Source organism: Myxine glutinosa, chromosome 1 (genome assembly GCF_964187855.1).
Source record: "Myxine glutinosa chromosome 1, kmMyxGlut1.1, whole genome shotgun sequence".
NCBI lineage: Eukaryota > Metazoa > Chordata > Myxini > Myxiniformes > Myxinidae > Myxine > Myxine glutinosa.
This window is the reverse complement of record NC_136261.1, coordinates 413,770,513-413,904,904: the sequence shown is the minus strand read 5'-3', so window position 1 is coordinate 413,904,904 and position 134,392 is coordinate 413,770,513. Positions and strand designations below refer to the sequence as shown.

Genomic DNA, 134,392 nt, shown 5'->3' with positions numbered 1-134,392 from the left:
CATAGGGTAGAATGATCGAATGATCATAGGGTTAATGATAGACTGGGTAGATTGATGATCATAGGGAGAAAAGAGGGCATTAGAAAAAAGGGTAAGATTTTGGGGTGGGAGAGCGGGTAGATTGGAAAACCCCATGTAAATAGATGGGATGGTCTAGTGGTTCAGGATCACCATTATTGATCTACTCCCTTGATTACAGTGTGTTGGAACAAATTGATAAATCATAGGATGTTGATGAGAATAGGAACAAATGTGGAATCACGATAGAAAGACTTTTATGATGACATGAATACCGAGATTAAAAGATTGAATCAAGTAATGTTGTAAATGAGTACAGTAGAGTTAAGATAATGGCATAACGAAAATGTTATGAATTGTGTCAGTTTTACAAGATCAGGGAACTCATATCACCACAAGCTACACACCATGAAAATTAAAGTGATGAAGGTACATACTAGTAGATACCACTAAACCATTAATTACTCTTTTTTTGTTTTTTTTAAGGGGGGAGGAACTATGATAATGGATGCATTATGCATAGTTTGTTTGTTTGCAAAATTTGTTGGGAATTAGATATTCCTGTTTGTGATTTTAATCATATATACTCATTATTAATGCATTTATTTTCTTTGAGTAGTATTAAAATAACTGCTTGAGTTTAATTTTTCAAATTATATTAACCTGAAAGCAACTTTAAATGCTATTCTTAGTTTAGTAGTGAAAATACATACCTGATTTGGTTATTATTCGTGTGAAGTATATAAATGAATATAACTTTTTGAATGTTTTGAGGAAAACAATAAATTGTCAAATGTGAAGCTGTAATAAGATATACATGATTAGTTAATACATGGTAATTTCATGCCAAGATGTACCCTATCTGATTCAGTGTGTGTGGAAAGCAGATAAAGATGTACACTGTAATCACATCATCTCAAATGATGTGATAACGGCAATTGGGAAGAAGTTCGAGAAAGAAAATTTGTGGCTAAAAATGAAGTTAATCTTGGCATACACCCTCCTTCTCAAAGAATGATGAAGACATTCTCCTTTGCAAGATTGGAGATGGATGTTTACCTTCACCAAGGAAAATTTATGTGACCATTTGCCTGGATCACATTGCAACGTATGGAAGAAAGGCAATCACTTACTTTTGTTCGAATGCCTCGAGCATTCATCACGTCAGTAATTGCGGGACAACATTTTACCTGCAACTTCTACTGGATGCGGTGACGTGTGTCATTGCTCTACCAACTTCAGGGGAACCAGCGTGAAGCCGTAAGCGAACGGCTGTGCTTCTTCCTCTACAACGGCTGTGCACAATTCTGCTGGTTGCTCCTGGTATGGACCATGAACAACTTGAACACCATGGTCCTAAAATCGTTGTGGATGCATCTGGCATCTCTGTTCCACATCTTGCTGGTCAACCAACATCACATCAATACTTGCTTCCCACTCATGATGAGTGAGGAGGCAAGTCGACCACAACTGGACGAAGGCCTTGTTCAAGAACTACTATGGCTCACAGCAAGAGTGGCAAGGGTGCTACATGCAGAGCAGGGTCAGTTTATGACTCCGCTCAGCTATTACAACAGCGGAACCCTACACGAAATAGTGGAGGTGCTATGAAGACATCAGAAGAAAATGTTTCATACTTGAATTTCAAACACAAGTGATCAGCCTCTTCTTTTCAAACAAAAGTCAACATTTCTTTTGCAGCAAAACGTATTGCCAAATGTTGCAGATGCTTTATTATTTTAAAATGGTAAATTAAAATTGTTGTGTCTTGGTGAAGGTGAAGTGTTGTTTGCAGAGATATTTGTGATGCAAATGAAATGAACTGAATTATCAATATGGAAAGAGTCAACGAACAAAGAAATGTTTTGTGATCAGATTCTTCCAGGATGACGGTGTATGCCTTACGGATTGAAAATTGGATTACCAAATTTGTGGCTTGAATATTTAGTAGGTAGTTGTTTAAATTAATTGTTTTAATTTAACAAAAGCGAAAAAAAAAAAATTCTTTTTTTTTGTATACTGAATCGAGGCTCGTGAAAGAGCTAACATTTATTTCACAAACAAATCAACAAGACAAACAGAACAAAAAAGAGGGAGCGGAAGACAAGATGGGGAGAGAAGGGGAGGCACACAAACACAACATTTGAGAGCAGGGACAAGTGTGGGAGGGAGAAGGCTTGGGGGGAGGAGGCGTGGGAAGGGGGGGGGGGGGTGGAGAGGTATAAAACACAAGGAGACCAAGGAATTCCAGGACAGAAGTTGGTATTTCAAAAAAAAAAGTGTAGGATTTTGGGTGAAATTAGCGGGGGCAGAAAAGATCAAGGTTTTGGATGGGGGAAGATAAGAGATGGTGGTGAACAGCTGTTTTAAAGACCTGGAGGGTGGAGTGGGATTGAAGAGAGTGAGGGAGTTTGTTCCAGAGGTGGGAGAAAAGAGGAATGAAGGAGTGAAGGTGAGCAGAAAGTCTTGATTTTGGCAGTTTAACCATAAGAGGGTTGCAGGCAGATCTTGTGCGACCTGTAGGAATATTTAGGGGACAGAGCCCAGAGAGAGCTGGGGGGGGGGCAGGCCAGAGAGGAGTCGGTAGAAGACAGAAAGACCACCAACCTGCCTGCGGTGAGTGAGTGAAAGGCCCTTGGAGTTAGCTTCATCGCGGGAGATTCCAATGATTCTGAACGCTTTGGTTTCAACAGCGTGAAGACGAGCTAGGTGTGAGGCAGGAGCACCAGACCATAGAGCTGCGGGGAGAGCAGTATTCCATAGAGCTGCGGATGAAAGCCTTGTAAGTGGTGAGGAGCTCAGATGTACCAAGGAAGGACTTCGCATGATGGAGGATGCCCAGACGGCGCCTGGCTTTGGAGGCCAGATTTGAAATGTGGTTTTCCCAGGAAAGATCATGGCAGATAGTGAGACCCAAAAGCTTGAGTGACAGAACTTCTTGGAGAGGATTATTCAGAAAGTGGATGGGAGGGTTGTCCAGTCGGTATTTTCGGAGAGACATCGTAAGAGTGTGAGATTTGACAGGATTGAAAGACATGTTCCACTTGTTTGCCCAGTCTGTGATTTTGTCCAGGTCTGCAGAGAGTGAGGAGGCTGCAGACTGCCGATCTGAGGGATGAGGAATGGAGCGACAGAGAGTAGAGTCGTCAGCAAAGAGATCGAGAGGATTTTCAAGAGAGTCAGAGAGATCATTGATGAAGACCAGAAAAAGCACAGGGCCCAGAACACTGCCTTGGGGATCTTCAGACTGAACAGGAAGAGGAGATGAGAGAAACCCATTCAGGGCCACACATTGACTACGACTAGAGTGGAAGTCCGCCAGCCATGCATTTGGTGAGCAGAGCGGGGTGCCAGACCATATCGAAGGCACGTGAAATGTCAAGGGAGACAGCTCTAATTTCCTGTTTGGCGTTGAGGACCTCCATCCATTGTTGAGAAAGCAGAGGCAGCATGTCCAGAGTAGAGTGACCAGGTCTGAAACCAAATTGATGGTCAGAGATCAAGCCATTGGAGAAGAGGAATGATTTCATATCTGAAGCAATGATGGATTCCATGACTTTGCTGGTAATTTTGAGAAGGCTGATTGGTCTGTAGTTGCTAGGATCTGTTTTTGCACCTTTTGTGCAAAGTGGTGATGTTGGCTGATTTCCAAGCAGATGGCGGATGACCTTGAGCAAAAGAGAGGGTGAAGAGAACAGAGAGAGTGAGTGAAAGAGTGGAAGAACATGATTTTAGGACCCGTGGGCTGATGCCGTCAGGACCAGTTGCAGAATCAGAGTCGAGGGTTTACAGACACTTTTCCACCTTGTCAGGAGGAAAGGACATAGAGTCCAAGAGCAGTTGGGTACGACTGGGTACGGTGGGTACAGAGAGGGATGGGTTTGGGACACAAGATTTAGAGGCAAACACAGAGTTGAGGCATTCAGCTTTTTCATGTGCGGAGTCAGCCGTGTAGCCGTTTGAGGTGAGGGAGGGGATGGAGCGGGAACAAACACCAGAAACAGATTTGACCAGACGCCACCAGGATTTGGAAGAGGGAGACAGATAAGAGAGTTCGGTCTTAAGAACGGAGAGATATTGTTTCCTGGCTCTCCTGAGGGTGGACGCACACTTGTTTCGGGCTTTGTGAAAGGAAATGAGATTTCCTTCCGCTGGATTTGCTTTACAGGAGACGAAAGCAAGTTGTTTCTGGGCAACAGCCTCACCACAAGATTCCGTGTACCATGGACGGGAGGAAGGGTATGACAACTGAAGACGAGATGGGATAAATCTGTGCATGAGAGAGAGCAAATTACTTTGGAAGAATTCCCAGGATGAGTTGATGTCAGAGGTGGTAGAGATGGGACACCAGTCCAGATGATTGATGGCTGCTTGAAGACTGTGCCAGTTGGCCTGAGTGAAATGCCAGACTCGTCGACGCTGAGGAGGCTCTCAGAAAATGGTCAGAGAGATGTCCACTTTAACAGGCACATGATCAGATGAGCCGATTGGAGGAGAAGAAGAGCAGCAGACATATTCAGGGAAGTTAGTCATAACCAAGTCCAGAAGAGAAGATGCTCCGTTGACTGAGATCCGGGTTGGGAAATTGACAGATTGTGTCAGTCCCAGTGAGTCGCAGAAGTCCTTTGCTGAAGAGCCATGGCTGGTGAGAGAGGTACCCACACCCAGCCAACTGGCATGGTGACAATTGAAATCACCACATATGAGGAAGAGAGAGTTGGGATGGGTAGATAGAAGTTGGTCCATATTATCAGACAGCGAGATGTAGATGGAGTCATCACTGTTTGATGGACGGTACAACACACATATGAACAAAAGGTGGGAGCGAAGGGGAAGTCGTAGCCAAAGGTATTCCTGGGGGTGAGGTGGAGAGAGGGCAGTGGAGGGCGAGTGAGGAAGAAAGTTTTTTTAAATAAAGATATCAACCCCACCTCCAGGACGAAGCTCAGGTCTATCATACTGGAGGAGGGAGTAACCTGGGAGAGATACCAAGGAATCAGAGACATCATGAAGGAGGAAAGTTTCTGTTAAGTAGATCACATCTGGTTTGTCAGAAGCAACCTGTATGGAGAGATCAGTCAAGTTTGAGCGAAGGCCCCGGATGTTTGAGGTCCATGCCGTTACTGAAGAGGAAGGGGGAGCATCGGATACAGAACAGGGGGGGGGGGGAGGGGTAGGGTAAGATGCCGAAGAGGAGGAAGAGGTAGGGAGAGCTGTTGAAGGTGTGTCAGAGATTTCAGAGATTTCAGAATAGCTTGGAGAAAGGGAAGAATGGGGCAGACAAAAGGTTTGATGGAGATTGGGTGAGGCACAGTGAGGTGTTTTTTGAGGAGGGGGAAGAGCGGGGCAGAAGGTTGGGGGAGATGAAGGTGAAAGTTGGAAGGGGGAAGAAGCAGGGAGGACGCTTTGAGGAGGAGGGGTGAGAGGGGAGTCTAGGAGGGGAGGAACGAGGGAGAGTCTCGGAGGGGAGGGGTGTGGGGGGAGTTTAGGAGGGAGGGGATGGAAGGGGCAAGGGGGGAGATTTGAAAGGGATGAGTGATGGGGAAGATTTGGAGGGGAGGGGCAAGGGGGTAGATTTGGAGGGGAGGGGTGATGGGGACGTTTTGGAGGGGAGGGGTGATGGGGAAGTTTTGGAGGGAAGGGGTGATGGGGAAGATTTGGAGGAGAGGGGCAAGGGGGAAGATTTGAAAGGGATGGGTGATGGGGAAGATTTGGAGGGGAGGGGCAAGGGGAAATATTTGAAAGAGATGGGTGATGGGGAAGATTTGGAGGGGCGGGGTAAGGGGGTAGATTTGGAGGGGAGTTGTGATGGGGAAGTTTTGGAGGCGAGGGGGGATGGGGAAGTTTTGGAGGGAAGGGGGGACGGGGAAGATTTGGAGGGGAGGGGTGAGATTGGATTTTGAAAAGTGTACGGTTCATGGGAAACGAACTTTTTTTGCAAAATGAGTTCGAGACCTTCGAGTCAAAAATATGTTTGAGGACGCTGAAGGAGGGGTGGAGGGCTGGAGAGTTTTGGGAATGTAGAAAAGAGGAACTGTAAGAGATGGTATTTTTTTTTGGAATGAATAGATTTGGTGAGCAAGACGAAAGCATCCTTTTATAGGAGAAGAAGAAAAAGGTGTTATAATATATGACAGAATACAGTTCTTCAGGGGAGAGATTAAACATTTCTAACCACGTGATCGCGTGATCACGAACAACGTGAACGAAGCACGAACGAACAAAAAAGAACAACAAATAAACGAATAAGAACTGAGAAGGAAATGTTTTTTTTGGGGGGGGGGGGGGGGGTTTGAGTAGAGATATTAAACAAGGAAGTATGGGGTGAAGGACTGGGACGAAACAGAGAACGAAAGTAATTGCAGTGCATTTGACGAACCGCTGAGAGAAAACAAAACCACAATGTCAGAGACGGTAGCCTAAGCCTACTCGTACGAGTACTAGGCCTCAGAATACGCGACACGAATTAACCGACGATTGTGTATACATGTACGAAAAATTAACACCGAAAATTTTCCTAAAGACACGCTATAGGTACACACACCGAAAGATAGATACAGTTTCGACAAAAACACAATTGTGAAAAAATTACTTAGCCTCGAAAGCGTGAGCGCATGGAACAGCTTCTAAAAACGTGACCTCCAATCTAGCGCATGCGCATGTCCAAATTGAGGAACGATAGAAGATTTCTATATTCGTTAGGGTTGGCGAGTTATGCAAGTAGTTAAATTGTACTTCAATGTGAACTTTGTTCTTAAAGCATGCAAGGAAATGTGCAAAGAACTTCGACCAAGCAGTCAACCATCTGTGAGATGACCCAGTAACTTCAAAGGATGTGAACGTGGAGTTGGAATGTATCCCACCATTATTGGGACGTGGGGAGGGATTTTATCAGTTATTTGTGTCCTTCGTAATGATAAACATATGGAGTTTGGTGCCCGAAAGGCTGGCGTTAAGTGACTTCGGAATTCCAATGGAGCGAGATCAAAGCAGCTAAGATCTATTTAATGGAACACTCCGAGTCTTCGAGAGAGAATTCTCCCATGAAACGATGCGTCGTGTTTTTTGTTTGCAAAATATAACTGTATTTTCGTGTAACTACTCTCTGCAAGATTAGTAATAAATCTCGATTTGAACTGAGTGAGTCTCGTGCAGTCTGCTTGAGTTTTGGCTGAGAGAGGTGTCCAAAAGATGCCACAACAGTTTTATATTCATTATATAATATTCAATTATTTTCTTCATTTGGCATAGTCTAATTCTTATGGATATAATTTCATCATTGAAAGAAACCATACGATGATCCTGATCGGGTATCTTAAAATTTACTTTAGAAATGTTTTTTTCTGAGACGGGTAAATAGGAGAGATTCTTTGGTTCCGTATTGAATTTATAACCTGTTGGGGTTGAGTAAGCGCTGAATGAAAATATTATTTGTTTTTACTCCATCATCATAAGCACCATCAACTAAATCACAGTTAATCAACACCGAATTTATACCTGAGGATATGTCAACGGCGTTGTCACTGTAAAACGTATTATATTATCTTCAAGCTTTTTTGCGGAGAAACCTAACATCTCTCGGAATGAATTATTAATCGTGAAATCTATTTTATAATTATTTTTAAGTCTAATAGTTGATTTTGATGTGTTTTTGAGTACCTATTTCAATATTTTTAGGTTCATCACGTTTTTCTTTCATAGTGCGTGAAATTTCGAAACATAGTACAGGAATCTCATCAGCTCTGGAGTGTACTTAGTTTTATATCCACTTCCCGGATTATAACTAAACTTGTTATTTTTTTCTGTGATATTAAACAGGGTATTATAGGTTTCCATAGACAATAACGCCGCTTCATATTCTTTTGCGGGATCAAGTTGCATCGGGTATGGTAATGAAGCCGTGTGATCACTCGCTGTAAAATCAAATCTAAGAGTTGTGCTTCTCATTTTATTATATGTGAGATAAAAGGTCTTTGTATTGCCATTTATTAATTATTTTTCTGTTCATCAACTGATCTAGAATGGCTGATGTTTCATTAAAACAATTGTTGTTTCCCGCCTCCTTACTGCCTAACAAAAGCAATAGTCTATTAACCAATTGTGGCAAGTCGCGTGGAATAAAACTAACACCCGAACCAAGCTTACTTAAAGCAGTAAGAATATCTTTTTCCTTCTTATTCTTACTAACTGTACTAACAACAGAACCCCCATAATCAAGCGCGTTTAGTAACAATATATACACCATCTTCCACATTTTCCATGTCAAGTGGTTCCTCAAAATATTCTGAATTAGCATACCCTGCTTTTGTGAGAAGAAACATTAATCTGGGAGTTAATCTAATAGGATGTCTGTCAGAACTTAAGAATGTCAAGTTATCATTAACTATCCGTACCATTTTGCTAACAAGGAAAAACTGATATCCTTGTCCTTTATAAATGAGACCCGTTTTGGTTTTTGAACCTGGCAAATATTCACTGTTTAGAATAGCGTTCACAACATATTTAGGAGGTTGATTTATCTTCTCAAGTTGTTGGCGTGCTTCTTGTGCTTCTATAACTCCGAGCTCTTGCTCTGCCTCTTGTCTCAAATTTGCTAACTCTTGATGTTGTTTGGGAGTATATGTTATCGCGGGAACTTGAAACATAACCGCCTTTTGTTCGGAAGATTTTAAAATAGGTTTAAAAAACTTCTCTTGTTTTCTTTCAAATACGTCTTCACCTAATAGTTTTTGTTTCCGTTTATTCTTTTCCCCCTCATGTTGTTTAACAACTTTTGAAAGTAATTGGTTATATTCCTTAAATTTTATTGCTCGTTCTTTGGCGTTCATTTTATTGATGCAGAGATATTATTAGTTATTATATCATCTTCTTTAACAACAATATATTTATATTTTTCCCCCGTATGTTTCATATGTCCCTCAAATTCCTTTTTGGTACATAATGTAGAACAATTATCTCTCCAAAAATTATTTATATCGATTGAATTTAGTTTGAATAAAATAAAAGTATTAGCATTGTTTCTAATTGAGCGATGAGGGAGTTGAAAGTATGATTGACTGAGATAAATACAATTACAAGAAGAATGCCGCCCCATTGTATAGAAGCTATCCATAACCGTTTGATTTCTCTCATTAACACAATCATCAAAGATAACGAGGTTCTTTTTTGTTTCATTTAAATCTTGGGGTAAAGGTATATCATCCGTATTATCAGTGAGAATACAAGTTATGGGCGCAGACGATGTGGGTTTTGATTTCTCCTTACCTTTTGGAGGAATGTCACAAAACAGTTGTATTACATCTTCAATGTTGAACTTATTTAGTTTGTGTTGAAGCCTATATAACCTGATTATATCTTCTTTTTTAAGTCCCGCATTAAAACCTTGTGATAGTAGTTGATACTCTGGTTGAAAACTAGACTTTGTGAAAATTATTACATTTTCATAATCTAAAAAATCTGAAGTAAGGAGCATCTTTAAAAGTAAACAGGTTTTCCCACATCCGCTTGAACCAACTATTAGACACCGTAATTAATTTGGGAGGTTCTTATGATTATAAAATTTTATCTTGCTTTCCCACATGGGTAAAAAAATCATCTATTTTAAATGGGGCTGAAAATATATAGCGGTTAATCATTCATCCTGTGTGTTGTTATCCCTATTATAATTGTGTATACATATTAGAAGTGACTCAACCAACCGTCTCATTGAGTTGAATATATCTTGAAATATTTTTAAAATGGTTTCGTCCATTTTATATACCCAAATAAAAAAATTCAATTTTTTATTTTTATAATTATTTTAGTGAAAATCAAGATAATCGAGGAAATCAGAAATTTTACACATTTTGGAAATTTTGGGAAATTTCGGAAAAATCGTGACAATCGAGAAATTCGAGAAAATGTGAAAATTGAGAAATAAATAAATAAATAATTCGACCACTTCTGGTTTGTAATCCACAACTTCATGTTTTTGGGGCAAGGGGGATATGGGCATTCTGCTCCTGGCCTGGTCTGGTCTGGATCTCTCCTTTTCTATGTACTTATGTGCTTTGGTAATCTTTGAGTATTTTACATCATCTTCTTTATCATGTATCAAAAGTTGATATGCGTTAAATTTCTCATATTTTTAATAGTTTTTAATTTAGTATTGAACGTCTCATATTCCGTTTTAAAGTTTTTAATAATATTATTATTGATGCTAATAATATCAATGCACATTTTATTAGTCCCCTACCGGTGTTCACCGGAGGGGACTATAGGTTTGCACGCCGTTCCTCCGTCTGTCCATCTGTCAGTCCGTCAGTCCGTCAGTCCGTCAGTCTGTCAGTCTGTCAGTCTGTCAGTCTGTCAGTCAGTCTGTCAGTCCATCACACAAAGAACAGTTTTCCGGACTTTTTTTTCTAAACTCTTAATGCTAATGATTTCAAACTTGGTACATGGTTTCCTCATGATAAGTTACAGATCAAGTTCAAACTTCACGAGATATCGATCATTTTTGACAAAGTTATGGCACCTTGGTTATTCTAGAGTTCTCCTCAAGCCGCACCACGTGCCCTCAGCCTCGTCTCGTGAACGTCAAAAGCACGACACAGCGCACGCTTTTTGGAGGGGCGGAGCCAAGCCAAGCAACATATATATACACATCGATCATTGATTGTGTAGCGGAAAATATAATAAATTACTGATATTTAGCGACTCGAAAGGTTTTTTTTGTTGTTTTGTTTTTGTTTTTGTATACAAGATCGAGGCTCGTTGTGTTGATGTTGCTCAACTCGTTAGGGTGGCATAGTTCCGAACCCGAAGGATCGGTAACCGACACAATTTCAGTCTTCGAGGCCGGCCGATAGGCAAAGTGTGACCAGAAGGGACGAGGTTCTCCTGACCACGTGGCCCTCGACTTGGTGGGGTTTGTCCGCACAATGTGGGCGCTTTCAGGATGAACTTTAGCCGGGGAGCATTTGGGCGCCCCGGTCTGATACTGCCGCCCACGCGCAGAACAACTTGTGAGTGCACGTGGGTCCCGGCGGTCCCACTGGCCTAGCGCTACCATGTTTAGACAGCGGAATCCGTCCCCGGGCACCGGCACCTACTCCCGGAAGTTTGAGAGAATAGCGGCGCCAGGCACGGTAGGACACCCGCGGAGCCCCGGCGGACCAGGGACGTGCGAGCCTACGCGTTAGCGTGCTACGGCGGAATCAACGGCTTCGGCCACGGTCGGGCCGATACTCGGCCCGGTCGCACCGGGAATGAACTGGTTCGATGCCCGCGCTGGAGAGGTCGCGGGCGACTGAGATGTATTAACAAATTAATTAAATAATTTGAGACGTCCGATTTCTAGTGTTTGGAAATTTGGAAGAGTTTGACCCTAGCCTTTCCCTTGCGAGGGCAAGGAGGAACTTAACGCTTGACACTTAAGCTTAGTTTGAAGTACACCCTGACCAGCGCTCACGGTGGGATGGCAAGGCAACCAGAAGGGACGAGGTTCTCCTGACCACGTGGCCCTCGATCTGGGAAGCGAGAGGCATTCCATTAGTGGACGCGCCCCTCACACCCGACTTTTGGGCGGCCCCGGCAGGCCGTTTGTTTTGACGTTCCGTGACAGGTCCCGCACCCCCACCTCCGGGCCGACCGGGCGACCGGAATGAATCCCGGTGTCCCGATCCGAACCTTCAGAGCGGGCCGGCTGGGGAGTGCCTGGCACCCCGTACCTGCACTTTCCGTCCCTGCGGTCCCAAATACCGGAACCACCCGAATACCACTTTATTCGACAAAATGAGGTGCGGCCTACATCTAGGCAAGGCCACGTGACGTCATCGCGCTTTCACCTTAAAAGACTTATTTGATATAAGTTAATATTTTGATATAAGCCTTAGAAAACCAACCCTATAGAAGTCAATACCTCCAACGACACAGGCGCGCATTCGTGCCGCGTGACGTGGTGACGTCATCGCGCTTTCACCTTAAAAGACTTATTTGATATAAGTTAATATTTTGATATAAGCCTTAGAAAACCAACCCTATATAAGTCAATACCTCCAACGACACAGGTGCGCATTCGTGCCGCGTGACATGGTGACGTCATCGCGTTTTCACCTTAAAAGACCTATTTGATATAAGTTAATATTTTAAATTAGTCGGTCAATTTTTGCCCAATCTTTGCTAAATAAAAGTTGTCTTTACTTACCTGGTGGTGTTCCTAACCACCACAAGTAACCCGGTGCAATAATCGAAAACCGATTCAAAATGGCCCCTCGCTACGATTTTCCACGATCACATTTTATTTTCACGCACTTCAAATCGACGGATTTTTACCAAATAAAATACCTCACTCAATGCACTGATGTCGTTTTTGCGGCAGAAGTGAAAACAGATTCTAATTTGGAAATAAAACGAAGGCGTGCACAATGTAACAAAATCTCCTCAGAATCCAAAGTCGTGCCGCAGAACGTGGTGACGTCACGTTGACGTGACGTGCTCGTTGTGTTGAAAGAGCGAACATTAATCACACAGAAGGACAAACAGACACATAAAACAAATAACATCGGGAGCGGTAGACAAGATGGGGAGAGAGGGGGAAGGACACAAACACAACATTTGATCAACGATCAACGACCAACGATCAAACACAACAAACAAACACAACAACACAACACAAACACAACACAACACAACACAACACACAACAAACACAACACAACAACAACACAACAAACACAAACACAACACAACATCAAACACAACAACAAACACAACACAAACACAACACAACACAACACAACACAACAAACACAACATTTGAGAGCAGGGACCGAGAGACATGGAGACATGGAGACATCGAGACATGGAGACATCGAGAGATCTGTGGGAGGGAGAGGGCTTTGGGGGGGAGGCATGTGAAGGGGGGGGGGGGTGGGAGAGGTATAAACATATGGACACTGCCAGGACTTCCAGGAAAGAAGTTGGAATTTCAAACAAGGTGGATCTGGGGTGAATTAGTGCGGGTAGAAAAGATCAAGGTTTTGGATGGGGGAAGATAAGAGATGGTGGTGAACAGCTGTTTTAAAGACCTGGAGGGAGGAGAGGAGAGAGAGGTTTTAAAGACCTGGAGGGATTGAAGGGAGTGTGGGAGTTTGTTCCAGAGGCGGGAGAAAAGAGGAATGAAAGAGTGAAGGTGAGCAGAGAGCCGAGATTTCGGCAGTTTAACCATCAGAGGGTTGCTGGCAGATATTGTGCGACCTGTAGGAATATTTGGGGGACAGAGCACAGAGAGAGCTGGGGGAGCAAGGCCGGAGAGGAGTCGGTAGAAGACAGAAAGACCACCTACCTGCCTGCGGTGAGTGAGTGAAAGGCCCTCAGAGATAGCTTCATCGCGGGAGACTCCAATGATTTTGAAAGCTTTGGATTCAACAGCGTGAAGCCGAGCCAGGTGTGAGGCAGGAGCACCAGCCCATAGGGGAGAACAGAATTCCATTGAGCTGCGGATGAAAGCCTTGTATGTGGTGAGGAGCTCAGGTGTGCCGAGGAAGGACATTGCACGACGGAGGATGCCCAGTCGGCGACTGGCTTTGGAGGCCAGCTTGGAAATGTGGTTTTCCCAAGAAAGATCATCAGATCAGAAAGATCAGAAAGATCATTCCTTTCATCCCGCGGTTCTTTATGAACAACTTATTTTCTCGTGCTTCTGCTGACCTGTCTGCAAGGTGTATAAATCGAAGTCCCGAGTGCGAATCACAGCTGAGCCCGTCCTGAGGTAATTAGCGATTGGGGACGATTCAGAACCTGTGGATAAATAACCCTTGGTAATTTCCCCAACAGTTTTCCGGACGACAGACTGCCGGTAGGGGACATGGATTGCAGCGCAATACTCAGAATGCTTGTTTGTTTTTGTTTGTATTTAAATAATATATATATATATTTAATTTTCCAAAACATTCTTATTCCATTTTCAATTTTCAATTATTTTGAGAAATATATAATTTGTGAATTATACATTTTATTTAATTTCCAAAAAATGTAATTCATTTTCAATTTTTTCAATTATTTATTTTTTCTCAATTTCAATTTTAATAATTGCAATGAAAAGTCTGGTAAAATTATTTTCGTTATTACTTACAATGTTTCCACATTGCTTGTTTGTGGTGAGTTATTGCTTTAATACTCTGAGCCGTTTGCATTATACATCCCAATTTAATAATACTAGGGCATGCCCGTACTATATATATATGCCCGTACTTCTATATATATATGCCCGTACATGCCCGTACTTCCTAGGGCATGCCCGTACTATATATATATCTAAAATTATATCCCCCCCCTCTATTTACATGAAATGGTTTGGTCCATTCGCAAAGCCAGTAACGACCACAGAACCCCCCCCTCTATTTACATGAGATGGTTTGGTCCATTCGTAAAGCCAAAGCGAACGGCGAACGGCTAAATCGCCATAACTCGGTAACTACTTGTCCGATTAATATGAAACCTTGAAAAGGCACATCCTCGGGTCCCCAGCAATATACGTGGCAAGTTTCAAGTATATCGGACCGGTAGTTGTCGAGAAACAGCGGTCACAGACAAACAAACATACAAACACACACACAGAGATTACTGGAATTATAGATAGATTAAGAGATCCTTTCAATGATGTTTTATCTATCGTCTGATTGTTCTTGATTAATTTGGATTTCATCATTCTCATGCAAGAAAATATATTTTAAAAAAAATGCAGTTTATATTTCAGATATTTTACCACTTTTAAGCATTATCTTATTTCTGTTGGTAGATTTTATTGTATATCCTCAGCTTTCTCATTACGACCAATAACAATCGATGACTGTATTAGATACACACCTTTTGTTTTAGTAATAATTTTTTTTATCTTGGATATTAATATGCTCTCCTATATTAATCATTATAACGGGTATTATCTCGCTGTCAGTTTTGGTTATGTCAATCAAACATAAACCTTGATAAATATCTCCTTTTACTCCCTGTTCATCTTTAGGTCGTTGATCACCTTTTTCTCCCTGTTCACCTTTTTCTCCCACAATTCCTTGGGTACCTCTCGGTCCAGTAGCTCCTCGTCTACCAATAAATCCTGGCCTACCCTGGGCACCTTTATCACCTCTTACACACAAAACCTTTTGAATTATTGCTCCCTTTTCACCTTTAACTCCCAGTACTCCTTGGTCACCTATAACTCCCAGTACTCCTTGGTCGCCTTTAACTCCCGGTACCACAAGTCTTTTATTAATTTCACCGGTTTCCATATTTTTCTCCCTTTCCTCCCTCTCCTTTTTCTCCCTTTACTCCCTTTCCTCCCTCTCCTCCCTCTCTTCCCTCCCACTCTCTTCTTCAACTCCATCCTCATCCCTTGCTACCCTAAAAGCATCTCCCCAAAGAATATTGTCGCGCAACCGCCGAAATTAATATCAGGCGGTCACGGATGCCGATCGCGAAGGCCTTAGCCCCCGTTGTGAAAACTCAATGGCAGATTCCAAAACCAAAAGCTACCCCAAGTGCGCGGGATGGAGGGAAGCGGCGAGACCTCCCAGCCTTATCTGTTAAATCAATCGCCCGGAAAACTGCGTTCAAGTATGTACAGCAAATAATATAAGGGTTTATTAAATGAAAACAGGGACTGGAAAAGCACGTGCCAGTAATGAAATATCCTAAATCGGGATCCCGCACACCAGTAATCAAATACAAACGAGGGAATCTGAATTAATGGAAAAGAACACGTCATGTACTGGTGAACGCGCAACTCGGTCTTATCTGGTCTTTGTCGTTGGCATTGGCCGCCGTCCAACACGCGGCTCCTTTCATCCCGCGGCACGCCTCACTCCAATTTCCAAAGCACCGAGCACCACGCACCAAGCCCCGATCACCACGACGTCGACCCTCATACACGGTCAACAAGCCAACTCGGATCTCACCGGGACAGCCAGCTCAGGCCGCGAATCTTCCAGGAATCTGCTAGGAATCTTACTGGAATCTGCGAGCCAATGCAACCAGGGATCTCACGAAACTGTCAGGGCCAGGAATCTCACAAGTGCGCAACTGCTCAAGTCGTCCGTAACTCACTCGGGATCCAACTCACAACTCAACTCGACTCAACTCTGCGCACTCAACTCCAACTCGAATGACTAAATGGCGTTCGGCGCGCGTTCATCAATTGCCTGAAAAATGGCGTTCGGCCTCGATAGTAGATGCTGACCCGTGACGTCAGCATTGGCGCACTGCCAACCAATCAGTCTCCTCCACCGACTCGCCAGCTCACCCAGGTGCATGCCCACTGCTCCACTCACACTCGCGCTCCCTGCTCCTTATGTCATAGCACGTGCTATTCGAGGTGGATAGGCCTCTGAGGTGTAAATGGCGGCGGCCATTCGGTGGTGTCCTGGCCTGATTTCTTCCTAAGTCATGTCAGGGGGGAGGGGATTATTTAGTGTTGCACTGAGGATCCGTCGGAATGTCTATGTGGTGTGCGGTGCCAAAAGGGACAAAGGTTTGGCTAACCAGGGGAGGACACACAGGGGTGCTACTCCTTAATCCCTACACTACTTATCACTCGAACCTCCTGGTAGATTCACAATTATACATCTTAACTGACAAAACACCGATACAGGAACTTATTACAAGGTAGTTTTCCTTACCGCCACCTCGAAGCATGTTACCTACTCAGATCTAACTGCTCTACATATTGCTCTACCATATCGACATAACAATATTATACATATATTCATCTGGATTTTGAGATATTCTTATATGTATAATTATTTTTCTCATAATCGGATACCAATAGGATTTGTTGACAATTTCTAAAAGAGTTTTATATTTCATAACTTTGAGAAGTTGATTTTTATTTCATATTTTCATCAGGTCTCTATTTGTGTGTAATAGTCTTCTTTACGAGACCAATTAAAATCATCTATGTCTTCCAAGTTCATTGAAAAGAACCAATTATACCCTAAATCAAACATATCATACGTTTATTTTTCATATATCCTCCCCAACTACAGACTTGGCATTTAATATGGAATTTTTTTCTTTTTCTTGACTTGGGTTTACTTTCTGAACTCGGTATATCAATCTGGGGAGTTTCTTTTACGCTTCGGTGATTTCTTTGTTGAAAGAACCATGTCACTGATTGTCTTTCGCAGCAAGAAGTCAATAACAGGATTATATCACAGGTGGCGTGACAAAATGTAAGAACAGGTACATTTGACGATTGGCTTCACAATCGGGTATATAAGGGTTGTTGGTTCTGTATTAGTGGAAAACAACTGCTGCACGTCTACAAAAGTTATTGCCGCTTCCTCTGGAGATGGTCCATCAACTTGACAATGCTGTTTGTCATGGAGTGGTGGCTTTACGAAATTCTGCCATGAAACAGCATGCTATTGCTCGGCAGTATGGCATCACTCAAGGTCAGGTGTCAAAGATCCTGAAACGAAATGCTCAGAGGGGTGTCCCTACTCCAATACCGAGGCCAGGACGTCCACGCAGAACCACAAGGAGAGATGATCGCCAGCTGCATCGGTTAGTCTGCAATGGCCGTACCAAGTCAGCTAATCGGCTTCGGGCTGAGTGGCAGCAACTGACAAATGTGCCTGTATCCAGAAGGCTAGTTAACCAACGACTGGTTCAAGCAGGCTATCGTGCCAGGCGTCCCCTGAGAAAGCCACGCCTGACCAGACAACACAGCCAGCGCCGATTGCAGTGGGCCAGAGAGCACCTTCAATGGCAGCCAGGACACTGGAATCACGTGACCTTCAGTGACGAGTCTAGATTTCTGGTCTATCGTCAAGATGGCCGCGTCCAAGTGCGCAGACAAGTGCATGAAGCCCACAACGAAGATTGTATAGTGCCAAGATTACAAGCTGGAGGTGGTGGGGTGACCGTTTGGGCTGCTTTTCATGCAGGGGGCAAAACTGACCTGGTTGTTCTGAATGCAAACCTGAACCAGTTCAAGTACAGGGTCATTCTGGAAGAAACATTGCTTCCATTTGCTCGTGCAGCCTTTCGAGGAAACTTTGTCTTCCAAGATGACAATGCACGGCCTCATCGTGCTCGCATGATCCAACACTTTCTTGTTGACCGTGGTGTAGAGCATATGGAGTGGCCTGCCATGTCCCCGGATATGAATCCGATAGAGAACTTGTGGGCAGAATTAACGCGTCAAATCGACAACTTGGTCCAGCAGCCGACCTCTGTGCGTGAATTGCAGCAGACTATTGTCACTGCATGGCAAGCGATTCCTGTCCAAACTTTGGCAAATCTCGTGAACAGCATGCCTCGACGTGTACGTGCTCTCCTGAATGCTCGTGGGGGTTACACGAAGTACTGAACTGTAATTTTACTGTCCGTAATCCCAGTCATCATTTAGCTTTTGTTTTTGTTGAAATTTTTTTTGGCTAATGTGCAAAATAAAGAGATACTTCTGGAAAACGTACAGAAGTTTAACACAGTACTGTCCGTGAATTGAGTTCGATATCAGTTTACATCACTTTCAAGGATCAATTTATTTGCTTCGAAATGTCAAATGTGGTTTTTGTTTCTTTTAAAGGTCACATTAACAAAATCTAGAATAATTTCAACATAATTCCAATGAACTTTTGGTTCTAAGTCATCTTGAAAAGTAAGTTCACTCCCACAAAAAAAATATTCCATATTAAATGCCAAGTCTGTATATGTCCTTCTTTATGAAGTTTAATTGTAAGCAGATGGTTAATAAGAAATAAGAAATAATAAGGTTAATAAGAAAAGGTGTATGGTCTGGAGAACCAGGTGTTGTGGCTGTAAATTCTACTTGTTTGTTAAAGAGTGCTGTGGAATATTTTGTTAAATCACTGAATCTAACTAAGTCATTGTCATATGTGGGGCTTGGATAATTAATTGATTAATTTATAATTATTCTTCATATTAATATGTTTTGTTATATTATATTTTTTGTCGTTTAGCCTGTGCCTTTTATAATAATTTGATAAATCAATATCCAACTCTCAGGATAATCCAATGATAGAACCATCTTTTCCAATAATTACATGATCAATAAGTCATTTTTTAAATGAGATTTATAATAATATCATAAAAATTTACATTGTTGTTGAGTTGAAATAATATGTATAAACATAATTGACCACAACATTTGGAATTAATGTCTTGGACTTGAAATGTTTGATAAACACCATTCTGTAAGAAGTTAATTACTTCAAGAGGGGGTGGAAGGCCATAACTACCGAAATAAAAAAAATTCCGACTATTAAGAATACAAACCCAATGAGACCCATTCCCATCTTCTAAATTCATAATACTATTCTTTGTATTTTAAGACAGCTTTGTTAATTCATCTCTCATACAAATAATTACATGATCAATTTTTAGTTTTTTGCAATATTTTGCAAATTCTATATTTGATGTTGTATTCTTTCCAAATTGTTTAAACCATTTATCCATTTATTTAGAAGAAAGATGTAATCCATTACCCCTTTTAGTTAGTTTTACACCTGCCTGTGAGATAGAAGAAAGCATATCTCCAACTAACTATCTCGCTTCATCAGGTAGGCTTTAAAGCTTTTCAGCAAAATCTACAATAACACCACTTCCACTAATTTGTTTCTCCAAATCCTTATTATGTCTTTCCAATTCTTTTTGAGCTTTTAGTTGTGCCTTCCTATCGTTAGCAGTTTTTACCACTGCTGAAATACCACCGGTCAAAGCCCCCGCCACGCTTAAACCAGAAAATAAAGGAATTAGAAATGGAAGAAATCCTCCTCTGAAATTTTAAATGTCAGTGAACCCGCATCATTCAAGGTTTTCACCTGCTCACTTGTGAGAAAAACATCAAGTCTTATATCTCCTTTTCTCTGAATCGTTTTAACGTTAATTATACAAGGCTTTTGATTTTGAATACAAGATGTTCATTTATCATGATTGATTTGACTAACATAAACATCAGTTGATACTTTACTCATTTATTTATTATGAGAAAAAAATCAATGTGATATTAGTCATAACACCATTATCTGTATTAATCTGCAATTCACTTTCTTCCAAAAGCAAACAATATGTATCAACCTCTTCACTCTCCCCTCTTTCAATGTAGAAAGATGTTTCCACTCTATTAGACTTTATAGTTTCCTTTTGAGAACTCAGGTCAATTGCGTAGAGTGTATAAAGTTTTTGAAACGCAACCATATCCAAAATGGGCTCTTGATTACCGTTGCTTTCACACACCTTTTGGTAAGACTTTGTAGGCTTCCGCATAATCATTTTTTTCCCAATCAATTTCCAATCTATCTTGCAGGTAAAATGGGCCATCAAGAGAAACCCGAAGTTGTTTCACCTTGGCATTATCACTCAGCGCATTATTCTTATCAGTACCTTCATCTCCATCTGGTTTCTTTAAAATGAGCAGTAGGTATCGTGGCTTTCCTTCCAGAACACCTAAATTCCAAGTGGAGGTCATGTGTTCCAGTTTAACATGTTGACATCTTCTTTTAAGGTATGATACATTCAGCGGTTTCTTTGAGTTAAGTCTTCTATCTTTCTTTCTCTCTCTCTCATCTCTTTCGTTTTAAGATTCGGAGTATATTCACTAATATACCAACCCATTTCATTCATAAAAAAATTATCACCAAAAGCATTAGCATCCCCAAATAGCAATCTATTTACATTATCATTCCTTTGTAGTTGAAATCGAATTTTAAGTCCATACACAAAACTTTATCATAATCTCAAAATCCAAATATACCCTTCAGGGGAACTGCTACGGTAAAACTATTCTCTGCTTTTGTATCATCGTTATACATTGTCTTTCTTTGATTATAACCAGGGTCTGCATTTGTTCCCATTGACATATCAGATATAAAACCTTCAACAGCCCAGTAGTAGGAGAATGGGGGTTCTGGCTCACATAAAATTTGACATTGAAGTCAATGGGAAAAATTCAGGAAACGAATTGACTCCTACCCCCTCTTGAAAAATTACACCCATTTCTACCTCTTTTTAACTTATTAACTCCCCCATTTTTTATTATACTCATACAGAGACCCAACGAATATCTGATCATGTTTTATCTCCCTGATAAGATCCGTCCTTTTATCAGAGAAATTACCATCTAAAATATTGATAAATATTACATTAGAATTTAGCTCTCGGTTTAGGTATCGCTGTTGAGCCAATATGAAATGATAAACTTATCATAATGACCTAATCTGACCCCCTCCCGAACCACATATCATTTTGAGATTATAGAAAATTATTTTCCCATGAAGGACTCCAGTCCACATACCTTCAGTCTTTATTTCTTGACAACCGTCAAAGTTCTCAGTCCATTCAAGGATATTGCCTCCTCGAGCCTCCAACTTACCCGTATTTAAATTTATTCGCTTATTTGTTTTATCGACTCTTACCCCTCTTATTTTTTTCAATGAGACTTATTTGATATTTATCACATTCATGATGTTTTCTATTTAAATGCCAAGGTTGTTGATTTCTCCAATCTTTGGTTTGGTTATTGCTTGTTTCTATCATTTATATATTAGTAAAAAAGGCGGCGGCAACCCGTTAAAATTCCTTACCCACTCCCTCACCCCCCTTTTTATCTTATCACTTGTACTTATCACTTATGTTTATCTTAATATAGCTTAACACTTATATTTATCACTTATATTTATCTTAACACTTATAACCATGAGGGAGACTATCAATTCCATTTTCTGAAATAAACCTCTTATCATCAAAAGCTCCAAGAGCGTTCTTATTTACCTCTTCTGAATATTATTGTTTATAACTTTTTATCGCATTCATTTTATTGAACTCTTCACCAAACTTTGCCAAACTACATCAAATTCATACAAGGGATCTGATCATCACTCTGTTGCTGACAGGCACACATTGATGTGCACCTCAACTCTGAATAGCGACATTTGCAGTGTCGAGTCTTGCATTGCTTCTGGCATGCACAACGAATCATCTCGAGGCAACTTTATGGGATTGGACTCGGTGACATCAGAATCGGCCCTCATCCTGAATCACCACGTTTCCATCCCATTTCCACAGGTGCAGGAAGGTCAGGTTTTTTGTTTTTGTTTTTGTTTTTGTATACAAGATCGAGGCTCGTGAAAGAGCGAACATTAATCACACAAAAAGACAAACCGACACACAAAACACAAAATAATGGGAGCGGTAAACAATATGGGGAGAGAGGGGGAAGGACACAAACACAACATTTGAGAGCAAGGAGATCGAGAGAACTGTGGGAGGGAGAGGGCTTGGGGTGGCGGTGGGAGAGGTATAAAATATATCGACAAGTTGGAATTTCAAAAAAGTGTATCTGGGGTGAAAATTAGCGGGCGTAGAAAAGATCAAGGTTTTGGATGGAGGAAGATAAGAGATTGTGGTGAACAGCTGTTTTAAAGACCTGGAGGGAGGAGTGGGATTGAAGGGAGTGGGGGAGTTTGTTCCAGAGTTGGGAGAAATGGGGAATGAAAGAGTGAAGGCGAGCAGAGAGCCTAGGTTTTGGCAGTTTAACTATAAGAAGGTTGCTGGCAGATCTTGTGTGACCTGTAGGAATATTTGGGGGACAGAGCACAGAGAGAGCTGGGGGACCAAGGCCGGAGAGGAGTCGGTAGAAGACAGAAGGCCGACCAACCTGCCTGTGGTGAGTGAGTGAAAGGCCCTCGGAGTTAGCTTCATCGCAGGAGATTCCAATGATTCTGAAAGCTTTGGTTTCAACAGCGTGAAGCCGAATGGCAAAATGAGCATTTCTCCATACCATGGCTTGATAGTATACTCACATCAAATGGAAATTAAGAGCATCACTTGTCGGTGACATTGCTTCTGGTTTACCTGTCTTGGAGAACAACATATGTCTTGCTGAATCAACAGAGGTTGTTCTGTGCACATTATATATTCTGCAGACGAACGTTTCTGCAGATTTGATTGTCTCCTCTGTGAGTTCACCAATGCCCAAATTATTCAGCAGTTTATGGTGCACTTTGAAGACTTTCCATGATGTTTGCTTGGTGTGATTTGCAAAATAGGAGGTGGTGTGACACCCAGTTAATGCGTGAAATGGTAGCAGTGCTGTGGACAAACTTCTCGGTAGATTGTTTAGATTAGATTACCACATAGAGCTGCATGTATATACATGATATATGAATGCTTTACCCAAGAATGTGTCCAAAAATGGCAATTTGGCGGCTATTTTGTTTATGCTAATTAGAAGGTCAAAAACTCTAAATTCGGCTTGGGAAGCGCGTTAGTCGAATGCAACAAACCCTTATTATGTTAAGAAGTGAGGTTTCCAACCTTTACCCAAAAGTGCACCCAACATTCACATTTCTCAGAAATCCGTCTTGTCTGTTAGTAGCTAGACCGTCACTCAGTAGAGCGCATACTCGTGCCGTGGGTGGCCGCTGCTGAGCCCTATCTTCCAATAGTAACAAATCCTTCAAAAAATTCCTGGATCCGGAATAATATCCTGAGCTTCACCAAAAACTAATCAATTATTCCTTATCCAAGGAATAATAGTCGCCGACTGGACATCCTCCGTCGTGCGAAGTCCTTCCTCGGCACACCTGAGCTCCTCACCACATACAAGGCTTTCATCCGCAGCTCAATGGAATACTGTTCTCCCCTATGGGCCGGTGCTCCTGCCTCACACCTAGCTCGGCTTCACGCTGTTGAAACCAAAGCTTTCAGAATTATTGGAATCTCCCGCGATGAAGCTATCTCTGAGGGCCTTTCACTCACTCACCGCAGGCAGGTAGGTGGTCTTTCTGTCTTCTACCGACTCCTCTCCGGCCTTGCACCCCCAGCTCTCTCTGTGCTCTGTCCCCCAAATATTCCTACAGGTCGCACAAGATCTGCCAGCAACCCTCTGATGGTTAAACTGCCGAAATCTCGGCTCTCTGCTCACCTTCACTCTTTCATTCCTCTTTTCTCCCGCCTCTGGAACAAACTCCCTCACTCCCTTCAATCCCACTCCTCCCTCCAGGTCTTTAAAACAGCTGTTCACCACAATCTCTTATCTTCCCCCATCCAAAACCTCGATCTTTTCTACCCCCGCTAATTCACCCCAGATCCACCTTGTTTGAAATTCCAACTTCTTTCCTGGAAGTCCTGGCAGTGTCCATATGTTTTATACCTTTCCCACCGCCCCCTTCCCATGCCCCCCCCCAAAGCCCTCACCCTCTCTCAGATCTCTCCATGTCTCCATGTCTCTCGGTCCCTGCTCTGAAATGTTGTGTTTGTGTCCTTCCCCCTCTCTCCCCATCTTGTCTACCGCTCCCGATGTTATATGTTTTATGTGTCGGTTTGTCTTTCTGTGTGATTAATGTTCGCTCTTTCACGAGCCTCGATATTGTATACAAAAAAAACAAAAAAAAAAAAAAAAAAATCATCCCACCAATTTTCATCCAAATCTGTCCAGAAATTTTCCAGATATCTTGTTCAGAAACACACACGGATGGACACGATCGAATGCATTACTCCCTAGCGGGAGTAATTATCGAGCTGCCTGCTGCGTAGGTCTCTTATCTTGTAAAATGAGGTTTAATAATCAAGCACTTAGTAACATGGAGATCGCCCATTGGCCCAAGGGATGGAGGGGTGCAACTGTTCGACGTTTGTTATGTAATTACGTCGATCAAATATAGATATCTCACGGTGTACAATGAACAATGTTCAATGAATGAACAATGAACGGAGCAAAGTACAGAGATATCCTGAATGAAAACCTGAAACAGAGCACCCAGGACCTCAGACTATGTTATGTCAAAGGAGACGAGATCAAGGAAGACTTTCTGTTCTGCAAGCCTCTCACACCAACGATGAAAGCAGCTGACATGAAGAAGCTCGTGGACAACTTCTTCAGAAGCAACGGCCTCTCGTGGGACATGGTGTCTGCAGTTTGCTCTGACGGAGCTGCAGCCATTCTGGGATGCAAATCCGGTTTTGGAGAACTGGTGAAGGCTGATGCACCACACATCATCGTCACACACTGCGTCCTGCACAGACACGCACTGGCATCAAAGACCCTGCCTCGAAAACTGGCCAATGTTCTGAAAATCGTCGTTGAAACTGTGAATTACGTGCGAAGCCATGCTCTGAATCATCGCATCTTCAAAGAGCTGTGCAATGAAATCGGCTCTGAATTCGAAGTCCTTCTCTACCACTCTGACGTTCGATGGTTATCACGAGGGAAGGTAGTGAGCCGTGTTTTTGCCTTGCGTGTAGAATTAGCCCTGTTTTTGCGAGAACACCAGCATTGCCATGCAACGCACTTCCAAGAGTCAGAGTTCATCCTCACCTTGGCGAACTTGGCTGACATCTTCAACACACTCAATCATCTCAATTGCCAGATGCAGGGCGGTGGAGTGAATGTCATCGAATCTGAAGAAAAGCTGAGCGCTTTCCGAAAGAAGTTACCATTGTGGAGGCGGCAAACAGAGAACGACAACTTCGCGAACTTTTCGGTACTGGACGAGTGCGTGAGCGGGATGGAAGATGAGTCTGAAGTTGGAGGCACTGCTGTACCGGGGGAGCTGAAGCAAGCGATTGCCATGCACTTGGATGAGCTGGGAAAGTCATTTGACGGTTACTTCCCCGACCAAGAGCAATACCCAGCATGGGTGTGGCAGCCGTTTATTTTGACGTGGCAATGGCAGTTGTCAATGACCAATACCTCGACGACCTCATCGAACTTCAGCAGAGCCAAACTGAACAACAACTCTTCGGCACAACAACGCTCACAATGTTTTGGTGCCGCCAAATGGAAGAGTATCCTCACATCGCTAAAATTGCCCTTGAGCTCCTCACGCCGTTCTTTACAACGTATCTCTGCGAGCATGCGTTTTCGAAACTGGTGGACATTAAAACAAAGATAAGGAGCAGGCTTGCATGCGAAAATGATTTGAGGGTGGCCCTTGCCAAAACAAAACCACGCATTTCCCAGATCGCCTCCTAAAAAGAGGAACAGAAAACGCATTAAGATGTAATTCTTCTTAATTTTTGGGTCATATTTTAGGGGTTCCGCGAGTGTTCGGTGGGTTTCTTTAGGGTTCGGCGCCTTTAGAAAGGTTAAGAACCACTGTCCTAGGACCTAACGGATGTCGTCACGAGGCGAGGAGAAACACGAACTACACGAACATCGCCATTGTCCAAACTGTTTATTCATGCATGCGCAGCTGCAACATAGCAATACATCACAAAGCTCGTTTTTCGCTCACCTAGACTTTAGTCCGGTCGGTAAATGTATCGATCGAGCAGTGTCCATAGGTAAGTGAGCGAGTGACAGAGAGTGTGTATGTATGTGTGTGTGTAAGACAGTCAGAGAGTTGTGTGAGTCAGTCGGTGAGTTGTGTGTGTCAGTCAGTGAGTTGTGTGTCAGTCAGTGAGTTGTGTGTGTGCCTGTCAGTGAGTTGTGTGTGTCAGTCAGTGAGTTGTGTGTGTCAGTCAATGAGTTGTGTGTGTCAGTCAGTGAGTTGTGTGAGTCAGTCTGAGTTGTGTGGGTCAGTCAGCGAGTCAGTCATTGAGTGAGTCATTGAGTGAGTCAGTGAGTGATTGAGTGATTGTGTCAGTCAGTGAATGTGTGTGTGTGTATGTGACTGAGTGAGACAGTCAGTCAGGGAGTGATGTGATGATGGATTCGATAACCTTGCTGATGATTGGGGTCAGTCAGGGAGTGATGTGATGATGGATTCCATGACCTTGCTGATTATTGGGGGAAGTCAGGGAGTGATGTGATGGATTCCATGACCTTGCTGATGATTGGGAGCAGTCTGATTGGTCTGTCGTTGCAGGGATCTGGTTTTTAATTTTGTTTTTTGTTTTTAAATAATTCTTACCTCTTGGTCTGGCCAGTGGCCACATCGACTTCGACTTGAATCTCAACTTTGGGGTTCGTTGGAGGGGGGGGGGGGGGGTGGTGGGGGAGAGGTTCGTTACCCTCTTCCTTTCTTTAGAAGTCTGTGTTCAAAGGTATTCCCTCCATTAACAATGCATTACCATTGATGTTGAGAAAAATGTGGTGGAAACAATCTGTGTGGCCTTTCTTCCACGTTAGGACCTGTATAACCGAGGTGCTTGGCAGCAATCAGTGATGGCATGAAGTGCAGTCTTGCCATGATGGTAAATGTTGTGCAAGGTTTTCAACTGGTCAGATCAGGATTACTTCGAGGGATATACGCACTCCAAACTCTTCTTTGACTGATAAATTGACCATAATGTGCCATTACATATTCACAATAACACAGACGGTGCATTTGTGCTTTGAGGACCTCTCTTTATTGTGAAACTCTTCACAAATTCAAGTTTCATGAAAAACATAGGCAGGAGTCTTCTTCTGATAAACGATTTTACAACAAGGGTGTTCTGGCTAATATCACACGTGGCAATGAAACATGTACTTCAGCTAAGATTGAGTAAAAATTGATGTTCAAACTGCCATGGCAAGATCCCATCTGAGCATAACCATAAAGGGACAAAAAAAAACAACTAAATCAATGAGAAAACAAAATTCCTAAACATTTGTCACAATCAAAAAAGAACCAAAAAGAAAAAAAAGGAAGTTCTCCCAGATCCTTTTTCAGTAAAGGATCATTATTCATGAACTGGTTTATGAAACTTCATTCTCATAGCTTTGTTCCAAGGGCTTGTTTTAGAATCCCCACTGAACCTCTGACAGCCTCCACTGAAGTTTATTTGTTGTCATATTCCCTGGAATACTTTATTAGTACTGTTCGGCTTTTCTTGATCATCCAGATTCTCTGTTGCTCCAACTATCACTGGTACATATTCAGGTTTCTTCAATTCCGAAATCCTATTCACCTAATTTTTAATATCCCGGTATTTCAGATTTCAGCTCTCCTGTATGGATCTTCATATGTGATTTCAAATTGCCTTTTTGAAAGAAACGTTTATCACATATCAAGCATTTGAGAGGATGCTCTCCTGTATGGATCGTCATATGCGATTTCAAGCTGACGTTATGAGAGAAACCTTTGTCGCATATCGAGCATTTATATGGACGTTCTCCTGTATGGATCCTCATATGTGATTTCAAATTGCCTTTTTGAAAGAAACCTTTATCACATATCAAGCATTTGAGAGGATGCTCTCCTGTATGGATCGCCATATGTGATTTCAAGCTGACGTTATGAGAGAAACCTTTGTCGCATATCGAGCATTTATATGGACGTTCTCCTGTATGGATCCTCATATGTGATTTCAATTCGCCACTTTGAGAGAAACCTTTATCACATATCGAGCATTTGTAAGGTCGCTCTCCTGTATGGATCCTCATATGTGCTTTCAAATTGCCTTTTTGAAAGAAATCTTTATCGCATATCGAGCATTTGAGAGGATTCTCTCCTGTATGGATCATCATATGTGATTTCAAACTGCCTTTTTGAGAGAATCCTTTATCACATATCGAGCATTTGTGAGGTTGATCTCCTGTGTGGATCCTCACATGTAATTTCAAATTGCCTTTGCGAGTGAAACCTTTGTCGCATATCGAGCATTTGTGGGGTCGCTCTCCTGTATGGATCCTCATATGTGATTTCAAACTGCCTTTTTGAGAGAAACCTTTATCACATATCGAGCATTTGTGAGGTTGATCTCCTGTGTGGTACCTCACATGTAATTTCAAATAGACCTTGTGAGAGAAACCTTCATCACATATCAGGCATTTGTGAGGTTGCTCTCCTGAATGGATCCTCATATGTAATTTTAAACTGCCTTTGTGAGAGAAACCTTTATCACATATCGGGCATTTGTGAGGTTGCTCTCCTGTATGGATCCTCATATGTAATTTAAAACTGCCTTTGTGAGAGAAACCTTTATCACATATTGAGCATTTGTGGGGTCGCTCTCCTGTATGGATCCTCACGTGTAATTTCAAACTGTTGCTATGAGAGAAACCTTTGTCACATATCGGGCATTTGTGAGGTCGCTCTCCTGTATGGATCCTCATATGTGATTTCAAATTGCCTTTCAGAGAGAAACCTTTATCACATATCGAGCATTTGTGAGGTCGCTCTCCTGTATGGATCCTCAAATGTGATCTCAAATTGCTGCTTTGAGAGAAACCTTTATCACATATTGAGCATTTGTGAGGACGCTCTCCTGTATGGATCTTCATATGTTTATTCAAATTGATTTTTGTTAAGAAACCTTTATCACAGACAGAGCAATTGTGAGGGTGTTTTCCAGTGTGGATCCTCATGTGTATTTTGATGTTACTCTTTGAAGCAAAATCCATTCTGCATACATTACACTTATAACGTATTCGCCTTTCTTGCACCTTTTTGTGTTTGTTTAATTTAATATAAATATTGGTGTTGCGAGGCCCAGACTTGTATTTTATAGGAAGTGGGTCTTGATTTCGTGATTGTTTCTTCAAAAAAGGCTTCTTCTTTACTGTCAAGCTGTGACTGGACCTCATTTGTCCCATTTTACTTCTGGATTGTTCTACAGAAACAAAGAACACATTTTATTTTTTGTCAAAATCAAAATGAAAATATTTAACACTTTTCAGAAAATTTTCGATTTTCTCAACACAAAGGATTTGTTAATTTTTGTGAAATTTTTACGTTTCCACTCACCAGTTGCAAAAGAGGAAGCACTTCCGTTTGTCATGTGAATATCATCTGAACCTTCCTTTGCTGAAGCACATTTTGAATCTTCTGTGACAGATGAATCGTTGTTGTGTTGTCTGCCTTCCATATTTACAGGATGGACATCACCTGTGTACAAATCAGCATCAGTCTTTTGCAGGTAAATGAGATTGAGAACTATCTTTAGAGTTCATCGATCATGTTACGCCATGGATTGTGCACTTCAATTTAAATATAATAATGAAGTTAAACATTGTTAAAAACAAAAATTCCGGATGTTAAACACTATTGAAACAGTCTTCTACATGACCCTGATACACCACCCTATTTAACATGTCGAAGTACTGCTAAACTGGAGGATCGTGGAAGTAAAAATAAGGCGATTAGTGTTCAACAGTGTTTGTGTTTAATTCAATTTAAATAAAATAAAGATTGTAAAATGAATCAAAATAAATTTCTGGAATTTACTGGTGGTAAAAATTTCTCAAAATATCCTTTCACACAGCTCGGAACAAGTGTGTATTGACCCTCAGCAGAGCCAGGAAATAATATCGCTCCACTCTCAAGACTGAACTCTCAAACTTGTCTCCCTCCTCCAAGTCCTGGTGGCATCTGGACAAATATGTTTATCGTGTAGTTCCCCTCCAATTCCCTCCATTTCCTGAAATTACTACACACATGACACTGCACATGAAAAAGCTGAATGTCTCAACTCTGTGTTTGCCTTAAAATCTTGTGTCATAAAACCATTTCTCTCTGTACCCACCTAAATCAGTCGTACCCAGCTGCTCCTGGACTCTGTGTCCTTCTTTACCGACAAGGTAGAGAAGTTTCTGTCAAACCTCGACTCTGATTCCGCAACTGGACCAGGCAGCATCACCCCACAGGTCCCAAAATACTGCTCTACCGTGCTGTCACACCCTCTCTCTGTACTCTTCACCCTCTCTTTTACTCAAGGTCATCTGCCATATACTGGGAAATCAGACAACATTACCGCTTTACACAAAAAATGTGCAAAACCAGATTCCTGCAACTACAGACCAATCAGCCTACTCCCAATCCATATTCGCTTCTGATATGAAATCCTTCCTCTTTTCCAATGGCTTGATCTCTGATCATCATTTTGGATTCAGACCAGACCACTCTACTATGGAGATGCTGCTTCTGCTGTCTCAACAATGGATGGAGGTCCTCAATGCTAAACAGGAATTAAGAGCCGTCTTCCCTTGACATATGTCGTGCCTTCGATACGGTCAGGCACGCCGCCCTTCTTACGAAACTCTCCTCTTATGGTATCTATGAAAATCTTCACACATGGCGTGGACTTCCTCTCCAGTCAAAGTCAACGTCTCGCTCTGAATGGAATTCTTTCATCTCCCCTTCCTGTCCAGGCTTGAATGCCTCGAGGCAGTGTTCTCGGCCCTGTGCATTTTCTTGTCTTCATTAATGATCTCTCCAACTCGCTGGAAAATCCTCTCTATCTTTTTGCTGATGACTCCACCCTCTGCCGCTCCATATTACAACCCTGAGATTGGCAAGCAGCAGCCTTTTCACTCTCTGCAGACTGGATAAAATCACAAACTGGTCAAACAAGTTGAACATGTCATTCTATCCTGACAAATCTCACACCCTCACTATTTCTCTTCGTAAAGACGGTTTGGAAAACCCGCTGTCACTCAAGCTTTTGGGTGTGACTGTCTGCCATGCTTTTTTTTTTTTGATTTGTTTTTTTTTTGTATACTGAATCGAGGCTCGTGAAAGAGCTAACATTTACTTCACAAACAAATCAACCAGACAAACAAAATATATAAAAAGAGGGAGTGGAAGACAAGATGGGGAGAGAAGGGGAAGCACACAAACACAACATTTGAGAGCAGGGAGATGTGTGGGAGGGAGAGGGCTTGGTGGGAGGGAGAGGGCTTGGGGGGAGGAGGCGTGGGAAGGGTGGGGGGGGGGGTGGGAGAAGTATAAAACACAAGGACCTTTATGGTATCTATGAGTTGGGACTTCCAGGACAGAAGTTGGTATTTCAAAAAAGTGGAATTGGGGTGAAATTAGCGGGGGTAGAAAAGATCAAGGTTTTGGATGGGGGAAGATAAGAGATGGTGGTGGACAGCTGTTTTAAAGACCTGGAGGGTGGAGTGGGATTGAAGAGAGTGAGGGAGTTTGTTCCAGAGGCGGGAGAAAAGAAGAATGAAGGAGTGAAGGTGAGCAGAGAGTCTTGATTTTGGCAGTTTAACCATTAGAGGGTTGCAGGCAGATCTTGTGCGACCTGCAGGAATATTTGTGGGACAGAGCCCAGAGAGAGCTGGGGGGCAAGGCCAGAGAGGAGTCGGTAGAAGACGGAAAGACCACCAACCTGCCTGCGGTGAGTGAGTGAGAGGCCCTTGGAGTGAGCTTCATCGCGGGAGATTCCAATGATTCTGAATGCTTTGGTTTCAACAGCATGAAGACGAGCTAGGTGTGAGGCAGGAGCACCAGCCCAGAGGGGAGAGCAGTATTCCATTGAGCTGCGGATGAAAGCCTTGTATGTGGTGAGGAGCTCAGGTGTGCCAAGGAAGGACTTCACACGACGGATGATGCCCAATCGGCGACTGGCTTTGGAGGCCAGATTTGAAATGTGGTTTTCCCAGGAAGGATCATGGCAGATAGTGAGACCCAAAAGCTTGAGTGACAGAACTTCTTGGAGAGGATTATTCAGAAAGTGGATGGGAGGGTTGTCCAGTCGTTCTTTTCGGAGAGACATCTTAAGAGTGTGAGATTTGTCAGGATTGAAAGACATGTTCCACTTGTTTGCCCAGTCTGTGATTTTGTCCAGGTATGCAGAGAGTGAGGAGGCTGCAGACTGCCAATCTGAGGGATGACGAATGGAGCGACAGAGAGTAGAGTCATCAGCAAAGAGATAGAGAGGATTTTCAAGAGAGTCAGAGAGATCATTGATGAAGACCAGAAAAAGCACAGGGCCCAGAACACTGCCTTGGGGAACTCCAGCCTGAACGGGAAGAGGAGATGAGAGAAACCCATTCAGGGCCACATGTTGACTATGACTAGAGAGGAAGTCTGCCAGGCATGCGTGGAGATTTCCATGTATACCAAAAGAGGAGAGTTTGGTGAGCAGAGCGGGGTGCCAGACCGTATCGAAGGCACGTGATATGTCGAGGGAGACAGCTCTAATTTCCTGTTTGGAATTGAGGACCTCCATCCATTGTTGAGAAAGCAGAAGCAGCATGTCCAGAGTAGAGTGACCAGGTCTGAAACCAAATTGATGATCAGAGATCAAGCCATTGGAGAAGAGGAAAGATTTCATATCTGAAGCAATGATGGATTCCATGACTTTGCTGATAATTGGGAGAAGGCTGATTGGTCTGTAGATGCTGAGATCTGTTTTTGCACCTTTTTTGTGCAAAGCGGTGATGTTGGCAGATTTCCAAGCAGATGGCAGATGACCTTGAGCAAAAGAGAGGGTGAAGAGTACAGAGAGAGGGAGTGAAAGAGCAGAAGAACCGGATTTTAGGACCCGTGGGCTGATGCCGTCTGGTCCAGTTGCAGAATCAGAGTCGAGGGTTGACAGAAACTTTTCCACCTTGTCAGGAGGAAAGGACACAGAGACCAGGAGCAGCTGGGTACGACTGGGTATGGTGGGTACAGAGAGGGATGGGTTTGGGACACAAGATTTCGAGGCAAACACAGAGTTGAAGCATTCAGCTTTTTCACGTGCGGAGTCAGCCGTGTGGCCGTTTGAATTGAGGGAGGGGTTGGAGGGGGAACAAACACCAGAAACAGATTTGACCAGACGCCACCAGGATTTGGAAGAGAGAGACAGATAAGAGAGTTCAGTGCTGAGAATGGAGAGATATTGTTTCCTGGCTCTCCTGAGGGTGGACACACACTTGCTTCGGGCTTTGTGAAAGGAAGTGAGATTTCCTTCCGTTGGATTTGCTTTCCAGGAGACGAAAGCAAGCTGTTTCTGGGCAATAGCATTATTACTCAGGAATAATAATGGGGCACAATCTTTACTGGGAAAACCACATTTCCAAGCTGGCCTCCAAAGGCAGCCGCCGACTGTGCATCTTCTGTCGTGCGATGCCCTTTCTTGGCACTATTGAGCTTCTCACCACATACAAGGCTTTCATCTACAGCTTAATGGAGTTCTGCTCTCTCTCTCTCTCCTCTGGGCTGATGCTCCTGCCTCATACTTCATGCTGTAGAAAACAAAGCTGTTAGTATCATTGGTATCTCCCACGATGAAGCCGATTCTGAGGGATTTTCACTTTCGCACTGCAGGCAGGTTGGTGGTCTTTCTGTCTTCCAATGGTTCCTCTCTGGCCTAGCGCCCCCTACCCTGTCTGTGCTCTGTCCCCCAAATATTCCTTGAGGAGGCACAAGATCTGCCAACAACCCTCTTCTGGTGAAACTTTCAAATGCAAGACTCTCTTGCTCACCATCACTCTTTAATTCCTCTTTTCTCACACCTTTGGAACAAACACCCACACTCTCTTCAATCCCACTCCTACCTCGAGGTCTTCAAAAGCAGCTGTTCACCACCATCCCTTGTTTTCCCCCATCCAAATCCTTGATCTTGTCTACCTCCGTCAATACACCCCAAATCCACCTTTTTCAAATTCTGACTTCTTTCCTGAAAGTCAAAGTCATGTCCATTTGTTTTATACCATTTTATCCCCACTCCCCAACCCCTCCACAAATCTACTAATGTCACTGTTCTCTACTATTGTTGTGCATATGTACTTTCCTCTCTCTCCCCCTCTCGTCTCCCGCTCCCTTTATTATATATTTTGTGTGTTAGCTATTACACGAGCCTCAACTTTGTATTAAAAAAAAAATGAAAAAAATAATATTGAATGGCACTCAGCAGCACATCCTTTTGACTTCAAAAGTAGTTGGTGGTTGAATTCAGTTCGCTGATAGGAAAATCTTCTTCAAATTTCAAGTGAATTGGATGACAATTGAGGATTTTAGAAATTCGAATAAGTCGTGGACCTTATCGCCGATGCTGATCTGAAAAATAGTTGGCGGTTGAATTCAGTTCGCCGATATGAAAATCCTATTCAAATTTCAAGTCAATCATATGAAAATTGAGGATTTTAGAAATTTGAAGAATATGGTTGACCTTTGGCATTTGTTGATCTTACGACCTATGTTGACATAAAAATAGGTGGAGGTTGAATTCATTCAGCAAATATGAAAATCCTCTTCAAATTTCAAGTCAATCATATGAAAATTGAGGATTTTAGAAATTTGAATTGTTGACCTTTTGGCCGATGTTGATGTCAAACATTGTTGATGGTTGAATTCAGTTAGCTGATATGTGAATCCTATTCAAGTTTCAAGTCAATCGGATGAAAACTGAGGATTCTAGGAAAAAAAAGTGGTTGACCTTTGGCCTATTTTGACCTTTTAACATCAAAAATAAAGACGATTCTTTCAGATCACCAACTCTACCGTTTGGTGGTTTCATGAAGATCGGTTGAAAACTGTGACCTGTAGACGAGTATAAGTGAGCAGACAGACAAACACACAAACCGGAGTGATCAATATACTTGTCAAAAAAGGATTTTTTGCCAAGTAACAAATAGACAGACAGACAAGGGTGAAAACAAAACCTCCACCAACCTTCGGTGGAGGAAGTAAGGATACCTGTTTTCAGTAACTCGTTCAGGAACTCAAGTCAAAGCTGAGATGAACCGAGTCAGGTCATGTGACATGGCAAAGTTAAATGCACTGACACCATGAGGATCTGTGCTGTGAGAGAATCCATTTATCTATTTATTATACCATTGAGCGGAACCATGAGTGCACGATGGCTAGTGGCATGAGCGATCGGTGAGGCAAAACATCCTGTCTATCTGTTAGCGCACACTAAATCAAGCCATTGAAGGAAATTAAACAAAAACAGACAGGATGGAAAACCACATACCAAAGAACAGGTACGTATTTAGAAGCACACAAGATTCAATAATAATGGGGCACAAATTTACAAGCACATCAAACAATAACCAAACATCAAGAAAGGCACAAAAGAGCAGATCTTATCTTACCCGTAGCACTTATTTCCCACTGAGGTATTCTTACTTATTTATTTGTACAAAAGACATGGCTCCAACAGAACAATTAAGGAAAAAATATAGAGAGGAAGTAAAGCGCATAAAGAGGTTGGGCAAAGTATATGGTAGACCTCTGACTCATCCTCGGCACGCGTCGATGTTCATGTGCCAATCCCGCAATGGGAAGAGAAACAAGGAAAAAGGGAGGGGTAATGAGAGCAGAATGTGGTGAGTTTTAATGAGAACAGTGTGTGCAAAGTAGCTTTAGTCTTTAGAGGAAGATAGGGAAGAGCGAATGAATAGTTAATGGGACGTTGTTGTTATTGTTGTATCAAGGGTTTTATGGCCGGCCTCGTCAAAAAAAAAAACATCGGTAAAAGCCACAGGAGGCAATCACAAACTGGGGGGAAACTAACTTTAATCCCTACCGAGTTCACATAGCTTCACCCCCCATGTGAAGACGCAAAAACAATCTTAAGCTCCAGTTTCCTTACTTAATACATCGGGGTGCCTCCGACGCATCCACGGTCCATGCTACACCTATACAATTCTGCCTCGACGATGGTATTTCATCCCATACCCCCACAAACGTAACACTATCAACTCACTCTTCTCTGTGCATGTGCGGTCGTTAAAAATTCACAGCCAAAGAACTGTTTATTTACGGATTCATGTTCCGATTCGGGTTCAAAATATAATATTAAATTTAAATAAGTTGTCCACATTTGTAGACAGACAGACAGACAGACGTGAACCAATTGCTTAACCCCACTTGTCACTTTTAGTTTGCGAGGTAATTAAACAGCTACCTGCAAGCACAACATAGGAATCCAAAAAGCCTTTTGTGTCGAAGACACAAGAAATGCCAATATTATGGACTGTGTGTTCCAATTTACAGCAACCCTGGCTGACATCACTGTTAAACTGAGATTTTTGCCCATAACTTTCATCCCATCTGAAGGTACCACAAACACTTGAGGATTCCAGAAGAAAAAAAAAGTGGTTGACCTTTGGCCAATTTTGACCTTCTAAAATAAAAAATAAAGAGGATTCTGTCAGAACCAGTCAGAGCCAGGTTAGATCAGGTAGGGCAGCCCATCGCCACGCCCACTTTCTGCCGGTACTCCACAGACCTCCAAGCCACCATCCCCCAAACAGCACGTTGCCCAGCCCATTCCCATCTCCTTGAGATACTGATCAACCGACTGCAATCACAAGGCATGTGGTCAGCCCTCGGGCTCGCACATCTCAGTGACAACATGTGGAACCATTAATATCACTGCCAAGGTAAGTGAATCTCGATGTGATCTCAATATCCTCACCACAGACAGGTACAGACCGGATAGTCGTATCCAAGATGTCATTGAAAGCCTGGATCATATATACACAAAGAATTAAGTTAAGCACCCCCCCCGTTTTTTTACAACCTCGCACATTACAAGTTTGGTGTCGTCAAAACAGTGTAATATACCCATGATATTGCTATATTTTCTGGAGAAGTGATATTATGGTCACATAAAAACATAACAATCATGCCGTTTTCAATATTTTATTCTGAATAATTTAAGGTGAAATTTTATGGGAATTTTAGGCATATTTTCACCTCAATTTAAGTATGGAGCTATAGGTCCATCACGGACAGTGTGGATGACGTTTATGTTTTCTAACGTACAGTCATTGTTCTGAGAAGACCTCTAGCGATCTTTGCGTCAATAACGTGTGTAGGACCCACGTGATCGGATCACTGACTCAACCCTACGTCTCATAGACCCTGTAAGCCGTCGTATGCGTTGCTGTGGCAGGTTGTTCCATTCCCGATGTAATGCACGTTCCAATTCATCCAGATTGGCTATTGGAGGGACCATCTTCGCAATTTGTCGTCCCAACATGTCCCAAACGTGCTCGAGGGGGTTCAGGTCAGGACTGTACGCAGGCCAGGGGATGGTTGTCACAGCACCTTGCTCCAGCAAGGCTCGGACGCGTCTCGCACGGTGAGGCCTGGCGTTGTCATCCATGAAGATGGGTCTGCTGGCGAGGGTGTGGTCATCGAAGTGCGGGATTACGGTGGTATTCAGGATTTCCTCGGCATATCGCTCTCCGTTGAGGTTACCTCGCACAGTTATCAGGTCCAATTTACAGTCATGGGAGAAGCATCCCCAGACCATAATCGAGCCACCACCAAAGGGTACCGTTGGTTGAATGTTTTTAGGTGCTAGGGGGTGCTTAACTTAATTCTTTGTGTAGGGGTGCTTAACTTAATTCTTTGTGTAGGGGTGCTTAACTTAATTCTTTGTGTATATATAGTCCATGGGCCAGAGGGGCCTACCGTGCACCCCCTCCCCCCCCCCCCCCATGATCCTCCCCAATGTGCATAATTATGATGTGATGTCTCCTTAGATGGGGAAAAAATATTTTGGTCGATGTTTTCTTTTGGCATTTTGGGAGACATGTCAAAATGTCCCTTATTTAATATATCGACGATTTCTTGAAGTATGCTAATTACTTGCACCTTCGTTATGTTGTATCTCAATAATTATAAGCTCAAATATTACTGAATTTGGCATGTCATTGCTTTTGATTATGTTTAACAATCTGACAAAGTTTTACTTACGTCATGTTTTGATTTCATGTTTATTAAGTCATCTCAGCATACATTGAAATACATCATATCTGCCGTTTCTTTTTCTTTCTTTCTTCTCTTCTTCGTCTCCGTGTGTCTGTCTTTTTTTTTTTTTTTTTCTCTCTTTTTCTCTCTTTTTCTCTCTTTTTCTCTCTCTTTCTCTCTCTTTCTCTCTCTTTCTCTCTCTTTCTCTCTCTTCTCTCTCTCTCTCTCTCTCTCTCTCTCTCTCTCTCTCTCTCTCTCTCTCTCTCTCTCTCTCTCTCTCTCTCGTGAATGAACACAGATAATCAAATGAAGGAATGTGTTATATTTTGCTTTTATTAACATCCAGTCTTCAAATAACTGTTTGAAATATTAACATGATACACCAATATGCTAATTAACCCAGTTGCACATGTAAAAGTATCACAAACACATATTTCAGTTTATACAGATGTTGTTTGTGTAATCCTTGATGACATCACATGATGTCAGCATGCTGAAAAACATCATACATTCTGTAGTTAACCCACATAAAAGGGATTTATTTGTTTTTGTTCTGGTTAGAACAAGTATTGATGTTGCAGTCGGAAATAAATAGCATACAGTATCAACAACACACATATAACAATTAATTTATTCATAAGCAAACATGCAAATCAACTTGATAACTATTACTCCATGTATTCCAAAAATAATTAACAAGTTGGTCGTGACGTTACATTGGACTATTCACTTGTTTCAAAGAATTAAAGACAACCGTGATCATGCCTTCATAAAGAATACTGTCCTGTCCGTAGCCGATAAAGACCGGCCTCGGACGGATATCCGATCGAGCTTAACAGTCCGGTGCGTTCAGTAACAATATAGCGGAGAATACACGGGGAGGGCAAAGAGCTTACCTTCACGGGTCCCACAGGACTCTTTCGAACCGGCGATGATTAATTCAAGCTGACACATGATTTAAAATGTACAAAAATACCGAATTTAATGAAGAAATGCCGGTAACAGAATAATACACGGCAAAACTAAAATTCATAAATGGGATGTCCCCACACAGACTCGTATACCACACAAGGGGAAAAACAACTGGTGAAAATAAATGTGTGTGTGTGTGGGCACTTAGCTCTGAGCGTCTCCTGAACCCAGTCGGGAATCGTCCAGGCCCCAAGCACGGCACAGGCCCTGGCGGGAAGTAGGCCTCAGCGCGCTCTCGTTCACACACCGCCGCAGCACAGGGTGCCGAGTCCGCCGCTTCCCAAAGCACAAACGAGCCAATGGAAGGACAATGCGGCCACTCAGCCGATCGCCCGGACCAAGAAGAAAGAATGCACGAGCAGGGACCGTCTGCAGGAACTCAGTACACCCCTGGCGACAACCGTGACTGTTCACTATCAACGTCCAAACTCAAGACCTCGTCCCAATGCAAGAGGAGGGAAAATGTCGGAACACGACCATTCGACACCAAACTCACAGCCAAGAGCTCATAACTTCGACCGTTCGTTGAGACTGTCCCACCGCAAGAGAACAAATATCGACTGTTCACTTCCAGATCCAGAAACCGAGAGAGAAAATGAGCCACCGTTCTCTATGGAATCCAGAACGAGAAGAGAATAATAAGCGACCTTTTGCTATAAAAACCAGGACGAGAAGAGAAAATGTCTGTCCTCTCACTCCTTTGAACTCAAGGCTCTGACGTCATCTTGCGCCGCCCGTGCCTGCTCCACCAATCCAATAGTCCCATATTAGCAGTCCTTGCTCGAACCAATTCCGGACCAATCCCTGCTCTTTGGGGGCGTGGCCCCACAGACCTGCCTGCTTCATGTGGCGATGTCGCGGCTGGCAGCACCCGCGGTATTGTTCCATCTCTTGCCTCCAGTTACTTTTATTCAGTGTTATTAATGCGTGATTTCTTAGCTTTGTGTGTGTGTGTGTGTGTGCATTGTCATAAAGAACAGAGGAAAAATAACAGAGGCAATTACATATAGGGGATTAATCACCCATAATCCCTAACTAATTAGCACAACTGCACCCCTCATGATGGGAACAAAGATACACATACATGACATACGGTCTACCGGATCTATACTTGTGGTACATGGTGGATCTTCTTCTTTATCGTGACATTCGGAGCATGGTAATCTATACACTTCTACCTGGCTCTAAGGCCGTGAGTAGATAATAAATGTTGTTCCTGGGACACCCCCAAATCTCCATTCACTAACATGTAAATTTTCCTCTCACCCTCACTTTCCCTCATTTCCCCCTTAACACCTCTATTTCTGCCACCCTGATCTTTACAAACCTTTTGGCCTTTTGACATACCAGCTATAGCACCTATCCTTAATGTTGTTCATTAGACCACTCAAACAATGATCCTACGAATATTTGCTCCCTCTCACTCTCTTAATATCATTGATCTCTAGTGGACCACTCAAACATCGATCCTACAAATATTTGTTTATGTGTGGGAAATAATTTAATTCTCCTACAACTCTCCCCACCATCTAATAAATTAACAAAATATATGTTTGAGTTTGGTTCTTTATCAAGATATTTTAACTGAGCTAAGATAAAATGGTAAACCTCCCTCAATGTTCTTGTTTGAGTGCCTCGAGTGCCACACACTTTTTGGTAGGCTCTGCCCACTTTTTGTTAAGCTCCGCCCACTTTTGCCAAACCCCACCCACTTTGTTAAGTCACACCCACTTTATAAACTCTCAACATTGTATCATTTCCAGTTAAGACATTACATCATTTCCAGTTAAGACACGCCCAGGTTTGCCCAGGGAATTTCCACAGGAAATGACACACACCCAGCCCTTTTTATAAAAGGCACCGACCACACAGGCTTTTTCAAACACGCTTTCTGCTTCACTTGAGAATGGACTGCTGTGCTGAAATGGAATGGGATAACTTTGCCATTCCTTGGAGTCCTGCTACCTGTGTGGAGCTCAACCTTCAGATTGATGAACTGGACTCCAACCTCTTATCAATGGAGATGGAGTCTTATCAATGGAGTTTATTTATTACTTGCAAAATCGAAGATTTTCAAGTATATTGGTCGGTTGTGTTTGTGACTCTGTTTGTTACTTGCAAAATCGAAGATTTTTCAAGTATATTGGTCGGTTGTGTTTGTGACTCTGTCTGTCTGTTTGTTTGTTTGCTTGTAACTTGCAAAATCGAAGATTTTACAAGTATATTGGTCGGTTGTGTTTGTGACTCTGTCTGTCTGTTTGTTTGCTTGTTTGTTTGTTTGTCACCGGCCTACAGGTCACAATTTTCAACCGACCTTCACCAAACTTCAACAAGTGGTAGAGTTAGTCAAATGCCAGAAGCCTATTGTTTTTGGGGTCAATAGGTCAAAAGGTCAACATAGGCCAAAGGTCACCAACTTTGCTAAATTTCTAAAATCCTCCATTTTCATCCAATTGACTTGAAATTTGAAGACCTCTTGCATATCTGGTCATTGAATTCAACCACCAAGAATTTTTGAGGTCAACATAGGCCAAATGGTCAACATAGGCCAAATTTCTAAAATCCTCAATTTTCATCCAATTGACTTGAAATTTGGAGAGGACTTGCATATCTGGTCACTGAATTCAACCACTAAGTAATTTTGAGGTCAACATAGGCCAAATGGTCAACATAGGCCAAATTTCTAAAATTCTCAATTTTCATCCAATTGACTTGAAATTTGGAGAGGACTTGCATTGAATTCAACCACCAAGTATTCTTGAGGTCAACATAGGCCAAATGGTCAACATAGGCCAAATTTCTAAAATCCTCAATTTTCATCCAATTGACTTGAAATTTGAAAAGGACTTGCATATCTCGTCACTGAATTCAACCACAAATTATATTTTAGGTGAACATCGGTCAAAAGGTCAACATAGGCCAAATTTCTAAAATCCTCAATTTTCATCCAATTAACTTGAAATTTGAAGAGGACTTGCATATCTCGTCACTGAATTCAACCACCTAGTATATTTGAGGTCAACATCGGAAGGTCAACATAGGCCACATTTCTAAAATCCTAAATTTTCATCTAATTGATGTGAAATTTGAAGAGGACTTGCATATCTGGTTACTGAATTCAACCACCAAGTATTTTTGAGGTCACCATAGGCCAAAAGGTCAACATAGGCCATCATGTATCATTGGAAAACTTTTGGGGGAGGGTGGATTTTGCAAGTATCGTGCTACGCATGACGTTTTCTTGTTTGTTTGTTTGTCACCGGCCTACAGGTAAGAATTTTCAACCGATCTTCACCAAACTTCACCAAGTGGTAGAGTTAGTCAAATGCCAGAAGCCTCTTGTTTTTGGGGTCAATAGGTCAAAGGTCAACATAGGCCAAAGGTCACCAACTTTGCTAAATTTCTAAAATCCTCAATTTTCATCCGATTGACTTGAAATTTGAGGACCACCTGCATATCTGGTCACTGAATTCAACCACCAAGCATTTTTGAGGTCAACATAGGCCAAATGGTCAACATAGGCCAAATTTCTAAAATTCTCAATTTTCATCCAATTGACTTGAAATTTGGAGAGGACTTGCATTGATTTCAACCACCAAGTATTCTTGAGGTCAACATAGGCCAAATGGTCAACATAGGCCAAATTTCTAAAATCCTCAATTTTCATCCAATTGACTTGAAATTTGAAAAGGACTTGCATATCTCGTCACTGAATTCAACCACAAATTATATTTTAGGTGAACATAGGTCAAAAGGTCAACATAGGCCAAATTTCTAAAATCCTCAATTTTCATCCAATTGACTTGAAATTTGAAGAGGACTTGCATATCTGGTCAGTGAATTCAACCACCAAGTATCTTTGAGGTCAACATAGGCGAAAAGGTCAACATAGGCCAAATTTCTAAAATCCTCAATTTTCATCCAATTGACATGAAATTTGAAGAGGACTTGCATATCTGGTCACTGAATTCACCCACCAAGTATTTTTGAGGTCACCATAGGCCATCATGTCACATTTAAAACTTTTGGGGGAGGGCGTATTTTGCAAGTATCGTGCTACGCATGACGTTTTCTTGTTTGTTTGTTTGTCACCGGCCTACAGGTCACAATTTTCAACCGATCTTCACCAAACTTCACCAAGTGGTAGAGTTGGTCAAATGCCAGAAGCCTATTGTTTTTGGGGTCAAAAGGTCAAAAGGTCAACATAGGCCAAAGGTCACCAACTTTGCTAAATTTCTAAAATCCTCAATTTTCATCCGATTGACTTGAAATTTGAGGACCACCTGCATATCTGGTCACTGAATTCAACCACCAAGCATTTTTGAGGTCAACATAGGCCAAATGGTCAACATAGGCCAAATTTCTAAAATCCTAAATTTTCATGCAATTGACTTGAAATTTGGAGAGGACTTGCATTGAATTCAACCACCAAGTATTCTTGAGGTCAACATAGGCCAAATGGTCAACATAGGCCAAATTTCTAAAATCCTAAATTTTCATCCAATTGACTTGAAATTTGAAAAGGACTTGCATATCTCGTCACTGAATTCAACCACAAATTATATTTTAGGTGAACATAGGTCAAAAGGTCAACATAGGCCAAATTTCTAAAATCCTCAATTTTCATCCAATTGACATGAAATTTGAAGAGGACTTGCATATCTGGTCAGTGAATTCAACCACCAAGTATTTTTGAGGTCACCATAAGCCATCATGTCACATTGAAAACTTTTGGGGGAGGGCGTATTTTGCAAGTATCGTGCTACGCATGACGTTTTCTTGTTTGTTTGTTTGTCACCGGCCTACAGGTCACAATTTTCAACCGATCTTCACCAAACTTCACCAAGTGGTAGAGTTGGTCAAATGCCAGAAGCCTATTGTTTTGGGGTCAATAGGTCAAAAGGTCAACATAGGCCAAAGGTCACCAACTTTGCTACAATTTCTAAAATCCTCAATTTTCATCCGATTGACTTGAAATTTGAAGACCACTTGCATATCTGGTCATTGAATTCAACCACCAAGAATTTTTAGGTCAACATAGGCCAAATGGTCAACATAGGCCAAATTTCTAAAATCCTCAATTTTCATCCAATTGACTTGAAATTTGGAGAGGACTTGCACATCTGGTCACTGAATTCAACCACCAAGTATTCTTGAGGTCAACATAGGCCAAATGGTCAACATAGGCCAAATTTCTAAAATCCTCAAATTTCATCCAATTGACTTGAAATTTGAAAAGGACTTGCATATCTCATCACTGAATTCAACCACTAATTATATTTTAGGTGAACATAGGCCAAAAGGTCAACATAGGCCAAATTTCTAAAATCCTCAATTTTCATCCAATTGACTTGAAATTTGAAGACCACTTGCATATCTGGTCACTGAATTCAACCACCAAGTATTTTTGAGGTCAACATAGGCCAAAAGGTCAACATAGGCCAAATTTCTAAAATCCTCAATTTTCATCCAATTGACTTGAAATTTGAAGACCACTTGCATATCTGGTCACTGAATTCAACCACCAAGTATTTTTGAGGTCAACATAGGCCAAATGGTCAACATAGGCCAAATTTCTAAAATCCTCAATTTTCATCCTGTTGAACCGAGCTTTGATCAAGATTGTAAATTTAAATCTTCATGAAATGGACAATTTGCTGTATCAATGGTAAACTTTTGGGGGAGGGCGTATTTTGCAAGTATCGTGCTACGCATGACGTTTTCTTGTTTGTTTGTTTGTTTGTCACCGGCCTACAGGTCACAATTTTCAACCGATCTTCACCAAACTTCACCAAATGGTAGAGTTGGTCAAATGCCAGAAGCCTATTGTTTTTAGGGTCAATAGGTCAAAAGGTCAACATAGGCCAAAGGTCACCAAATTTGCTAAATTTCTAAAATCCCCAATTTTCATCCGATTGACTTGACATTTGAAGACCACTTGCATATCTGGTCACTGAATTCAACCACTAAGTAATTTTGAGGTCAACATAGGCCAAATGGTCAACATAGGCCAAATTTCTAAAATTCTCAATTTTCACCCAATTGACTTGAAATTTGGAGAGGACTTGCATTGAATTCAACCACCAAGTATTCTTGAGGTCAACATATGCCAAATGGTCAACATAGGCCAAATTTCTAAAATCCTCAATTTTCATCCAATTTACTTGAAATTTGAAAAGGACTTGCATATCTCGTCACTGAATTCAACCACAAATTATATTTTAGGTGAACATTGGTCAAAAGGTCAACATAGGCCAAATTTCTAAAATCCTCAATTTTCATCCAAATGACTTGAAATTTGAAGAGGACTTGCATATCTGGTCACTGAATTCAACCACCAAGTATCTTTGAGGTCAACATAGGCCAAAAGGTCAACATAGACCAAATTTCTAAAATCCTCAATTTTCATCCAATTGACATGAAATTTGAAGAGGACTTGCATATCTGGTCACTGAATTCAACCACCAAGTATTTTTGAGGTCACCATAGGCCATCATGTCGCATTGAAAACTTTTGGGGGAGGGCGTATTTTGCAAGTATCGTGCTACGCATGACGTTTTCTTGTTTGTTTGTTTGTCACCGGCCTACAGATCACAATTTTCAACCGATCTTCACCAAACTTCACCAAGTGGTAGAGTTGGTCAAATGCCAGAAGCCTATTGTTTTGGGGTCAATAGGTCAAAAGGTCAACATAGGCCAAAGGTCACCAACTTTGCTAAATTTCTAAAATCCTCAATTTTCATCCGATTGACTTGAAATTTGAGGACCACCTGCATATCTGGTCACTGAATTCAACCACCAAGCATCCTAAATTTTCATCCAATTGACTTGAAATTTGGAGAGGACTTGCATTGAATTCAACCACCAAGTATTCTTGAGGTCAACATAGGCCAAATGGTCAACATAGGCCAAATTTCTAAAATCCTCAATTTTCATCCAATTGACTTGAAATTTGAAAAGGACTTGCATATCTCGTCACTGAATTCAACCACAAATTATATTTTAGGTGAACATAGGTCAAAAGGTCAACATAGGCCAAATTTCTAAAATCCTCAATTTTCATCCAATTGACTTGAAATTTGAAGAGGACTTGCATATCTGGTCACTGAATTCAACCACCAAGTATCTTTGAGGTCAACATAGGCCAAAAGGTCAACATAGGCCAAATTTCTAAACTCCTCAATTTTCATCCAATTGACATGAAATTTGAAGAGGACTTGCATATCTGGTCACTGAATTCAACCACCAAGTATTTTTGAGGTCACCATAAGCCATCATGTCACATTGAAAACTTTTGGGGGAGGGCGTATTTTGCAAGTATGACGTGCTACGCATGACGTTTTCTTGTTTATTTATTTATTTAGTTATTTAATTTTTTTATTTATTTTTAAAATACGACTCGTGTAAGAGTTAGCAAAGTTTCTTTTAATATTCATAGAGCTTGATTTATACATGAAAAATATTGTATTAAATTAATACATTGTTATTTTCTCTCACAGGAAATTGTATCTGAGATACGAAATGAAAATACTGCTTTTAACACAACTTGGAATGAAGTTATTTTTTGTTTGAAGACATTTTGAACAGCCAAGACCCACAGAACGAGTTCTACCTTGATGACCCAGCCAAAGAGTTATACCTTGGAGATCCACAAAATCATGAAAAAGAGTTCTACCATGATGATACTTATTGTGAGTTATCAAAACAAAACCCACTGAACAAGTTCTACCTTGATGAGCCAGAATACAAGTTATACAATGGAGACCCACAAATTTATGAAAATTGGGAAAGGAGAGTTCTCCCTGATGGTCCACAGTTATACGATGTGAGACTCATCACAGAATCCCTAAAAAATTGGGAAAGGAGAGTTCTTCCTGATGGTCCGCAGTTATACTATGTGAGACTCATCACAGAAACCATAAAAAATTGGGAAAGGAGAGTTCTCCCTGATGGTCCACAGTTATACTATGTGAGACTCATCACAGAAACCCTAAAAAATTGGGAAATGGGAGTTCTCCATGATGGTCCGCAGTTATACTATGTGAGACTCATCACAGAAACCCTAAAAAATTGGAAAAGGGAAGTTTTTCCTGATGGTCCGCAGTTATACTATGTGAGACTTATCACGGAAACCCCCAATATTTCTGAAAATTGTGGTTCCACCTTGGAGACTTGGAAAGATGGTTATATTTTTGGAGACTCAGAATGGGGGTTTTGTTTTCATGACTCGGAATGTGATACCTATCCTGGAGGCTCAACAGGATTGTGGTTATGCAATCTCCCTTGCTGGATTTGCTGGAAAGCAAATCCAACGGAAGGAAATCTCATTTCCTTTCACAAAGCCCGAAACAAGTGTGTGTCCACCCTCAGGAGAGCCAGGAAACAATATCTCTCCGTCCTCAGGACTGAACTCTCTTATCTGTCTCCCTCTTCCAAATCCTGGTGGCGTCTGGTAAAATCTGTTTCTGGTGTTTGTTCCCCCTCCATCCCCTCCCTCACCTTAAATGGCCACACGGCTGACTCTGCACGTGAAAAAGCTGAATGCCTCAACTCTGTGTTTGCCTCTAAATCTTGTGTCCCAAACCCATCCCTCTCTGTACCCACCGTACCCAGTCGTACCCAGCTGCTCCTGGACTCTGTGTCCTTTCCTCCTGACAAGGTGGAAAAGTTTCTGTCAACCCTCGACTCTGATTCTGCAACTGGACCTGACGGCATCAGCCCACGGGTCCTAAAATCATGTTCTTCCGCTCTTTCACTCCCTCTCTCTGTTCTCTTCACCCTCTCTTTTGCTCAAGGTCATCTTCCATCTGCTTGGAAATCTGCCAACATCACCGCTTTGCACAAAAAAGGTGCAAAAACAGATCCCAGCAACTACAGACCAATCAGCCTTCTCCCAATTATCAGCAAAGTCATGGAATCCATCATTGCTTCAGATATGAAATCTTTCCTCTTCTCCAATGGCTTGATCTCTGATCATCAATTTGGTTTCAGACCTGGACACTCCACTCTGGACATGCTTCTTCTGCTTTCTCAACAACGGATGGAGGTCCTCAATGCCAAACAGGAAATTAGAGCAGTCTCCCTTGACATATCACGTGCCTTCGATACGGTCTGGCACCCCGCTCTGCTCACCAAACTCTCCTCTTTTGGTATCCATGGAAATCTCCATGCATGGCTGGCGGACTTCCTCTCTAGTCGTAGTCAACGTGTGGCCCTGAATGGGTTTCTCTCATCTCCTCTTCCTGTTCAGGCTGGAGTTCCCCAAGGCAGTGTTCTGGGCCCTGTGCTTTTTCTGGTCTTCATCAATGATCTCTCTGACTCTCTTGAAAATCCTCTCTATCTCTTTGCTGACGACTCTACTCTCTGTCGCTCCATTCTTCATCCCTCAGATCGGCAGTCTGCAGCCTCCTCACTCTCTGCAGACCTTGACAAAATCACAGACTGGGCAAACAAGTGGAACATGTCTTTCAATCCTGACAAATCTCACACTCTTACGATGTCTCTCCGAAAAGACCGACTGGACAACCCTCCCATCCACTTTCTGAATAATTCTCTCCAAGAAGTTCTGTCACTCAAGCTTTTGGGTCTCACTATCTGCCATGATCTTTCCTGGAAAAACCACATTTCAAATCTGGCCTCCAAAGCCAGTCGCCGACTGGGCATCCTCCGTGGTGCGAAGTCCTTCCTTGGCACACCTGAGCTCCTCACCACATACAAGGCTTTCATCCGCAGCTCAATGGAATACTGCTCTCCCCTCTGGGCTAGTGCTCCTGCCTCACACCTAGCTCGCCTTCACGCTGTTGAAACCAAAGCATTCAGAATCATTGGAATCTCCCGCGATGAAGCTAACTCCAAGGGCCTCTCACTCACTCACCGCAGGCAGGTTGGTCGTCTTTCCGTCTTCTACCGACTCCTCTCTGGCCTTGCCCCCCCCAGCTCTCTCTGGGCTCTGTCCCGCAAATATTCCTACAGGTCGCACAAGATCTGCCTGCAACCCTCTTTTGGTTAAACTGCCAAAATCAAGACTCTCTGCTCACCTTCACTCCTTCATTCCTCTTTTCTCCCACCTCTGGAACAAACTCCCTCACTCTCTTCAATCCCACTCCACCCTCCAAGTCTTTAAAACAGCTGTTCACCACCATCTCTTATCTTCCCCCATCCAAAACCTTGATCCTTTCTACCCCCGCTAATTTCACCCCAATTCCACTTTTTGAAATACCAACTTCTGTACTGGAAGTCCTTGGTGTCCTTGTGCTTTATACTTCTCCCTCCCCCCCCCCCCCTTCCCATGCCTCCTCCCCCGGGGCCCTCTCCCTTCCACACATCTCCCTGCTCTCGGATGTTGTGTTTGTGTGCTTCCCCTTTGCTCCCCATCTTGTCTTCCGCTCCCTCTTTTTGTGTATTTTGTTTGTCTGGTCGATTTGTTTGTGAAGTAAATGTTAGCTCTTTCACGGGCCTCGATTCAGTATACAAAAAAAAAGAAAAAGAAAAAAAGAAAAAAATACCTTGGGAACTTGGAAAGTTGGTTTTATTTTGGAGACTCTACCTGTGGCGTCCATCTTGGAGACTCTTTGGATTCTAAAGCAATGAACAATGTTCATTGTTTAATGACGTCTGATTTAAGGTAAGTTCAGTTCATTAAAAATCAATTAAATTATGTTATTTAATTCAATATTAGATAAGTAATATTATTTTTTTATTTTTTTACATATACAGTATTTCAGCAATATCAAGAAAATTCGGGGAAGAAAATGCTGGAAAATTCTTTCTTCCCATTTCTCCCTCTTCAAACTTGAAAACATTGCAAGACAGAATTGGGAGAAGAGGAAAAAAAAAAAGATTATGTTGGGGTTGGGATTTTGAATGTGAGGGTTAGGGATGGGTTAGGTTAGGGATGGGGTTGGGATAGGGATGGGGTTGGGTTAGGGTTAGGGTTAGGGTTGGGTTAGGGATGGGGTTGGGTTAGGGTTAGGGTTGGGTTAGGGATGGGGTTGGGTTAGGGTTGGGATTTTGAATGTGAGGGTTAGGGATGGGTTGGCTTAGGGATGGGGTTGGGTTAGGGATGGGGTTGGGTTAGGGATGGGGTTGGGTTAGGGTTAGGGTTGGGTTAGGGATGGGGTTGGGTTAGGGTTGGGATTTTGAATGTGAGGGTTAGGGATGGGTTGGGTTAGGGATGGGGTTGGGTTAGGGATGGGGTTGGGTTAGGGATGGGATTTTGAATGAGGGTTAGGGATGGGTTGGGTTAGGGATGGGGTTGGGTTTGGGTTCTGGATGTGAGGTGAATTTTTGAATGAATGTCATACCTCACAGACTCATTTATCTTATATTAATTATAATTGAATTGTTTCAAAAAAGTTGGAAAAAAATAAATATAATTGGAAGGTTAGACAAAGAGATGGAGATAAGAACTTTTTAAATGGTTGATGTAATGGATACAGTTGTTTAGACTTACAAATTTGGTGTTTTAATGTGGGGGTTAAGGGTTCAGTTGGGGTTAGGGTTGAGGTTGGGTTAGGATTCGTATATTATTATGACTCACTCACACACACACCAACAAACAAAATTGTGTGCAGAAGTTAAGCCCCAACTGAAAAGTTGAGGGATTCTGTGTTTGGGGTTCACAGATCTCAAGAAGGTATCCCCATTACACACACACACACAAAAGTTAAGCCCCAACTGAAAAGTTGAGGGATTCTGTGTTTGGGGTTCACAGATCTCAAGAACGTATCCCCATTGCACACACACCCAAAAGTTAAGCCCCAACTGAAAAGTTGAGGGATTCTGTGTTTGGGGTTCACAGATCTCAAGAACGTATCCCCATTACACACACACAAAAGTTAAGCCCCAACTGAAAAGTTGAGGGATTCTGTGTTTGGGGTTCACAGATGTGTAAAATGAACCCAAGATTTCTTCTCCATTTAAATCATATAATTTGTAGGTCCAAGGGACTGTATCCATTACATCAACGATTTCAAATAATTCATTCGTCCATTTTTTTGTATAACCTCTCAAAATGGCTTTTCCATCTGTATATTCTTGCAATATCACCAACTTTGAACTTGGGTTTTCTCAAATCAATCTCCTTTTCATATTCTAATTTTGTAAATGTTTCCGATGGTTTTGATTTTGTTGATGAATGAACTGTATTGTTGTAATTATTTGCAATATCCTGAATTAAATACACCCATTTTTGAGAACCGAGTTGTGTGAATTTTTTATATAGTCTCTCTTTCAAAGTACGATTAAAACACTCAATAACAACTGCTTTTCCTTCATTAAAGGTGCTGTATAATTTAATACCCTCCCCCTTAAGAAATTTCATAAATATTTTGTTATAGAACTCTGTTCCCTCATCAGTCCATAACTTCTTTGGTTTCCTTTTATCCCTATCAAATATTAGCTTAAAGGCTAACATTAAAGTATCACCCCTTTTATTTTTTAAAGGAACAACCCAGGCAAATCTACTCCTCAAATCAATAACAGTTAAAGCATACCTGTATCCCTTATCATTACTTAGTTCGATTAAATCAGCGGACCATATGTGGTCGGTGTATTCAGAATAAACTTTCCTTCTTTTAAACTGTGATTATAGGTTTATGTAATTCATTAGCCAAAAGCTCCTCAGTCTTGTTTACATCATTAGAGCCGAATAGTTTTTTGAGGGTGAATAACCAAGACCAAGTTTCAATTTAGCACTTATCATTTTTTTTCACAATAAACCTATCAACTTTCTCTCTCAATGTAGGATTTCGTATCAAAGACAAATTATACAACATTTCTCTGTCTGCTTCATGTTTTTCATCCAATGTAGTGGTATTCCCATAAGCAATATCACGCTTCATACACACTTCATCAACCCTATTTATAGGCTTAGACCAAGGTTTAGGAATCGTCAGCCTCATCTAATCTTTTATCCAGGTTTGTTCCAGGACCACATAAAGAATATCCAGGTAGATGTAGTTCCCCAGGAATTCCAGTTGTTGTAAATTTACTTCGTGACAGAAACTTTTGTATGTCTCCTCCACTTTTAGGAGAGATGATTTGGCACTTTTTAGAGCCACACACTTGACATATTCCTTTTTGATAAACTCTATTATTTTTAGCTTTAACATAAGAGATATTTTTAGATTTAGTTTTCTTTTTACATTTCAGACAATAACTCATATTTATTTATCAGAAAAATTCCGACAGAGTATCAAAACCTTTTTGGTTTTCAACACATACATTTCTATCTTAATTTTTAAAACATAAAGAATCCTTAGGAATGCCTTCACTCTCCCCTCAATTTATTTACAAATAAAAACTAACTAAAGGCAATAACACCAACATCATCAATCACAGAATCTTTTCCTTCTTCTTCTTTATCCCCACTTTCTCGTTTAAATCTCCTCCCTGAAAGTGAAGACATTGACGTCATTATTCTTGAAAACAATATCTTCCTAAGTCATTAATTCTTTATTTTCCTCTTCGGTGCGTTGAGATTGATTTATTTGCCCTAATACCTTCAATCTTTCATTAATCTCAGGAATGGTCATATTTTTATATTTTTCCTCCCTCTCTCTTTCCTCCCTTTCCTCCTTCTCCCTTTCCTCCCTCTCCTCCTTCTCCTTTTTCTCCCTCTCCTCCTTCTCCCTCTCCTCCATCTCCCTCTCCTCCTTCTCCCTCTCCTCCTTCTCCCTCTCCTCCTTCTCCCTCTCCTCCTTCTCCCTTTCCTTTTTCTCCCTCTCCTCCTTCTCCTTTTCTCCCTTTCCTCCTTCTCCTTTTTCTCTCTTTCCTCCTTCTCTTCTTCAACTCCTTCCTCATCCCTCGCTACCCTTGAGTTTGAGCCCCAAAGAATATTATACATATACTCATCTGGATTTTGAGATATTCTTGTATCTATTATTATTTTTCTCATAATAGGATACCAATAAGATTTGTTGATGATTTCTAAAATAGTTTTATATTTCATAACTTTGAGAAGTTCATTTTTATTTAATATTTTAAACAAGTCTCTCTTTGTGGGTTTAACAATATCAGTACAAGGCCAGTTTTTAATGACAAAATTTCCATGTATATGCTCCAAATCATAAGGTATGTAATACCGAGCACCCTTTTGTTGTAGGTATCCCCGAATACAAAAATTATAATTCTCTTGTAGTTCTTCCTGTTCCTGCCTGCCATTGTTCTTCTGCCTGCCATTGCCATGTTCTTCCTGCCATTTATGTATCAGAAATACATGTGAGATTAATATTATGACTGGTAATACCACCCCATCTTCCCACTACCAAATCGGTTTGTATTCCTCGGCTTTCTATCCTTATCTCATTACCTTCCTTCTTTGTCATGCTAACCATCGCTATACTATCATATATTTTTCTTTTCTTAAAATCATGTATTTGTTGTTTACTAATTGTACTTCCACATAAATCCTTATCCAAACCAAGCGGATAATATTCTTCTTTACGAGACTGATTAAAATCATGTAGGTCTTCTAGGTTTATTGAAAAAGACCAATTATACCCTAAATCAGGCATATCATACCCCCATTTATTAATTCGCATATTAACTATATGTCCTTCTTTATAAAAATTCAATTGTAAGCAGATAGTTAAATTGAATGAGGAAAGGTGTATGGTCAGTATAACCAGGTGTTGTGGTTGTAAATTTTACTTGTTTAACAAAACGTGCTGTTTTATTTAAAGATATATATTGTGATAAATCACTGAATCTAATTAAGTCATTCGCATCTGTAGGGTTTGGATAATTGGTTAATTTATAGGTATTCTTCATATTAATATTTTTACTTACACTATATTTTTGTCGTTCAGCCTGTGCCTTTGTATAATAATTTGATAAATCAATATCCTGAGAGGATTCTCCAAAGATAGAACCATCTTTTCCGACATGTCATTTATATTAGATTAAAAATGACATCATAAAAATTTTCATTATTGTTGAGTTGAAATAATACATATAAACATAATTGGCCACAACATTTAGAATTAATTTCTTGAACTTGAAATGTTTGATAAACACCATTCTGTAAGAATTGTATTACTTCAACAGGTGGTGGCATACCATAACTATCAAAATAATATTTATCCTGACTATTATGAATACAAACCCAATGAGAACCATTCTGTGTCTAAATTCATAATAATATTATTTGTATTATTGGACAACTTTGTTAATTCATCTCTCATACGGATTACCACATTATCAATTTTTAGTTTTTTACAATATTTAGCTAGTTCTATATTTGACGTTGTATTCTTTCCAAATTGTTTAAACTATTTATCCATTTATTTATGAGAAAGATACAATCCATTACCCCGTTTAGTTAGTTTAACACCCGCTTGAACGATAGAGGAAAGCATATCTCCAACTAACAATCGAGCTTTATCAGGTAGGCTTTCAAGCTTTTCAGCAAAATCTACAATTACACCACTTCCACTAATTTGTTTCTCCAACTCCTTGTTATGTCTTTCCAATTCTTTTTGAGCTTTTAGCTGTGCCTTCCTTTCGTTAGCAGTTTTTACCGCTGCTGAAATACCACCAGTCAATGCTCCCGCCGCACTTAAACCATAAAATAAAGGAATTAGAAACGGGAGAAATCCTCCACTCGTTTCCCTTGATGAATATTTCTTCAACATAGGTTTTGTCATTTTAATTTTAAGTGATCCAACATCATTTAGTGTTTTCACCTGCTCTCTTGTGAGTAAAACATCAATTCTTACTGCTCCTTTTCTTTGAATTGTATTAACATTAACAATACAAGGCTTTTGATTTTGAATACAAGATGTTAATTTATCAAGATTGATTTGATGAACATATACCGGTTCTTTCCTACTCATTTATTTATGAGAAAAAATCTATGTGATATTAATCATAACACCATTACCTGTATTAATCTGTAATTCTGTTTCTTCCAAAAGCAAACCATATGTATTAACCTCTTCACTCTCCCCTCTTTCAATGTATAGAGAAGTAACCACTCTATTAGACTTTAGTTTCTTTTTGAGAACTCAGGTCAATTGCGTAGATCATATAAAGTTTTTGAAACGCAACCATATCCAAAATAGGATCATTATTACCGTTGCTTTCACACACCTTTTGGTTAGACTTGAAGGCTTCCGCATAATCATTTTTTTCCCAATCAATTTCCAATCTATCTCGCGGACAAAATGTGCCATCAAGAGAAACCCGAAGTTGTTTCACATTAGCATTATCACTCAGCGCATTATTCTTATCAGTACCGTCCTCTCCATCTGGTTTAAAAAAAAAAATGAGCCATAGGTATCGTGGCTTTCCTTGAAGAACACCCAAATTCCAAGTGTAGGTAGTGTGTTCCAGTTTAACGTGTTGACATCTTCTTTTAAGGTATGATACATTTAGCGGGGTCTTTGAGTTAAGTCTTTTATTTAACATCTCTTCGTTTTAAGATGAGTATATTCACTGATATACCAACACAAATCATTAATAACAAATTTATTATTGTCGCCAAAAGCATTTTCAGCCCGAAAAAGCAATCTATTTACATTATCATTCCTTTGTAGTTGAAATCTAATTTTAAGACCATACAAAACTTTGTCATAATCACAAAATCCAAATATACCTTTAAGAGGTACTGCTACGGTAAAACTATTCTCTGCTTTTGCATCATCATTATACATTGCCTTCCTTTGACTATAACCAGGGCCAGCGTTTGTACACGTTGACATATCAGGAATAAAACCTTCAACAGCTCCCTTACCCATTCTATCACTAAACGAATATAGTGTAAATTTCATCATTTCAGATGTAGCAGAGACATAATCAACCGCTTCAACCTCTTGTGTTCCAATATACAGGCGGACACTATCAAACATTCTCCAGAAGAAATCATTTACGAGTGTGGCATTAGTATTATTCGCAGCCTTAGTGAATTTAAATTTACACAGCAAGAAACTATCAGCTAGATTCAAGTAAGTTTGTTGATTATTTATTTCAAAACTTTTTGTTCCGTTTGAATTCCAGTCTGTTCCTGTTATAGCATTTACCTTAAAATAGTCTTCCTTTTTAGTGGAGTTTGAAATGATAATCGTATCATCCAAATCATAGATACTATCAATCGCTTCCATACTTGTATTTGTATAGCATTAAAATCGTTGAAACCCTGACCCAAGTATTTGAATGATTTTTTGTCATTCTTGTGAAGATAGTTGAATTCTACCTTTTTTAATTTCTTTGATTGATTGTAATTTATGAGAGTCTTTTGAGCATCTTTTATACTCTTAATAGCACCCGCAACTGAGCCCACGGCACAAGCAGTTGAACCACTTAGGTCTTTATGTTTAAGGATGGTTGAACCAATACCCATTAGAGTATCAATTATCCCATCTCTTTTATTTCTAACTTGATGTCCCACACCCCGTTGTCTCTTTGGTTTATAGTATCCTCTACCAAGAAACATACCTTCACCCTTTTAGTATGGTGAAAGGAACATCCCACCCCCTGTAATTATTTATATTTTCCCAACTCGTGTTTTCTCACAATAACCATTATTTATTTATTGAAAAACTTCACGTCGATGACTTCTGATGGATATAATTTCTTAATTAAAGGAGATCATACGATTATCTTGATCGGTTATCCTAAAATTTACTCTGTATATGGTTTTTCCTGACACAGGTAAATAGACAAGATTTTTTGGTTCCATATTAAATTTATAACCAATCGGGGTTGAGTATGCGCTGAATGAAAATATTGTATTTGTTCTTATTCCATCGTTATAAGCACCATCAATCAAATCACAATGAATTAATACTGAATTTATACCGGAGGATATTTGAATGACATTATCACTGTAAAACGTCCCGTTAGTCTCAATCTTTTTTGAAGAGAAACCCAATAGCTCTCTAAACGATTTTTCAATCGTGAAATCAACTTTATAATTATTTTTAAGTTTAATAGTTGATTTTGAAGTGTGTTTTTGAATATCTATTACAATATTTTTTGGTTCATCACCTTGTTCTTTCATAAGGCGAGAGACTTCAGAAGATATTTGAGAAATCTCATAAGCTCCGGGTGAAACGGTTATAGTTTTATATCCACTTCCTGGATTATAACTAAACTTGTTGTTTTTCTCTGTGATATTAAACAAGGTATTATAAGTTTCCATCGACAATAAAGATGCCTCATATTCTTTTATGGGGTCAAGTTGTAGTGGGTAAGGGAATGATGCTGTGTAATCACTCGTTGTGAAATTAAAACTAAGAATTGTGCTTCTCATCTTATTTAATATCTAATAAAATATCTTTGTATTGACATTTATTAATTATTTTCATATTCATCAACTGGTCTAAAATGGCGGATGTTTCATTAAAACAATTGTTGTTTCCAGCCTTCTTACTACCTAACAACAATAATAGCCTATTAACTAATTGTGATGGGTCGTTTGGAAGAAAGTTAACACCCGAACCAAGCTTACTTAAAGCATCAATAATATGTTTCTCCTTCTCATTCTTCTTACTTTTACCAGCAACAGAAACTCCATAATCAAGTGCATTTAGCAACTCAATATACTCTCTATCTTCCTCTCTTTCCATATCAAGTGGTTCCTCAAAATATTTTGAACCGCTGAATCCGGAGATTGTTCGAAGAAACATTAATCTTGGAGTTAATTCAACATTTGGTTTAAATATCAATAACTTTTCTTTCACAAGATGGAACTGTGCTGGTTCTTCTGTTGGAATGAGACCTGCTCTGGTTTTTGAACCCGCCGAATATTCATTGTTTTGTAGAGCTTCCACAACATAATTAGGGGGTTGATTTACCTCCTCCAGTTTCCGAAATAATCCTTCATCATCATATTCTAATTCTCCAAGTTCTTGCTCTGTCATTTGACTAAAATCTTTGAGCATTTGAAGTTTTTTCGGAGTAAATTCTACCGTGGGAACTGTAGATGAAATCGTTTGTTGAGATTTTAAAAGTGGTTTAAAAAATTTCTCTTGTTTTCTTTCAAAGGCTTCTTCACCGGTTAGTTTCTGTCTCCGTTTCTTCTTTATCTCTTCCTGTTGCTTTACAACTTTTGAAACCAACTCTTGATGTTCTTTAAACTTTCTTGCTCTTTCTTCGGTATTCATTTTCTGTATTTATTTATTGAAAAATATAATTTAATGAATTGTAAAGGTCAATGGGAAAATTTTCCTTTTCTTCGTCATTATAGTAAATGTGTTGAATTCTTTATTGGTATTAATACAAGTTGTTATTTCTTCTTCACTAATACTTGTATCTCTGCTTTTCATACATTTGCGTTGAGTCTCCTCATCGATATCAAAACCGAATGATAAAATCTTAACTCCGTCACCACGCAAATGTTTAATAATTTGTCTCATTCCTTCAGAATTAGTTTCTAAAATCCCAAGACTGTTAGATTTTACTTTATTTAACTCACTCTTACAATGTGAATATTTTGTAGAACCAAGAGAGACCACCTCAAATATTTGACCTTCGTTCCTCAATCGCATATGTTCCTCCATTGAAATGTAGTAATAATCTTTCCCTTCTACTTCTCCTGGTCGCATTGCTCTGGTTGTCGTACCGACAAAACGAATCATAGGGTGTTTAAAAAAAAAAAACTTACAATCTTTTCATTTTTACTATTCAAGAGTTTAGATTTATGAAAGTTCTTTCCTGAAGCAGATTTACCCACAAGATTAATAATAATAGTCATTTATGTGTGTAAAATATCAGTTAGTATCTCATCTTGTTTCACAACAATATATTTATATTTTCCAATCGTGTGTTTCATATAATTTTCAGATTCCTTCTTTCTACATAATGTAGAACAATTATCTCTCCAAAAATTATTTGTATCCATTGAATTCAACTTAAATAAAATAAAAGTATTAGCATTGTTTCTTATTGAGCGCCGAGGGAGTTGAAAATATGACTGACTAAGATAAATACAATTACAAGAAGAATGTCTCCCTCTTGTATAGTAGCTATCCATTACTGTTTGGTTTCTCTCATTAACACAATCATCAAAGATAACGAGGTTCTTTTTTTATTTATCTCAATCTTGGGGTGAAGGTATATCATCCATATTATCACTGAGAATACAAGTTATGGGTTTTGGTTTTGATTTTGATTTCTGTGTGTTACAAAATAATTGTATTATATCTTCAATATTATAATCATTTCGTTTGTTTTGAAGTTTAAATAAACCGATGATGTCTTCCTTTTTAAGACCCGCATTAAAACCCTGTGAGAGTAGTTGATACTCGGGTTGAAAACTTGACTTCGTAAAAATTATTAAATTATCATAATCTAAAAAATTAGGACTAAGGAGCATCTTTAAAAGCAAACAGGTTTTTCCACATCTGCTTGAACAAACTATTAGACATCTCAATGAATTTGGAATATTTTTATGGTTATTAAATTTTATCTTATTTTCCCAAACGGGTAAAAAATCATTCATTTATATATTTGGAAAACAAGTCATCTAACTTTTTTTGAGCTATTTTAGAAACTCTATATTTTATCCTGAGTTCAGGTTTAATTCCAAAATAATTCATTATTTTATTTATATAGTATCTTGTCTTAACATTTCCATTAAAATTATTTTGAATAATAAATATCATTAAACCCTTATACATTTCCTCAATACAAATAGTCTCTTCCCTTGAAGGAAATGGTGTATTATCATCACAATACTTAACATTCATCTCTCTTATTAATCTTGTAAAGTAATTCATTTTTGGTTCTAATTTAAAAGAGTTATATATTTTTTTATTTTTTTAATTATCATTAATGAAAATTAAATCACAGAAAATACATTGTTTATATGAACCCTCATTATTAAGCCCTATTCTATCACAATGGTGGCAGATTTCTAAATTATCATATGGAGAGTCTGGAAATTCGAAATCTCCTTCTGCCATATTTAAACAGTAAATTTTTACTTAAACTAAACGCAAGTTTTTTTTAGCTAATAAATACAATGTTTCAAAGCACAAAAGACAAATTTCAATCAATCTCTACTTCGGTGGAAGATATTGAAAAATATGTCAAAGATGTTAAATTGAACAAAGATAAATATGGAAATTTTTGGGTAAAACCAGTTATGGAAAATAACATGAGCCCCTCTATTTCATTTAAAGGAAGAGCTCTAACTATACCTGGAAAGACATCCATTAAAGTAAATCTAACAAAAGTTTCTCCTCTACTCCTGGCAATTTATTCAAAGCTTGAAAAAGTGATCGATCGCGATACTTTGAAAAAGAATGATAAGACCATCAACAATACTCGTGGAGAAATTTGTATTTACTTTAATAATCCAAATGGTGTAGATCTAAGTAAAATGAATGATGTTAATATTTCTGGTGAAATGTCATTTCGTTCTATGATAGTCAGAGATTATTTAAAGATAACTTTTGATATTAAAAATGTGGAGATTGAATCCATTAATGAAAGAAAGTATATAGATATTGATGGGAATATTTTTCCTGCTAATTAAATGAGTGATAGTTCCTGCTCAGAAGTTTCCTCATATACTGAGAGTCTCTGTGATACAGAGAGTCTCTGCTCCTGTGATACGGAGAGTCTTCAAAACTAAACTTCAGTAGATAGTTTTGATTCAGAGTCTTTGCTCTTGTGATAGTTGTGACAGTAGTTTTATTGATGACTCAGATGTCTCTGATTGTGAGATTGATTCTGAATATGACCCCAGTTCTGATATCGATTGGGAGATGAAAAGGTGTTTTACAGACTTGGCATTTAATATGGAATTTTTTTTCTTCTTGACTTGGGTTTACTTTCTTACTCAGTATATCACTCTGGTGAGTTTCTTTTACACTTTGGTGATTTATTTGTTAAAAGAACCATGTCACTGATTGTCTGTCGCAGCAAGAAGTCAACAACAGGATTATATCACAGGTGGCGTGGCAAAATGTACGGACAGGTGCATTTGATGATTGGCTTCACAGTCGGGTATACAAGGGTTGTTGCGTTCTGTATTAGTGGAAAACAACTGCTGCACGTCTCCAAAAGTTATTGCCACTTCCTCTGGAGATGGTCCGTCAACTCGACAATGCGGTTCGTCATGGAGTGGTGGCTTTACGAAATTACGGCATGAAACAGCGTGCTATTGCTCAGCAGTATGGCATCACTCAAGGTCAGGTGTCAACGATCCTGAAACGCAATGCTCAGAGGGGTGTCCCTACTCCAATACCGAGGCCAGGACGTCCCCGCAGAACCACAAGGAGGGATGATCGCCAGCTGCACTGGTTAGTCCGCAATGGCCGTACCAAGTCAGCTAATCGGCTTAGATCTGAGTGGCAGCAACTGACAAATGTGCCTGTATCCAGAAGGCTAGTCAACCAACGACTGGTTCAAGCAGGCTATCGTGCCAGGCGTCCCCTGAGAAAGCCACGCCTGACCAGACAACACCGCCAGCGCCGATTGCAGTGGGCCAGAGAGCACCGTCAATGGCAGCCAGGACACTGGAATCACGTGATCTTCAGTGACGAGTCTAGATTTCTGGTCTATCGTCAAGATGGCCGCGTCCGAGTGTGCAGACAAGTGCATGAAGCCGACAACAAAGATTGTATAGTGCCAAGTGTCCAAGCTGGAGGTGGTGGGGTGACCGTTTGGGCTGCTTTTCATGCAGGGGGCAAAACTGACCTGGTTGTTCTGAATGGAAACCTGAACCAGTTCAAGTACAGGGCCATTCTGGAAGAAACATTGCTTCCATTTGCTCGTGCAGCCTTTCAAGGAAACATCGTCTTCCAAGATGACAATGCACGGCCTCATCGTGCTCGCATGATCCAACACTTTCTTGCTGACAACATGATCCAACACTTTCTTTCTTGTGGTGTAGAGCATATGGAGTGGCCTGCCATGTCCCCGGATATGAATCCGTTAGAGAACTTGTGGGCAGAATTAACGCGTCAAATCGACCACTTGGACCAGCAGCCTGCCTCTGTGTGTGAATTGCAGCAGGCTATTGTTACTGCATGGCAAGCGATTCCTGTCCAAACCTTGGCAAATCTCGTGAACAGCATGCCTCAACGTGTACGTGCTCTCCTGAATGCTCGTGGGGGTTACACGAAGTACTGAACTGTAATTTTACTATCCATAATCCCAGTCGTAATTTAACTTTTGTTTAAATTTTTTTTGGCTAATGTGCAAAATAAAGAGATACTTCTGGAAAACGTACAGAAGTTTAACACAGCACTGTCTGTGAATTGAGTTCGATATCAGTTTACATCACTTTCAAGGATCAATTTATTTGTTTTGAAATGTCAAATGTGGTTTTTGTTTCTTTTAAAGGTCACATTAACAAAATCTAGAATAATTTCAACATAATTCCAATGAACTTTTGGTTCTAAGACATCTTGAAAAGTAAGTTCGACCCCACAAAAAAAATATTCCATATTAAATGCCAAGTCTGTAGTTTAAGTAAAGTTATATATATAAAAAGCCTGTAAAAAGGCAGTTTCTTCTCTATGTGTTTTACTTTAAGCACAGTTTCATCTTTTAAAAAGCCTCTAAAAAGGTGTTTTACTTTAAGTATAATTTTGCTCTATAAATATGACCAAAGCAACGTATTGCAACGTTTGTGAACAAGAATATAAACAATACAAAAGACATCTTAAAACTAACAAACACACATTTAATCTACTTCACCAACTAGCTCCTATTCAGAAGGAAACAAAACACTGTTCTGTCTGTAATAAAAAATATCCTCAAGAAAGGCTTCGAAATACATCTTAAAACAAATCTACATTTATCAAATTTTATCACAACTAAAAACTCTGATGGCACATTCAAAGGACATATCAAAATAAGAGTCTTTAACTTCAAACCTCCTGAAGCAGAGCCTATAGTTGATGCTATAGAAATAGTTAAACCTGCTGTTCAAACGTTGATTGAAAAAACACTAAAATAAATGAAACCACTTAAATTTTATGTGGGAGTAAAATTAGAAATGACAAAGGATGAGGGAGTTATAGATACACCATACATGAGAACTGAGCCACACTTTATATCTTCATATCAAGATTTTAAAACATCAGGAGTCTATGATGAACTTATTAAACAAGAGCAAGATGTGGATAATTCAATCGTAGGAAGTGGATTCAATATAGGAAAAATTATTTACATAGACATTCATATTCTTAAATCAGATCCTCTAAAAGCTTCTTCTTACATCGATTTACCCAGTGTTATCAAAAATAGAAAAGCAGTTATCAATATCAAAAATAAAGACTAAATGTTTTCTCTGGTCTATTCTAGCACACTTACATCCTCCACATTTTCATGATGAAAGAGTATCTCATTATAAAAAATATGAGAATACATTAAATACAAAAGATCTAAAGTTTCCGATGACTTTAAATGATATTCCTAAATTTGAAAAGTTAAATAATTTATCAGTTAATGTTTATGGTCTAACAGAAACAAACAACATTCAGGTTTTAAAGCTTTCTGACAATATTGTAAACAACTTCATATTAATCTTCTATATTTTAATTCAGAGGAAAATTCACATTATACATACATCAAAGATATTGCTAAATTAATAAAACCACAAATATGTAAAAGAACAAATAAAATATACGTTTGTTTGCATTGTCTTAACTTCTTCCATACACAAGAAAGATTAGATAAACATTCAAATTATTGTGGTGAACAAAAATCAACGGTAATCAATATGCCTAAAGAAGGCTCAAATATCTCATTCAAAGATGAAAAGAAAACAATAAAACCACCATTTGTTATATATGCTGATTTTGAAAGTATTCTAGAAAAAATTGACACCGTACAACCAAATCCAAAGAAGAAAGATGGTACAGGAAAATCATACACAAATAAATATCAAAAACATACTCCTTGTGGTTTTTGTTATTTTATCAAATCATCCGTTGGTGATGAATATAACAAGTTAGAGGTGTATAGAGGCTCAAATACCCCAGAGGAGTTTGTGAAACGACTAGAAAAAGACTGTGTTCGATTAACCAAGATAATGAGAGAAACCAATAAACCAATGTCCTTGACAAGTGAAGAGAAAAGGGAATTTAGAAAAAACAATGTTTGTCATATTTGTGAGGAAAAAATTGGTGAAGGTCTAAAGGTTAGAGATCATTATCATCTCACTGGGAAATATAGAGGTCTGGCTCATCAAAGTTGTAATATTAATTATAAACTCCCCTCTTTCATTCCTGTCTTTCTTCATAACAATGCTCATTATGATACACATCTATTTATTAATGAACTTTCAAAGACATCTGGACACATTTCAGCAATTCCTAACACGGATCAGAAATACATTTCATTCACAAAAACAATTCACACATCTCCTATTACTCATATCAGATTTCTTGATACATTTAAATTCATGGCAAGTCCATTGAAAAAATTGGTTAATAATCTTAAAGAGTTTCCATGTCTTTCCGAATATTTTTCTGATAAAGATTTACTAACACAAAAGGGAATTTACCCCTATGATTATATGGATTCATTTGAGAGATTTAATGAAACACAACTTCCTTCAAAAGAAAATTTCTACAACAAATTAAACAATAAACATATATCTGACAAAAATTATTTACATGCTCAAAATGTTTGGAAAAAATACAACATCAAGAATCTTGGTGAGTATCATGATTTGTATCTCAAAACTGATGTGCTTTTATTGGCTGATGTATTTGAGACCTTTAGATCTGTTTGTCGCACTGGATATGGATTGGATCCTGCTCACTACTACACAGCACCTGGATTGGCTTGGAGTGCAATGTTGAAAATGTCCAAACAAGATTTGGATTTGATAACCGATGTTGATATGCTCTTGATGATTGAAAAGGCAAAAAGAGGTGGAATTTCACAAGTCTGCTCGAGTAGATACGCAAAAGCAAATAACAAATATCTTCCAAATTATGATTCAACGAAAGAGAGTTCTTACTTGATGTACTATGACGCAAACAACTTGTATGGCTGGGCAATGTCTCAAGCTCTTCCTTATGGTAAACTTAAATGGGTAAAGGAAAAGGACCATCATAAAAAGGTTTTACAAGATGTATGTATCTCTACACAAAAAGAATTGGATGATTCAAAGGTTGGTTATTATTTTGAGGTCGATTTAAAATATCCTGAAGAACTTCATATCAAACAAAGATCTACCATTTGCTTCTGAGAAAGAAAGTCCAAAGAAAGAATGGTTGAGTGATTATCAACGATTGTTTGATATAAAAGGTGAATCAACAGAAAAATTACTTACTACAATATACAACAAGAAAAATTATGTTGTACACCAACGAAATTTGCGGCAATGTCTTTCAAAGGGTCTCCATGTTGAAAAGATACATAGGATTCTCAAGTTTAATCAGAGTCATTGGTTGAAAGAGTACATTGATTTTAACACACAATGCAGGATTGGATCAAAGAATGATTTTGAGATAGACTTTTATAAGTTGATGATTAACTCTGTATTTGGAAAAACGATGGAGAACATGACGAAAAGACAAAATATCAGACACAACATCTTGGGGACAAGCATCAAAATTGATTAATAGACCGAGTTTTTAAAGAGCTGAGGTCTTAACTTAGAACTTTTGTGCGATCCATTTGGTCAAAGAGTATTGAAATGGCCAAACCTATATTTATTTATTTATTTTTTTTGTATACAACATCGAGGCTCGTGAAAGAGCGAACATTAATCACACAGAAAGACAAACCGACACATAAAACATATAACATCGGGAGCGGTAGACAAGATGGGGAGAGAGGGGGAAGGACAAACACACTGGTTTCTTTAAAATGAGCCATAGGTATCGTGGCTTTCCTTCCAGAACACCTAAATTCCAAGTGTAGGTAGTGTGTTCCAGTTTAACATGTTGACATATACTTTTAAGGTATGACACATTCAGCGGTTTCTTTGAGTTAAGTCTTCTATCTTTCTTTCTCTCTCGCTCTCATCTCTTTCGTTTTAAGATTAGGAGTATATTCACTAATATACCAACCCATTTTATTAATAAAAAAATTATCATTACCACCAAAAGCATTAGCATCCCCAAATAGTAATCTATTTACATTTTCATTCCTTTGTAGTTGAAATCGAATTTTAAGTCCATACAAAACTTTATCACAATCACAAAATCCAAATATACCCTTAAGGGGAACTGCTACGGTAAAACTTTTCTCTGCTTTTGTATCATCGTTATACATTGTCTTTCTTTGATTATAACCAGGGTCTGTGTTTGTTCCCATTGACATATCAGGTATAAAAACTTCAACAGCCCAGTAGTAGGAGAATGGGGGTTCTGGCTCACATAAAATTTGACATTGAAGTCAATGGGAAAAATGAAGGAAATGAATTGACTCCTACCCCCTCTCTTGAAAAATTACACCCATTTCTACCACTTTTTAAATTAACTCCCCCATTTTTTATTATGCTCATACAGAGACCCAACGAATATCTGATCATGTTTTATCTCCCTGATAAGATCCGTCCTTTTATCAGAGAAATCACCATCTAAAATATTGATAAATATGACATTAGAATTTAACTCTCGGTTTAGGTATCGCTGTTGAGCCAATATGAAATGATAAACTTATCTTAATGACCTCATCTGACCCCCTTCCAAACCACATATCATTTTGAGATTATAGAAAATTATTTTCCTATTTAGGACTCCAGTCCGCATACCTTGTCTTTATTTCTTGACAACCATCAAAGTTCTCAGTCCATTCAAGGATATTGCCTCCGAGAGCCTCTAACTTACCCGTATTTAAATTTATTCGTTTATTTGTTTCATCTGCTCTTGCCCCTGTTCTTTTTTTCAATGAGACTTATTTGATATTTTTCACATTCATGATGTTTTCCATTTAAATGCCAAGGTTGTTGTTTTCTCCAATCTTTGGTTTGGTTATTGCTTGGTTCTATCATATATATATATTAGTAAAAAAGGCAGCGGCAACCCGTTAAAATTCCTTTCCCCTCACCCCCCTTTTTATCTCATCACTTGTACTTATCACTTATGTTTATCTTAATATAGTTTAACACTTATACTTATCACTTATATTTATATTAACACTTAACCCGTTAAAATTCCTTACCCCTCACCCCCCTTTTTTATCTTATCACTTGTACTTATCACTTATGTTTATCTTAATATAGTTTAACACTTATACTTATCACTTATATTTATTTTAACACTTATAACCATAAGGGAGACTATCAATTCCATTTTCTAAAATAAACCTCTTATCATCAAAAGCTCCAAGAGCTTTCTTATGTACTTCTTCTGAATATAATTGATGTTTATAACTTTATATCGCATTCCTTTTTCTGAACAATTCACCAAACTTTGCCAAACTACATCAAATTCATACAAGGGATCTGATCATCACTCTGTTGCTGACAGGCACACATTGATGTGCACCTCAACTCTAAATATCGACATTTGCAGTGTCGAGTTGGCATGCAGCACTCACATTGCTTCTGGCATGCACAACAAATCATCTCGAGGCAACTTTCTGGGATTGGACACGGTGACATCAGAATAGGCTCTCATCCTGAATCACCACGTTTCCATCCCATTTCCACAGGTGCAGGAAGATCAGGTTTTTTTGGGGGGTTTTTTTTGTATACAAGATCGAGGCTCGTGAAAGAGCAGACATTCATCACACCTAAAGTCAAACTGACACAAAAAACACAAATTAAGGGGAGCGGTAAACAAGATGGGGAGAGAGGGGGAAGGACACAAACACAACGTTTGAGAGGAAGGAGATCGAGAGAACTGTGGGAGGGAGAGGGCTTGGGGTGAAGGTGGGAGGGATAAAATATATCGACACTGCAAGGACTTCCAGGAAGGAAGTTGGAATTTCAAAAAAGTGTATCTGGGGGTGGAAATTAGCGGGCGTAGAAAAGATCAAGGTTTTGGATGGGGGAAGATAAGAGATTGTGGTGAACAGCTGTTTTTAAGACCTGGAGGGAGGAGTGGGATTGAAGGGAGTGGTGGAGTTTGTTCCAGAGGTGGGAGAAAAGGGGAATGAAAGAGTGAAGGTGAGCAGAGAGCCTAGATTTTGGCAGTTTAACTATAAGAGGGTTGCTGGCAGATCTTGTGTGACCTGTAGGAATATTTGGGGGACAGAGCACAGAGAGAGCTGGGGGACCAAGGCCGGAGAGGAGTCGGTAGAAGACAGGAGGGCGACCAACCTGCCTGTGGTGAGTGAGTGAAAGGTCCTCAGAGTTAGCTTCATCGCAGGAGATTCCAATGATTCTGAAAGCTTTTGTTTCAACAGCGTGAAGCCGTATGGCAAAATGAGCATTTCTCCATACCATGGCTTGATAGTATACTCACATCAAATGGAAATTAAGAGCATCACTTGTCGGTGACAATGCTTCTGGTTTACCTGTCTTGGAGAACAACATATGTCTTGCTGAATCAACAGAGGTTGTTCTGTGCACATTATATATTCTGCAGACGAACGTTTCTGCAGATTTGATTGTCTCCTCTGTGAGTTCACCAATGAATGAATGAATGAATGATCGTTTTAAGGCCATTTTTCCCCGCCAGAGTGGGGGTTAGCCTTGCGAGCCCCATGACAATCATGGTTCCCTGTTTGAGGCAATGTTTTTATGGCCGGATGCCCTTCCTGACGCCAACCCTTGGACGCCTCTTACGATGCGCAGGGATACGGTGTACCTATTCTAAACCAGGGTACACACCAGGATCATTCATCCCAGCAAGCTGGTACTCAATTTGCCGACCTCAGAAGGATGACAGGCTGAGTCAACCCCCCTGGCGTAAATTCAGCGATCGACTGGGATTCGAACCCAGGATCCTAGGATCCCAAGCCTGTACCCTAACCGCTAAGCCAACACCAGGCTAATATGTGAGTTCACCAATGCCCAAGTTATTCAGAAATTTATGGTGCACTTTGAAGACTTTCCATGATGTTTGTTTGGTGTGATTTGCAAAAAAGGAGGTGGTGTGACACCCAGTTAATGCGTGAAATGGTAGCAGTGCTGTGGCCAAACTTCTCGGTAGATTGTTTAGATTAGATTACCACATAGAGCTGCATGTATATACATGAGAAAAAATGCTTTACCCAAGAATGTGTCCAAAAATGGCAATTTGGCGGCTATTTTGTGTATGCTAATGAGAAGGTCAAAAACTCTAAATTCGGCTTGGGAAGCGCGTTAATCGAATTCACCATACCCTTATTATGTTAAAAAGTGAGGTTTCCAACTTTTACCCAAAAGTGCACCGAACATTCACATTTCTCAGAAATCCGTCTCGTCTATTAGTAACTAGAACGCCACTCAGTAGAGCGCATACTCGCGCCGTGGGTGGCCGCTGCTGAGCCCCATCTTCCAATGGTAAAAAAATTCCTTCAAAAAATTCCTGGATCCGGAATAATATCCTGAGCTTCACCAAAAACTATTCAATTCTTCCTTATCCCAAGGGCAATCAGCCCACCAACTTTCATCCAAATCCGTTCAGAACTTTTCCAGATATCTTGTTCAGAAACACACACGGATGGACACGATCGAATGCATTACTCCCTAGCGGGAGTAATTATCGAGCTGCCTGCTGCGAAGGTCTCTTATCTTGTATAATGAGGTTTAATAATCATGCACTTAGTAACATGGAGATCGCCCATTGGCCCAAGGGATGGAGGGGTGCAACTGTTGGACGTTTGTTATGTAATTACGTCGATCAAATATACAGATATCTCATGGTGTACAATGAACAATGTTCAATTAATGAACAATGAACGGAGCAAAGTACAGAGATATCCTTAATGAAAACCTGAAACAGAGCACTCAGCACCTCAGACTATGTCATGTCAAAGGAGACGAGATCAACGAAGACTTTCTGTTCTGCAAGCCTATTACAACAACGATGAAAGCAGCTGACGTGAAGAAGCTCATGGACGACTTCTTCAGAAGCAACGGCCTCTCGTGGGACATGGTGTCTGCAGTTTGCTCTGACGGAGCTGCAGCCATGCTGGGATGCAAATTCGGTTTTGGAGCACTGGTGAAGGCCGATGCACCACACATCATCGTCTCGCACTGCGTCCTGAACAGACACGGACTGGCAGCAAAAACCCTGCCTCGAAAACTGGCCAATGTTCTGAAAATCGTCGTTGAAACTGTGAATTAAGTGCGAAGCCATGTTCTGAATCATCGCATCTTCAAAGAGCTGTGCAATGAAATCGGCTCTGAATTCAAAGTCCTTCTCTACCACTCTAACGTTCGACGGTTATCACGATGGAAGGTAGTAAGCCCTGTTTTTGCCTTGCGTGTAGAATTAGCCCTGTTTTTGCGAGAACACCAGCATTGCCATGCAACGCACTTCCAAGAGTCAGAGTTCACCCTCCCCTTGGCGTACTTGGCTGACATCTTCGACGCACTCAATCATCTCAATTGCCAGATGCAGGGCAGTGGAGTGAATGTCATCGAATCTGAAGAAAAGCTGAGCGCTTTCCGAAAGAAGTTACCGTTGTGGAGGCGGCAAACAGAGAACGACAACTTCGCGAACGTTTCGGTACAGGACGAGTGCGTGAGCGGGATCGAAGATGAGTCTGAAGTTGGAGGCACTGCTGTACCGGGGGAGCTGAAGCAAGCGATTGCCACGCACTTGGATGAGCTGGGAAAGTCATTCGACGTCTACTTCCCCGACCATGAGCAATACCCAGCATGGGTGCAGCAGCCGTTTACTTTTGACGTGGCAATGGCAGTTGTCAATGACCAATACCTCGACGACCTCATTGAACTACAGCAGAGCCAGACTCAACAACAACTCTTTGGCACAACAACGCTCTCAATGTTTTGGTGCCACCAAATGGAAGAGTATCCTCACATCGCTAAAATTGCCCTTGAGATCCTCACTCCGTTCGTTACCACGTATCGCTGCGAGCATGCGTTTTCGAAATTGGTGGACATTAAAACAAAGATAAGGAGCAGGCTTGCATGCGAAAATGATTTGAGGGTGGCCCTTGCCAAAACAAAACCACGCATTTTCCAGATCACCTCCTGAAAAGAAGAACAGAAAACGCATTAAGATGTAATTTTTCTTTATTTTTTTTTTGTCAAATTTGAGGGTTTCCGCGAGTGTTCGGTGGGTTTCGTTAGGGTTCGGCGCCTTTAAAAAGGTGAAGAACCACTGTCCTAGAACCTAACGGATGTCGTCACAAGGCGAGGAGAAACACGAACTACACGAACATCGCCATTGTCCAAACTGTTTGTTCACGCATGCGCAGGCGCAACATAGCAATACATCACAAAGCTCGTTTTTCGCTCACCTACACTTTAGTCCGGTCGGTAAATGTATCGATCGAGCAGTGTCCATAGGTAAGTGAGGGAGTGGCAGAGAGTGTGTATGTATGTGTGTGTGTAAGTCAGTCAGAGTTGTGTGAGTCAGTCAGTGAGTTGTGTGTGTCATTCAGTGAGTTGTGTGTGTCAGTCAGTGAGTTGTGTGTGTCAGTCAGTGAGTTGTGTGTGTCAGTCAGTGAGTTGTGTGTGTCAGTCAGTGAGTTGTGTGAGTCAGTCAGTGAGTTGTGTGGGTCAGTCAGTGAGTTGTGTGTCAGTTAGGGAGTTGTGTGAGTCAGTCAGCGAGTCAGTCATTGAGTGAGTCATTGAGTCAATCAGTAAGTCAGTGAGTGATTGAGTGATTGTGTGTCAGTGAATGTGTGTGTGTATGTGACTGAGTAAGTCAGTCAGTCAATGAGTCAGTCAGGGAGTGATGTGATGATGGATTCGATGACCTTGCTGATGATTGGGGTCAGTCAGGGAGTGATGTGATGATGGATTCTATGACCTTGCTGATGATTGGGAGCAGGCTGATTGGTCTGTCGTTGCAGGGATCTGGTTTTGGATTTTTTTTTTTGAATAATTCTTCCCTCTTGGTCTGGCCACTGGCCACATCGACTTCGACTTGAATCTCAACTTTGGGGTTTGTTGGAGAGGGGGGGGGGTGGGGGAGAGGTTCGTTCCCCTCTTCCTTTCTTTAGAAGTCTGTGTTCAAAGGAATTCCCTCCATTAACAATGCATTACCATTGATGTTGAGACAAATGTGGTGGCAACAATCTGTGTGGCCTTTCTTCCACGTTAGGACCTGTATAACCGAGGTGCTTGGCAGCAATCAGTGATGTCATGAAGTGCAGTCATGCCATGATGGTAAATGTTGTGCAAGGTTTTCAACTGTTTAGATCAGGATTACTTCTGGGGATATGCGCACTCAAAACTCTTCATTGACTGATAATTGACCATAATGTTCCATTACATATTCACAAAAACACAGACGGTGCATTTGTGCTTTGAGGACCTCTCTTTATTGTGAAACTCTTCACAAATTCAAGTTTCATGAAAAACATAGGCAGGAGTCTTCTTCTGATAAACGATTTTACAACAAGGGTGTTCTGCTAATATCACACGTGGCAATGAAACATGTACTTCAGCTAAGATTGAGTAAAAATTGATGTTCAAACTGCCATGGCAAGATCCCATCAGAGCATAACCAAAAAGGGACAAAAAAAACCAACTAAATCAATGAGAAAACAAAATTCCTAAACATTGGTCACAATCAAAAAAGGACCAAAAAAAATAAAAAAATAAAGGAAGTTCGCCCAGATCCTTTTTCAGTAAAAGATCATTCATTCATGAACTGGTTTGTGAAACTTCATTCTTATAGCTTTGTTCCAAGGGCTCGTTTTAGAATCCCCACTGAACCTCTGACAGCCTCCACTGTAGTTTGTTTGTTGTCATATTCCCTGGAATGCTTTATTAGTACTGTTAGGCTTTTCTTGATCATCCAGATTCCCTGTTGCTCCAAATATCACTGGTACATATTCAGGTTTCTTCAATTCCGAAATCTTCTTCACCTAATTTTTCATATCCTGCTATTTCAGATTTCAGCTCTCCTGTGTGGATCTTCATATGTGATTTCAAATTGCCTTTTTGAAAGAAACCTTTATCACATATCAAGCATTTGACAGGATGCTCTCCTGTATGGATCGTCATATGCGATTTCAAGCTGACGTTATAGGAGAAACCTTTGTCGCATATCGAGCATTTATGTGGACGTTCTCCTGTATGGATCCTCATATGTGATTTCAAATTGCCTCTTTGAAAGAAACCTTTATCACATATCAAGCATTTGACAGGATGCTCTCCTGTATGGCTCGTCATATGTGATTTCAAGCTGACGTTATAGGAGAAACCTTTGTCGCATATCGAGCATTTATATGGACGTTCTCCTGTATGGATCCTCATATGTGATTTCAATTCGCCACTTTGAGAGAAACCTTTATCACATATCGAGCATTTGTGCGGTCGCTCTCCTGTATGGATCCTCATATGTGATTTCAAATAGCCTTTTTGAGAGAAACCTTTATCACATATCGAGCATTTGTGAGGTTTATCTCCTGTATGGATCGTCATATGCGATTTCAAGCTGACGTTATAGGAGAAACCTTTGTCGCATATCGAGCATTTATGTGGACGTTCTCCTGTATGGATCCTCATATGTGATTTCAAATTGCCTCTTTGAAAGAAACCTTTATCACATATCAAGCATTTGACAGGATGCTCTCCTGTATGGCTCGTCATATGTGATTTCAAGCTGACGTTATAGGAGAAACCTTTGTCGCATATCGAGCATTTATATGGACGTTCTCCTGTATGGATCCTCATATGTGATTTCAATTCGCCACTTTGAGAGAAACCTTTATCACATATCGAGCATTTGTGCGGTCGCTCTCCTGTATGGATCCTCATATGTGATTTCAAATAGCCTTTTTGAGAGAAACCTTTATCACATATCGAGCATTTGTGAGGTTGATCTCCTGTGTGGATCCTCACATGTAATTTCAAATTGCCTTTGCGAGTGAAACCTTTGTCGCATATCGAGCATTTGTGGGGTCGCTCTCCTGTGTGGATCCTCACATGTAATTTTAAATTGCCTTTGCGAGTGAAAACTTTGTCGCATATCGAGCATTTGTGGGGTCGCTCTCCTGTATGGATCGTCACATGTGATTTCAAGCTGACGTTCTGAGAGAAACCTTTGTCGCATATCGAGCATTTGTGTGGTCGCTCCCCTGTATGGATCCTCACATGTAATTTCAAACTGTTGCTATGAGAGAAACCTTTGTCACATATCGGGCATTTGTGAAGTCGCTCTCCTGTGTGGATACTCATATGTTTATTCAAATTGCCTTTTTGAGAGAAACCTTTATCACATATCGAGCATTTGTGAGGGCGCTCTCCTGTGTGGATCCTCATATGTTTATTCAAATTGCCTTTTTGAGAGAAACCTTTATCACATATCGAGCATTTGTGAGGGTGCTCTCCTGTATGGATCGTCATATGTGCTTTCAAATTGCGTTTTTGAAAGAAACCTTTATCACATATTGAGCATTTGTGAGGACGCTCTCTTGTATGGATCTTCATATGTTTATTCAAATTGATTTTTGTGAAGAAACCTTTATCACAGACAGAGCAATTGCGAGGGTGTTTTCCAGTGTGGATCCTCATGTGTATTTTGATGATACTCTTTGAAGCAAAATCCATTCTGCATACATTACACTTATAACGTATTCGCCTTTTTTGCACCTTTTTGTGTTTGTTTAATTTAATATTAATATTGGTGTTGCGAGGCCCAGACTTGTATTTTACAGGAAGTGAGTCTTGATTTCGTGATTGTTTCTTCAAAAAAGGCTTCTTCTTTTCTGTCAAGCTGTGACTGGACCTCATTTGTCCCATTTTACTTCTGGATTGTTCTACAGAAACAAAGAACACATTTTATTTTTTGTCAAAATCAAAATGCAAAATATTTAACACTTTTCAGAAAATTTTAGATTTTCTCAACACAAAAGATTTGTTAATTTTTGTGAATTTTTTTACGTTTCCACTCACCAGTTGCAAAAGAGGAGGCACTTCTGTTTGTCATGTGAATATCATCTGAACCTTCCTTTGCTGAAGCACATTTTGAATCTTCTGTGACAGATGAATCGTTGTTGTGTTGTCTGCCTTCCGTATTTACAGGATGGACATCACCTGTGTACAAATCAGCATCAGTCTTTTGCAGGTAAATGAGATTGAGAACTATCTTTAGAGTTCATCGATCATGTTACGCCATGGAATGTGCACTTCAATTTAAATATAACAATGAAGTTAAACATTGTTAAAAACAAAAATTCCGGATGTGAAGCACCATTGAAACAGTCCGCTACATGACCCTGATACAGTGTATCAGTGATACACCACCCTATTTAACATGTCGAAGTACTGCTAAACTGGAGGATAGTGGAAGTAAAAATAAGGCGATTTGTGTTCAACAGTGTTTGTGTTTAATTCAATTTAAATAAAATAAAGATTGTAAAATTAATCAAAATAAATTTCTGGAATTTACTGGCGGTAAAAGTTTCTCAAAATATCCTTTCACACAGCTCGGAACAAGTGTGTATCGACCCTCAGCAGAGCCAGGAAATAATATCTCTCCACTCGCAAGACTGAACTCTCAAACTTGTCTCCCTCCTCCAAGTCCTGGTGGTATCTGGACAAATACGTTTCTCGTGTTAGTTCCCCTCCAATTCCCTCCATTTCCTGAAATTACTACACACTGGACACTGCACGTAAAAAAGCTGAATGTCTCAACTCTGTGTTTGCCTTAAAATCTTGTGTCCCAAAACCATCTCTCTCTGTACCCACGTTAACCAGTCGTACCCAGCTGCTCCTGGATTCTGTGTCCTTCTTTACCGACAAGGTAGATAAGTTTCTGTCAAACCTCGACTCTGATTCCACAACTGGACCAGGCAGCATCACCCCACAGGTCCCAAAATACTGCTCTGCCGTGCTGTCACACCCTCTCTCTGTACTATTCACCCTCTCTTTTACTCAAGGTCATCTGCCATATACTGGGAAATCAGACAACATTACCGCTTTACACAATAAATGTGCAAAAACAGATTCCTGCAACTACAGACCAATCAGCCTACTCCCAATCCATATTCGCTTCTGATATTAAATCCTTCCTCTTTTCCAATGGCTTGATCTCTGATCATCATTTTGGATTCAGACCAGACCACTCTACCATGGACATGGACATGCTGCTTCTGCTGTCTCAACAATGGATGGAGGTCCTCAATGCTAAACAGGAATTAAGAGCCGTCTTCCCTTGACATATGTCGTGCCTTCAATGCAGTCAGGCACCCCGCCCTGCTGATGAAACTCTCCTCTTATGGTATCTATGAAAATCGTCACACATGGCGTGGACTTCCTCTCCAGTCAAAGTCAACGTCTCGCTCTGAATGGAATTCTTTCATCTCCCCTTCCTGTCCAGGCTTGAATGCCTCGAGGAAGTGTGCTCGGCCTTGTGCATTTTCTTGTCTTCATTAATGATCTCTCCAACTCGCTGGAAAATCCTCTCTATCTTTTTGCTGATGACTCCACCCTCTGCCGCTCCATATTACAACCCTGAGATTGGCAAGCAGCAGCCTTTTCACTCTCTGCAGACTGGATAAAATCACAAACTGGTCAAACAAGTTGAACATGTCATTCAATCCTGACAAATCTCACACCCTCACTATTTCTCTTCGTAAAGATTGTTTGGAAAACCCGCTGTCACTCAAGCTTTTTGGTCTGACTATCTGCCATGATCTTTACTGGGAAAACCACATTTCCAAGCTGGCCTCCAAAAGGCAGCCGCCGACTGTGCATCTTCTGTCGTGCGATGCCCTTTCTTGGCACTACTGAGCTTCTCACCACATACAAGGCGTTCATCTTCAGCTTAATGGAGTACTGCTCGCTCCTCTGGGCTGATGCTCCTGCCTCATACTTCATGCTGTAGAAAACAAAGCTTTTAGTATCATTGGTATCTCCCATGATGAAGCCGATTCTGAGGGATTTTCACTTTCGCACTGCATGCAGGTTGGTGGTCTTTCTGTCTTCTAATGGTTCCTCTCTGGCCTATCTCCCCCTACCCTGTCTGTACTCTGTCCCCCAAATATTCCTTGAGGAGGCACAAGATCTGCCAACAACCCTCTTCTGGTGAAACTTTCAAATGCAAGACTCTCTGCTCACCTTCACTTTTTAATTCCTCTTTTCTCACGCATTGGAACAAACAGTCAAACACCCACACTCTCTTCAATCCCACTCCTACCTCGACGTCTTTAAAAGCAGCTGTTCACCACCATCCCTTGTTTTCCCCCATCCAAATCCTTGATCTTGTCTACCTCCGTTAATACACCCCAAATCCACCTTTTTCAAATTCTGACTTCTTTCCTGAAAGTCAGTCATGTCCATTTGTTTTATAGCATTTTATCCCCACTCCCCCACCCCTCCACAAATCTACCAATGTCACTGTTCTCTACTATTATTGTGCATATGTACTTTCCTCTCTCTCCCCCTCTCGTCTACCGCTCCCTTTATTATATATATTTTGTGTGTTAACGATTACACGAGCCTCAACTTTGTATTAAAAAAATAATGAAAAAAATAAAATTGAATGGCACTCAGCAGCGCATCCTTTTGACTTCAAATGTAGTTGGTGGTTGAATTCAGTTCGTTGATAGGAAAATCTTCTTCAAATTTCAAGTGAATTGGATGACAATTGAGGATTTTAGAAATTCGAATAGGTCGTGGACCTTATCGCCGATGCTGATCTGAAAAATAGTTGGCGGTTGATTTCAGTTCACCGATATGAAAATCCTATTCAAATTTCAAGTCAATCATATGAAAATTGAGGATTTTAGAAATTTGAAGAATATGATTGACCTTTGGCATTTGTTGATCTTACGACGTATGTTGACATAAAAATAGTTCGAGGTTGAATTCATTCAGTAAATATGAAAATCCTCTTCAAATTTCAAGTCAATCAGATGAAAATTGAGGATTTTAGAAATTTGAATTGTTGACCTTTTGGCCGATGTTGATGTCAAACATTGTTGATGGTTGAATTCAGTTAGCTGATATGTGAATCCTATTCAAGGTTCAAGTCAATCGGATGAAAACTGAGGATTCTAGAAAATAAAAGTGGTTGACCTTTGGCCTATTTTGACCTTTTAACATCAAAAATAAAGACGATTCTGTCAGATCACCAACTCTACCGTTTGGTGGTTTCATGAAGATCGGTTTAAAACTGTGACCTGTAGACGAGTATAAGTGAGCAGACAGACAAACACACAAACTGGAGTGATCAATATACCTGTCAAAAAAGGATTTTTTGCCAAGTAACAAATAGACAGACAGACAAGGGTGACATGACATGTGACATTGTGACAAGGGTGACATTCGTGACATGCGCATTGGAGAGTCTGCGCATGCGCAAGATTGGAGGTCACGTCTCTTCAAAGCTGTCCATACGCGCACGGTTTCGAAGTTAAGTAATTTTTCACAATTGTGTTTTTGTCAAAACTGTATCTTTCTTTCGGTGCGTGTACCTATTGGCGTGTCTTTAATAGGATTCTCGGTGTTGGTTTTTCATACCTGTGTACAGAATCGTCGGTTAGTTCGTGTCGCATATTCTGAGGCCTAGTGTAGTAGGCTACCGTGTCCAATATTGGCTTGAGCCTTTGTTTTTGTCTTAGCGGTTCTTTGATTGCGCTGCAATTACTTTCGGTCTCTGTTTTCCCGATCTTTTCACCCCCATACTTCCTTGTTTTAAAATCTCAACTCAAAAAAACAAAACAAAAAAAAAAACAATTCCTTCTCTGTTCTTATCCGTTTGTTCGTTCTTATTTGTTCGTTCATTCTTCGACCACGTTGTTAAAAAAATGTTTAAACTGTCCCCTGAAGAACTGTATTCTGTCGTATACTATAACACCTTTTTCTTCTTCTTCTATAAAAGGATGCTTTCGACTTGCTCACCAAATCTATTCATTCCAAAAAAAAATTCCATCTCTTACAGTGCCTCTTTCATACATTCCCTAAACTCTCCAGCACTCCACCCATCCTTCAGCGTCCTCAAATGTATTTTTGACTCGAAGGTCTCAAGAAACTCATTTTGCAATAAATGTTCATTTCCCATTAATCATACACTTATCAAAATCCAATCTCACCCCTCCCCTCCAAATCTTCCCCATCACCCCTTCCCTCCAAAACTTCCCCATCACCCCTTCCCTCCAAAACTTCCCCATCACCCCTCCCCTCCAAATCTACCCCCTTGCCCCTCCCCTCTAAATCTACCCCCTTGCCCCTACCCTCCAAATCATCCCCATTACCCATCTCTTTCAAATCTTCCCCTTGCCCCTCCCCTCCACATCTTCCCCATCACCCATCCCTTTCAAATCTCCCCCCTTGCCCCTTGCCACGTCCCTCCTAAACTCCCCCCACACCCCTCCCCTCCGAGACTCTCCCTCGCTCCTCCCCTCCTAGACTCCCCTCTCACCCCTCCTCCTCAAAGCATCCTCCCCACTTCTTCCCCCTTCCAACTTTCACCTTCATCTCCCTCAACCTTCTGCCTCACTCTTCCCCCTCCTCAAATAACACCTCACTGCGCCTCACCCAATCACCATCAAACCTTTTGTCCGCCCCATTCTTCCCTTTCTCCAAGCTATTCTGAAATCTGACACACCTTCAACAGCTCTCCCTACCTCTTCCTCCTCTTCCACATCTTACCCTACCGCTCCCCCCCTGTTCTGTATCCGATGCTCCCCCTTCCTCTTCTTTAACAGTATGGACCTCAAACATCCGGGGCCTTTGCTCAAACTTGACTGATCTCTCCATACAGGTTGCTTCTGACAAACCAGACATGATCTGCTTTACAGAAACTTTCCTCCTTCATGATGTCTCTGATTCCTTGGTATCTCTCCCAGGTTACTCCCTCCTCCGGTATGATAGACCTGAGCCTCGTCCTGGAGGTGGGGTTGCTATCTTTATAAAAAAACTCTCTTCCTCACTCGCCCTGCACTGCCCTCTCTCCACCTCTCCCCCAGGAATACCTTTGGCTACGGCTTCCCCTTCGCTCCCACCTTTTGTTCATATGTGTGTTGTACCGTCTACCAAACAGTGATGACTCCATCTACATCTCGCTGTCTGATAATATGGACCAACTTCTATCTACCCATCCCAACTCTCTCTTCCTCATATGTGGTGATTTCAATTGTCACCATGCCAGTTGGCTGGGTGTGGGTACTGTAGTGAAATATACCAAGGTTAACCCAGGGGTGCTCGCCACGGAAGGGGCTGTCTGTCTATAAGACCCAGGCCAACAGGGGCGAGCGGACTTCGGCGGGACTCCCTGTGACATTATCCTGTAGTCTAACGGTATGTACGCCCCTATTGCTGCGCTGCGCTAACCATTTGTTATATGGTATCTTCCATTGTTGTTCTTGAAGTGCTCTGATTTAATGCCTATTGTTGCGTGTATTGTTACAGAATGTATCAACGATTTGAATGATATTAAAGCCTACGCAGAGGTAAAGTCGTGTCTGAGTTTGATTTTCACGACATTTAATATCATTCATTTCGCCGAATGGCTGACAACCACAAGATGATCGTGGTTCCACTTCTCGGAGCCGACCCGCAAGCTGAAGGATCTGCGTCGGAGTTTGCTCACTGGCTCAACACGCTGCAGAATTACTTCGCTGCTCACGAGACCGAGCCAACCGCTGCGATGAGGCTGTCCGTGTTACAGTCCAAGGTCCATCACACCGTGTACAAGACCATTGCTCGATTTGAGACGTATGCTACGGCCCTGGCCGAGTTGAAGCGTCTCTACATAAAGAAACGGAGCGCTGTGCACGGACGGCATCAGCTCTCCCAGCGACGGCAACAACCGTCTGAATCGATCGATCGCTTCGCGCAGGAGCTGCGCTACTTATTGGCTGATTGCGTGCAGGACGTTCGGACTCACGAGCAAGTGCAGGACGATTTGCTCCGAGATGCATTCATATCCGGAATTAGTTCTGGAGTCCTGCGGCTCCGTCTCCTGGAGGTCGCGGAGCTGACATTCACAGAAGCACTACGGCTGGCACGCGTCTACACAGATGCTCGAGAACAAATGACCGCATATGATCACCCACGAGTCGTGGCGGGGACCTCGCAACTCGCGCGACCCGAGAGGGCCACCGCCGAGGATACGGAAGAGGGCCAGACCCCCACGACGGCCGAGCCTCTGGGTGCTCCGGAAGCGGACTCCGCATCCTGCCTCACTGCGGCCGCCGCTGCCAGGCCACGGACTGCCCGGTATGCAAAATGTTATTTTTGTGGCAATAGGCAGCATCCCCGCTCTGAATGCCCGGCTCGAGAGGCGACCTGTCACCTCTGCTCTACCAAAGGCCATTTTGCAAAAGTCTGCAGAAAGGCCGCTCGGGGCACGCATTCCCGAGCGACCTTGAATGGGCTCATCGCTGAGCCAACGGAGCGCGCACCGGACGGGGCGCCTTGCCCAGCTTTGATGAGCCGCTCTCCTCCTCGCGGGCCTCTGGCGTCTTGCCCGGCCTTGGTGAGATACGTCGGGCCGCCGAAACAAATGGCGCGAACGCGACCGGTCACGGAGCAGCCAACCTTGACTGGCTTTCAAACGCCTACTTCAAGCAAGCGACATGCTCCTACTTTGGAAATGCCTCCCGAAGTGCGACACACGCAGCACGTGACTCGAGCGCCATCTCATGGTAGCTTTCGCGAATTACATGCTCCCCCTCTGGCATGTCAATCTGCAGATGGCAGAAATCTTTCTCACGTGGCTCGAGCGCCATCTCATGGTAGCTTTTGCGAATTACATGCTTTGGCATATGACTCTGCAGATGGCAGAGATCTTTCTCCCATGGCTCGAGCGCCATCTGGCGGCTGCTCTCACGACCACCCCTCACCCACTCTGGCAAATGGAACTACCGATGAGCCAACTGACTTCAATGCTCCTGCTGAGGCCCGAAGGATTGCTGCCGGCGTGGGATCCACCCGCGAGGCGCGATCTTCTCGCCCGGCCGGAACTATACCTGCCGGGTCTGCCGGCCTAGCGCAGGCCTTCATTCCGCTCACAGTCGCGGGCGTTTTTGCGCAAGCTCTGATTGATACGGGATCCACGGATAGTTTTATTGATCAGCGACTCGTGCATCAACATGGGTGGCCGGTTCTCGGGACAACCCGCCGGATCTTTATGGCTTCTCAGGGACTCCGGTTGAGCACTAAAGGGGCGTGTCGATTGAAACTTGTGATAAATGGACGCACGTTCCCGGACGTGTATCTCATGGTATTACCGGCCTTATGCGCTGACGTTCTGTTAGGACTTGATTTCCTTAAGCGGCATGGTCGTTTGGAAATAGACTTCGGAGGGCCGGACACGCTCGCTGTGTGTGCCCTCGCTCAAATGGACATGGAGCCACTCTCACTGTTCCCCAACCTGACCACTGATTGTACCCCTGTAGCCATCAAATCGCGGCGCTACTCTCGCGCGGACGCGCAATTCATTGCGGAAGAAACGGCCCTGCTCTTGAAGGACGGTATCATAGAACGCAGTAGGTCACCGTGGCGGGCTCAAGTCTTAGTGGTGCGGAGTGAGGCCCACCGCAGGCGAATGGTAATCGACTATTCGCAAACGATTAATCGTTTTACACAACTGGATGCCTACCCATTACCGGGGATGGACGCCCTAGTACGCCAGGTGGCCCGGTATTCCGTTTATAGCACACTCGATCTACGTAGTGCGTATCATCAAGTCCCCATCTCTAGGGCTGATCGCGTCTTTACAGCCTTTGAATCGGGTCAGCGGTTGTACCAGTTCACGAGACTTCCCTTTGGGGTAACGAACGGCGTCGCTTGTTTTCAGAGAGCTATGGATGACCTCGTTGCAAAGGAGCATTTGACTGATGTCTTTGTCTATCTGGACAATCTTACGGTTTGTGGGCATGACCAGGCGCATCACGACGCTAATCTAAAACGCTTCCTCGAGGTCGCGCGGAAATATCGCTTAACCATGAATGCGGCGAAGTGTCAATACTCTCTACGCACGGTAGACCTTTTGGGGTACACCGTGACCCATGGCTCCGTCTCTCCGGATAAGGAGCGTCTGCGCCCTTTGCTCGATATGGCCCCGCCTAGCGATCGGGCTTCGCTGAAACGCGCCCTGGGGCTGTTCGCCCACTACTCAAAGTGGGTGCAAAATTTCTCCGCTAAGCTCCGCCCCCTCGTGGCCTGCGATACTTTCCCCTTGGGCCCGGCCGCCCTGGCGGCCTTCGAGGGCCTTAAAGTCGACATTGCTGGCGCCGCTGTCGCAACGATTGACGACAGTGCCTCTTTCGTTTTGGAGAGTGATGCCTCGGATCATGCGATAGCGGCGACTCTCTCCCAAGGAGGCCGCCCTGTGGCTTTCTTCTCGCGGACTCTCACCTCCGCCGAGCGGAGGCATTCGTCTGTCGAAAAGGAAGCGTACGCGATCGTCGAATCAATTCGGCGATGGCGTTCGTACCTGCTTGGGCGGAGTTTCCAAATCATCACGGACCAACAGAGTGTTGCGTTTATGTACGACACCTTACATGCTCAGCGCATTAAGAATGAGAAAATCACCCGTTGGCGTATTGAACTCGCCGACTTTTGCTACACCATCAAATACCGCCCGGGGAAGGATAACCTGGTCGCTGATGCCTTATCAAGGCCGGCCACTTGCGCGGGGATCGTATCTTTGGAGGGGCTGCGCACTTTGCACAGCACTATGTGTCATCCCGGGGTAACGCGCTTCGCGCACTTTGTGCGCGCGGGCAATCTGCCGTACTCAATGGAGGACATCCGCCGCGTCTGCCGTGATTGCGAGGTCTGTGCGGAACTCAAACCGCGTTTTTATAGCCCCCCTCTGGGGACACTCGTTAGGGCTACTAGACCGTGGGAGCGCTTGGCGATGGACTTCAAAGGGCCGCTGCCAATGTCGAGCAACTCTCGCTATCTGCTCACTATCGTCGATGAATATTCCTGATTCCCCTTTGCTTACACGTGCGGGGATATGTCGGCTGCCACGGTTATTCGGTGCCTGCAGAATTTGTTTTCTATGTTCGGGTATCCGGCCTACGTGCATACCGATCGGGGTGCTGTGTTCCTGTCCCAGGAAGTGAGGGGCTACTTGCTCCAACATAACGTCGCTTCGAGCTACACCACCCCGTACCGGCCCCAAGCTAATGGACAGATCGAACGCTTTAATGGGATTATATGGCGGGCCGTCATGCTAAGCCTCCGGACCTTCGGCCGAGGCCTCGATAAATGGGCGTGGTCGCTGCCTGCCGCTCTCAACTCGATCCGGGGGCTCCTATGTACTGCCACCAACCAGACTCCTCACGAACGACTGTTCCACCACCCTAGAAGCTCCGGCAGTATCCAGTCTTTACCCAGCTGGCTCGCTGAACCGGGGCCCGCCTATCTCAAACGAGCGGTTCGCACTAGCAAGTACGACCCTCTTGTTGACAAGGTGCAGGTCCTCCAGGTTAATCCCGAGCATGCCCGCGTGTTAACGGCGGATGGCCGCGAGTCTACTGTCTCCGTACGCCATCTCGCCCCTTGTGGGGACGACGACAGGGATACCGACGAACCCGTCTACGAGTCTATGGACTCTATCGAAGCTTCCCCTATGGAGCTACCGCTGTTACTCCCGTCGTCCCCCGCCCCTGTGCCCGACGGCGCAGGGGCGCCCCCTCCGACTCCAGCCTCCGGCGGCTACTCCGACGCGGGGGACTCCGGGCTAGGGGACGCCATGCCCGGTAGTTTCCGAACACGAACTGGCAGGGAGGTTCGCCGCCCCGACCGCTACGGATGGGCCGATTGACGTGGATTAACGTAACCCTCTGGTATATTGCTGATGCTTGCTTGCAGACTGCCGAGCGGTAGTCTAGTTTTAACGACGGGGAGAATGTAGTGAAATATACCAAGGTTAACCCAGGGGTGCTCGCCACGGAAGGGGCTGTCTGTCTATAAGACCCAGGCCAACAGGGGCGAGCGGACTTCGGCGGGACTCCCTGTGACATTATCCTGTAGTCTAACGGTATGTACGCCCCTATTGCTGCGCTGCGCTAACCATTTGTTATATGGTATCTTCCATTGTTGTTCTTGAAGTGCTCTGATTTAATGCCTATTGTTGCGTGTATTGTTACAGAATGTATCAACGATTTGAATGATATTAAAGCCTACGCAGAGGTAAAGTCGTGTCTGAGTTTGATTTTCACGACAGGTACCTCTCTCACCAGCCATGGCTCTTCAACAAAGGACTTCTGTGACTCACTGGGACTGACACAATCTGTCAATTTCCTAACCCGGATCTCAGTCAACGGAGCATCTTCTCTTCTGGACTTGGTTATGACCAACTTCCCTGAAAATGTCTGCTGCTCTTCTTCTGCTCCAATCGGCTCATCTGATCATGTGCTTGTTAAAGTGGACATCTCTCTGACCATTCTCAGAGAGCCTCCTCGGCATCGACGAGTCTGGCATTTCACTCAGGCCAACTGGCATGGTCTTCAAGCAACCATCAATCATCTGGACTGGTCTCCCATCTCTACCGCCTCTGACATAAACTCATCCTGGGAATTCTTCCAAAGTAAATTGCTCTCTCTCATGCACAGATTTATCCCATCTCGTCTTCAGTTGTCATATCCTTACTCCCGTCCATGGTACACGGAATCTTGTGGTGAGGCTATTGCCCAGAAACAACTTGCTTTCGTCTCCTGGAAAGCAAATCCAAAGGAAGGAAATCTCATTTCCTTTCACAAAGCCCGAAACAAGTGTGTGTCCACCCTCAGGAGAGCCCGGAAACAATATCTCTCCGTTCTCAGGACCGAACTCTCTTATCTGTCTCCCTCTTCCAAATCCTGGTGGGGTCTGGTCAAATCTGTTTCGGGTGTTTGTTCCCCCCCCCCTCCCTCCCCTCCCTCACCTCAAATGGCCACAGGGCTGAATCCGCACGTGAAAAAGCTGAATGCCTCAACTCTGCGTTTACCTCTAAATCTTGTGTCCCAAACCCATCCCTCTCTGTACCCACCATACCCCGTTGTACCCAGCTGCTCATGGACTCCGTGTCCTTTCCTCCTGACAAGGTGGAAAGGTTTCTGTCAACCCTCGACTCTGATTCTGCAACTGAACCTGACGGCATCAGCCCACGGGTCCTAAAATTTGGTTCTTCCGCTCTTTCACTTCCTCTCTCTGTTCTCTTCACCCTCTCTTTTGCTCAAGGTCAACTGCCATCTGCTTGGAAATCAGCCAACATCACCTTTTTACACAAAAAGGTGCAAAAACAGCTCCGAACAACTACAGACCAATCAGCCTTCTCCCAATTATCAGAAAAGTCATGGAATCCATCATTGCTTCAGATATGAAATCTTTCCTCTTCTCCAATGGCTTGATCTCTGATCATCAATTTGGTTTCAGACCAGGTCACTCTACTCTGGACATGCTGCTTCTGCTGTCTCAACAATGGATGGAGGTCCTCAATGCCAAACAGGAAATTAGAGCTGTCTCCCTCGACATATCACATGCCTTCGATACGGTCTGGCACCCCGCTCTGCTCAACAAACTCTCCTCCTTTGGTATCCATGGAAATCTCCACGCATGGCTGGCAGACTTCCTCTCTAGTCGGAGTCAACGTGTGGCCCTGAATGTGTTTCTCTCATCTCCTCTTCTTGTTCAGGCTGGAGTTCCCCAAGGCAGTGTTCTGGGCCCAGTGCTTTTTCTGGTCTTCATCAATGATCTCTCTGACTCTCTTGAAAATCCTCTCTAGCCCTTTGCTGATGACTCCACTCTCTGCCGCTCCATTACTCATCCCTCAGATCGGCAGCCTGCAGCCTCCTCACTCTCTGCAGACCTGGACAAAATCACAGACTGGGCAAACAAGTGGAACATGTCTTTCAATCCTGACAAATCTCACACTCTTACGATGTCTCTCTGAAAAGACCGACTGGACAACCCTCCCATCTACTTTCTGAATAATCCTCTCCAAGAAGTTCTGTCACTCAAGCTTTTGGATCTCACTATCTGCCATGATCTTTCCTGGGAAAACCACATTTCCAAGCTGGCCTCCAAAGCCAGTCGCCGACTGGGCAACCTCCGTCGTGAGAAGTCCTTCCTTGGCACACCTGAGCTCCTCACCACATACAAGGCTTTCATCCGCAGCTCAATGGAGTACTGCTCTCCCCTCTGGGCTGCTGCTCCTGCCTCACACCTAGCTCGTATTCACGCTGTTGAAACCAAAGCGTTCAGAATCATTGGAATCTCCCGCGATGATGCTATCTCCGAAGGCCTTTCACTTACTCACCGCAGGCAGGTTAGTGGTCTTTCCGTCTTCTACCGACTCCTCTCTGGCCGAGCCCCCTCAGCCCTGTCTGTGCTCTGTCCCCCAAATATTCCTGCAGGTCGCACAAGATCTGCCTGCAACCCTCTTATGGTTAAACTGCCAAAATCAAAACTCTCTGCTCACCTTCACTCCTTCACTCCTCTTTTCTCCCGCCTCTGGAACAAACTCCCTCACTCTCTTCAATCCCACTCCTCCCTCCAGGTCTTTAAAACAGCTGTTCACCACCATCTCTTATCTTCCCCAATCCAAAACCTTGATCTTTTCTACCCCCGCTAATTTCACCCAAAATCCACTTTTTTGAAATACCAACTTCTTTCCTGGAAGTGCTTGGTGTGCTTGCGTTTTATACCTATCCTGCCTCCCCCCAAGCCCTCTCCCTCCCACACATCTCCCGATGTCCCTGCTCTCAAATGTTGTGTTTGTGTGCTTCCTCCCCTTCTCTCCCCATCTTGTCTACCGCTCCCCTTTTTATATACTTTGTTTGCTTGTTTGTTTGATTTGTTTGTTTGATAAATGTTAGCTCTTTCACGTGGCTCGTTTCTGTATGCAAAAAAAAAGAAGAAAAAAAAGACTTGCTTACTTCGACCAGTGTTAGCTGTGCTTGAAGCTGTTGTCCTGTGAGCCGCCTAACCCACAAGCTGTTGACTCTCAGAAACTTGTCTTCCGATTCTGTTGTGGCTTTGGGTCTGCCAGACCTCTTCCTGTCAGAGTTTCCTCAAGTTTCCAATATACAACTTTCTGTAGTGCAATATTGTCCAAATAATACTTCAGAGGGTGTAATAACAGTGTGTTCCAATACTGCTTTTATACAGACAGGGGGTTTGTAATCAAGTAATCAGCAGAGGTTGGGACACCTGTAGGAATATTGTTTGCATCAACTTTCAAGGCTTAATTTACTTGCATTGCTGCACAACAGCTGTAAGTTGTTAACCCATTACTTGTTCCCTGAAGAAGGCCTTTTTTTACAATATAACTGTGCAATTTACATTATTTTCCCGTTTTTGCTGACCTAAACTTTTTTTTAACCTCGAGAAGTTTACTGGTTACCTTTGTACCATTTCAGGTTATTCACTGGACTTGAATTGCTTAAATTTCAATAAAAACTGGAAAAATTGAGGTGTTCTAAAACTTTTTACCGGTAGTGTATGTGTCGCAACAAATTTATTGGGTTCATTGCTCTTTTAATGGCTTTATCTACACGGAATAAAAAAAAAAAAAAAAAAAAAAAAAAAACTAAACGCAACATGTTTGTTCCCTGAAGAAGGCCTTTTTTTACAATATAACTGTGCAATTTACATTATTTTCCCGTTTTTGCTGACCTAAACTTTTTTATGTGCAATGGAACAAGTAATATAAACATTATTTTCCCGTTTTTGCTGACCTAAACGTTTTTGCTGACCTAAAAAAAAAACTTCTAAAACTTTTTACCGGTAGTGTATGTGTCGCAACAAATTTATTGGGTTCATTGCTCTTTTAATGGCTTTATCTCCATGGAATGTTGGAACTAAACACCAGGAAACGTTTAAACTTCATTTTGTCATCAAATTTGCCGAATGACAACTTACCCACATACAGTGCATTAAGAAAGTATTCAGACCCCTTCACTTTTTTCACATTTTGTTATTTTGTAGCCTTATGCTGAAATCGTTTAAATTCATTTTTTCCCTCATCAATCTACACTCAATACCCCATAATGACAATAAGAAAACAGGATTTTAGAAAGTTTTGCAAATTTATTAAAAAGAAAAAACTTTGATATATCACATTGACAGAAGTATTCATACCCTTTGCTATGACACTTGAAATTTAGCTCAGGTGCCTCCCATTTCTCTTGATCATCTTTGAGATGTTTCTACACCTTGATTGGAGTCCACCTGTGGTAAATTCAATTGATTGATTGGACATGATTTGGAAAGGCACGCACCTGTCTATATAAGGTCTCACAGCTGACAATGCATATCAGAGCAAAAACGAAGCCATGAGGTCAAAGGAAATGCCTGCAGAGCTCGGAGACAGGATTGTGTTGAGGCACAGATCTGGGGAAGCCAACAAAAAAATCTCTGCTGCATTGAAGGTTCCCACAGTGGCCTCCATAATTCTTAAATGGAAGAAGTTTGGAACAACGAGGACTCTTCCAAGAGCTGGCCGCCCGGCCAAATTGAGCAATCGGGGGAGAAAGGCCTTGGCAAGAGAGGTGACCAAGAACCCGATGGCCAATCTGGCTGAGCTCCAGCGATCCTGCGTGGACATGGGAGAACCTTCCAGAAGGACAACCATCAATGCAACACTCCACCGATCTGGGCTTTATGGCAGAGTGGCCAGACGGAACACTCTCCTCAGTGAAAGACACATGAAAGCCCGCTTGGAGTTTGCAAAAAAGCACCGAAAGGACTCTCAGACTGAGAAACAAACAAGAGAAACAGACTGAAAACAAATATCTAAGTGCAGCATTGCCGGGGTGCCTCCGGCCCCGGGCAATACCGCAGTGCAGCTCCCAGAGACTGCAAAAAATATTTTCTTAATCAATTGGCTGATAGCATAATTAAACCACCAGTGCTTCATCCGAAGATGTATCTTTTAGAAATTTAATGAAATGTCATTAAAAAAATTAAATAATTAATTGACGATTCAATAAATAATTAATCGATTAAATGATAAATCAAAAAATCAAAAATATCCTTTATAGCCACATCACTTGGTCACTGTCATGTCCAAATATTAGCTTCCAAGCTCAAAAGGTGCCTGAGATATTGCCCAGATGAGAAAGAAAATAAATGAATGATTAATAATGAAAATAAATAAATAATAATCATAAAAAATGAAATAATTAATCAATTCGATAATATAACACATAAACCACCACCATTTCATCAGAATCTGTTACTAAAAAAAAATAAAAAAATAGTCATTAATCAAATACCGCCGTGCAGCTCATAGCCACTGTATTTGGAGGGAGAGGTGCACAATATTTGATTGATTAATTGCATAATTAAAATCAATAAAAGATTGTCATAAAACATTTTTTAATCAATTGGCTAATAGCATAACTAAACCACTAGTGCTTCATCCGAAGATGTCACTTTTAGGAATTTAAACAAATAAGTCATTAATAAAAAAATTAAATAATTTATTTATTAATCAATAAATAATAATTAATCGATTAATTGATTTATCAATAAATCAAAAATACCCTTTACAGACAAATCACTTGGTCATTGTCATGTCCAAATATCAGGTTCCTCTTTGAAAAGGTGCCTGAGATATTGGCCAGATGAGAAAGAAAATAAATAAATGATTAATCATGAAAATAAATAAATAATAATAGTAAAAAATTAAATAATTAATCAATTGCCTCATAGAACACATAGACCACCACCATTTCATCCGAATCTGTAACATAAAAAAATTAAAAATAATAAGTCATCAATCAAATAATTAGAAAATTCATCGATTAATTGATCAATCAATAAATCAAAAATGGCCTTGACAGCCAAATTACTTGGTCATTGTCATGTCCAAATATCAGCTTCCTAGCTCAAGAGGTGCCTGAGATAAAGCCCAGAAGATAAAGGAAATGTACAAGTACTTAATTAATCACTAATAATTAAATAACTAATTAGTTCATTGATTAATCAATAAATCAAAAACATATTTTACAGGCAAATCACTTGGTCATTGGCATGTCCAAATATCAGCTTCCTAACTCAAAAGGTGCCTGAGATAATGGCCAGAAGAGAAAGGAAATGTATAAGTACTTAATTAATCGCTAATAATTAAATAACTCATCAATTAATTGATTAATCAAAAAACAAAAAATACGATTTTTGACAAGTACTTGCTCACTATTGTGCCGAAATTTCAGCTTCCTGGCTCAAAGGATGGCTGAGATATTACCCGGACAAACAAACAAGAAAGAAAACAAGTGCAGATACATTCAAAGTACACCGCTCCCATGCCAAATAATTAAATATCCTCCAGCGCGGCAATGCCGGGGCGCCTCTGGAGCACGGCAATACCGCCGTGTAGCTCATAGAGACTGTATTTGGAGGAAGAAGTGCACAATATTTGATTGATTAATTGCATAATTAAAATCACTAAAAGATTTTCATAAAATATTTTCTTAATCAATTGGCTAATAGCATAACTAAACAACTAATGCTTCATCCAAAGATGTAACTTTTAGGAATTTCATTAAATAAGTCATTAATACAAAAATTAAATAATTTATTTATTAATCAATAAATAATTAATCGATTAATTGATTAATCAATAAATCAAAAATACCCTTTACAGACAAATCAGTTGGTCAATGCCATGTCCAAATATCAGCTTCCTCGCTCAAAAGGTGCCTGAGATATTGGCCAGATGAGAAAGAAAATAAATAAATGATTAATAATTAAAATAAATAAATAATAATAATAAAAGAATGAAATAATTAATCAATTGCCTCATAGAACACATAAACCACCACCATTTCATCCGAATCTGTAACTAAAAAAAAAAAAAAAATTGTCATTAATCAAATAATTAAATAATTCATTGATTAATTGATGAATCAATACATCAAAAATACCCTTGGCAGCCAAAACACTTGGTCATTGTCATGTCCAAATAGCAGCTTCCGAGCTCAAAAGGTGCCTGAGATAATGGCCAGAAGAGAAAGGAAATGTATAAGTACTTAATTAATTGCTAATAATTAAATAACTAATCAATTAATTGCTTGATCAAAAAACAAAAAATACTGTTTTTGACAAAATACTTGCTCGCTATTGTGCCGAAATTTCAGCTTCCTCGCTCAAAGGATGGCTGAGATATCGCCCGGACAAACAAAGAAGAAAGTAAACAAGAAAACAACCAGAGTGAAAACTGAGTACTCCCTTTCAGCGTGCGTCATTGCCGAGCCCCCTTCAGTGCCCGGCAATGACGTTATGCAGCGCCTGGAAATGGCAGAGTAAAGGTGCGGTGTCCAATTATGCTTGAAAAAAGAAAAAGAAAAAAAAACATTAAATAATTTTCATCTTGCTTTTGAGCGTATATGCGAGCTAAATAACTCATCAAGTTGTAAACTATGCTGCTACAGAATCTACATGCGGATCTTTTTTAGTAAATGAAGAACAGGCTCTCAAAATGACCCAAACAAGAATTGGATGTAAGAAAATGCTTTAAAATGGTGACTGCTTGATAATGTATGCATAATTATATGCATGTACATAATTATATGTATGACCAGTGTTTCTATGTAACCATGGGAACTATCATAATTAGTGTGCACGTAATTCGCAAAGCCCAATAAATGGTCGATATTTTGGAAAAGGGTCATTTTGTCATGTCTACCAAAAAATTTTTTTTTGATGTTAACATGTTTTTCCCATGTAAGTAGACATCACTGAACATAATTATGTACATTGGGGAGGATCAAGGGGTGGGGGGTAGGAGGGGAGGAGGGAGCACGTTAGGCCCCTCTGGTCCATGGACTATTGGACTATTAGTGTTGACCCTGGAGTCCCATAATCGCAGTGGCCCCGACTCCTCATTCATCACCTTGAGGGACCGACCCCATAAGGATGTCCAGAGTCTGCGCAAAGATGACTGGATCATCTGCAAAATAATAATCCACCTACCCAAATAATCCACCAAGTTTTGTGTCCATCCACAACGTTTTTTTAAATACCTTTTTTTCTTTTTTTTTGTATAGAGAATCAAGGCTCGTGAAAGAGCTAACATTTATCACAAAAAAAAAAATCAAACAGACAAACATAATATATTGTTGCGGTTTTGAGAACCCCTCACTTGTAAATAATTATTGTAAATAATATCTCATCGTTTAAAAGGTTAAAGGTCGCACCCATAGTTAGTCCACAAGCAACACGTAGGGCACCATAGGAACTTCTCAGTTATTTCCTTAGTCTGTGTTTAGTTAAGGCTGTGTTCCCAATAGTTGACTCTGCGTTGCTTTAATTAAATAAGATAGGTCCTTTTCAATTTCATTCATTTTGCGGCTTAACTCCCGACAAATTGTTACGCGCCTTTGACTTAGTGCTCGCTCCAAACGCCATGACGCACACGGTCAAGCTTGGAGAAGAAGGGGGTGGAGCAGCCAGAACGAGGCGTGGCCCTGTCAGTGTTCCATCAAGGGTGGAGTGGTGAGCCCTCGCCATCCAATCAGGGCTGAGGTGAGCTCACCGGTGGGTGGGGTGCGAGAATACGCGGCTTGATTTAAAAGCGCACTATATAAGCGCAAGCGCGGCACCCTTGCACAGTTGAGTTGAGTTGAGTGGAGTGGAGCAGTTGCGCGAGGGGAAGCGACCGATGCGCAGAGAGAGCTCGTTTGTACCAGATGTGCGTGGAATCATTAAGTGGCGCTGAGCACCTGAGAAGCTGAGTAAGGAGGTCACGAGCAGAGAACGGCGCATACGGACTTGCGAAGGACTACCCCCCCCCCCCCCCCCCGCCATATATAAGGTCCGATCGCGCGCCAATGGTACGCGCATGCTGCCTGCCCGGGTTTTCGCCCCGGTACGAGTCAACACCTGGAGCCGGACCTCAATGCTTGAACCATCTGCCTGGACCTTCCACCCCTACCATCTGCCTGGACCTTCCTCTCCTACCACGACCATCCCGTGTGAGTCTGTCTGTTTGTCCGGGGTTAAGTTAAGACTGTATAGTTAAGGTTGCCCTGTGTCTGCTTCTTCTTCTTCTTGTATATTCTCTCTCTTTCGTTTCCTCTTTGGGTTTTTGTACATAATTAATAAATCATATTTGTTCTTTCTATACTTTGGTTTCCTCTTATTCGATCGCTTTCGTCTTTCCTCCATTGAGTACATGTGGCACGATTTGGGAAACCGCTCAGGATCGGGTTTAGTCCTTTGTTAATGGCTCGGGCTTCGGATTGCTAAACCGCTCGGCAATTTCCATCTTGTCCACGGTCCGAGCGGGAGTTATCTCCTCGCTTTACGGTCAGGTTAGTAAGCAGGTATTTGGGACTCCATTGACCAATTACCCTGGCTAATACCGACCGGAAGTGACATCATAGCTTCCAGGATCGGGGGACGGCCAGCTTTAAAGACAAGGGGATTAACCCCCCTTGATAAGGGGAGCGCCGACCCTGAATCCGTAACAATATAAAAAGGGGAGCGGTAGACAAGATGGGGAGAGAAGGGGAAGCACACAAACACAACATTTGAGAGCAGGGACATCGGGAGATGTGTGGGAGGGAGAGAGCTTGGGGGGAGGAGGCGTGGGAAGGGGGAGGGGGGTGGGAGAAGTATGAAACACAAGGACACCAAGGACTTCCAGGAAAGAAGTTGGTATTTCAAAAAAGTGGATTTGGGAAATTAGCGGGGGTAGAAAAGATGAAGGTTTTGGATGGGGGAAGATAAGAATTATTATCTATCCATCATTCATCATCCTTTTTATCTATCATCCTTTTATTTTATCATTTTATTTATTTGATTTATCATCCTTATTATCTATCCATCATTCATCATTCAATTATCTATATCCATCATTTTGGCCCCATTTGTTTCCTCTTGATGGTGACCAATCACTTAAGAAATTCTCAGATCCGCATTCGAATGAATCACTTAAGAAATTCTCAGATCTTGGCTGAGAGCATGGATGTGCCACTAATGCAGCACCCCCTCAAGACACTAAGATTTTAAGCCAGCCAACATAACCGCTAAGCCAACACTGGGCTTCTCTCAAAAATGAAGAATCACTTTAAAAAAACTGGAAAACATCTGAAAATGTAAAGCCCATCCACGTGCAATTTGCATTCGGACTTCTTCTTATTCGTCTTCCATATGCGAAACATGATGAAAAGCAGTATAAAGCTTGTCAAAAATGACGGTTGTAACAGTTTGTTTGATGGTGCAGCCGCGTGAGCATGCCAAAGTCTGAAGCCTGGGCCTAGTGTCATATGTGCATTTATCTTTATTTATTAGACATTCTACAGACGTAAATGAAAACTCGGTTTACTCTGCGCCTGTTGCACATTGCATGCAGCAAATTTCACCTCCCTGCACCTTTTATATACATTGTGATTATAAAAAAAATGCCTCTGTACACCGACCTTGAGGCTTGGTTTGTAAGCCACCATCTACAATTCCAATGTAAGAGACATAATTACTCTTCTTTTGGATATTTGGAGTCCTCAGCAGTCCTTTGGGTCCTCTAGGTCTTCTGGGTCTTCCGGTTCCTCAGGGTCTTTTGGGTCATTTGAGTCTTTGGGGTCCTTTGGTCTTTTCAGTCCTCTGGGTCTTTGAGATATTTTTGGGTATTTGGGGTCTTCATGGTGATTTCGTATTTTAGGGTATTGAGTTCTTTGGTGAATTTTGGGTCTTCAGGCACTTTTGGGTTTTGTGGTCTTTGGGTATTTTCAATCTTTTTGGTCTTGAAGGTTTAATGGGTCTTCGGGTCTTTATGGGTCTTCGTTTATGGATCTAAGGGTCTTTTGGGTCTTTGGGGTATTTTGGGTTTTTAAGGGTATTGGGGCCTTTTCATTCTTTGGGGTATTTAGGGTCTTTGTGGCATCTTGGATCTTTAAGGGTATTGGGGTCTTTTGAGTCTTCGGGGACTTTTGAGTCCTCAGGATATCTTGGGTGTTTAGGGTCCATTGGGTCTTCAGGGACTTCGGAGTCTATTGGGTCCTCTTGGTCCAGGGTCATTGGGATATTTTGGATCCTTTAGGTCGTTGGGGTCTTTTGGATCCTTGTGGTATTTTGTGTTTTCTGAGTCTTTGGGGTATTCTGGGTCCTCAGAGTATTTTAGGTCTTTTAACAGATGGACAGTAGTGTGCAAAGATTGCCCGTTAAAACCCCACATAAAACCCCACTCCCTCCACTACTAAAGCACGACTCAAAGCCTTTAAAACCTACCCTTATGAAGAGGGACAGACACACAAATACACAAACACACATTGTGTTTTATATGGTAGATATCGAACAAAAAATACCAAAAAATTGACAATTTTAGGCGACCTTTAACTTTTGACCACAAAAGCAATGGGCTTCAGCAAACCAATATGCAAACCCTGCTCAATTTTCAAGTCAATCGTATGAGAATTAATGATTTTTTTTCCACCTTCACAGTTTGTTCTAAAATAAACAAAAAAACAAAAAACAATCAGCTTCTAGCTATTGACTGGTGAGCCAATGCAGTGACCCAGCATGCAAATTCTTTAAATTCCATGTCAATTTCATGAAAATTGACGATTTTATGTGACACTGACCTTTGACCTTTTCACCAAATTATTAATTCGTCTTCTCCATATCCTCCAAATAACGTTATGTTGAAAACTTGATGACAAAGCTCAAATGGGACAAAAAAAGTTAGTGGACAGACACAGACAGACAAACCTCATCAATGAGCAAGGACATGGATACACCCTGATGTACACACACAAGATTGGCATCAAATTGGCTGGAACATAATCAAATTTTGAGTTATTATACCCTTAAAGATCCAAGATGCCACAAAGACCCTAAGGACCCAAAATAATGAAAAGGCCCCAATACTCTTAAAAACCCAATGTTGAATGATCGACAAATGTAATGTTGAGTCGCCAGCTCTGTGATTGCTTCGGTGAGAAACTACTTCCGATGGGCCAAAGGAGGGTGTTTTCTGGGATGACTGTGGGTGAAGGTAAGAGCCTTCGACAAACCAAATGAGTGTTGGAAATAAAGGAAAAAACAAATTATGGGACAGACCACCATGTGGTGTTAGCATGTGTTGCAGCACCGAGCTCACTTCAAAAAATAAAGCCGGCACCTCCTCCAGTGGGAAGAAAGACCAACTCCCAATGGGACAGAGATTTGCACCAAGCCAAGAGGCTCTGGAGGTGCTACCAATCTCAAAACAAAAAAAACCTCAAATTATGGGACAGACCACCGTGTGGTGTAAGCATGTGTTGTGGCACCGAGCTCACTTCGGGGACGATCTCGCGAGATCACGGCGAGGTCACGTCTTTTCGAAGCTGTTCCATGCACTCACGCTTTCGAAGCTAAGTGATCTTTCACAATTGTGTTTTTGTCGAGACTGTATCTATCTTTCGGTGTGTGTACCTTTAGCGTATCTTTTGGAAAATTCACGGTGCTAATTTTTCGTACATGTATACACAATCGTCGGTTAATGCGTATCGAGTATTCTGAGGCCTAGTACTCGTAGGCTTAGGCGACCGTACCATCTCCGACCTTGTGGTTTTGTTTTTCTCTCAGCGATTCGTCGAATGCGCTGCATTTATTTTCGTTCTCTGTTTCATCCCAGTCGTTCACCCCATACCTCCTCGTTTAATATCTCTACTCCAAAAAAAAAAAAAACCCAAAATTTTTTTTCCTTCTCAGGTCTTATTCGTTTATTTGTTGCTCTTCTTTGTTCGTTCGTTCTTCGTTCACGTTGTTCGCGATCACGCGATCACGTGGTTAGAAATGTATAATCTCTCCCCTGAACAACTATTTTCTGTCATATATTATAACACCCTTTTCTTCTTCTCCTACAAAAGGATGCTTTCGTCTTGCTCACCAAATCTATTCAACCAAATCTATCCCAAAAATATATATAATACCATCACTTACAGTTCCTCCTTTCTACATTCCCTAAACTATCCAGAACTCCACCCCTCCTTCAGTGTCCTCAAACGTATTTTTGACTCGAAGGTCTCAAACTCATTTTGCAAAAAATGTTCGTTTCCCATGAATCGGACACTTTTCAAAATCCAATCTCACCCCTCCCCTCCAAATCCTCCTCATCACCCATCCCTTTCAAATCTCCCCCCTTGCCCCTTCCCTCCCCTCCCTCCTAAACTCCCCCCACACCCCTCCCCTCCGAGACTCTCCCTCGCTCCTCCCCTCCTAGACCCCTCTCACCCCTCCTCCTCAAAGCATCCTCCCTGCTTCTTCCTCCTTCCAACTTTCACCTTCATCTCCCCCAACCTTCTGCCTCGCTCTTCCCCTCCTCAAATAACACCTCACTGTGCCTCACCCAATCTCCATCAAACCTTTTGTCCGCCCCATTCTTCCCTTTCTCCAAGCCATTCTGAAATCTCTGAAATCTCTGACACACCTTCAACAGCTCTCCCTACCTCTTCCTCCTCTTCCACATCTTACCCTACCCCTCCCCCCCCCCCTGTTCTGTACCCGATGCTCCCCCTTCCTCTTCATTAACGGTATGGACCTCAAACATCCGGGGCCTTCGCTCAAACTTGACTGATCTCTCCATACAGGTTGCTTCTGACAAACCAGATGTGATCTGCTTAACAGAAACTTTCCTCCTTCATGATGTCTCTGATGCCTTGGTATCTCTCCCAGGTTACTCCCTCCTCTGGTATGATAGACCTGAGCCTCGTCCTGGCGGTGGGGTTGCTATCTTTATTTAAAAACTCTCTTCCTCACTCGCCCTCCACTGCCCTCTCTCCACCTCACCCCCAGGAATACCTTTGGCTACGTCTTCCCCTTCGCTCCCACCTTTAGTTCATATGTTTGTTGTATCATCCACCAAACAGCGACGACTCCATCTACATCTCGCTGTCTGATAATATGGACCAACTTCTATCTACCCATCCCAACTCTCTCTTCCTCATATGTGGTGATTTCAATTGTCACCATGCCAGTTGGCTGGGTGTGGGTACCTCTCTCACCAGCCATGGCTCTTCAGCAAAGGACTTCTGCGACTCACTGGGACTGACACAATCTGTCAATTTCCCGACCCGGATCTCAGTCAACGGAGCATCTTCTCTTCTGGATTTGGTTATGACTAACTTCCCTGAAAATGTCTGCTGCTCTTCTTCTGCTCCAATCGGCTAATCTGATCATGTGCTTGTCAAAGTGGACATCTCTCTGACCATTCTCAGAGAGCCTCCGCAGCGTCGACGAGTCTGGCATTTCACTCAGGCCAACTGGCACGGTCTTCAAGCAGCCATCAATCATCTGGACTGGTCTCCCATCTCTACCGCCTCTGACATAAACTCATCCTGGGAATTCTTTCAAAGTAAATTGCTCTCTCTCATGCACAGATTTATCCCATCTCGTCTTCAGTTGTCATACCCTTCCTCCCGTCCATGGTACATGGATTCTTGTGGTGAGGCTGTTGCCCTGAAACAACTTGCTTTCGTCTCCTGGAAAGCAAATCCAACGGAAGGAAATCTCATTTCCTTTCACAAAGCCCAAAACAAGTGTGTGTCCATCCACCCTCAGGAGAGCCAGGAAACAATATCTCACCGTTCTCAAGACCGAACTCTCTTATCTGTCTCCCTCTTCCAAATCCTGGTGGCGTCTGGTCAAATCTGTTTCTGGTGTTTGTTCCCTCTCCATCCCCTCCCTCACCTCAAATGGCTTAACGGCTGACTCCGCATGTGAAAAAGCTGAATGCCTCAACTCTGTGTTTGCCTCTAAATCTTGTGTCCCAAACCCATCCCTCTCTGTACCCACCGTACCCAGTCATACCCAGCTGCTCCTGGACTCTGTGTCCTTTCCTCCTGACAAGGTGGAAAAGTTTCTGTCAACCCTCGACTCTGATTCTGCAACTGGTCCTGACAGCATCAGCCCACGGGTCCTAAAATCATGTTCTTCCGCTCTTTCACTCCCTCTTTCTGTTCTCTTCACCCTCTTTTCCTCAAGGTCATCTGCCATCTGCTTGGAAATCAGCCAACATCACCGCTTTGCACAAAAAAGGTGCAAAAACAGATCCTAGCAACTACAGACCAATCAGCCTTCTCCCAATTATCAGCAAGTCATGGAATCCATCATTGCTTCAGATATGAAATCTTTCCTCTTCTCCAATGGCTTGATCTCTGATCATCAATTTGGTTTCAGACCTGGTCACTCTACTCTGGACATGCTGCTTCTGCTTTCTCAACAATGGATGGAGGTCCTCAACACCAAACAGGAAATTAGAGCTGTCTCCCTTGACATTTCACGTGCCTTCGATACGGTCTGGCACCCTGCTCTGCTCACCAAATTCTCCTCCTTTGGTATCCATGGAAATCTCCACGCATGGCTGGCGGACTTCCTCTCTGGTCGTAGTCAACGTGTGGCCCTGAATGGGTTTCTCTCATCTCCTCTTCCTGTTCAGGCTGGAGTTCCCCAAGGTAGTGTTCTGGGCCCTGTGCTTTTTCTGGTCTTCATCAATGATCTCTCTGACTCTCTTGAAAATCCTCTCTATCTCTTTGCTGACGACTCTACTCTCTGTCGCTCCATACCTCATCCCTCAGATCGGCAGTCTGCAGCCTCCTCACTCTCTGCAGACCTGGACAAAATCACAGACTGGGCAAACAAATGGAACATGTCCTTCAATCCTGATAAATCTCACACTCTTACGATGTCTCTCCGAAAAGACCGACTGGAAAACCCTCCCATCCACTTTCTGAATAATCCTCTCCAAGAAGTTCTGTCACTCAAGCTTTTGGGTCTCACTATTTGCCATGATCTTTCCTGGGAAAACCACATTTCAAATCTGGCCTCCAAAGCCAGTCGCCGATTGGGCATCCTCCGTCGTGCGAAGTCCTTCCTTGGCACACCTGAGCTCCTCACCACATACAAGGCTTTCATCCGCAGCTCTATGGAATACTGCTCTCCCCTCTGGTCTGGTGCTCCTGCCTCACACCTAGCTCGTCTTCACGCTGTTGAAACCAAAGCGTTCAGAATCATTGGAATCTCCCGCAATGAAGCTAACTCCAAGGGCCTTTCACTCACTCACCGCAGGCAGGTTGGTGGTCTTTCCGTCTTCTACCGACTCCTCTCTGGCCTTGCCCCCCCAGCTCTCTCTGGGCTCTGTCCCCCAAATATTCCTGCAGGTCACACAAGATCTGCCTGCAACCCTCTTATGGTTAAACTGCCAAAATCAAGACTTTCTGCTCACTTTCACTCCTTCATTCCTCTTTTCTCCCACCTCTGGAACAAACTCCCTCACTCTCTTCAATCCCACTCCACCCTCCAGGTCTTTAAAACAGCTGTTCACCACCATCTCTTATCCTCCCCCATCCAAAAACCTTGATCTTTTCTACCCCCGCTAATTTCGGTCCCCTTGTGTTTTATACCTCTCCCCCTAGCCCCCCCCCCCTTCCCACGCCTCCTGCCCCCAAGCCCTCTCCCTCCCACACTTCTCCCTGCTCTCAAATGTTGTGGTTGTGTGCTTCCCCTTCTCTCCCCATCTTGTCTTCCGCTCCCTCTTTTTGTATATTTTGTTTGTCTGGTTGATTTGTTTGTGAAATAAATGTTAGCTCTTTCACGAGCCTCGATTCAGTATACAAAAAAAAAAAAAAAAAAAAAAAAAACAAGAAAAGGAACCTTATCGCAAGGAGGAGAAGGAGTCCATTTACTACTGTAACGTCTATTCAAGACATCAACAGTGGGGGATTCACAATGTCAACATCAACAGTGTCCCCCAATGTCAGTAGAGGAGGTACTTTAATGGACAAGCTGAAAAATACCACATTGATCACCAGAGCAGCGACACTGTGCCATCCCAAAAATTCAACAAAGTTGTGTCAACGGCACATAAATCCGAAAATAAAAATAAAATCAGAGATAACGGTGAAGGCCAGAAGACAAGCTGAAGAAATTAGGAGGTTGGGAGCCACGCGCTCACCATGGATGGGCAGAGGAGAGGTGGAAAAGTGGCCACAATGGCGCTGGGATGGACTGCACAATGAAGCAATGGTTTGGAATGCAGAGCATTTCTGGTGACCCAGAGGTGAAGTCGTGGTGAGACAGAGGTGGAGGAGACAAAGAACCACCTTAATGGGGAGGGGAAACACACTTGCAATTGTAGACCGAGTGAAAACACCAACATAAATGAATGGGATGAAAATGAGAATGGCGGATGATAAGACACAGAAGGGAACTAGACGGTATTCATAGAATACTTACCCTGCGCAGTCAACTTGGTGCAAGCCAACTCTTCTATTTTTGAACGTTTATTTTTTTTTTGATCCAATATGGCTGTTCGACCACGTGAGCGATGACATCATAAATTTATATTCTCTAAATAATTGTCGCATAGATCATGCTCAATAAATTTCAAACTGATCAGACTAAGCGTTGGCCCTGTCAAATTATGACATCATAATTATGGCACCAATGATGTCATCGTTAACAACACCTATTCCCCATATGGAATTCTTTGCAATGAGCCACGTTTCAATTTTTAAAATGCTGACATGGCACACACTTTACTTTCCTGCAATGCAGACACAAATGTTATATTTTCATCAAAAATCGTGGGAATTTTGCCAAATCTGTTTTGGTCATGTGTTAATATACCTCAGCAATCGACAAATCTGAAATCAAAATTTTATATGAGGTCAAAATGACCCCGTGAGGTTGCTCCGTACTTTGCCTGCTCGTCGTGTGCAGTGTGATAATGAATTCCATGCCCACTCTAGATGACTTCTTCTTCACGCAATAACAACTTCGAGCTTCCAGACCATACATCCAATCATCTTGAAATTTTGCACACTTGTTACACTGCATTACCTCCACTACAATTTAAAGTTTCACGTCGATCAATGAAGCGGTTCAAGAGTTATAAAAATTTTAATATTTTCATTTAATTATTTATATCTGCCAAACCACGTGACTCATCGAAAATTCCAACAGGTCATTTTAGCAGACTGACATGCTGAACACATCTGTGAAGCTTCCCCTCGATAAGATCAAAAAATGAGGGAGGAGCTAGGTTTTAAAAGTTTATGCTTACGTCACCATGTGATGAATGGCGTCATGCTCACAGACTTTTTACTTTTTTGTTCGTCTTGGGTATGTGATCCTGCCTGCAAAGTTTGGCCTTGGTCTTTCAGTTGTTTTGGAGAAAATTTGATTTCAGTGGTTTTTCAGGCTTTCCACTCAAAACAATATGGCGTCCAAACCACGTGACCTACAACGTCATTATAATTTTATTTCTGCATCAATTTATACCGAGAAGATGATTAAGAAATTTCATCCTGATTGGATAAAGTTTTTTACTTGTCGAATTATGACGTCGTCATTCACATATGTTATTCCACATGGAGAGTTCTTTGCAATGAGACCTGTCTCAATTATTTATGTGCAGCGCTTTTTGAGATAGAGGTGCAAAGGTTTTTGGTTTTTCCAAGATGGCACCCATACCACGTGACCTGTGATCTCATAATATTCACTAAAATATTCTACAGCCGGAGGCCCTCCTATGGCGAAAATTTCATGTCAATCGGACCCACAGTTGCCGAGAAAATGAATTTTTAAAATGCAGACATGCACGTACGTACCCGAATGCTAAACCCTGCCTTTCGCTTCGCGAGCGCAGGGTAACAAGGAGGTGAAGGAGAGGAGTACAAGGATGATGAGGAACAACGAAGACTGGAAAAAGAGCTGGCAAACAAAATAGTGGAGATGAGATTGGCACCATTTGGGGAAAGTCCAAAACTATATGAGAAAACAACCGATGGACAAAAATGCTGCTTGGACGACACCCAAATACACAAGGAATGTGGAGTAATCCACTCACCCATCTGCAAAAATCTCAATATTTCAGTTCCAGAAAACTCATGCTATCGTTATCCAAAAGCAATCATGGAAAACAATGAAGTAATCCCTGGCTCAGGTACAACCTAATTATCCCATTGAGTATAGAAAACAAAGGATTGTGACCAGATATCATATGTGGGTTCAAAAAAAGAAGGCAAAACCCTGTCTCCTGCAATGCGGCAGAATGGCTAATTATAGGACCCGCATCCGGATCTTCACCAAAATCTAACCAACATGTCCTCGTCACACACACAACCTGTCCACCCGCCAAGTTTTGTCAAAATCCATCCATAATGTTTTGAGATATTCTGCTCACAGACAAACAAACAGTGGTGAAAACATAACCTCCATCCACCTTTGGTGGCAGAGGTAAAAATAAATAAATAAATCACAGAACATCAAGGTTACTGCTTGACATGCTGTGTTGTTTTAAAAAAATACGTCACGTACCAGACTTGGGTGTTAATCCATCATCCTGAAAATGGAGACTGCAGAAATCACTGAGCCCAATTCCAGAGAAACCAGAAACGTTGTCCCAGTGCACATTTTGGGATCTGAAAATCTTTTCACAGAAACTGGAAAGTTCCCGAATAACATTCTCCAAAATTTAGCCAATCACAGCCGTTATCTAATCAGGTTGAGATAATGACATGAGGGATAGAAATCTGCAATAGGAAAGCAAAATGCTCAATGGTTTTTTGAAATATCGTGAACACAAAAGTACATGGACAGATGATCGGTCGGTCGGAGCGACAGTAATATAGTAACAAAATTATTTTAGCACAAAAAGTAAAAACAAAAAAGGTGTCGGTTGATGGTAAAAACAATTTAAAACTTTTTTTTGGTGCCCCATTTTTTTTGGCCCTTTTTCTGATCGTCTCCGATCTTGTCTGAGGGGAAACAAAAAAAATACTTTAATTGTTATTTACCATCAACCGACACCTTTTTTGTTTTTACTGTATTAGCGATAATTATTTTGATACTATATTACCTTGTCACTACATTATTTTGTTGCAACCCATTACTGTATTATTTTGTTACTATATTATTTTGTTACAATGTTATTTTGTTCCTGCATATTACTTATTTTGTTATGATATTACATGCCTGTCCCAAGTTTGGTTAAAAAAAAATCCCATTAACAATTCACAAGTTATTGCAGCAGACACACGGACGGACAACCGAAGAACATGATACCTGCATATCAGAACATAACAAGGTACTGGAACTTTTATTCATGTTCACAAAATGTGGGGAGTTGTTGTTGTTGTTCTCCTCCTCCTCTTCCCTTTATAAGGGGGTCAAACGATACCAAGCTTCTGCCCAGCCTTGACCGTGATACTCCTCCAATCCCCTCCGTCCTCAGCCAACTCTCTCCACCCTCCAACCACCCCCACTTTACTGATATCTTTCTTCACACAATCCTCCCACCTCAACACAGTTTACCTCTCTTCCACCTCGCATATTTGCTCAACCTATCTACTTTCTTTGCCATTCTTTCTTCCCCCATCTGCACCAAATGTCAAGCCCATTTCAGCCGACATTTCACCAATGTCCCGGTCAAACTCATCTGCACACCAATCTCCTCCCTCAGTTCTTCCATTCTCCTTCTATCCACCCTCTTCACTCCCACAGTCCTCTTGACTCAGTTGTTCTTGCAAACCTGCAGTCTGTCATTGTATCTCTGTCAGTGCCACTGTCTCCAGACCCTAAAGGTAGGCCGGTGTTACACATCACATCAGAACCTTCCCTTTCATGTCATTAAAATCTGTCCGCCATTACACACTGCACCCTCCTCCACACTTTTGAACCCACCAAAATCCTCCCCCGCATCACTGCCTCTGTTTTACTCAAACCTATTTCCTTATCTGATCTCCTTCCCCTACAAACTGATATTCATTTCTTTTCTCTTCTGCCCAACCCACATCACCTGGGTCTTCTCCATGCTTATTTTCAGCCGATGTTTCTCAAATGCCTCTTTTCACTTGCCAAGTACTCCTGCATCTCCTGCCCAGACTCCACCACAACAGTCAGATCATTCTCACACAATATCCTCAGAATATCTTTCATGTATACCTTTCATATTTCATGTGTCCCCCAATGCTGATTGCATATGCAAGATAACATGAAAAAAATGTTTAAAAATATGCCCCGAATTACATTTTTTGCTATTCTACCATTTGGTATTCCATTTTTGCAAAGGCACCAAGGGGGCGGGGTCAAAATGATACTGCTAATACACCTTATTGCCATGTGATCATAACAACCAAGTAGATGAATTTTTACACAATCGTTCAGGAGGAGACAGCATGACAGACAGACATATGGAGGGACAGAGCCAATTACAATATGACTACGATGAAGCGTCTTAATATTTTTCAGAAAGCGTGGGAAAACAAGGAAAAGCCTTCCATGAAAATAACTTCCTACATGCAGATAACTTAAATGTACCGTTAAACATGGAACACAGAGGTATTTAAATGCAATTCCCCCCCACACTCCCCCCCCCCAAAAAAATAGGGGCAAATAGACCCCAATTTTAAAAAATACTGTGAACATCACGGGTGATGAAGGTTGTGGTCAAGTTTTTCAAAATCGTCAATGCAGTTTCAGATAAGAGAGCAAATAACCATTTTAGGATATCAGGCCCGCTCACCAGGCCTCACCCACCATCCCTCCCACCTCCTTGAACTCCAAATTTTTAATGCCGTGTATAAAATTGAGTTCCAACACACAAAATATAATTTTACCCAAGTTTGGTCACAATCCCATCAGCAGTTTCGGTGAAGAAGCTGCAAGTGCTTACGGACAGAATGACGACGCGCCATCCAATAAGCTCCCCGGAAATATGTTCCAGGTGAGCTAAAATTTACCTTGTAATCTCCATCAAAAATCCATTAATATTAGACAATACAAAACTGCACTAAAAGAGATTACACAGGTTAAAATAATACAAAAAAAACAATGGTAGAAGATCAAGATATTTGTTGACGTGTGATGTTGTATTAAAAAAGTCACATACCAGACATGGCTCTTGACCCATCATCCTGAGAGCGGAGGCTGCAGACATCACTGAACCCGATTCCAGAGAAACCAGGAACATTTTCCAACTGCACATTTTGGGATCTGAAAATCTTTTCACAGAAGCTGGAAAGTTCCCGAATAACATTCTCCAAGTTGACGAAAATACTTCCCAACAGAGAAGAACCCGCAATCTGGACATCTTGCGGCTTCGAAAAAGAATTAATAAATTTACAGAAGTCAGCATACATTGCAAATTGTAATTTCTCTTTGGAGAGAGAAAGGAGCTCGATTCGCAATGGATCCGACTCAGTACAAGCTCGAATAACCTTCTGATTCTCAATTCCAAGCTTATCGATCACTGCTTGGGCTGTTTCTGCTCTCAGGCCTTGGGACATGAGCCATTCCAAGAAGCTCTCCATTGCACCGATGACCTGCCAAGGATACAATGCTTATGTTAATCACAGAAAAGTTATACATGTTATTTTCTTTACTGGAATGTTTTTGAGTTATTTCCATTGACAATCCAATCAATTATTTTCCAATAAATGCGGGGTTTGCATCCAGTTTGTTCACCCGCTGTGTCCCATTTTGAAAGATTTATTATCAATCAGCATCTAATGAATGTGAGTTTTTATAAACAGAGACAAAAACAAACCCAGAGTAAACTAGAGGAGACCATTTGGCCCATTATGCTGCGCCACATCAACACCAGACAAATTTCATCCACCAAAACGATGCAATTTCATTTGGGGAATGAGGAGAGAAATGTGGATGAGACGATGTGGCAGACCCAGGGATATCCCAAGCGAGTCAAATACAAATGAGGAAACAAAATTATTTTAATTGTTTAAATAACAAAAAGAGAAAAAGCAATCTTTTGTGTTATTTTTTCAGAGGTGGGTGGGGGAGGGGGGGGGGGGGGAGAGATTTGGGTGATGGCGGTTCTTAGATGACAAACACACAACATCAACAATAACCGCTTGTCGAGACCCCCCACAGGCACGACACTCTTCACTTCACTTCACTTCACTTCACTCAGATGCACCCAATCTCCCAATCCATGCGCATGTCACAAACGTCTTGCCAATATCCCGACACTCTTCTATCTCTAATGCTTCCAGGTACCTATCTAATCCTAATTTAAACTTATATATTGATTCTCTTGCCACCGCCTTTCTCGGAAACCATCTTATGCATTAACTACTCTCTCAGTGAAAGACCCTTACCTTACCACCGTATTAACTCTTCTTTTCTTTACTAGGCTATGGCCCCTGATCCAGTCACTGTCTCTGCTGAATAATTTTTCTGCACTTATTTCGTCTATACCCTTAATTATCTTAAACATCTATCACATCCCATCATAACTGCCTCCTTTCTAATGTATAAAGCCATCTTTTTCAGGCACCCTAAATTAGTTGAGTCTAGCTGGGCCCGGAATCAATCAAGTAGGCCTGTACTGAAGCCTCTCGACCGTAGCTATGTCTTTCCGACTTGTGGTGACCAAAAATGGAAACAAAATTCTGAATGAGGCCTCACTAAGTGCTCAAGTACATACTTCAATTTTATTAAAATAATGATATTAAAGATCGTTTTTAAAAATCCAGAAGTGTAGCGCTACTGAAGCAGTCTCATCCATCACCAGTATGGACTTGCACAATGTAACAAGCCGATGTTGAGTCGCAGTTTAGAAGATGTACACTTTATTGATCAACACAGAACAAAGTGTCATTCGGCTTTCTACGACACATCCATATTAGCAGAGTCTTCTTCACCACAATCAAATCCAAATTTAAACTTATCCATTGGTTATGTTGTCATTGACATCATTGTTTTTTTTTGTATACAAGATCGAAGCTTGAGAGTCAGCACTGAGTGGCCTGCTGACGAGGAGGGGAGTTGCGTTGAAGCTGAAGGGAAAGGTGGATGCTGCATGTGTGAGAAATGTCATGATTTATGGGAGCGAAACATGGGTAATGAACGTAGAGCAGCAAAAAAGGCTGCAAAGGGTGGAAATGCGAATGGTTCGGTGGATGTGCGGACTATCGTTGAGAGAGAGGAAGACAAATAACGAATTGTGAAAGATGATGGGAAAGGAGCCTGTGATGGATGCTGTGAAGAGAAACAGGTTGAGATGGTTTGGTCAAGTGTTGAGGCAGGATGAAAGTGACTGGTTGAGAAGAGTGATGGAAATGAATGTAGAAGGAAGTCGAGGACGGGGAAGACCGAGAAAGACTTGGCTAAAGGTGGTGGAAGAAGAAATGCAGGCAAGGGGGTTAACAAGGGGAGATGCCGAAAATAGGGCAAAATGGAGAAGATCGTCATGGGGACCGCAAGGCTAACCCCCTCTCAGCAGGGAAATAACCTTAAAATGCCGATTGTTGTTGTTGTTGGTCCCTGGTCCTGTCACTGTCTCTGCTGTAGAATTATTCTGCACTTATTTTGTCTGTACCCTTCATTATCTTAAACATCCATCATATCCCATCATAACCGCCTCCTTATAAAGCTGTCTCCTTCAGGCACTCCTCGTAGTTGAGTCTAGTTCGGCCTGGAATCAATCTCGAGTAGGCCTGTGCTGAACCCTCTCTATAGCAGCTATTTCTTTCCAGACTTGTGGTGACCAAAACCACAAACAATATTCCATATGAGGCCTCACTAAGTGTCCAAATGCATACTTCAATTTTCATAAAATAATGATATAAAAGATCGTGAAAAAAATCCAGAAATTTAGCGCCACTGAAGCGGTCTCATCCATCACCAGTATGGCCTTGAGCACTTTAACACGCCGACGTTGAGTCACAGTTTAGAAGATGGACGTTCTATTGATAAACACAGACCACAGCGACAATCGGCCTCGTACTGCATCGAGTCTTCTTCACAACAATCCTGTCCCTCTTACATGCCAGGCCTTCTCATGCTAAATATCAATATATTGTGGCGGACACAAGCAAGGGACACGAAATCAGCGCACCAGCAGGTGGCGCGGACGTCCAGGCGGGGAACTGGAATGCATGCCCCGCCTATTGACCGACCGGCCACGCCCGGGGACGAGGCGTGGCCTCGGCACATATATGCGGGCTCTAAGCTCGAGCCCGCCCAGTGCTGCAGTTCGAGCTTTCATAATAAAGACTCTTGGTTTTATCAAACGTGTTGTGGCCTACCTCTTTGGCAAGCAAGTTGTGTGCGCAGCACCACACCTCACTGGTGACCCCGACGTGATATGAACACGCAACCTTGATCCGGACCACCCCCCGCCAGCAGCTCTGCCTCCGCGTTGAGGCCGCCCCCCGGCGGTCGGACCCCCGGCACCCCACAGCCCCCCCAACACCCACCTCTGAAAAAATAACACAAAAGATTGCTTTTTCTCTTTTTGTTATTTAAACAATTAAAATAATTGTGTTTCCCCATTTGTATTTGACACGCTTGGGATATCCCTGGTTGTGCCACATCATCTCATCCACATTTCTTTCCTCATTCCCCAAATGAAATTGCATCGTTTTGGTGGATGAAATTTGCCTGGTGTGGATGTGGCACAGCATAACGGGCCGTATGGTCTCCTCTAGTTTACTCTGGGTTTGTTTTTGTCTCTGTTTATAAAAACTCACATTCATTAGATGCTGATTGATAATAAATCTTTCAAAATGGGGCACAGCGGGTGAACAAATGGCCTCTAAAGGTGGTTTATATTTAAGTGTGGTGCTGCGCACACAACTTGCTTGCCAAAGAGGTCGGCCACAACGCGTTTGATAAAACCAAGAGTCTTTATTATGAAAGCTCGAACTGCAGCACTGGGCGGGCTAGAGCTGAGAGCCCGCATATATGTGCCGAGGCCACGCCTCGTCCCCGGGCGTGGCCGGTCGGTCGATAGGCGGGGCATGCATTCCAGTTCCCCGCCTGGAAGTTCGCGCCACCTGCTGGTGCGCTGAATTTGTGTCCCTTGCTTGTGTCCGCCACACGCGCCCCCCCAGAATTCCGCGCACCTGAAGGGTGAGTTTGCGGGGAAGCCGGATGACCCGGCCGAAACGCCCCCTGGTGATGGGTGCAGGTCTGGGGGGTGGCGGGACGGCGGGGCTGTGGGGTGCCGGGGGTCCGACCGCCGGGGGGCGGCCTCGACGTGGAGGCAGAGCTGCTGGCGGGGGTGCCGGGGGTCCGACCGCTGGGGGGCGGCCTCGACGCGGAGGCAGAGCCGCTGGCGGGGGGTGGTCCAGATCAAGGTTGCGTGTTCATATCACGTCGGGGTCACCAGTGAGGTGTGGTGCTGCGCACACAACTTGCTTGCCAAAGAGGTAGGCCAAAGAGGTAGGCCATTGTGCAACCACACTTCAATATACTGTTACGAATTTGGGTAGTGATATATGTAGAGCAGCGTAGATCTGAGTAGGTAACATGCTTCGACTGTCACGATAGGGAATCTACCTGTAATAAGTTCTGTGTGTTTAGGTGTTTTGTCGGTCAAGTTGTATAACTGTGAATCTACCAGGAGACTCGTGTGTTAGGTCGTGTCGGGGTTAATGAGTAGAGCCCTTGTATGTCTCAGCTGTTAACCAAACCTTTGTCCCTTATAGCACTACAGACCACATAGACACTAGTTATGACCTTTAGTATAACATTAATGACGCCCTTCCCCCCTGACATGACTCAGGAAGAAATCGGGCTAGAACGCCGCCGATAATGGCCGCCACCATTTGCACCTCTGAGAGGCCTACCCGCCTCGCATAGCACGTGCTGAGACCAAGGAAGCGGGGACGGGAGTGAGAGTGGCGCAGTGGGCATGCCCCTGGACGAGCCGGCGAGTCGATGGAGGCTCTGATTGGCAGAGCATTGCGCCAATGCTGACGTCACCGGCCAGAGATATTATCAGCGCCGGACGCCTTGGCTGGCAGTTCAGTTCAGAGTTGGATCGAGAGTTCGTGTGCACCAGAGTGAGGAGTTAGATCTGAGTCAAGAGTTCGTCTGCACCAGAGTGAGGAGTGAGATCTGAGTCAAGAGTTCATGTGCACAGTGGCCATTGTGCAGTTGAGAAGATCTGACCCAGAGCAGTTGGATTCCTGTCACTTCGCAGTTCAGTAGTTGATCCCAAGCAGTTGGAATCCTGGCAGCGCAGTTCAGAGACCCCGACCCGAGTTGGGCTGAGGTGTAGCCCGAGTGGAGCTCGCTGTCCTGCTGTGGGACCTCGGGGTGCTTTGGAGCTTGGTGCACGGACCTCGGGTGCAGCGGCGAGGGCGTTGGCTCGGGCCTAGCGGGGCGTGCGAGGCGGATGGAGGATTCTTCCAGGCCGGGAATTGAAGACGACAAGACAGCTAAGACCGAGCTCCGCATACCCAATTACATAACGGACGTTTTTATTTTCGTATTCATCTCCCTCGTCTCGTGTTTGAAATCTGTTGTGTGTGGGATCCCAATTTAGCTACCTTATTTTATTATCGGCACGCATTTTCCTGTCCTGCCTTTTTCATTTGAATAAACCCTTGTATTATTTTGCATCCCCCATTCAAACCTGTGCCGCCTGAGTTAATTTCCTCTCACAGGACCGGAGCTACGCCGGCGTTCTGCAGTTAAGTGCTTTCACCGCAGCCTCCATTTCCCTTCTTCCTCCTGCACGGCCATAGCCGAATCCGTGTTTGGGTAGTTGCCTCCAATAAGACCGTTTAGGCTATCCGCAACTCTGATGTTAATCGGCGTTGCATGACAATACCATGCGTCTTGAAAGTACGAGTATTATGAAGGCGATTTTTGTTAAATAATATTCAAGTATTTAATTCAATTTAAATGAACATTTGAAAGTGTAAAGTAAAAAAATGTTCCAGGTTTTACCACCATTTTATCCAGTGGCTATTGCACCACCTTATCATTCTAACATGTTACAAGAAAGGGCATTCTTGGGAAAAATGCCAGGGGCAAAGAAAAGGCTCCTTTATATGGTACGTGCCATGTGGCAAACTATAGAAAAGAAGGGACATTCCTTATCTAGGTACAAAATGCCAAATAAGGCCGAAAAAAATATATTGCTGATCTCTGGTCAGACCAAAGTTCCAGAATTGATGTGGCGATGAGTTTTTTCTTTTTTTTTCTTTTTTTGAAAAGCATGGATTGCACATATAAAGGTGTTGTTTTTTGTGTCCTCATGCCATGCGGTCCTCCTCATCTGCCGTGGCGCTATCCAGAGAGAAATTAAAGATAGCCAATGGGACAGGTCGGCCTTTTTGTAAATAATGAACACAAGCTTAATAAGTTATTTTAAAATGTATTTATTCTGAAAATCATTAAGTTCTTCAAGCATATTATAGACTGCCATTTCGTTCTCATGATCGCCTCGCCGTACCTTCAAACATTCCAATGCATCGATCGCGTCAACACTGCGCAAGCGCAAGTGGTCGAACAGGCCGATGGTCTCCCACGATCTCTTCTCCCAGTCCACCAGATTATCACAGACATGTACAACTTAATGACAGATGAGATAGGATCCAGGCCTAACAAATGAGTCCACCCGCAGCTCTCTAGGCCTTCTGGTTGCTTCACACGAACCCGACAAAGAACGTCTTCGTTTCAATAAATGACAATATCTGGCCGATTGGATTAATGACGGCACGGCACACAAAACTATTCATATCTTCGGAACGGCTGGTTGGATTTGAATGTCCCAAACTAAGGGGCATTCAAAAATCTCATGTGCATGCTGGATTACCCTTGTGTTCTTAGGAGGAACCAAGTAACGTTCTATGAATGTTCATATGAAGGGGCGCCCTACATCGAGCAAATAAAATAAATTTACTTGTTCATGCAGCTGTATGAATCATTGCCATTTTTCCCAAGAATATCCCTTCTTTTCTATCATGTGCCACATGGCACACACCAAAAAAGGAGCATTTTATTTAGTTTGCCACATGGCACATACCATATAAAGGAGCCTTTTCTATAGTTTGCCACATTGCGCATACCATATAAAGGGGCCTTTTCTGTAGTTTGCCACATTGAGCATACCATATAAAGGGGCCTTTTCTCAAGTTTGCCACATGGCGCATACCATATAAAGGGACCTTTTCTATAGTTTGCCACATGGGACACACATACCATATAAAGGGGCCTTTTCTGTAGTTTGCCACATGGCACATACCATATAAAGGGGCCTTTTCAATCGTTTGCACATACCATATAAAGGGGCCTCTTCTATCGTTTGCCACGTGGCACACACCATAAAAAGGGCCTTTTCTATAGTTCGCCACATGGCACATACCATATAAAGGGGCCTTTTCTATAGTTTGCCACATGGCACGTACCATATAAAGAGGCCTTTTCTATAGTTTGCCACATACCATATAAAGGGGCCTTTTCTATAGTTTTCACACAGCACATACCATATAAAGGGGCTTTTCTATAGTTTGCCACATACCATATAAAGGGCATTTTCTATAGTTTGCCACACGGCACGTACCATATAAAGGGGCCTTTTCTATAGTTTGCCACATACCATATAAAGGGGCCTTTTCTCTAGTTTTCCACACAGCACGTACCATATAAAGGGGCTTTTCTATAGTTTGCTACATGGCACGTACCATATTAAGGGGCCCTTTCTATAGTTTGCCACATTGCGCATACCATATAACGTGGCACATACCATATACAGGGGCCTTTTCCATAGTTTGCCACATGGCACATACCATATAAAGGGGCCTTTCTGTAGTTTGCCACATACCATACAAAGGGGCCTTTTCTATAGTTTGCCACATACCCTATTAAGGGGCCTTTTCTATCGTTCACCACATACCATATACTATAAAGGGGCTTTCTATAGTTTGCCACATACCATATAAAGGGGCTTTCTATACTTTGCCACATGGCACGTACCATACAAAGAGGCCTTTTCTATAGTTTGCCACATGGCACATATCATATAAAGGGGCCTAATCTGTAGTTTGCCACATGGCACATACCATATAAATTGGCCTTTTCTGTTGTTTGCCACATACCATATAAAGGGGCCTTTTTCTAGAGTTTGCTACGTGGCACATACCATACAAAGGGGCCTTTTCTATAGTTTGCCACATCTCTATATATAAAGGAGGAGTGTCTGTCTGTGTGTGTGTGTGTGTGTGTGTGTGTGTGTGTGTGTGTGTGTGTGTGTGTGTGTGTGTGTGTGTGTGTGTGTGTGTGTCTGTCTGGATGTCCGCTTATAACTCAAGAACTACACATCGGAGAAAAGTTTTAGACACAGATTCGGAATCAGCATAAAATCCCGGTGGTTTTAGGCTACGTTTTATTTTAATATCAATGGTTTAAAAAAACCGCGCCAGCTGCAATTCCATGGTGTAGTTTGTGGCGGCGCTAGACGTTCGGGGTGTATTGCAATGGTTTGTCGGGTTTGGCTGTGGGTCCAGAATAGCTCCCATTTCCAAATGTTCTTCCACTTTTATTTTGATTCTTCTGTTACAACGCCTTATCTACCTTATATCCCCCCAACGAGGCCTCTACATAATTTCATGCGGCAGAATTTCGTGCATTTTGAGTGAAAGAAGTGAGACGAAGTTGTAGGAGGAATAAGAGGCGCGGTCACTGTGGAGGCCTCGATCGTGAGTGGAAATGGCGGGAATTGCGTTTGTATCGCAAAGTAAAGGATCTGCATTCATTTCTGAACTTGCATTGGTGGATTGTTACACATCTGCATTATTTTTCATTAAAAAAACTTTATGTTGAACTTGAAGGCTCCAAGCACGGACTATATATATAGACCTCATTGAGGTAAAAATAAAAGTAAAAAGCCTGCTATCGCTTGCCAAGCTAGCCGTTCCCTCTCCCTCTCCCCTCCTCCCTCCCCTCCCCCCTCTCCCTCCCCTCCCCTCCCCCCTCCCCCTCCCCCCTTCCCCTCTACTCCCCCTCCCTCCCTTCCCCTCCACTCCCCCCTCCCCCTCCCCCTCCCCACCCTCTCCTCCCCCCCCCCCCCCGTTCCCCTTCCCTCCCCTTCCTCCTCCCCTCCCTTCCCCCGCCCGGCGATGCCGGGTACTTCCCATGGCCAGCTGTACGTGGGCTGCTCGAGGGTTGGAAAAGCAAGCAATCTTTATGTCTTGGCACCAAGTAAGAAAAACCAGAAATGTTGTATACCAAGAGGTTTTGAGAAATTGAAAATTGACAAAACGTCATGTAGGAAATGTACTGTGATATTGCTCTAAAATATACATGTCTTTTCATCATATATTTGTATTATTCTTATTCAACCCGGGTACCTCAGCTAGTACCATATAAAGAGGCCTTTTCTATAGTTTGCCACATACCATATAAAGGGGCCTTTTCTATAGTTTTCCACACAGCACATACCATATAAAGGGGCTTTTCTATAGTTTGCCACATACCATATAAAGGGGCATTTTTTCTATAGTTTGCCACACGGCACATACCATATAAAGGGGCCTTTTCTATAGTTTGCCACATACCATATAAAGGGGCCTTTTCTCTAGTTTTCCACACAGCACGTACCATATAAAGGGGCTTTTCTATAGTTTGCTACATGGCACGTACCATATTAAGGGGCCTTTCTATAGTTTGCCACATTGCGCATACCATATAACGTGGCACATACCATATACAGGGGCCTTTTCCATAGTTTGCCACATGGCACATACCATATAAAGGGGCCTTTCTGTAGTTTGCCACATACCATACAAAGGGGCCTTTTCTATAGTTTGCCACATACCCTATTAAGGGGCCTTTTCTATCGTTCACCACATACCATATACTATAAAGGGGCTTTCTATAGTTTGCCACATACCATATAAAGGGGCTTTCTATACTTTGCCACATGGCACGTACCATACAAAGAGGACTTTTCTATAGTTTGCCACATGGCACATATCATATAAAGGGGCCTAATCTGTAGTTTGCCACATGGCACATACCATATAAATTGGCCTTTTCTGTTGTTTGCCACATACCATATAAAGGGGCCTTTTTCTAGAGTTTGCTACGTGGCACATACCATACAAAGGGGCCTTTTCTATAGTTTGCCACATCTCTATATATAAAGGAGGAGTGTCTGTCTGTGTGTGTGTGTGTGTGTGTGTGTGTGTGTGTGTGTGTGTGTGTGTGTGTGTGTGTGTGTGTGTGTGTGTGTGTGTCTGTCTGGATGTCCGCTTATAACTCAAGAACTACACATCGGAGAAAAGTTTTAGACACAGATTCGGAATCAGCATAAAATCCCGGTGGTTTTAGGCTACGTTTTATTTTAATATCAATGGTTTAAAAAAACCGCGCCAGCTGCAATTCCATGGTGTAGTTTGTGGCGGCGCTAGACGTTCGGGGTGTATTGCAATGGTTTGTCGGGTTTGGCTGTGGGTCCAGAATAGCTCCCATTTCCAAATGTTCTTCCACTTTTATTTTGATTCTTCTGTTACAACGCCTTCCTTATCTACCTTATATCCCCCCAACGAGGCCTCTACATAATTTCATGCGGCAGAATTTCGTGCATTTTGAGTGAAAGAAGTGAGACGAATTTGTAGGAGGAATAAGAGGCGCGGTCACTGTGGAGGCCTCGATCGTGAGTGGAAATGGCGGGAATTGCGTTTGTATCGCAAAGTAAAGGATCTGCATTCATTTCTGAACTTGCATTGGTGGATTGTTACACATCTGCATTATTTTTCATTAAAAAAACTTTATGTTGAACTTGAAGGCTCCAAGCACGGACTATATATATAGCCCTCATTGAGGTAAAAATAAAAGTAAAAAGCCTGCTATCGCTTGCCAAGCTAGCCGTTCCCTCTCCCTCTCCCCTCCTCCCTCCCCTCCCCCCTCTCCCTCCCCCCTCTCCCTCCCCTCCCCTCCCCCCTCCCCCTCCCCCCTTCCCCTCCACTCCCCCTCCCTCCCTTCCCCTCCACTCCCCCATCCCCCTCCCCACCCTCTCCTCCCCCCCCCCCATTCCCCTTCCCTCCCCTTCCTCCTCCCCTCCCTTCCCCCGCCCGGCGATGCCGGGTACTTCCCATGGCCAGCTGTACGTGGGCTGCTCGAGGGTTGGAAAAGCAAGCAATCTTTATGTCTTGGCACCAAGTAAGAAAACCAGAAATGTTGTATACCAAGAGGTTTTGAGAAATTGAAAATTGACAAAACGTCATGTAGGAAATGTACTGTGATATTGCTCTAAAATATACATGTTCTTTTCATCATATATTTGTATTATTCTTATTCAACCCGGGTACCTCAGCTAGTACCATATAAAGGGGCCTTTTCTATAGTTTGTCACATAGCACGTACCATATAAAGGGGCCTTGGGTATAGTCTGGCACATGGCACGTACCATACAAAGGGGCAATTTCTATAGTTTGCCACATACCATACAAAGGGGCCTTTTCTATAGTTTGTCACATACCATACAAAGGGGCCTTTTCTATAGTTTGTCACATTCCATACAAAGGGGCATTCTATATAGTTTGTCACATACCATACAAAGGGGCCTTTTCTATCGTTGCCACATGGCACATGCCATACAAAGGGGCCTTTTCTATAGTTTGCCACATGGCACATACCATACAAAGGGGCCTTTTCTATAGTTTGTCACATACCATACAAAGTGGCCTTTTCTATAGTTTGCCACATGCCACATACCATACAAAGGGGCCTTTTCTATAGTTTGTCATATCCCATATGGAGGAGCCTTTTCTATAGTTTGCCACATGGCACGTACCATATAAATGGGCCTTTTCCGTCGTTTGCCACATACCATACAAAGGGGCCTTTTCTATGGTTTGTCACATGGCACATCCCATGTAAAGGGGCCTTTTCTATAGTTTGCCACATACCATACAAAGGGGCCTTTTCTATAGTTTGTCACATACCATACAAAGGGGCCTTTTCTATAGTTTGCCACATGGCAAATACCATATAGAGGGGCCTTTTCTATAGTTTGCACCATACCATATAGAGGGGCCTTTTCTATAGTTTCCACCATACCATATAAAGGGGCCTTTTCTGTCGTTTGACACATACCATGTAAAGGGGCCTTTTCTATAGTTTGCCACATGGCACATGCCATATAGAGGGGCCTTTTCTATAGTTTGCACCATACCATATAAAGGGGCCTTTTCTGTCGTTTGACACATACCATGTAAAGGGGCCTTTTCTATAGTTTGCCACATGGCACATGGCACATGCCATACAAAGGGGCCTTTTCTGTCGTTTGCCACATGGCACGTACCATACAAAGGGGCCTTTTCTATAGTTTGCCACGTGGCACATACCATGGAGAGGGGCCTTCTCTATAGTTTGCCACGTACCATATAAAGGGGCCTTTTCTATTGTTTGCCACATGGCACATAACAAATAGAGGGGCCTTTTCTATGCTCCTGGCATTTTTACAAGAATATATCTAAACACACATCAAGTGAATCTGTTGAAAATTGATGATTTCTGTCACCAAGACCAAAGACATGTTCCCCTCAAAAACAACCCACTTCCAGTTTCGCGCGCCGCTGATGCAGTGCCCCCTGTTCCCGGGAGCCTCGTACTCATTTTGCCGACTTCAAAAAGACGACACGCTTGGTCAACACACCTGGTGTTATTTTAACGACGTGACCCTGACATCTTAAATCAGCCACATTAAACATGAAGCCAACACCAGGATTAGTTTAACAGGTAACGAAGTAGACCGTCACTCGATATCACACAAACCTCCACCAGGATAAACAGGTGACGTTTTGTATCCACTGATAGACATGATCTGGATTCGGCCCTAAACCGAAATCGAATCAGTCCCGTCTTCCTCTTCCTCTTCTTCTTCTTCTTCTCTCTTACAAGTCTCATCCCCCTAGATTCCCAATAATCCATCCACAACTCTTTGCCATATCTTGCTCTGTATAATCATAATGTTCGTCCGATCTCTCTGTTAATATTGTGAAGAATCACTTCAAATTATCGTTTTACAGAATATCTTGCTCAGTATTAATAATAAAATGAGAAACTCCGAACAAACCTTTTCCTCAGAAGATCCGACCCGATCACTGTTTCAGCCGCTTGTGGAAAAGAACACGGAGCCGATGTCAGTTCAAGCAAGTCATGTTCCATGTCCTGACCGGAAGTGACGCCGGAAGTACGTCACCACTGTATGCCATAATCACCCTCTAGGCGGTGAATGTGTAGGTGTTACGGTGTGTGTGTTATGCAACAAGTGAACACCCGAAACAACACCCCGTGACGTGTACACATGCATCAAGTTTCCTTGCATTGTATATTTGCATTATAACACCGTTTTCATTGAATCTAATAATCCAGTGAATCCCTGTGAAATGACCAATGTAAAATCATTATGTGACGTAACATTCAATTTGAGGTACAAATTATGAAACAATTAATTGATATTCCCTGTTTTTTAAAATAATTTTTTGATATAAAATCAATGTGTCACTCCCCACATTTTATTTACATTCCTGTTATGTTAAAAAGGATTCCGAAAACTTGTCTGACTTTTTAACAGGTAACAAACATGTATCGAACTCACCTGTAGTCAGGTTCACTATGTTTTTTCGTTCAAAATTTTGGTAGATTAGCAAAACTATACATTTTTGGAATATTCAGGGCATGAGGAATCCAAAAATTAATGTTTACATTTGCGTAGACACCTTTGCGAAAATGCCACTCAGGACAGTGATGAAGATCTGGAAAAGCATATTCCTGAACGGTATAGACCTCGTACATCCTGTGTATAGGACTTATAGTTCAATCTGATACTACCTATAACTTCCTATAACAACCCATAACTTCAACGGACTTGCAATATCATGTATTATATAATACAGTTATATTGAAGGAGCTGTGCTCCAACTCGAATCGAAAGAATGGACGCGACAAAAAGCTGGAATTCGTCCGAGTTTCTTTATTGTGTCAAATCAACTCGGGTACTCTGAAAAGCCCGTTTATCGGGCAGCAATATATATACACATTATGCCGGAGCGTTCGCCCGGGAAAGGCGAGATCGGGCGTGCCCGGGCGTCCTGGGCGAACCCTGGAAAGTCGAGTCTGGACGTGCCCGGGCGTCCTGGGCGAGCCCTGGAAAGGCGAGAGCGGGCATGCCCGGGCGTCCTGGGCGAGCCCTGAAAAGACGAGGCTGGGCGTGCCCGAGCGTCCTGGGCGAGCCCTGGAAAGGCGAGTCTGGACGTGCCCGGGCGTCCTGGGTGAGCCCTGGAAAGGCGAGAGCGGGCATGCCCGGGCGTCCTGGGCGAGCCCTGGATAGGCGAGACTGGGCGTGCCCGGGCGTCCTGGGTGAGCCCTGGAAAGGCGAGTCTGGGCATGCCCGGGAAAGACGAGACCGGGCGTGCCCGGGCGGCTCGGGCGAACCCGGGAAAGGCGAGTCCGGGCATGTCCGGGAGAGACGCGTCTGGGCCTGTCCGGGCGGCCTGGGCGAGCCTGGCATGGTGATCGCTCCCTGGCCGCGTCCTTGGCAGGTGCAATGCGATTGTGTATACCCAGCGGTAACCGCTACACACGCCCCCCCAGAATCGACTTGCACCGGCAGGGTCAATTTAAGGGGGGTCCTGATGACCCGGCCGAAGCGACCTCTGGAGTGTCGTGGGGGGGGGGGGTCCGGTGTGGTGGTGGGTGGTCGAGTGGGGGGAACCGTGGATGGGGGGCGGCCTCGCTGCGGAGGAAGTGCCAACCATGGCGGTTGGCCGACGTCCACGTGCGCCGGCTTCAGGCGGTCCACCGAAATCCGGTCCGACCTGCCGCCGATGTCGAGGACGAACGACTTGTCGTCCCATTGCAGGACCCGGCAGGGCCCGTCGTACGGCGGCCGGAGTGGCCCCCGGTGTGCGTCATGACGCACAAAAACGTACTCCGCTGTGCGAAGCGCTGGGGGGACGTAGGACTGGGGGTCACCGTGGTGGGACGTTGGCATGGGGGCAAACCGTCGGGCAGTCTCCTGGAGGTCCGAGCGCTGGTGAGCTGTGGACCAGGGACTGGTAGCGTCGGGCACGAATTCGCCCGGGACGCGTAGCGCCTGGCCGTAGACAAGCTCGGCGGTGGACGCCCGGAGGTCCTCCTTGGGGGCCGTGCAGAGGCCCAAAAGGACCCACGGCAGCCTGTCGGCCCAACCGCCGTCCTGAAGGCCGGCCATGAGCGCGGCCTTCATGGAGCGGTGGAACCGCTCGCACAACCCGTTGGCTTGGGGGTGGTAGGCCGTGGTACGGTGGAGCTTTACCCCCAGGTTGCGGGCGACCGCGCCCCACAGCTCGGAGGTGAACTGCGGCCCGCGGTCCGATGAGATGTCCGCCGGTGCGCCGAAGCGGGCGACCCAGGTGGCGATGAAAGCCTGCGCCACGTTGGCGGTGGTGGTGGAGACGAGGGGAACGGCCTCCGGCCACCTGGTGGTCCTGTCCACCATGGTGAGGTGTGTGAAACCCCGTGAAGGGGGGAGGGGGCCCACCAGGTCCACGTTGACGTGGTCGAAACGTCGTTCGGGCACGGTGAAAGGTGCCAGCGGGGCCTGGGTGTGTCAGTGGACCTTGGCCTGTTGGCAGGCCATGCAGGTGCTGGTCCAATCGCGGACATCCCGTTGAAGGCCGTGCCAGACGAATCGCGCTGACACCAGCTTCTGGGAAGCTTTCCGGCCCGGGTGGAAAGGCCGTGGAGGTAGGCGAAGATGCGGTGTTGCCAGGTAACGGGCACGACGGGGCGAGGCTGGCCTTGGGAGACGTCGCAGAGCAGGACAGTGTCCGCGAAGGGGATGTCGGCCAGGCAGAGGCCCGTGTCCGCCGCCCGGAGGGCTTGCACCGTGGTGTCGGTGGTTTGGTCAGCCGCCATAAGCGCGAAGTCCACGCCGAGGTGGACCGCGTTCACGCTGGCCCGAGAAAGACAGTCGGCCACGGCGTTGTCTTTGCCGGCGACGTGCCGGATGTCCGTGGTAAACTCCGACACGGCGGAGAGGTGGCGCTGTTGGCGGGCCGACCACGGCTCCGTGACTTTGGCCATTGCGTAAACTAATGGCTTGTGGTCGACGAACGCCGTGAAGGGTCGGCCCTCCAAGAGGTGGCGGAAATGGCGAACGGCCAGGTGTAGACCAAGGAGCTCACGGTCAAATGTGCTATATTTGAGCTCGTTCGGCCGGAGTTGCCGGCTGAAAAAAGCGAGTGGCTGCCAAACCCCATTCACCCATTGCTCATGTACGGCGCCCACCGCGGAGTCGGAGGCATCCGTGGTGAGGGCGATGGGAGCGTTGAACACTGGGTGAGCGAGCAGTGTTGCGTCGGCGAGGGCGCGCTTTGAGCATGTAAATGCCGCGTCCATGGCTGCGGACCAGACGACGTCGTGTTTGGCCGGCTTGCCCCGGAGGGCTTCGTAGAGGGGCCGCATGAGTTGAGCAGCGCGGGGCACGAAGCGGTGATAGAAATTCACCATTCCGAAGAACTCCTGCAGGGCCTTGATGGAGCGGGGACGCAGAAACGCGGTGATGGCCTCGACCTTGGTTGGCAGCGGCACGGCCCCGTTCTTGGTGATGTGGTGGCCCAAAAAATCAACGGCCGTCGTGCTGAAGTGGCATTTGGCCGGGTTGACGATTAGGCCATGCTCGCTGAGGCGCCCGAACAGCGTTCGGAGATGGAGGAGGTGCTCGGCCCGGGACGCGCTGGCGACGAGGATGTCGTCCAGGTAGACGAAGAGGAACGGCAGGTCGCGCAGCACGCCGTCCATCAAGCGCTGGAACGCCTGAGCCGTGTTCTTGAGGCCAAATGGCATTCGAAGGAATTCGAATAAGCCAAACGGCATGATGACGGCCGTTTTTGGGACATCGGCCGACCTGACAGGTACCTGGTGGTATCCCCGTATCAAATCGATCTTCGAAAAAATGACCCGTCCTGCCAAACGGGCGGAGAAGTCTTGGATGTGCGGGATCAGATACCTGTCGGGGGTGGTAACATCATTAAGGCGGCAGTAGTCGCCACATGGGCGCCAGCCGCCCCCCGGCTTTGGGACGATGTGTAGTGGCGAAGCCCACGCGCTATCGGAGCGCCGCACGATGCTGAGGTGTTCCAAAGCATCGAACTCGGCTTTGGCCACGGCGAGCTTGGCTGGGTCGAGGTGGCGGGCTCTGGCGTAGACCGGCGGGCCTGTGGTTGGCATGTGGTGCTCGATCCCATGTCGTACTGCGACGGCCGAAAACGTCGGCTGTGTGAGGGCTGGGAACTCCACGAGCAGACGAGCAAACTCGTTCGCCGCCGGGAGGGTGCATGCTAGCTCGGTCGGCGCGGAGCTGCTCAACGTGCATGCCAGGGAGCTGAAGGTCTCGGCGTTGACGAGGCGACGCCCTTTGACGTCAACCAGCAGCCTGTGTGCGCAGAGGAAGTCGGCGCCTAGCAGAGCCATGGGCACGCTTGCGGTTACAAAAGTCCAATTAAAGCGCTGGCTGCCGAAGCAGAGGGTGACGTTGCGCGGGCCGAAGGTGCGGATGGCCGATCCGTTGGCTGCAACCAAGGAGGGGCCGCAAACCGCGGACTGCCTGTCCTGATCGGAGGCGGGTATGACGCTCAGTTGGGTGCCGGTGTCACACAGGAAGCGCCGTCCGGACGCTTTGTCCCTGATAAAAAGTAAGTTGCCCGTGTGGCCGGCGCTCATGGCAGGTAATGAACGCCGGCTCGGCCGTTTCCCGACTTGCCGAAAGTGCACGGGGGTTGGCATGTCCAGGCCTTCTGTCCGAACCTGGCATGGTAGTAACAGCACGCCTGGTCAGGTGGAGGCCCCGGTCGTCGTGTTGGAGGCGGTCGGCGCAGCGTAGCGGCCGCCAATTGCGCCGGCAGTTCGGCTGCCGACCTTGCCGGGTGCTCGGGCGCCATGGGCGTTGCTTCGGACGGGGGCGGGCTCCAGGTCGCTGCCCCGATGCGTTGGCCTGCCGAGGAGATCTTATCGGCTTCCCTGGCGAGGGCGCGGGGATCCGTGATCGTCGTGCTTGCCAGGGCGAGGCGTACCTGGATGGCAGCTGACGGAGGAACAGCTCTTGAAAAAGAAAATCTGGGGCGTGCTCCCCGAGGAACGAGAGCATGTAGTCCATTTGTTCGGACGGGCGCGTGTCGCCGAGCTCGGGCAGGTCGAGCAGGCGCCGTGCGCGTTCCGCCGGTGAGAGGACAAAAGCGTTGAGGAGGAGCTTCTTGATCACGTCGTACTTGTCAGCGGCTGGCGGGCGCTGGAGGAGGCTGAGAGCGCGGGCCGCGGTGGCTGAGCCGAGTGCTGCTACCACATGGTGGAAGCGGGTGTCGTCGGTGGTGATGCCTCGCAGGGCGAACTGGGAGTCCGCCTGGGTGAACCAAACCGCCACGTGAGCCTCCCAGAAGGTAGGCAGTTCGAGGGCAACTACCGTGTCCATGTCGGGTCACCAATGAAGGAGCTGTGCTCCAACTCGAATCGAAAGAATGGTCGCGACAAAAAGCTGGAATTCATCCGAGTTTCTTTATTGTGTCAAATCAACTCGGGTACTCTGAAAAGCCCGTTTATCGGGCAGCAATATATATACACATTATGCCGGAGCGTTCGCCCGGGAAAGGCGAGACCGTGCGTGCCCGGGCGTCCTGGGCGAACCCTGGAAAGGCGAGAGCGGGCATGCCCGGGCATCCTGGGCGAGCCCTGGAAAGGCGAGGCTGGACGTGCCCGAGCATCCTGGGCGAGCCCTGGAAAGGCGAGTCTGGACGTGCCCGGGCGTCCTGGGCGAGCCCTGGAAAGGCGAGAGCGGGCATGCCCTGGCGTCCTGGGCGAGCCCTGGATAGGCGAGACTGGGCGTGCCCGGGCGTGCTGGGCGAGCCCTGGAAAGGCGAGTCTGGGCATGCCCGGGAAAGACGAGACCAGGCGTGCCCGGGTGGCTCGTGCGAGCCCGGGAAAAGCGAGTCCGGGCTTGTCCGGGAGAGGCGCGTCTGGGCCTGTCCGGGCGGCCTGGGCGAGCCCGGCATGGTGATCGCTCCCTGGCCGCGTCCTCGTCAGGTGCAAGGCGATTGTGTATACCCAGCGGTAACCGCTACAATATCACAAATATAAAGACAATGGTTTTCAATTACCTTTGTTTGTTGCTTTTCTATAATCCTGAGCACTATTTTGAGGCCTTTATTGGATTCCTTGACCCAGAAAACATAGGATTAGCATATTTAATTAAGTCTCTAGGTTGACTAGAAGCCGAGATCGCGCAAAATATGTATTTTAAGGCGGCCATTTTCAAAATACAAAATGGCGGCCATGCAGGTGTCTGTGCAAATGCCAACATTGATTTTCAGATTCTCCATGCTCTGAAGATTCCAAAAATGTACAGGTTTGCTAATCCCAAAATTTTGAAAGAAATTATATTTGTTGACATAGTGAACCTCACTCTCTTCATCACTGTCCTGAGTGTCATTTTCGCAAAGGTGTCTACGCAAATGTAAACATTAATTTTTGGATTCCTCATGCACTGAATATTCCAAAAATGTATAGTTTTGCTAATCTACCAAAATTTTGAACGAAATTATATTTGTTAACATAGTGAACCTGACTACTGGTCCATAGTCAGGTAAACGTATCGATCGAACTGTGTGTGTGTGTGTGTGTGTGTGTGTGTTTGTGTGTGTGTGTGTGTGTGTGTGTGTGTGTGTGTGTGTGTGTGTGTGTGTGTGTGTGTGTGTGTATGTGTGTGTGTGTGTGTGTGTGTGTGTGTGTGTGTGTGTGTGTGTGTGTTTGTCAGTGTGTGTCAGTGAGAATCAGTGAATTGAGGGAGTGAGTGGGTGTAAGTGAGACAGATAATGAGTGAGTCAGTGAGGCAGACAGTGAATGCATTGTGTGAGTGAGTCATTCATTGAGTTGAGTGAGTCGGTGTGAGTCAGTGAGTGTGTATGTGAGTGAGTGTCAGTGAGTGAGTCAGTAAGTGAGTCTGTGAGTGAGTGTGAGTTGGTGAGTGAGTAAGTATGAGTCGTTGAGTGAGTGAGTGTGTCATAGTGAGTGAGTGAGTCACAGTGAGTGAGCGGGTGTGTATGTGAGTGGGTCAAGCAGAGGCAGATTAACATTTTTTGGGGCCCTGGGCACAAACCCTTTGCACAAACCACCGATATTTACGAAACCTCACCAAATCATAGAGTTGGCGAGAAGGAAAAACAAACCTATTGATTTTGAGGTCAAAAGTTCAGGATAGGCCAAAGGTCAACAATTTTGGCAGATTTGTAAAAATCCTCAATTTCAATCCGATTCACTTGAAATTTAAAGAAGATTTGCATTTCAGGACAATGAATTCAGCCACCAATTATTTTTGACGTCAACATCGGCGAAAAGGTCAACATCGGCCAAAGGCGAACAACTTTACCGATATCGATACGTTTACCTTCCAAATCCTGGTGGCGTCTTGTCAAATCTGTTACTGGTGTTTGTTCCCCCTCCATCCCCTCCCTTACCTCAAATGGCTACACAGCTGACTCCGCACGTGAAAAAGCTGAATGCCTCAACTCTATGTTTGCCTCTAAATCTTGTGTCCCAAACCCATCCCTCTCTGTACCCACCATACCCAGTCGTACCCAGCTGCTCCTGGACTCCGTGTCCTTTCCTCCTGACAAGGTGGAAAAGTTTCTGTCAACCCTCGATTCTGATTCTGCAACTGGACCTGACGGCATCAGCCCACGGGTCCTAAAATCCTGGTCTTCCGCTCTTTCACTCCCTCTCTCTGTTCTCTTCACCCTCTCTTTTGCTCAAGGTCAACTGCCATCTGCTTGGAAATCAGCCAACATCACCGCTTTGCACAAAAAAGATGCAAAAACAGATCCTAGCAACTACAGACCAATCAGCCTTCTCCCAATTATCAGCAAAGTCATGGAATCCATCATTGCTTCGGATATGAAATCTTTCCTCTTCTCCAATGGCTTGATCTCTGATCATCAATTTGGTTTCAGACCAGGTCACTCTACTCTGGACATGCTGCTTCTGCTGTCTCAACATCGGATGGAGGTCCTCAATGCCAAACAGGAAATTACAGCTGTCTCCCTCGACATATCACGTGCCATCGATACGGTCTGGCACCCCGCTCTGCTCACAAAACACTCCTCCTTTGGTATCCATGGAAATCTCCACGCATGGCTGGCGGACTTCCTCTATAGACGTAGTCAACGTGTGGCCCTGAATGGTTTTCTCTCATCTCCTCTTCCTGTTCAGGCTGGAGTTCCCCAAGGCAGTGTTCTGGGCCCTGTGCTTTTTCTGGTCTTCATCAATGATCTCTCTGACTCACTTGAAAATCCTCTCTATCTCTTTGCTGATGACTCCACTCTCTGCCGCTCCTTTCCTCATCCCTCAGATCAGCAGTCTGCAGCCTCCTCACTCTCTACAGACCTGGACAAAATCACAGACTGGGCAAACAAGTGGAACATGTCTTTCAATCCTCACAATCTCACACTCTTACGATGTCTCTCCGAAAAGACCGACTGGACAACCCTCCCATCTACTTTCTGAATAATCCTCTCCAATAAGTTCTATCACTCAAGCTTTTGGGTCTCACTATCTGCCATGATCTTTCCTGGGAAAACCACATTTCCAAGCTGGCCTCCAAAGCCAGTCGCCGACTGGGCATCCTCCGTCGTGCGAAGTCCTTCCTTGGCACACCTGAGCTCCTCACCACATACAAGGCTTTCATCCGCAGCTCAATGGAGTACTGCTCTCCCCTCTGGGCTGGTGCTCCTGCCTCACATCTAGCTCGTCTTCATGCTGTTGAAACCAAAGCGTTCAGAATCATTGGAATCTCCCGCGATGACGCTATCTCCGAGGGCCTTTCACTTACTCACCACAGGCAGGTTGGTGGTCTTTCCGTCTTCTACCGACTCCTCTCCGGCCTTGCTCCCCCAGCTCTCTCTGGGCTCTGTCCCCCAAATATTCCTACAGGTCACACAAGATCAGCCTGCAACCCTCTTATGGTTAAACTGCCAAAATCAAGACCCTCTGCTCACCTTCACTCCTTCATTCCTCTTTTCTCCCGCCTCTGGAACAAAGTCCCTCACTCTCTTCAATCCCACTCCTCCCTCCAGGTCTTTAAAACGGCTGTTCACCACCATCTCTTATCTTCCCCAATCCAAAACCTTGATCTTTTCTACCCCCGCTAATTTCACCCCAAATCCACTTTTTTAGGTGACTTTTGACTTCTTTCCTGGAAGTCCTTGGTGGCCTTACGTTTTGTACCTATCCTGCCTCCCCCCAGGCCCTCTCCCTCCCACACATCTCCCGATGTCCCTGCTCTCAAATGTTGTGTTTGTGTGCTTCCTCCCCTTCTCTCCCCATCTTCTCGACCACCCCCCTTTTTATGTAGTTTCTTTGCTTGTTTGTCTGATTTGTTTGTTTGATAAATGTTAGCTCTTTCACGAGCCTCGACTCTGTATACAAAAAAAAACAAAAAAAAATTATTTTAGGGATTTCCCAAGTATCGTTCTGTCCACAACAGATTTCTTGTTACTTGCAAAATCGAAGATTGTTCAAGTATATTGGTCGGTTGTGTTTGTGACTCTGTCTCTTTGTTTGTTTGTCACCGGCCGACAGGTCACAATTTTCAACCGATCTTCACCAAACTTCACCACGTGGTAGAGTTGGTCAAAAGCAAGAAGCCTATTGTTTTTGGGGTCAATAGGTCAAAAGGTCAACATAGGCCAAAGGTCACCAAATTTGCTAAATTTCTAAAATCCCCAATTTACATCCGATTGACTTGAAATTTGAAGACCACTTGCATATCTGGTCACTGAATTCAACCACCAAGTATTTTTGAGGTCAACATCGGCCAAATGGTCAACATAGGCCAAATTTCTAAAATCCTCAATTTTCATCCAATTGACTTGAAATTTGAAGAGGACTTGCATATCTGGTCACTGAATTCAACCACCAAGTATTCTTGAGGTCAACATAGGCCAAAAGGTCAACATAGGCCAAATTTCTAAAATCCTCAATTCTCATCCAATTGACTTGAAATTTGAAAAGGACTTGCATATCTGGTCACTGAATTCAACCACAAATTATATTTTAGTTGAACATAGGCCAATAGGTCAACATAGGCCAAATTTCTAAAATCCTCAATTTTCATCCAATTGACTTGAAATTTGAAGAGGACTTGCATATCTGGTCACTGAATTCAACCACCAAGTATTCTTGAGGTCAACATACGCCAAAAGGTCAACATAGGCCAAAAGGTCAACATAGGCCAAATTTCTAAAATCCTCAATTTTCAACCAATTGACTTGAAATTTGAAGAGGACTTGCATATCTGGTCAATGAATTCAACCACCAAGTATATTTGAGGTCAACATAGGCCAAAAGGTCAACATGGGCCACATTTCTAAAATACTCAATTTTCATCTGATTGACTTGAAATTTGAAGAGGACTGGCATATCTGGTCACTGAATTCAACCACGAATTATATTTTAGGTGAAGATAGGCCAAAAGGTCAACATAGGCCAAAAGGTCAACATAGGCCAAATTTCTAAAATCCTCATTTTTCATCTGAAAAATCGTCACTTTTCATCCTTTTGACGTGAGCTTTGATCAAGATTGTAAATTTAAATCTTCATGAAATGGACAATTTGCTGTATCAATGGTAAACTTTTGGGGGGGTGGGGGAGGGCAGATTTTGCAAGTATCGTGCTACGCATGACGTCTTCTTGTTTGTCTGTTTGTATGTCAATTACCCACAAGTTACACTTCCAACCTGATCATCATGAAACTTTACGAAGTTGTAGAGGTAGTCACAACTGAGAAGCCTATTGATTTTTAGGTCAAAGATTATCTTGAGATCAAATTTCTAAAATAGTCATTTTCATCCGATTGCTGTGAAAGTTGAACAGCATTTTCATATTGAATCATCGCATTGGGGAATCAACTATCTTTTGAGGTTAAAAGGTCAAATGTCAACTTAAGGTCAAACTTATAAAATCATCAATTTATGTCTAAAAACTCATCAATTTTCATCCGATTAACCTGAACATTAAAGAGCAATTGCAAAGTGCCTCACTGAATTGGGAAATAAACTATTTTAAGGTCAAAAGGTTAAAGGTCAAACTTTCAAAATCATCAATTTACATCTAAAAATCAATGAGTTATGATTAAGATTGTCAACTTTAATCTCAATAAAATGGACAATTTGATGTCTCAGTGGTAACTTTTTGGGGTGGTTTTGGGGTGGATTTTATCAAGTATTGTGCTCTGCACGACGTCTTTCTTGTTACTTGCAAAATCGAAGATTATTCAAGTATATTGGTCGGTTGCATTTGTGGTTCTGTCTCTTTGTCTGTTTGTTACTTGCCGGAAAAAATTCCGGCAAGTATGTTGGTTGGTTGATTTGTCTGTCTGTCTGTTTGTCTGTGTTTGTCTGTCTGTTTGTGCACAGTGCTACGTCTACATCGTTGCACATAGCATCGCCATACTTTACACACATATTTGCCTTGCTCTGGAATAGACTGTGCCCAATTTTTAACTCTCTAGGCCCAAGGTCAAGCTCAAAGTCACCCAATTAAGGTCACCCAATCATTTGCACCTTCCAATTGAAGCCCCGCCCTTAGGGCGGGTACCGTTGCGAGTGATATATAATGGCGATACAACAATTTTTACCGCTTTGCTTTGAAGAATGGGAATGAAGGGGGAGGAGCGTGTTAATATGTCTGCTTGAAGGCTTTGGGTGGTGAGGGGGCTTGAAGCCAGATTTTAATCTTACAGCCACCATGTTGGTGCTCGCCGTCACTGCAATGCGAAGCGAAAGACGCCTCAGAGCTGTCACAATCACAATCGCTATGTTGTATGTGTTCCCGATATGTGTTTCCTTCATTGTAAAATCTACCAAGTCAACAGTTAAAAGGATTTTTAGCCGATGGTTACGGCTAGTCATTACGGCCGAGGTTACGGCCTTGGCAAGATCGATGGAGACAGCGATCTGTTAGCTTATACACTGCCCAAATAGCGATGTGGAATTCTCTCATGTAGAGATTAACCCCACATCGTTTGAACTTTTGCAGAGGTCATTATTTACTTTTAATGAGCCAAAATGGCCAATAAAAAGTACATTCCGGCAAGTCCTCAGTCTCTGACTGATTTTTCATTTGTTTGTTTGTTACTTGCCGGAAAAGATTCCGGCAAGTACGTTGGTTGGTTGGTTTGTTACTTGCCGGAAAAGATTCCGGCAAGTATGTTGGTTGGTTGGTTTGTCTGTCTGTTTGTCTGTTTGTCTGTTTGTGCGCAGTACTATGTCTACATCGTTGCACATACCATCGCCATACCTTACACGCATATTTGTCTTGCCCTGGAATAGACTGTGCGCAATTTTTAACTCTCTAGGCCCAAAGCCTCCATTATGACATCATCATTCGATAATTTGACAAGTACAAAACTTCATCCAATCAAGATGCAATTTCTTGAGCACCATGTCGGCATAAACTGGTGGAGAAAGTAATAATAATGATGACGTCATCGGTCACGTGGTCGGGCCGCAATCTTGGAAAAACCCAAAAAACTTTGCACCTCTATATCTCCGAAAGTGCTGAATTGAAAAAATTTGAGACATGGCTGATTGTAAAGAACTCCCCACGAATATATCAAGTCACTAAATTGGGAAATGTACTATTTGAGGTCAAAAGGTCAAAGGTCAACTCAAGGTCAACTTTTCAAAATCAATTTTCATCTGAAAAGCCGTCAATTTTCAACCGATTGACTTGAACATTGAACAGCATTTGCATATCGAGTCACTAAATTGGGAAACATACTATTTTGAGGTCAAAAGGTCAAAGGTCAATTCAAGGTCAAACTTCCAAAATCATGAATTTTCATCCAAAAAAACCCATCAATTTGCATCCGATTGACTTGAAAATAGAACAGCATTTGTGTGTTACCTCACTGAATTGGGAAACCAACTATTTTTGAGGTCAAATGGTCAAAGGTCAACTCAAGGTGAAACCTCTAAAATCATCATTTTTCATCTGGAAAATCATCACTTATCATCCTGTTCACCAGAGCTTTGATCAAGATCATAAATTTTAATCTTCATGAAATGGACAATTTGCTGAATCAATGGAAAAATGTATTTTGCATCAAAATATTTTAATTTCAACTTATTAATTTAAATTTTAATTAAAACTCATTTGCTCCGCATATACATTTAACATAACGTGTTCTTTTTATTAATTCACATCCCCTGTTCGTGTTTGAAATCTGTTGTGCGTGGGATCCCAATTTAGTACCTTATTTTATTACCGGCGCGTGTTTTTACTGTCTCTGCTTTTCCTGAATAAACCCTTGCATTATTTTTGTACATATATCTGAACGCAGTTTACCGGGTGGTTTATTTCAATAGTTAAGGCTGCGGGGACTTACGCCACTTCCCTCCATTCCGCGCGCTGAGGTGTTTTAGATTTTGGAATCCACCATTGAGTTTCCGCCTCAGAGTTAAAGCCTTCGTGATTGGCATCTGCGACCGCCTCATATAAATTTCGGCGGTTGCGCGACATTTGGTGTCAGGAGTTAGGGATTCGAACCTAGCGGACAATATTTTTGTCCGGAGGAAGGGAGTCGACGCCGGCTGGGTGACAAACCCCGCCCAGCATTTGGAACCGAAATTTTTATAGTCGAGGCGGAGAAATTTGAATAATCAATTGGGCGTACGGAGCGCGATATCGCGATGAAATTTATGAAGGATTTAATAAACGAGAGCAGTGAGCGAACCAGTAAGGAATTGAAGGGCGAAATGCGAGAAATGAAAAGTGGGTTGGAAAATAAAATGTTGTGCATGTTGCTCACGAGCAGGGAATTGCGCCGGGAATGGCAAAGTTGGGAATTGCACCGGGAATGGCAATTGTGGCATGTGTACAGGTGAGCGTGGAGTGCCCACAGGTAGATGGAGAGACTGCAGGTGCAGAGGTGGATGGGGAATGTCCACAGGTGGATGGGGAATGTCCACAGGTGGATGGGGAATGTGAACAGGTAGATGGGGAATACCTGCAGGTAAACGTGGAGTGCGCACAGGTGAGCGTGGAATGTGCAAATTGCAATAGGGAATGTTTCCCACCTGGCCTGGTTGTTTGTCGGGACCGAGTGGATGTCACAACACCTCAACAGGGGGATGAATTGGAATTGGTGCAGCACCAGGGCGGTGGTGCGGAGCAAGAGGGGGTAGAGTTTTTGGGGGTCCGTGTAATGGAGCCGGACCGGGTATTTATTGGGGATATTGATGAAGACCTGGCGGGGCCAGAAATGATTTGTGATGATGATGATGATGATGAGGATGATTTGACGCAGCGGCTGGGGACCTGGGATAGTCCCATGGAGGTAGAGTTTGTTCAGGCCCAAAGGAGTTTGGGGAATGAGGTGAGTTGGTCCGAGGAGGTGGTTGGAATGACCAAGGGGACCCTCACCGTGCTCAACGATTTGGTAACAGAGGCTCCAAAA

General features: G+C 43.0%; 1 protein-coding gene across 1 annotated transcript; it reads right to left on the bottom strand.

The window, feature by feature from the left end:
• Positions 1 to 27,286: 27,286 nt before the first annotated feature.
• Positions 27,287 to 121,664, bottom strand: LOC137419989 (uncharacterized). Its single transcript, XM_078785911.1, has 9 exons — positions 121,622 to 121,664; positions 120,506 to 120,520; positions 120,210 to 120,286; positions 119,981 to 120,075; positions 119,680 to 119,815; positions 107,033 to 107,465; positions 75,169 to 75,309; positions 29,631 to 29,771; positions 27,287 to 29,496 (listed from the first exon to the last, which is right to left on the bottom strand). Exons 1-9 carry the CDS (start codon positions 121,662 to 121,664, stop codon positions 27,860 to 27,862), a joined length of 2,718 nt encoding a protein of 905 aa, XP_078642037.1. The 3' UTR covers positions 27,287 to 27,859.
• Between the last annotated feature and the right edge of the window lie 12,728 nt (positions 121,665 to 134,392).

What these genes read in the sequence shown, in the direction of transcription:
- LOC137419989 (XM_078785911.1), bottom strand. Translation starts at nt 121,664, where the DNA reads ATGGTTGGCACTTCCTCCGCAGCGAGGCCGCCCCCCATCCACG. An exon ending in CAAGGAAACTTGATGCATGT is followed by an intron (nt 120,076 to 120,209) that starts GTACACGTCACG and finishes ACTTCCGGTCAG; the next exon opens with GACATGGAACATGACTTGCT. An exon ending in TCGGATCTTCTGAGGAAAAG is followed by an intron (nt 119,816 to 119,980) that starts GTTTGTTCGGAG and finishes TTGGGAATCTAG; the next exon opens with GGGGATGAGACTTGTAAGAG.